This window comes from Rutidosis leptorrhynchoides, chromosome 9, assembly GCF_046630445.1.
Source record: "Rutidosis leptorrhynchoides isolate AG116_Rl617_1_P2 chromosome 9, CSIRO_AGI_Rlap_v1, whole genome shotgun sequence".
Classification (NCBI taxonomy): domain Eukaryota; kingdom Viridiplantae; phylum Streptophyta; class Magnoliopsida; order Asterales; family Asteraceae; genus Rutidosis; species Rutidosis leptorrhynchoides.
In genome coordinates, this window is record NC_092341.1 from 316857848 (window position 1) to 317002026 (window position 144179).

At 33.7% G+C, this 144179-nt stretch overlaps 2 protein-coding genes across 2 annotated transcripts in view; both read right to left on the reverse strand.

Annotated features, from left to right (window-relative positions):
* Window positions 1-6666: 6666 nt before the first annotated feature.
* On the reverse strand, window positions 6667-58528 carry LOC139866522 (thioredoxin F-type, chloroplastic-like). The gene is made up of 3 exons (XM_071854775.1): window positions 58013-58528; window positions 7467-7566; window positions 6667-7068 (listed from the first exon to the last, which is right to left on the reverse strand). The coding sequence occupies exons 1-3, from the start codon at window positions 58498-58500 to the stop codon at window positions 6934-6936; spliced, it is 723 nt and encodes a 240-aa protein (XP_071710876.1). The 5' UTR covers window positions 58501-58528; the 3' UTR covers window positions 6667-6933.
* Window positions 58529-132899: 74371 nt separating this feature from the next.
* LOC139869009 (uncharacterized) overlaps window positions 132900-144179 on the reverse strand; it is a 14000-nt gene continuing 2720 nt past the window's right edge. Inside the window, exons 2-3 of the mRNA XM_071857344.1 lie at window positions 133310-133404; window positions 132900-133208 (exon numbers count right to left, since the gene is read on the reverse strand). Of these exons, the coding sequence (XP_071713445.1) occupies window positions 132900-133208; window positions 133310-133404 (404 nt within the window). The remainder of the gene's footprint in view (window positions 133209-133309; window positions 133405-144179) is intronic.

Below are 144179 nucleotides of genomic sequence, written 5' to 3' on the forward strand. Positions count from 1 at the left end.
TAGTCGTGTGTAAACAGGATATTTTAGATTATCATTATTTGATAATCTACGTAAAGCTTTTTAATCCTTTATTGATGAAATAAAGGTTATGGTTTGTTTTAAAATGAATGCAGTCTTTAGAAAACGTCTCATATAGAGGTCAAAACCTCGAAACGAAATCAATTAATATGGAACGTTTTTAATCAATAAGAACGGGACATTTCAGATTTCATAATATGGCGCATTAATGTCAGGTTGAGTAATTGCGTGACCTTGGCCAGTGCGTTTAGCTCGCATTCGGTCTTCCATACTTAGAGGTTCCAGATTCTCCATAATTGAATTTGTTGAATCTGAATCACTTGAGGATTCTGATTTAATTGTTGGTTCCTCGACAATCTCTGTTTGAATGATTGGTGGTTTCGGAGGAAAGATTAGTGGTTCAGGATCTCTGAATTGTCCCTGAATATTCTCCGAGTTCTCAATTGTGAGGTCGGGTTTAAAAAATGGATTATCGGAAATTTGAATTGGAGTACTTGGTCGACTGGATGACGATTCTAAAGAAAAATCAACGTCGACAATATTTGCTAGATGTCTTGATCTAGTTACAGGTGGTGAACGTACAAAAGGTGGTGAACGTTTTGCTCGGTGCATTCACTGAATATCCTATTAGTTATAAAAATAAGAAAAATTATATAAGTTATCAAATTAATAGACTTTTCTGATTTTGCCCACGTTTCGCATAGCCAAAAGATGCAGCAGAGGGCAGGATTCGTTTGGTCTCAATATAATTGAGTACTGTTTAGCTCCAATAATCCGGTCCACGTACAAATCCAACTATTACTACGAACCAGAAAATGGATGTCTATCAATTTAACCACTTAAAATAATTTTTCGTTTTGAAATTTTAGAGAAGAAATAGAAAAAAAATTCTATGTCCTATAAACTAGAGCGTTGAGAAATAAGAAAGAAAAAGATTGCGGGTCGAAAAATGTCGAAAAATAAAAGGTCGAAACATAAAAATAAGAAAGTAGCGCGTCGAAACTAAAAAAAGAACTAAAAACTAAGAATTAAAAGTTACGTCTAAAAATATTAAAGCTTAGAGAAATACTATATCCCAAATGGCAATAACTTAAAAAGGTACTAAAATATTAAAAACGGTGTCGCAAAATTCTAAAGCATTTAAATCTTAGTCTAAAGAAAAAGCACTTAAGGGATTTTACGGCAAAGCCTAAAAATCTAGAAATAAAAATAACTATGGCAAAAACTATGTCTTAAAACTAAATACGAGCGAAAAATACAAAAATTACGCTAAAACGAATAAAAAGATAAAAATAAACTTAAAGTTGTAAAAAGTACAATTTTTAAAAAAATATTATTTTTTATATTATTTATTTTATAAAACTATTAATTTTATAAATTATTAAAACTAAATAATACAAATTAAATAATAAAACTAAAACTTAAATAATAAATAAATAAAAACCTAATTAGGGTTTTAATTAATTATAATTAATAATAATACTCCGTAATGATTGCTGTTGCAGGTCAACTGTGGCGTGTCAGGTACCCTCATGCGATCGCATGAATTTTTGCCTTCGGGCTCATGAGATCGCATGAGCTAGGGTTTCGGGCCAGGCTTTGGGCTGCTACAGTACCGGGCCGAGTGTTTTTATATTTTTTTTTCTGTTTTATACTTATACAAAATATTTAAATAAAACTTATATTTTTACAAACTAAAATAAAAATAAAGAAACTTTATAATTTTATATATATATATATATATATATATATATATATATATATATATATATATATATATATATATATATAACAAACTATTAAAAATATATAAATATTTTATTTTTCTTTTTATATTTTCGTATATTTAAAACGTATTTTTACAAAAGCGTATTTTTATAAAAGTAAACTAAAAATTAATAAAAGTGTTTTTTTATATAGCATTGCGCTTTCGGCGTTTAAGCAAGAATTTCCCCGGCAGCGTTTAAAAATACTTGATGTGTGCGAGGTGTGCTAGGGAATAGTATTATTTTTACAACGAAATACTATTAAATACGATACAATTTTACACAAGATATTTATTTATTTATAGAATGGATATACCTAAACTTTGCTACAACACTTATAGGCAGTGTACCTAATCGTACAGTAGTGTAGTTTTTAGTAAGTCCGGTTCGTTCCACAGGGATCTTTTAAACAAACTTAACGCTATATTTTTAACTTATAATTGTAAAAATACAAAAATATATATAAGTAGTATTATTATTATAAAAGGGGGTTTTTACCGTTTAATGACCGGTTTGTCGATTTTAAAACTTTAGTCGCATTTAAAACTAATGTAAAATATTAAAAATAAATATAACTTAATTTAAAGCGTAAAGTAAATAACGATAATGAAATTGCGATAAATAAAAGTGCGATAAAATAAAATTGCGATAATTAAAGAGTACGATAATTAAAAATGCAATTAAATAAAATGACAATAAATAAAAGTGCGATAATTAAAAGTGCAATTAAATATGAAATATATAAATTATGCTTATTTAAACTTCCGTAATCATGATGTTTGACGTGTTGATTTTAGTTTTATTACCATGGGTTAATTGTCCTTTGTCCTGGATTATTCGATATGTCCATACGGATGTGTCCATAATAGTCCATCAGTCATAATCATAAAGTGCGAAAGTCTTCGTCAAATTATTCTTATTCCCGAAGTCAAATATTCCAACTAATTGGAGATTCGAATTGTAACAAGGTCTTAATACTTTGTTTAATGAATATACCAGGTTATCGACTGCGTGTAGTCCAAGGTTTTACTACTTTGTTAACAATTACACCAATTACCCTTGAATGTAATCCACCCCTGTTTCAACAAGTCTATTAACTATTAATCCAGTTCCGTGTCCGGTAAAATGAACAATTATTGGTATTTATAGATATCCCCCCCACCGTACCCAGTCAAGCGTATAACCACATATAAATACGTCAAATTATAAGTCTATATATTAAATTAACGAGGTATCATTTAGTTAATATAAAGCCCATATAATAGCCCATAGTCTAATTTCCACAAGTGTCGTTCTTTTGTCCAAACCCCAATTATGGTACAAAGCCCAATTACCCAATTTTAATATTTAGCCCAACATCACGATTACTTCGGAATTAAATAAGCATAATAATAACTTAGCTACGATACATTAAATTAAAAATAACATTAACCATAACTTACAGTGATTAAAAATAGCGTAGCGTTACACGGACAGAATTTCGACTTACACCCTTACAACATTCGCTAACATACCCTTATTATTAGAATTTAAAATTAAAATTAAAATTATAATATATATATATATATATATATATATATATATATATATATATATATATATATATATATATATATATATATATATATACACGAGTGATAGATAGAGAGATGGATGGATATATTGTGTAAAAAATTTGTCCAAAACTCGCGAACTTTATAGGACCTGACCTGATACTGTTAGCCATGTGATCGCATGGAAAATGGTCATGCTGGCCATTCGATCGCATGGCCCTGGATTCCAGCTCACATATCTTTGTTTGCATTCTACCGACTGTTTTTATTATAATATATAATATATAAATAATTAATATAATTATTTAAATATTATATTTTATTCTTGTGCATAGTTGACTTGTAATTTTTAGTCCGTTGCTTCGCACGTTGAGAGTTGACTTTGGTCCCGGTTTCGTATTTTTGAACGTCCTTGCGTACAATTTAATATCTTGTATTTTGCGTTTCGCGTCTTGTACTCTTGTAATTTTGAGACGTTTCTCACCAATAATTTGAAACCACTTTGATTGTACTTTGTACTTTTGAGCTTTTTGGTCGTTTGCGTCTTCAATTCGTTGAATCTGTCTTTTGTCTTCACCTTTTATTATTTAAACGAATATCACTTGTAAATAGAACAGTTGCAACTAAAAGCTTGTCTTTCTTGAGGGATAATGCTATGAAATATATGTTCGTTTTTAGCATTATCACCTGTCTTATCACAACATCTCACAAAAGCTTAGTGGATAATCGGTTAGTACCTAGCAACTAACACGTATACCACCTACATTCACCTTTCCATTTCCCCATTTGTATGTTTGACACAACTCATGGTTTGGGAACATGACACTCGCGTGTACGTGTTGCCAAACCTATGCTCTGATACCAACTTGTAACACCGTATATTTTTTTATATCACAGCGGAAGTATTTAAAGCATATAACATTTACATATTACAAGAACTGGTGTTACTTTTCAAAACAATTATTAGTTATATTAAACATCAGAGTTCTTCGGTGTGTCAAACATAACCCAAGCACGACTATCTTCTCCCGTCCCTTGCATGTAAAACAATATAACATGCAGGGGAGAAAATGTGGGGGATTAGCACAACGCTAAGTGAATGAGATATCTCAACAGATATTACTATCAAGTACCAAGCCTAGCTTTTAGGGATCATGCATCCGGTCATGGTCATGTGGACATAGCTTTACATAGCTATCATATAATATAACAATACACATCTGTAACATACATAGCTAAACAGTAATTCAACTAATAGAGCAGCAATAGCATCAACAAGCTATTCACTAAAGGCATCAAAGGCACTACCCTAACATAGTCTTACATAGCTATACAATAAGGGTATCAATAGCTCTACATAGCTATTCACTAAGTATCAATAGCTCTACACATCTATTCACTCTCATAGCACTAACGGCTATAAATACAAGAGGATCGTTGACCCTGCCAGGTCTACAACTACTAGTTGATCAAGCTAGAGCTGTACCGATAGCCCTTGTTATTGTCACACAGTATACCTCTCCTGACGTTTACATACGTCGATTGCAATATAATGCCATTACAATAACCAATGAGCCCAACCCTTCTATACACGGTTGACCTCTTCTGTCCCTTCTATACACAGACAGTTCTCACATGTGCACATAAACCACCTACAACCTCATGGTAGGTAACATCACTAATAAACACAGGGCACCCTAATCAGGCATGCTATAGATTCAATCTAATCGGGCAACCTGATAATAGAAGTATCACCTACTACTTATAATTACAACGGTAGTCAACATGCATACATAGATTATCATAATCTTTACTAGCATAATAGCGGATAGTAACTACACTTGTTACTAAATACCAATATCCATAAGGATAGTCCCACTCACCGATTACCAGCAAGAACTCAGTGGTCTAATGTTACTGAGTCTTCTCCGTTCCTTTATCAGAATATAATTTACGGAGTTAGTATACTTCTTCAGTCAATGATAATCATCAATTAATACTATAAACCATATCATATAACTCTATATTCATTATTTGACAAGGCTACATAAGTGTCCATGCGAAAACAACCCTTATACGCGTGTAAAACGAAGCATACAAGCTATCTTGTCTTTTTGACCCAAAATAATGTCTGATTTATTATTTTAAAACCTTACCATTGGAAAGTAAACTTCATTACATTTCCAACGATATTTGATTCATCAAAAACGTAGTTACGGTTTGAAAGTTACGGCTAAAACAAGTTTTTCAAAAAGCTGACAGACTGCAACCGCGCGGGAGCACCTGCAACCGCCCGGTTGCACCCAAAATGGCCCGGATACACCCCGTAACCATATGGATGCATCCTACAACCGTACGGAAGCTGTTCATCAGTACCAGGTCGCTGTCTTCGTCATTTTGAGCCCCAAATCTCATTTTTGCACTATTTTGACACTACAAATCACTTAGAGAACATACATAACTCATATACAAACGTTTACTAACATCAATTTTACACAAACAACACTTTTAGATCAAGATTTGATCAAAAACCCATTTGATATAACACTTTGATAAAACCCAAATTAAACACAGATTAAAGCACGAATTTGACATGTAAAATACCTTGTAATGATCACGAAATCACTGATAACAAATACCCCATAGACCATGGATAATGCGCCCGTGCTTCTCACAACCAATTTGACATGGCAAGAGAAACGCCCTCAAAAACACCTGTAATGGGGCGTTTGTGAGAAACGGAGATGGGCGTTTATCAATCACAAAGGCAACATGTAAGGGAGAAAGAAGGTGAGATGACATTGTGTAATTGGTTGGAATTATTTATCTCTCTAACTTTACCTTCGAAATACCAGTCAAATTTTACCACGTCATCCACGAACTTTCTACAACCCTCTCAACAACCTTCCCCATTACAACTCCAGATTCCGGTATCATTGACATATCATAATCATAACCTCAAAAAATATTCTTTATTCACTCCACATCAACGTCACCATTATCCATAGTCTTATGCTTCACGCATGATCAAATGCCAAATATTACTTGCAACATATGCACTCGGACACGTATTACATGTGACATTAGCATAAAGGTAGTAAAACAATAAACCAAAATTGGCCCAACTCATGCTGATAAAGGGATTTTGGTGCATGCTTTTCTGCTTGTTGCTTGAAAACTTACTTTTTACAAGGTTGCCAATGTCTACTGCTATATCATGTGAATAATTCACAACACTTACATCCTCTATATAACAACTCAAATACAAGCAATCGGCTAAAAAAAAGATGCAAACCATCCACATTTAAAGTTGGAATGAAATATTGTCGATATATAAGATTTATGGAACCTCCCTCTATCACCAATTGATTTTAGAGTACTAAGGGACTCATAATCTATCACCAATTGATGTTACTGGGCTAAAACGATTCTCCAAAGCATACAAGGCAGCATTGACGCATGTGTGTAACAAGATCTGCGTATTTTTACTGTTTTTTAAGAGAAAGTTGGGTATATATACCAAGGATGAAATTCGAATAATTACGCATAATTTAAGTTGAAACATATGAATTGTTACATTATAAAGATATAGTTGTTCAACTAGATCTAACTTCCTCCATGGAAGCAACTAAGTTATCAAACTTGGCCCCGGTAACTTCTTTCACAATCTTACTATGTTTAAGTATCTTGAAGGTAGGAACCACCTTTATGCCTAGCTCCTTTGCCAATGGCTGCCAACAAATATTAAGATTACTAACATCAAAGAATAAATCAATTAAATTATATTTAAGAATAGTCATCAAGAAGGGTGAAAATGAGATGTACTCTTCTGATCATATCAGGTTCCTCAATTTAATCCAATTATAACCCAATTATAACTAAATGTCAACGATTTATGTTGGGAATAAAAAAGGATATAACTTGATGTTTTTTCAAAAAAAAAATCATGTTGTTGGGCTAAAGTATCAGTCCTAACACTTATTGTTAAATTATCTAATTTGATAAGAGGTGAAAATAAAATGATGCTTTTAACCTAAGGTAGTGTGTTTCATAAGATGTTTTTTGTGGCTTGTACTGATGACATTGGCTGACAAGCATATACAAAATCAAAAAACAGTTAATTGCGTACCTTATTTTCTTGATTGCAGTCGAGCTTTAAGAAAACCACATCAAGATATTGCTCAGCCAATCCTTCAAACTTTGGAGCCATTATCTTGCAAGGACCGCACCTACACGTTCAGATAATCAGAAACCATAGACAAATAATTGTTGGAACAAATTAGGTATAAGGGAATGTTATAACGATGATTACAATTATAATTATAATTATAATATACTAATATAATACACACCTGCACTTTTCACATATATTCTTACCGAAAATGAAGTTTAAACTAACCAAGTAGGATTCTAACATTAACTCAGGTGAACCATGGTTGACCTTCTCTTAAGAAAATGTGAGCACAGATTCCACGTCAAATGAAATTTTGCGTATTAAGATTTTCCCAATTTGTCAATTTATTATAGAATTTAAATCCAACTCGATAAATACTTGAAAGTCAAAGGTGGAGTCATTCATTTTCTGTAGTGACCCGAACTTTTCCATGTTTACATATATTAAATGAAAACTATATTTACATGATTAAATGTTTTCAACATCTTAAGCAATCAAACTTGTTAAAACTTGATTAATTGAAATAGGTTTCATAAAGACAATTGACCACCCAAGTTGACCGGTGATTCACGAACGTTAAAAACTTGTAAAAACTACATGATGATATATATATGGATATATATATATAGTTAACATGATATTATAATAAGTAAGTATCTCATTAAGTATATTAACAATGAGTTATATACATAAAAATGAGACTATTGACGTAAGAAACTCGAAACGATATATATAACGATTATCGTTATAACAACGTCTTACTAAATACATATGTATCATATTAAGATGTTGATACACTATATTTGACATGATAAAATGATAATTAAATATATCATTAAGTGTGTTAACAATGAACTACATATGTAAAAACAAGATTACTAACTTAAGGATTTCGAAACGAGACATATACGTAACGATTATCATTGTAATGACATTTTAATGTATATATATCATATTAAGATATATTCATACATCATAATATCATGATAATGTAATAATTTAAAATCTCATTTAAGTATAATATCAATGGATTAATTACATTTAACAAGATCGTTAACTTAAAGGTTTCAAAACAACACTTACATGTAACGACTAACGGTGACTTAACGACTCAGTTAAAATGTATATACATGTAGTGTATTAAGATGTATTAATACACTTTTGAAAGACTTCATGACACATATCAAAGTACTTCTACTTAAAAAAATGCTTACAATTACATTCTCGTTCATTTTCATCAACAATTTTACTCGTATGTACCCGTATTCGTACTCGTACAATACACAGCTTCTAGATGTATATACTATTGGTATATTGTCACGACCCTACTTTTTTCGTTATCTTTTACCGTTAATTAATTAACGATCATTAACTGTTATTCGTGCTACATCATTTCTATGACCTATATTATTATTTTAGTAATAATATATTAATTATTATGTGTTATATGAATATTTGTATTCGTATTTTGAGTTATACGTTTCTACGTGTCGCGGATTTCTATCCGGCGAATCTTTTCGGTTTTCAAACCAACGGTCGAGTTTTTGGGATATTTAAATCCTAATTATTTTAAATATGATATTTTAAAGTCATATTATTATATATAGTATTTATATTTATTTTTCGTCGCGTATTTGTTATCTCTCCGAATTTTTAATCGCGTAAGCGTGTTTTCGCGTTTCGGGGTTCGTTCGGGTTTTCGGGCCACAAGTAAATCAATATTTAAGTGAGATGGGCCAAGTGGGACCCACCCCACCCCTAGGATCAGCCGAATGGATGGGAGGGGAGTATACTCCCATTTATTTTAGTTTTGCAACATTATTATGTTTCCATTCCACTTTTATCTAAACCTAAACATATCAAATTGCTCTCTTCTCCCTTTTCTTGCTCCTTGGTCGTCGCCCAACACCACACAAACATCATCATCATCAATCAATTTTAGTGCTTGGATCATCCATTGTTATACACCAACGCGTTCCTCATTCCGTTCTCTACGCGATTATACTTGTTGATTATTGATTAGGGTATAAACCCTAACCCTAGAACTTTTGATTTTTCATTATTTTTCTGTATTTTGATTATATATTAATAGTATGATGATTACTTGTTGTTGTAATGGTGTTTGTATGCATAGAATTACTCAAATACATATATTTTCGGTTTGATATAATTGGAACAGCAGCTAATTCGTGTATTTCTGATATTGTGACTGTTATAAAAGTTAAAATAAAGTATCTAGATGAGTTTCTCTCATCAAGATATTAATTTTAGACTCCGGATTCATGTCGTTTCGATTCCCGGAGCCCTAAATATGATCAAAATGGTATTTTGTTAAAATTGAAATGTGATATTGGTATGAACCAGGTTTGGTCCGACTTTGTGACCATATTTGGTGACTTTAGGGTGTGTTGGTGTGTTAGGATCAATGATGGGACGAACTTTCATGTTCGGGTCATCTAAATCCGAGCCACGAATCACACGTTATGGCTAAAACACGATTTTGATTGAATTAAAGTTCCAAGTGGTGTCATGGCTGATCACCATGACTTGTTGGCTGTTCTTGGTGTGTTCTTGAGTGTACCAAAGTTTCGGGTGGTTTGATTAGGCGGAGATATATGTAAGGCTCGCCGAAAATCGACACCCGGGGCTCAGGATACGACCCGATGAACTTTTGATTTAAAACTTATGACTAATTATTAAACTTATGATATAAATAATGAATTTCATTATCATTTAATTACTTATGATATAAAAAGTAATTATTAAATTTTAAGACTTATGATATATATTTATTATATCATTTAATTATTACTTATGATTTAATTAACATTTTAATTGAGCTTATGATTAATAATACTTTTATTATTAATGGAAAATATTTATGATAAGTATTAAACTTATATTATAAGATTATTATTATAAGACTTATAATAAGTATTGATTAATTATTTAATTATTATAAGGCTTAGTTATTATTTAATTATAATTTAATTATTAAATACTTATGATTTAATAATTATAATTAGAAACTTATGATATGATTAATAATTCATTATTAATTAATAATACTTATGATATGATTTAAAAATTATTATTAATTAATAATACTTATATTATGACTAATATTTAATTAATTAATTAAATACTTATGTTATATTAATTATATCATTTAAACTTATATTAACTTTAATAATTCATTTTAATTTAATTAAACTTATGTTATGACATAATTAGACATATTTAACTTTAATAAATGTTATAACTTACATTATTACTATAACTTACACTTTTAAAATTAACGTTGACTATGTTTGACCAAGGTTGACTTTTGAGTTGACTTTCGGTTGACTTTGACTTTCAGTTGACTTTTGTTGACTTTCTAATTAAGGAAACTTTCCTAACTTATAAACTTTCCTAAAATAGAAACTTTCTAAATTTGGAAACATTCCAAAAATAAAAACTTTCCAAAAATAGAAACTTTCCAAAAATGGAAACCTGCTACAAATAGAAACTTTCTAAAAATAGAAAGTGTGTGTCCGTAAGCAGTTCCGATCAAACCGATGCATGCTGAGTATTGTTCTATGACTACTTGCAACATGTACAATAGCTATCATACTATGACTTGACCTAAGTTAGTTATTTATATCGACCTGCTTTATTTATAGGTCGGTGTTGTGATCATTCCTGATCACTGTACTCATTTTATGTTCGCTTAATTGTGTTGATTACTTCGTTACTATTAAGGTGAGTTATAGTCCCGTTTTTACATACTTTTCAAAGTATACTTTTGGGATGTGATTACATGCATTTTATTTCACGTTTAGACACAAGTGACAATTAAATTTGAATTATTCATTGTAAGTTGGACAAAAATATTCTCTAGTCTGGTAACTGTAATCATTGGTTTCTACATGTGAACACGAATCCTACGGATAGATCTATCGGGTTTGACAACTCCATTTCGAGCTAGTCGCGCTAGCAATTTATAATCAGAATGTTTAGTACTTCGTATTTTGTTGTAGATACACTGTCCAGTGTATATTATTATTGTGTTTGGCAAGGGTAAATAAAGGATTAAGTGGTTACCAGGTGGCTCATTGATAATGGAATAATGTTTAATGTTTTCTAATATTTTTAAATCTTGTGGTCTAAAGTTTATCCAATTATTTAAACCTATAATTCACTCAACCTTTGTGTTGACAGTTTACTCGCATGTTTTCACAGGTACTTGAGTTTATGTGATGCTTCCGCTGTGTTTAGAAGAGTCTGCATGCATTTGGGCAGATGTTAATGAAACAATTTATGAAACATAATCTTGCATTCTGATTTTTGGATAATTTAAATTTGTGGGTTTGTTGACAATGTTTTGTGCCAACTTTGGTTAATTAATATGTTGGGTTACTTTTAAACTACATATTTTGGTATGCTTTACTTTTTGGGAAACTTTTGAAATAAAAGAATGCAATGCCGTTTGTTAAATTCATTTAAGTTCAATCAAGATGTGGGACCAAGTGACGGAGCCATTAAGTGTTTTGACAGGGCCATCACAGTTGGTATCAGAGCTCTGGTTGTAGGGAACTAGGCAGTCTTAATGTGGTCAACCCGTGGTTCTTAGGGTGCATTAGAGTCTAGTCTACAGCCCGACCCTTTTGCTATAGCATTATTATGCATTTCATTTCGTATGAGATATATCATAAGCATTTATTTCTATTTGGTATATGGTTTGTAGTTTTACTGTTTGCAGATGTCGACTTCGAGCAACAACTCCGTTCGTGCTCCTGCTCCTTCGGCTGCTGAAGGACGCCGTGCTGATCAACCTTTGATCGATGATCCCGTTCACTACTACTTTTCCACCCTAACTCACATGAACAGAGCTTACACTGACAAGGCACGTATTAACGCGCTTAGTGATTGTACACGTACCTTGCCACATAACGAGATGATGGGCCAGATTCGAGCTAGTATGGATTCATTTCTTAGCTTCAAGAATAATGTTGGGTTCGAGAATCGTAAGCGTAACCGGGAAGTTGACGCTAGGTTCGAGGCTCTAGAGAGCGCAGTTCGTGGTTTGAAGGTAGAGTTGGAAGAAGTGAAAGGAAAGTTGCGGAAGTATGAGCCTCCTGCCGAGACTCATGCCGGCCCAGCTTATCACACCCGCTCTAAGCAGATGTGATATGATGACTCATGATTGATTACTTATTTCATAAGACTTAATGTCCTTTCATACATACATTTTTGGGTTATGTACGGCGTTTTTCCGAGGATTTTATTAAGGTTTTGTTATGGGATGTTTTTCATTATGTATGGATGGTTATTTTTATGACATCTATTATCATTATCACATTTTATTTCTGATGTTGTGACTCCTGGCATGTTATATTATGCGTAATGTAGATCATGTATGTTAGGTGCTATGTATGTTGTATGATGTTATCATAAAATATGTATGCATGTGGTGGTTATTTCTATAACAATCATAACTGTCATGTTATTACTCATAGTGGTTACTGACTATTATTTTAATGGTTAATCTGTTCGTATTCGATCTATTCCTTTATAACACTGGTATTATTCTTAGTACTAACGGTTGTGTTATTCTGTTTTGAAGATCATGCCTCCTAGAGAGTCCAACGAAGCCCGTATGCAACGTCTTATCACCGAAGGGATAGCTGCTGCTATGGCAGCAAATGCTAATGCTAATGCGAATAATAACAATCAGGTGGGATGCTCCCACAAAACGTTCATGGCAAGTCGCCCACAGGAATTCAGTGGTACTGAAGGACCCATAGGACTTACCCGCTGGTTCGAGAAAATCGAGTCTATTTTCAGGGTTAGCCGAGTCCGAGAGGAGGACAAGGTTAGTTTTGCTAGCTGCACTCTTAAGGATAGTGCATTGACCTGGTGGAACAACTTGGTTAATAGTTTGGGAAATGATGTGGCTTATGGTTTAACTTGGAATAATTTCAAAGAAAGAATGATCACCCGCTATCGTCCCCGGGGTGAGCTTAAGAAGCTAGAGGTTGAACTTAAGAACTTGAAAATGAAGGGCACCGAATTAGATGCCTAAAAGCAAAGATTCTTCGAGTTGACTTTGTTGTGTCCTAATGTTTATGCGAATGAGAATCTTAAGATTGAAGCGTACATCGATGGGTTATCTGAGAAAATCGAGCATGGGGTTGAGTCTAGTGAGCCCCAGACTATTGAGGCCGCGATGTCTATGGCTCATAAGTTGAATGATAAGATCTTGAGAAGAAGCAAGGCTGCTGTAACCGAACCCAGTGAAGAGACTGTTAAGAAAGCTGATAATGGGAAGAGAAAGTGGGATAATAACCGCAATCAAAGCCAAAGTCAGCAGAAAAAGCAGGATACTTCTGGTTCGAATAACCGCAGTCAGCGTGTGTGTCCTCAATGTTACAAAGTTCATGATGGTTACTGTACCGTGACTTGCAAGAGGTGTTCCAAACAGGGACACATTGCTAAGGATTGTACGGTGCTTCTGCCGGGTTCTGCTACTCCTGCTGCAGGTGGTAATAATGGTAATAATGCTGGTAATAGAGGTGGGAATGGTAATGGTAATGGAAGGTCGAATAATGGCGGTAATTAGAGAGTTTGGCACGGTAGAATTTCAAATTGATCTTATTCCCGGTGCTGCTCCTGTAGCACGTGCCCCTTATCGTCTTGCGCCTTCCGAACTTCAAGAATTGTCAAGTCAACTCCGTGAGTTGTTAGACAAGGGTTTTATCCGTCCTAGTTCGTCCCCTTGGGGAGCACCTGTTCTGTTTGTTAAGAAGAAGGATGGTTCTTTCCGTTTGTGCATTGATTATCGTGAGTTGAACAAGCTTACTATTAAAAACCATTACCCCCTTCAGAGAATTGATTATCTGTTCGATCAGCTTTAGGGTTCATCTGTTTATTCAAAAATCGATCTTCGTTCCGGCTATCATCAGTTGCGTGTTAAAGAATCTGATGTTTCGAAAACTGCTTTTCGCACCCGTTACGGTCACTTTGAGTTTCTTGTTATGCCGTTCGGATTGACAAATGCACCTACTGTGTTCATGGACCTCATGAACCGTGTGTGTAGACCCTATCTGTACAAGTTCGTTATTGTGTTCATCGACGACATCCTTATTTATTCAAAGAGTGATGAAGAACACGAAGAACATTTGAAGTTGGTGCTCGATCTGTTAAGAAAATAAGAGTTGTACGCTAAGTTCTCTAAGTGTGCATTCTGGTTACGAGAAGTTCAATTCCTTGGTCATATTGTTAGTAAACAAGGAATACAAGTTGATCCTGCTAAGATTGAGGCGATTGAAAAGTGGGAAACTCCAAAAACTCCTACTCAGATTCGTCAGTTCCTAGGATTAGCAGGTTACTATAGAAGGTTCATTCAAGATTTCTCTCGTATCGCGAAACCTTTGACTGCTTTAACGCATAAGGGGAAGAAGTATGAGTGGAAGGATGAACAAGAGACTGCTTTTCAGATTTTAAAGAAGAAGTTGACTACCGCTCCGATATTGTCACTACCTGAGGGTAATGATAATTTTGTTGTTTATTGTGATGCTTCGCGTCAAGGCTTTGGTTGTGTTTTGATGCAACGAAATAAAGTTATCGCGTATGCGTCACGTCAATTGAAGATTCACGAGCAGAACTATACAACTCATGATTTAGAGTTGGGGGCCGTTGTTTTTGCGCTTAAGATTTGGAGACATTATTTCTATGGGGTCAAGAGTACTGTGTACACAGATCACAAAAGTCTTCAACACATCCTCGATCAGAAACAGTTGAACATGAGACAACGAAGATGGATTGAGACGTTGAATGATTACGATTGTGAACTTTTATATCATCCGGGTAAGGCCAATGTTGTGGCGGATGCATTAAGTCGTAAAGAAAGGGCTGAACCTCGCAGGTTTAGGGCCTTGAATATGACAATTAGAACAAACCTCGCAAGGCAGATTCTTGAGGCACAACAAGAAGCCTTAAAGGAAGAGAATTTTGTGAATGAGAACGTAAGAGGTATGGCTAAGAAGTTTGCGGTATGAGCTGATGGTACTAGATACTTTGCAGGACGTCTCTGGGTTCCGAAGTTTGGCGAACTGCGATAACTTGTTTTAGATGAGGCTCATAAGTCTAGGTACTCTATTCATCCTGGTTCAGGAAAGATGTATCATGATCTTAAGGAGCTGTATTGGTGGCCTAATTTAAAAGGTGATGTGGCTATGTATATGGCTAAGTGTTTGACCTGTGCTAAGGTTAAAGGTGAACATCAAAAACCGTCCGGACTTTTGGAACAGCCTACAAAACTCCAATTGGAACCACACCATTTAAACTCGTTTATGGAAAAGCATGTCATCTTCTAGCAGAAATTGAACACAAAGCATTTTGGGCTTTGAAGACATGTAATCTTGATTTACATGAAGCTGAACGTCTACGGTTAAGTCAATTAAACGAATTAGAAGAATTAAGACAAGAAGCATACAAAAATTCGTTAATCTATAAGGAAAGAACGAAGAAATGGCATGATAAAAGAATCAGAAGTTCAAAAGAATTCAAAGATGGAGACAGAGTTCTTCTTTTCAATTCACGATTCAAGCTATTTCCTGGAAAACAGAAATCAAGATGGTTTGGACCATTCATAGTCAAAAGAGTTTTCCCATACGGAACAGTAGAATTAATAAATTCAAATGGGATTGAATTTAAAGTTAATGGTCACAGAGTTAAACATTACATAGATAATCCGATGGAAGTCGACAACGAAGTTAATCACAATTTCGATACCACAGCTAACTAAGTGTGGGGAGAATCAAGTCTTTAAAGGATAATATGTATTTCTGTTAGAGTTAGATTTTCTGTTTTCGTGTAGTTCTCGAAAATGGAAACCGAATGGTCTTTCCCTAGCAGACCCTAAAGAACTAGTATTCTCTCCCCATTCTGAATTTTTATTTTTTTAGGTTTTTACGAAATGAAGACTTCCTGTGAACTAAACCATGGTCTAATGCTACACGCTTTGATCACTAAACGTAATAATGACACACTTCCAAGTGAACTAGTATCAGTAATCAGAGAAAGATTGGATGGAGTAAGAAAAGAATCCAGATGCAAAGATAATAAGTTACAATTTGGTAAAGGAAAATCAAAATCCGCAGCGAAAAGAAGAGCACGACACCTAGAAAGATGTCACAAATGCGGAAAATGGTCACATGGAGGTAAATGTTCAAATAATCAAACCTATTCAAACACCGAATTTGTTACTTTATGCAGAGACGGACCGTTCATATGTTTAGAAGAAAAAACACTGAATACTCGTGGTTACGCCTATGTAGCTATGGAAAACCAATTAAACCGACTATCTTATGAGTGGGATAGATCGTATCACTAAGAATATTATCTCACAGGTAAGTCTGTACAGTTTTTATTTTTTTATTTTTATTTTTAACCTTTTGATAATAAACGCTAATTTGTTCGCTATAAAGTATTAAATTGATATTCGATGAAATTAGGTTTGGCGACCGAAATTATTGATATCATTCAAAAATTTATTACATCACTGCGAAATTTAACGTTTATTCTTAAGGTATAAATATCTTTAATCAATCAACACAAAATATTTCAAAAATTCGCCATGAGTTAAATTAGGTCATGGAACCGAAATTACTTTACCGAAAAGAGGGGCGTATATTTTTGATAATATTTGATTGATTAAAGTGGGATAAAAGCCAAAAAGATTTTTAATTTTATTTTTACCATGTTTTTACAATTAATATATAATTATTAATTTAATATTATAAACTTATTTAAAATTGTAAATATTTGAAAAATTAATATTTTTAATATAAGTTTGTATGTATAAAAACAAAAATATAATTTAAGTTTGGTGTGATTTTTTTTTTAATTTTAAGCATTTTAAATTTAAGTTTGGTGTGAATTTAAAAACAAAATTTACTTTATTTTGCTAAGTTAAAAATATGATTTTTAAAATTCGTCGTGAGTTGAAGACTAGGTCGTTGAACCGAAATTGCTTTACCTGAGGGAGGGACGAGAACTTTTATTATCATTATTTGTAATCTTATTGAACTAAAGTATGCCAAAAACATTAAAAAAACTAAAAAATCTTTACTTTTAAAACCGCGCTTTGATTTGACAAATTTTAAAATTTTGTCGAATGACAGACTAGGACAACGATCCGAAACGCCCTCGCTCCTAAAGGAAAATAAAATTTTTAGAATTTTATTAATTATATGTTTTATAAAGTATAAGGTTTTACATATAAAAAAAAGCTGAAAGTATTGTAGCCGGCACCCCATGCGATCGCATGGGGTTTGCACTTGGAACCCATGCGATCGCATGGGGACCAAATGCAGGCCAGAAACAAATAGCTCGGAGAGCTGAGTTCTTCACACCACAACACACAAACATACGAAAATACTCCCAAATCACCTCTAAAATTCGCCATTTTTCACCGTAATTCGTCATTTTTCTTGCTCTAATCATGCCTAGATTCTCATTCTTCAGCAAAATGGTAAAAATTACACTCCTAAACTCTATAAATTCCTAGTTTTGTGATAATTACCAATTTTTTACCTAATGCAATTTTGTTAATTTCTAGTGTAATTAGTGTTAAATTGTTAGTATTTTATGCATGTATAACCTAGATTGATGCTATTTAACATGATTTGAAGCCAAAAACTTCAAAAATTTTAGAAATCTAGGGTTTGTGTTCTTGAGCAATTTGGGGCTTTTTGATATAAACAGGTTATGGCCAATTTTTGTCATGAATTATTGCTAAATTGAGTAGTGTAACATGTTTAGGTAGTTAAATGATCAAAACATTGATCCTAAACATGATTTTTAGAGATTAAAGTGGACTTTTTAAATCCAAAATTCATGAACTTGATTAATTTGATGTAATTGCCATTTGAGACTTGTTTAATTATTAGTAATGACTATTTTGACATGTTATTTGAGTTAAATGCTTATGAACTTTGTATACATTTTCATATGTGCTCATTTGAAAAAGTGTAGAATTTTGAAAAATTGTGAAAATGTGTATAAGTTTAATTTTGATTTAACATGTTATAGTGATTGTTTTAAGTTGTTATTTTGCTAACACTAATGCATATTTGGATGCACAAATTTTGTGTTTAATGTGTTTTGCAGAAAGCCGATACGGGAGGTTCAGGAGCATCATCATCTAGACGACCAGCACCAGCACCAGAACTAGAACCAGAAATGCAACACGAACAAGAACCACAACAAGAACCACAACAACAGCCTGATCAGCACATACCTTATTATGATTCGGTACAGTTTGTTGATGAATTCATAGTATTCCCGATGAGACCGCCAGTAGAATTCCCAACAATTCCTGAGCACACTCTACATCCTAATCTGAGATTTGACAGAAGATGGAGAGATTACGAGACATATCAAAGGAACAAATTCAAATTGGTAACAAAAAATGTAGAGGTGCCAAGGGTAATCGATTGGGCCCCTCTGGAAACGGTCCATCTAGCTGACCGTGTTAGACAGCTTTTGGTTCAAAGGTATGGCAGTTCTTCTTTTACAGATTGGGAACGTCTTTTCACTATTCGTAGACCTGTATATAAGGAATGGTGTGTTGAGTTGATGAGTACTGTATCACTTGATACAAATATAGTTAGAATAAATGATAGAAGATTTCTTAGGTTTATCCTTAGCGGTAGGATGTACAGAATGTCCATGCTGGACATGGCCAGGGCTTTACAGATATATACTCCTGGTGAGTTGCTACTACTCGATTGTACAAACTTGATTCATTATGGTGAAAGGGTAGATAGCAACTTTGACGTTGACGCCATTTGGAGGCGTATGTCACATTTTGATGTTTTTACACGAGCAGGAGGACACTCCTATACACATATTGACAGAGCCGAGCTACGTATTATTCATAGATTTTTGGCTAACTCGATTACACAGAGAGGTCACAATAAAGAAAAAATTACCTTACATGATTTATTCTACCTAAAGTGTATTCGGGATCCTAGAAGCTTTGTCAATATCCCTTACTGTGTTGCTTTTTATTTATCTAAAATGATAGAGGGAATGTAGGACGGGAGTATAATAGGAGGAGGTATTTTTGTTACTCTCATTGGAGAGTATTTAGGTGTTGATAGGAACCAAGGGGGTCCATTACAGCTTTGTAGAGAACAGGTTGAGCCCTTAGGATTGAAAGTTTATGTGGGTGCTAAGGTATTGAAAAGTAGACGTAACCAGGCAGTACCCTATGAGGGACCTCATCCACAGGTAGAAAGGGGCTCAGACGAGGAAATGGAGGAAGCGGAAGACATTAGGGATGTCTTTCGAGATGCTATTCTTGACGTCCACGTTCGTATAGATGAGGAAGCAATGACGAGCGCGGCCAGACATAGTATGTACGAGCAGTGGAACTCCGAGCGAGTATACGAGGATTATAGGCGACGCCAACACGATAGCTGGTTAGTTCATCAGCACCAAATCATGAGCCAACTATCATATCAGGTACCAAATAACTATGTACCTACTCGACCTGCTTATTTTCCGCCACACAGCCCCGATATCCGACCACCCTTTAACCGGTATGACTATAACCAAGCCTATCAGAACACCTATAACCAACAATGGAACCCACCTGATGAGATGAACTAGAACCCATATCCAGACTGATTTAGTTCCATTTGGTTATTTTTATGATTTTTATGTTTTTATCTTTTGACTTTTTCATGTTTAAACTTATGTTATTGGATATATTTGTGTAATTTTTATCATTTTTATTATTATTGTATACTAATATTTCACATTTAGGATTTGAAAGTGGGATATTAAGTCTCATTTCAAATTGCCATGCATGTTTATATTTGTATGTATGTATATTGTCGATTGTACAAAACAGGGTAAAACAGCGCATTTTCAAAGACTGGCATTAAGTTCAGCAAAAGCTACTAATTTTGACGACAAGATGGCAAATAAATGTGATGTAACAACAGACGGAATGAACAAATGATATGCACCATTTATCATTCAGCAAACAAACGCCAATATGTTTGGAAACTTTGGTAAAATTTAATCATTTCTACGCTAATCACCCTCAATAATTTAAATTGTTACTGATTTCTTGCAAATGAGGGCATTGCAAGATCTTAAGTGTGGGAAGGGGTTAAATTCTTTCGGATTTCAAAAGAAGTGATTCTAGTATTTCAAGACTATATTGCTTGAGGACAAGCAACGCTCAAGTGTGGGAATATTTGATAATGCTAAAAACGAACATATATTTCATAGCATTATTCCTCAAGAAAGACAAGCTTTTAGTTGCAATTGTCCTATTTACAAGTGATATTCGTTTAAATAATAAAAGGTGAAGACAAAAGACAGATTCGACGAATTGAAGACGCAAACGACCAAAAAGCTCAAAAGTACAAAATACAATCAAAGAGGTTCCAATTATTGATAAGAAACGTCGCGAAATTACAAGAGTACAAGATTCAAAACGCAAAATACAAGATATTAAATTGTACGCAAGGACGTTCGAAAATCCGAAACCGGGACCAGAGTCAACTCTCAACGCTCGACGTAACGGACTAAAAATTACAAGTCAACTATGCACATAAATATAATATAATATTTAAATAATTCTTATAATTATTTATATATTATATTTATTTAATTAAAACGTCGACAAACAAGAAAACAAGAATTTTGAGCTGTCACCTACCACCATGCGATCGCATGGCCTGGAGGCACAAAAGTCATGCGATCGCATGGCCAACTTTTTCAGTTCACATGCCCTATAAAAAGGAGTGTTTGGTGCACCATATATCCATCCATATATCAATCTCTCTATCTATATACGTAATATATATATATATATATATATATATATATATATATATATATATATATATATATATATATATATTATATATATATATATATATATATATATATATTTATATTTATATTTTAATTTTAATTTTAAATCCTAATAATAAGCGTATGTTAGCGAATGTTGTAAGGGTGTAAGTCGAAATTCTGTCCGTGTAACGCTAAGCTATTTTTAATCATTGTAAGTTATGTTTATATTATTTTCATTAATGTCTCGTAGCTAAGCCGTTTTTATGCTTATTTAATCCGAAGTAATCATGATGTTGGGCTAATTATTAAAATTGGGTAATTGGGCTTTGTACCATAATTGGAGTTTGGACAAAAGAACGACACTTGTGGAAATTAGACTATGGGCTATTAATGGGCTTTATATTTGTTTAACTAAATGATAGTTTGTTAATTTTAATATAAAGATTTACAATTGGACGTCCCTATAAATAACCATATACACTCGATCGGACACGATGGGCAGGGTATTTATATGTACGAATAATCGTTCATTTAACCGGACACGGGAATGGATTAATAGTCACTAGAATTATTAAAACAGGGGTGAAATTATGTACAAGGACACTTGGCATAATTGATAACAAAGTATTAAAACCTTGGGTTACACGCAGTCGATAACCTGGTGTAATTATTAAACAAAGTATTAAAATCTTGTTACAGTTTAAGTCCCCAATTAGTTGGAATATTTAACTTCGGGTATAAGGATAATTTGACGAGGATACTCGCACTTTATATTTATGACTGATGGACTGTTATGGACAAAAACCAGACGGACATATTAAATAATCCAGGACAAAGGACAATTAACCCATGAGCATAAAACTAAAATCAACACGTCAAAATCATGATTACAGAAGTTTAAATAAGCATAATTCTTTTATTTCATATTTAATTTCCTTTATTTTATATTTAATTGCACTTCTAATTATCGCGCTTTTATTTATTGTCATTGTATTTAATTGCACTTTTAATTATCGTACTTTTTAATTATCGCAATTTTATTTTATCGCACTTTTATTTATCGCAATTTCATTATCGTTATTTACTTTACGCTTTAAATTAAGTTGTATTTATTTTTAATATTTTACATTAGGTTTTAACTGCGACTAAAGTTTTAAAAATCGACAAACCGGTCATTAAACGGTAAAAACCCCCCTTTATAATAATAATATTACTTATATATATATTTGTATTTTTATAAAATAAAACTAATATAGCGTTAAGCTTTGTTTAAAGATTTTTCCCTGTGGAACGAACCGGACTTACTAAAAACTACACTACTGTACGATTAGGTACACTGCCTATAAGTGTTGTAGCAAGGTTTAAGTATATCCATTCTCTAAATAAATAAATATCTTGTGTAAAATTGTATCGTATTTAAGAGTATTTCCTAGTAAAAATAAAGCTATTTTATATACACCTCGCATAACATCAAGTATTTTTGGCGCCGCTGCCGGGGAATACAAATTTCTGCTTAAACGCTGGAAGCACAACGCTATAATATTAAAAAAAATATTTTTATTTTTAGTTTACTTTTATAAAAAAAATACACTTTTGTAAAAATACGTTTTAAATATTCGAAAATATAAAAAGAAAAACAAAAATATAAATATTTTTAAGAGTTTGTAAGTTATATAAAAAATTTTCTTTATCTTTATTTTATAAAAAAATAAGTTTTATTTAATTTATATAAATATATTACATAATTTTTTATTAAAACAACAAAACAGAAAAAAAAAAAAAAAAAAAAACACTCGAGTCCAAGTACTGTAGCAGCCCAGTGTCTGGCCCGAAACCCTAGCCCATGCGATCGCATGGCCGGGTAACTTAGAACTCATGCGATCGCATGAGCTCTGCAGACACGCCAGAATTGACTGAAATCAGCATTTATTACGAATAATAATTATTATTATTTAACTTAAAACCCTAATTAGGGTTGTATTTTTTTATTATTTAGTTTTAGTTTTTATATTTAATTTGTATTATTTAGTTTAATTAGTTTATAAAATTAATAGTTTTATAAAATAAATAATATAAAAATTGTAATTTTTATAAAAATTGTAATTTTTTTTACAACTTTTAATATATTTTTATATTTTGTATCTTTTTAATTGTTTTAGCGTAATTTTTATATTTTTCGCTCGTATTTAGTTTTAAGATATAATTTTTGCCATAGTTATTTTTATATCTAGAATTTTAGGCTTTGCCGTAAAATCCCTTAAGTGCTTTTTCTTTAGACTAAGATTTAGGTGCTTTAGAATTTTGCGACGCCTTTTTAAGTTTTAGTTTCTTTTTAAGTTATTGCCATTTGAGATATAGTTTTACTTGTAAGCTTTAATATTTTTAGACGCAACTTTTAGTTTTTAGTTTTAAGTTCCTTTTTAAGTTTCAACGCGCTACTTTCTTATTTTTATTTTTCGACGCCTTTTACCTATGTATCAATTATCACTCCAATTAGTAATCTCAATTTGCAATTTTAATTTTAAGTTACTGATAGTAATAAGGTTGGGTTAGTCGAGTGTTTTTAAAATTTTATAAGTCGCTCTTTTTCTTTTTTTTCGACCTTTTTCGACGCGCTCTTTTTCTTTCTTATTTCTCGCTATTCTAGTTTTTAGGACTTAGAATTTTCTCTACTTCTTATCTAAATTTCTTAAAATTACGAAAATTTATTTAAGTGGTTAAATTAATAGACATCAAAATTTTCTGGTTCGTAGTAATGGTTGGATTTGTACGTGGACCGGGTTATTGGAGCCAAACAGTACTCAATTATATTGAGACCAAACGAATTCTGCCCCTCTGCTGCATCTTTTGGCTATTCGAAACGTGGGCAAAATCAGAAAAGTCTATTAATTGGATAACTTATATAATTTTTATTTCCTTTTAAAAACTAATAGGATATTCAGTGAATGCACCGAGCAAGACGTTCACCACCTTTTGTACGTTCACCACCTGTAACCAGATCAAGACATCTAGCAAATATTGTCGCCGTTGATTTTTCTTTAGAATCGTCATCCAGTCAACCAAGTACTCCAATTCAAATTTCCGATAATCCATTTTTTGAACCCGACCTCACAATTGAGAATCCGGAGAATATTCAGGGACGATTCATAGATCCTGAACCATTAATTTTTCCTCCGGAACCACCAATCATTCAAACAGAGATTGTTGAGGAACGAACCATTAAATCAGAATCCTCTAGTGATTCAGATTCAACAAATTCAATTATGAAAAATCTGGAACCTTTAAGCATGGAAGACCGAATGAGAGCTAAACGCACTGGCCAAGGTCACGCAATTACTCATCCTGACATTAATGCGCCAGATTATGAAATCAAAGGACAAATTCTACATATGGTGACTAATCAATGCCAATTTAGTGGTGCGCCGAAAGAAGATCCAAATGAACATCTTCGTACCTTTAATAGGATCTGCACACTATTTAAAATAAGAGAAGTTGAAGATGAACAGATATATCTCATGTTATTTCCCTGGACTTTAAAGGGAAAAGCCAAAGATTGGTTGGAATCGTTACCTGAAGGGGCGATTGATACATGGGACGTTTTAGTTGAAAAATTTCTTAAACAATTCTTTCCGGCATCTAAAGCCGTAAGACTTCAAGGAGAAATTGTTACGTTCACACAGAAACCGAATGAAACTCTATATGAGGAGTGGACAAGATTTGGAAAGTTATTAAGAGGATGTCCGCAACATGGTTTAGACACCTGTCAAATAGTACAAATATTCTACCAAGGATGCGACATCACTACAAGGAAAGACATCGATATAGCAGCTGGTGGTTCTATTATGAAGAAAACCGAAACTGATGCTTACAAAATTATTGATAACACTGCTTCCCACTCACATGAGTGGCACCAAGAAAAAGATATCGTTAGATCATCTAAAGCAGCTAGAGCCGATTCTAGCCATGACTTAGATTCCATTTCAGCAAAGATAGATGTTGTCGAGAGACGAATGGAAAAGATGACTAAAGATATCCACTCAATACGAATTAGTTGTGAGCAGTGTGGAGGACCACATTTGAAAAAAAGATTGTCTTAGTATTGAGCTAATGATGGAACAAAGAGAGAATATTTCATACATAAACCAAAGGCCTGGAATTAATTATCAGAATAATTATCAACCGCCAAGACCGATTTACAATCAAAACCAGAATTATAATCGAAATGTTCCATACAACAACCAACAAGGTCCTAGTAATCAACAAGTATCCAATAATACTTACAAACAGCAAAGACCTAATTTTCAAAACAAACCACCACAAACCGATGATAAAAAGCCGAATTTAGAAGATATGATGACAAAGCTAGTTGAAACTCAAACGCAGTTTTTCACATCTCAGAAACAAACCAATGAACAAAATGCTCAAGCATTTAGAAATCAACAAGCTTCTATTCAAAATTTGAAACAAGAAGTAAGTAACCTAGCAAGGTTAATAGGTGAAAGAAAACCCGGAAGTTTACCTAGTGATACAAATGCAAACCCCCGGAATGAAATAGCTAAAGCCATTACCACAAGAAGTGGTACAACACTTAAACCACCTGAAGTACTTGTAACTTCTGATGAAACTATTCCTACTCCACAAGAACCACAACCTAATCAAGATAAGGAAAAACAACCGATAGTTGAAAAGGTTAATGAAGATAACATAGTTAAGGCTAAACCTTATGTTAAACCATACCAACCACCACTTCCTTACCCGAGTAAAATGAAAAAAGAGAAACTTGAAGCCGAGCAATCCAAATTCTTGGATATGTTTAAACAAATAAATGTCAATCTTCCTTTCATTGACGTGATTTCAGGAATGCCTAGATATGCTAAATTCTTGAAAGATCTGATCACAAATAGAAAGAAAATGGAAGAACTCTCGGCTGTTACTATGAATGCTAATTGTTCAGCAGTGCTGTTGAATAAGATACCAGAAAAACTATCTGATCCAGGAAGTTTCACAATTCCATGTTTTCTGGGTAGTCTTAGTTCAATAGAAGCATTAGCAGACTTAGGTGCTAGTATAAATTTAATGCCGTATTCACTATACACTAAACTAGACCTTGGAGAATTGAAACCAACAAGAATAAGTATACAACTAGCCGATAGATCAATAAAATATCCTAGAGGGATAATGGAGAACATGCTAGTTAAAGTTGGTACTTTAGTATTTCCAGTAGATTTTGTTGTTCTGGACATGGAAGAAGATTCTCAAGTTCCTCTCATATTAGGAAGACCATTCTTAAACAAGGCTAAAGCAATGATAGACGTGTTTGGTAAGAAATTGACTCTAAGTATAGAGGACGAGAGTGTTACCTTTTCAGTTGATAGAGCAATGCAACAACCGCAATCTGCAGATGATACATGTTATTATATTCAAACTATAGATTCACATGCAGAATTGTTAGAAGAATTTCCAGAATTACAAGGAACAGGAGAATGTTCTTTAGGAGAAGGAACTGAACCAATTGATGAACCTGAAATGTTAGCTACACTAATAGCTAATGGATATGAACCAACAATAGAAGAAATTCAAATGCTAAAAGAAGAAGACAGATATCGATATAAATCATCGATAGAAGAACCTCCGACATTAGAGTTAAAGCCACTTCCAAACCATTTGGAATACGCTTATTTACATGGTGAATCTGAATTACCTGTAATAATATCGTCTTCTCTTACTGAAAATGAAAAATCTCAACTCATTTCTGTGTTGAAAGCTCATAAACCAGCCATTGCATGGAAGATTCATGATATCACATAAAATCCTTATGGAAGAAGGTCATAAAACGTATGTGCAACGCCAACGAAGACTAAATCCTAATATGCAAGATGTTGTTAAAAAAGAAATAATTAAACTGCTAGATGCAGGTTTAATTTATCCAATTTCTGATAGTCCATGGGTAAGCCCAGTTCAATGCGTGCCTAAGAAGGGTGGCATGACTGTCATTACAAATGAGAAAAATGAACTTATTCCTACTAGGACTGTAACAGGATGGCGTGTATGTATTGATTATAGAAAATTAAATGACGCCACCGGAAAAGATCACTTTTCCTTACCTTTTATTGATCAAATGTTGGAAAGATTAGCCGAAAATAGTTACTATTGTTTTCTAGATGGTTTTTCCGGATATTTTCAAATTCCAATAGCACCCGAAGACCAAGAAAAAACCACATTCACGTGCCCTTATGATACTTTTGCTTACAAACGCATGCCATTTGGACTTTGCAACGCCCCTGCAACCTTTCAAAGATGCATGATGGCGATTTTTCACGACATGATAGAAGAATGCATGGAAGTTTTCATGGATGACTTTTCAGTCTTCGGTGATACTTTTGAAACATGTCTAGTTAATCTTGAACGAATGCTTATTAGGTGCGAACAATCAAATCTAGTACTTAATTGGGAGAAATGTCATTTCATGGTTAAAGAAGGCATCGTTCTTGGTCATAAAATTTCAAAGGAAGGAATTGAAGTGGATAGAGCTAAAGTAGATGTAATTGCTAAACTTCCACATCCCACCAATGTTAGAGGAGTTAGGAGTTTTCTAGGGCATGCCGGTTTTTACCGACGTTTCATAAAAGATTTTTCTAAAATTTCCACTCCTATGAATAAACTCCTAGAAAAGGATGCTTCATTCATCTTTTCAGAGGAATGTATCAATTCTTTTAATATTCTTAAAGAGAAACTCACTAATGCGCCGATCATGATAACACCAAATTGGAATCTACCGTTTGAACTTATGTGCGATGCAAGTGATTTTGCAATGGGAGCCGTTTTAGGACAAAGGATTGAAAAACGATTTCAACCTATATATTATGCTAGTAAGACGTTACAAGGAGCACAAACGAATTACATAACTACTGAAAAAGAACTCCTTGCTATTGTCTTTACTTTTGACAAATTTCGTTCATATCTCGTTCTAGCTAAAACGGTGGTCTATATCGACCATTCTGCTCTTAGATACCTATTTTCGAAACAAGATGCTAAACCACGATTAATCCGTTGGATCTTACTCTTACAAGAGTTCGATATTGAAATCCGAGATAAAAGAGGAGCAGAAAATCTCGTCGCTGATCATCTTTCTAGTCTTGAAAATCCCTAATTAGAAGTTCTAAATGAATTGGCCATACAAGACAACTTTCCTGATGAATATCTATTGAAGATAGATTATAATGAAATTCCATGGTTTGCAGACTATGCAAACTACTTAGTATGTGGATTTCTTGAAAAAGGATTATCGTACCAAAAACTAAAGAAATTCTTCAGTGATATAAAACACTATTTCTGGGAAGATCCACATCTATTTAAAAGTTGTCCAGATGGAATAATACGCCGATGTGTATTTGGAGATGAAGCTAGTAAAATTTTAAACCATTGTCACACAGGACCAACAGGAGGGCATTATGGGCCTCAACTCACAGCAAGAAAAGTTTATGATGCTGGATTCTATTGGCCTACAATTTACAAAGACGCACACCTTCTTTTCAAATCCTGTGATGCTTGTCAAAGGGCCGGAAAAATAAGTCAACGTGATGAAATGCCACAAAATGTCATTCAAGTATGTGAAGTATTTGACATTTGGGGTATTGACTTTATGGGTCCATTTCCAAAATCTCATAATAATCTCTATATTCTCGTTGCCATTGATTATGTATCTAAATGGGCGAAAGCACAAGCTCTCCCAACTAACGATGCACGAGTTGTAGTCAATTTTTTAAAACGTCTTTTTGCAAGGTTTGGAACACCGAAAGCTTTAATAAGTGATCGGGGTACTCATTTCTGTAATAATCAACTTGAGAAAGTTCTCAAAAGATATAGAGTAACTCATAAAATCTCCACTGCATATCATCCACAAACAAGTGGACAAGTTGAAAATACCAACCGAGCTTTAAAACGTATTTTAGAGAAAACCGTAGGATCAAATCCGAAGGAATGGTCCATTAAATTGGAGGATGCACTCTGGGCTTTTAGAACAGCCTACAAAACTCCAATTGGAACCACACCTTTTAAACTCGTTTACGGAAAAGCATGTCATCTTCCAGTAGAAATTGAACACAAAGCATTTTGGGCTTTGAAGACATGTAATCTTGATTTACATGAAGCTGGACGTCTACGGTTAAGTCAATTAAACGAATTAGAAGAATTAAGACAAGAAGCATACGAAAATTCGTTAATCTATAAGGAAAGAACGAAGAAATGGCATGATAAAAGAATCAGAAGTTCAAAAGAATTCAAAGAAGGAGACAGAGTTCTTCTTTTCAATTCACGATTCAAGCTATTTCCTGGAAAATTGAAATCAAGATGGTCTGGACCATTCATAGTCAAAAGAGTTTTCCCATACGGAACAATAGAATTAATAAATTCAAATGGGATTGAATTCAAAGTTAATGGTCACAGAGTTAAACATTACATAGATAATCCGATGGAAGTCGACAATGAAGTTAATCACAATTTCGATACCACAGCTAACTAAGTGTGGGGAGAATCAAGTCTTTAAAGGATAATATGTATTTCTGTTAGAGTTAGATTTTCTGTTTTCGTGTAGTTCTCGAAAATGGAACCCGAATGGTCTTTCCCTAGTAGACCCTAAAGAACTAGTCTTCTCCCCCCATTCTGAATTTTTTATTTTTTTAGGTTTTTACGAAATGAAGACTTCCTGTGAACTAAACCATGGTCTAATGCTACACGCTTTGATCACTAAACGTAATAATGACACACTTCCAAGTGAACTAGTATCAGTAATCAGAGAAAGATTGGACGGAGTAAGAAAAGAATCCAGATGCAAAGATAATAAGTTACAATTTGGTAAAGGAAAATCAAAATCCGCAGCGAAAAGAAGAGCACGACACCTAGAAAGATGTCACAAATGCGGAAAATGGTCACATGGAGGTAAATGTTCAAATAATCAAACCTATTCAAACACCGAATTTGTTACTTTATGCAGAGACGGACCGTTCATATGTTTAGAAGAAAAAACACTGAATGCTCGAGGTTACGCCTATGTAGCTATGGAAAACCAATTAAACCGACTATCTTATGAGTGGGATAGATCGTATCACTAAGAATACTATCTCACAGGTAAGTCTGTACAGTTTTTATTTTTTTATTTTTATTTTTAACCTTTTGATAATAAACGCTAATTTGTTCGCTATAAAGTATTAAATTGATATTCGATGAAATTAGGTTTGGCGACCGAAACTATTGATATCATTCAAAAATTTATTACATCACTGCGAAATTTAACGCTTATTCTTAAGGTATAAATATCTTTAATCAATCAACACAAAATATTTCAAAAATTCGCCATGAGTTAAATTACGTCATGGAACCGAAATTACTTTACCGAAAAGAGGGGCGTATATTTTTGATAATATTTGATTGATTAAAGTGGGATAAAAGCCAAAAAGATTTTTAATTTTATTTTTACCATGTTTTTACAATTAATATATAATTATTAATTTAATATTGTAAACTTATTTAAAATTGTAAATATTTGAAAAATTAATATTTTTAATATAAGTTTGTATGTATAAAAACAAAAATATAATTTAAGTTTGGTGTGAATTTTTTTTTAATTTTAAGCATTTTAAATTTAAGTTTGGTGTGAATTTAAAAACAAAAATTTACTTTATTTTGCTAAGTTAAAAATATGATTTTTAAAATTCATCGTGAGTTGAAGACTAGGTCGTTGAACCGAAATTGCTTTACCCGAGGGAGGGACGAGAACTTTTATTATCATTATTTTTAATCTTATTGAACTAAAGTATGCCAAAAACATTAAAAACACCCAAAAATCTTTACTTTTAAAACCGCGCTTTGATTTGACAAATTTTAAAATTTTGTCGAAGGACAGACTAGGACAACGATCCGAAACGCCCTCGCTCCTAAAGGAAAATAAAATTTTTAAATTTTATTAATTATATATTTTATAAAGTATAAGGTTTTACATGAAAGTAATGTAGCCGGCACCCCATGCGATCGCATGGGGTTTGCACTTGGAACCCATGCGATCGCATGGGGACCAAATGCAGGCCAGAAACAAATAGCTCAGAGAGCTGAGTTCTTCACACCACAACACACAAACATACGAAAATACTCCCAAATCACCTCTAAAATTCGCCATTTTTCACCGTAATTCGTCATTTTTCTTGCTCTAATCATGCCTAGATTCTCATTCTTCAGCAAAATGGTAAAAATTACACCCCTAAACTTTATAAATTCCTAGTTTTTGTGATAATTACCAATTTTTTACCTAATGCAATTTTGTTACTTTCTAATGTAATTAGTGTTAAATTGTTAGTATTTTATGCATGTATAACCTAGATTGATGCTATTTAACATTATTTGAAGCCAAAAACTTCAAAATTTTTAGAAATCTAGGGTTTGTGTTCTTGAGCAATTTGGGGCTTTTTGATATAAACAGGTTATGGCCAATTTTTGTCATTAATTATTGCTAAATTGAGTAGTGTAACATGTTTAGGTAGTTAAATGATCCAAACATTGATCCTAAACATGATTTTTAGAGATTAAAGTGGACTTTTTAAATCCAAAATTCATGAACTTGATTAATTTGATGTAATTGCCATTTGAGACTTGTTTAATTATTAGTAATGACTATTTTGACATATTATTTAAGTTAAATGCTTATGAACGTTGTATACATTTTCATATGTGCTCATTTGAAAAAGTGTAGAATTGTGAAAAATTGTGAAAATGTGTATAAGTTTAATTTTGATTTAACATGTTATAGTGATTGTTTTAAGTTGTTATTTTTCTAACACTAATGCATATTTGGATGCACAAATTTTGTGTTTAATGTGTTTTGCAGAAAGCCGATACGGGAGGTTCAGGAGCATCATCATCTAGACGACCAGCACCAGCACCAGAACCAGAACCAGAAATGCAACACGAACAAGAACCACAACAAGAACCACAACAACAGCCTGATCAGCACATACCTTATTATGATCCGGTATAGTTTGTTGATGAATTCATAGTATTCCCGATGAGACTGCCAGTAGAATTCCCAACAATTCCTGAGCACACTCTACATCCTAATCTGAGATTTGATAGAAGATGGAGAGATTACGAGACATATCAAAGGAACAAATTCAAATTGGTAACAACAAATGTAGAGGTGCCAAGGGTAATCGATTGGGCCCCTATGGAAACGGTCCATCTAGCTGACCGTGTTAGATAGCTTTTGGTTCAAAGGTATAGCAGTTCTTCTTTTACAGATTGGGAACATCTTTTCACCATTCGTAGACCTGTATATAAGGAATGGTGTGTTGAGTTGATGAATACTGTATCACTTGATACAAATATAGTTAGAATAGATGATAGAAGATTTCTTAGGTTTATCCTTAGCGGTAGGATGTAGAATGTCCATGCTGGACATGGCCAGGGCTTTACAGATATATACTCCTGGTGAGTTGCTACTACCCGATTGTACAAACTTGATTCATTATGGTGAAAGGGTAGATAGCAACTTTGACGCTGACGCCATTTGGAGGCGTATGTCACATTTTGATGTTTTTACACGAGCAGGAGGACACTCCTATACACATATTGACAGAGCAGAGCTTCGTATTATTCATAGATTTTTGGCTAACTCGATTACACAGAGAGGTCACAATAAAGAAAAAATTACCATACATGATTTATTCTACCTAAAGTGTATTCGGGATCCTAGAAGTTTTGTCAATATCCCTTACTGTGTTGCTTTTTATTTATCTAAAATGGTAGAGGGAATGCAGGACGGGAGTATAATAGGAGGAGGTATTTTTGTTACTCTCATTGGAGAATATTTAGGTGTTGATAGGAACCAAGGGGGTCCATTACAGCTTTGTAGAGAACAGGTTGAGCCCTTAGGATTGAAAGTTTATGTGGGTGCTAAGGTATTGAAAAGTAGACGTAACCAGGCAGTACCCTATGAGGGACCTCATCCACAGGTAGAAAGGGGCTCAGACGAGGAAATGGAGGAAGCGGAAGACATTAGGGATGTCTTTCGAGATGCTATTCTTGACGTCCACGTTCGTATAGATGAGGAAGCAATGACGAGCGCGGCCAGACATAGTATGTACGAGCAGTGGAACTCCGAGCAAGTATACAAGGATTATAGGCGACGCCAACACGATAGCTGGTTAGTTCATCAGCACCAAATCATGAGCCAGCTATCATATCAGGTACCAAATAACTATGTACCTACTCGACCTGCTTATTTTCCGCCACACAGCCCCGATATCTGACCACCCTTTAACCGGTATGACTATAACCAAGCCTATCAGAACACCTATAACCAACAATGGAACCCACCTGAAGAGATGAACTGGAACCCATATCCAGACTGATTTAGTTCCATTTGGTTATTTTTATGATTTTTATATTTTTATCTTTTGACTTTTTCATGTTTAAACTTATGTTATTGGATATATTTGTGTAATTTTTATCATTTTTATTATTATTGTGTACTAATATTTCACATTTAGGATTTGAAAGTGGGATATTAAGTCCCATTTCAAATTGCCATGCATGTTTATATTTGTATGTATGTATATTGTCGATTGTACAAAACAGGGTAAAACAGCGCATTTTCAAAGACTGACATTAAGTTCAGCAAAAGCTACTAATTTTGACGACAAGATGACAAATAAATGTGATGTAACAACAGACGGAATGAACAAATGATATGCATCATTTATCATTCAGCAAACAAATGCCAATATGTTTGGAAACTTTGGTAAAATTTAATCATTTTTACGCTAATCACCCTCAATAATTTAAATTGTTACTGATTTCTTGCAAATGAGGGCATTGCAAGATCTTAAGTGTGGGAAGGGGTTAAATTCTTTCGGATTTTAAAATTTTTACTTTATACACTTGGTTATCATTAGAAATACTAGTAAAGTAGTAGTTGTATTAGAATCTAGTGCTCTCTGATAATAAAGAACAGCCCCAGTCTTATATACTGACTACCCAATTCTAGTAAAAATTTTCAAAATTTTCAATTAAATGAATTCAAAATCATGTTTATACATATTTATGAACAATAAAATTAGGTATTAACACCGAAATTATTGTTACCTCGGAAAGGACATAAATTGAGAAACAATCCAAAATGTTAAAATTCATTTAAAATGGAATAGAGGACAATAAAAAGGAAAATAAAAGCCAAGTGTGAGAAAATTTACCAAGTTATTTTAAACATATGTCACATATTTCTGTAACAAATAATTAAAGATACTTTTGCTTTGGACTAAACTAAACAGTTTTACCCGATTTACTGTAAGAAAGATGGATCTACACGATGAATCAATTTCATCATTAAAAGGAAGTAAAGTCTTCCGAAAAAGAAACGCGCTTCTTGATTTAGGTCATGAAGTTGTCGTCCAGACCAGCTGTAGGTTGATGAAAAATCTAGAAAAGTCATCTCTAAAATCAGCAGGAAATCCACGAACCTGAGCATAAAACAGGGTCGCTAAGTGGTCAGATTTATCCTAACCATGAGAAGGATTTATCTCGTACAATGGGGGGGCACCGTGCAAATTAGCTTGATAAGACTAATAAATCAGATCTCCAGAAAGGATAATCTCCTTTAAAGATCAAAAATCAGCTTTTAAGACTGATATTACTCAATCCTAGAGATTGACCTTAAAGATTGAGAATTACAAACTCATGGAATTCAATGATATCTAAACTCGAGCTTGAACGAGAAAATATTTTGATCAAATTATAAACCGATTTGTTTTCTGGAAACCCATTTTCAATGCGTTCATTATCATTGAACGTAAAATCCTAGGAATTCACCTGGAATTCATTAGGTCATCTGAACCAAATCGGGTGTCAACCGTAAGAACGGTAGTTGCATAGCATGGTCAAAGACAGGACCTTGTGCCAGACCGAAAAAATTATAAGGGTGAGCTTTACTATTGCTCCTACAAAGGATAGTAATTGCGTCCGACACGTTATATACCATAATTAAAAGCATGTCAGGGGACATTGCCTTAACAGTTGCTTGTTCAACGCTTTCCTTTACAACCGGAAGGTAGTTTACCGAAAGGTAATATTCGGAACAAGTAAACTGGACGTGTTGCTTTCCCAATACAAGGTTAGCAAGTGGGTGACATAAAACCGCAAGTTTTGAGCTAAAATTTTCAAATCTGAAACCCACCAAAACCACAAAAATATTTTGCAAACACCGGTGAAGGGTTATTCCGGAAAACTTATCTAGGGTAAAAGCTAGATTTAATTTTCAAAAAAATCAAATGTTTTCATAAAGATCCAATTTCCTTAATGGATCTAAATTTTATAGTCATGTGGGACTGTAAACCACATCGTTACTACCATTGTTTATACCGCCGTAAAGAAATCACTGATATACAAAGTGTGAAGAATAAAGAAGTGATTCTAGTATTTCAATACTATATTGCTTGAGGATAAGCAACGTTCAAGTGTGGGTATATTTGATGATGCTAAAAACGAACATATATTTCATAGCATTATTCCTCAAGAAAGACAAGCTTTTAGTTGCAATTGTCCTATTTACAAGTGATATTCGTTTAAATAATAAAAGGTGAAGACAAAAGACAGATTCGACGAATTGAAGACGCAAACGACCAAAAAGCTCAAAAGTACAAAATACAATCAAAGAGGTTCCAATTATTGATAAGAAACGTCTCGAAATTACAAGAGTGCAAGATTCAAAACGCAAAATACAAGATATTAAATTGTACGTAAGGACGTTCGAAAATCCGGAACCGGGACCAGAGTCAACTCTCAACGCTCAACGCTCGACACAACGGACTAAAAATTACAAGTCAACTATGCACATAAATATAATATAATATTTAAATAATTCTTATAATTATTTATATATTATATATATTTAATTAAAACGTCGACAAACAAGAAAACAAGAATTTTGAGCTGTCACCTACCACCATGCGATCGCATGGCCTGGAGGCACAAAAGCCATGCGATCGCATGGCCAACTTTTTCAGTTCACATGCCCTATAAAAACGAGTGTTTGGTGTACCATATATCCATCCATATATCAATCTCTCTATCTATATACGTAATATATATATATATTTTAATTTTAATTTTAATTTTAATTTTAAATCCTAATAATAAGGGTATGTTAGCGAATGTTGTAAGGGTGTAAGTCGAAATTCTGTCCGTGTAACGCTACGCTATTTTTAATCATTGTAAGTTATGTTTATATTATTTTCATTAATGTCTCGTAGCTAAGCCATTTTTATGCTTATTTAATCCGAAGTAATCATGATGTTGGGCTAATTATTAAAATTGGGTAATTGGGCTTTGTACCATAATTGGGGTTTGGACAAAAGAACGACACTTGTGGAAATTAGACTATGGGCTATTAATGGGCTTTATATTTGTTTAACTAAATGATAGTTTGTTAATTTTAATATAAAGATTTACAATTGGACGTCCCTATAAATAACCATATACACTCGATCGGACACGATGGGCGGGGTATTTATATGTACGAATAATCGTTCATTTAACCGGACACGGGAATGGATTAATAGTCACTAGAATTATTAAAACAGGGGTGAAATTATGTACAAGAACACTTTGCATAATTGATAACAATGTATTAAAACCTTGGGTTACACGCAGTCGATAACCTGGTGTAATTATTAAACAAACTATTAAAATCTTGTTACAGTTTAAGTCCCCAATTAGTTGGAATATTTAACTTCGGGTATAAGGATAATTTGACGAGGATACTCGCAATTTATATTTATGACTGATGGACTGTTATGGACAAAAACCAGACGGACATATTAAATAATCCAGGACAAAGGACAATTAACCCATGGGCATAAAACTAAAATCAACACGTCAAACATCATGATTACGGAAGTTTAAATAAGCATAATTCTTTTATTTCATATTTAATTTCCTTTATTTTATATTTAATTGCACTTCTAATTATAGCGCTTTTATTTATTGTCATTGTATTTAATTGCACTTTTAATTATCGTACTTTTTAATTATCGCAATTTTATTTTATCGCACTTTTATTTATCGCAATTTCATTATCGTTATTTACTTTACGCTTTAAATTAAGTTGTATTTATTTTTAATATTTTACATTAGGTTTTAACTGCGACTAAAGTTTTAAAAATCGACAAACCGGTCATTAAACGGTAAAAACTCCCCTTTATAATAATAATATTACTTATATATATATTTGTATTTTTATAAAATAAAACTAATATAGCGTTAAGCTTTGTTTAAAGATTTTTACATGTGGAACGAACCGGACTTACTAAAAACTACACTACTGTACGATTAGGTACACTGCCTATAATTGTTGTAGCAAGGTTTAAGTATATCCATTCTGTAAATAAATAAATATCTTGTGTAAAATTGTATCGTATTTAATAGTATTTCCTAGTAAAAATAAAGCTATTTTATATACACCTCGCATAACATCAGAAGCCTTGGGAACTAGGTTAGATATGAGCACCGCTTATCATCCTCAAACAGATGGTCAGAGTGAAAGGACCATTCAGACGTTAGAAGATATGTTACGAGCGTGTGTTATTGATTTTGGTAATGGGTGGGATAAATATTTGCCGCTAGCTGTGTTTTCTTATAACAACAGTTATCATGCAAGTATTAAAGCCGCACCGTTTGAAGCTCTGTATGGTAGGAAGTGTAGGTCTCCTATATGTTGGAATGAGGTAGGAAGTGTAGGTCTCCTATATGTTGGAATGAGGTTGGGGATGCTCAACTCTAAGGTCCAGAAATTATCCATGAGACTACCGAGAAGATCGTACAAATTAAGGAAAGATTAAGAACCGCTAGAAGTCGGTAAAAGAGTTATGCCGATAGGGGAAGGAAAGACGTGGAATTTCAAGTTGGTGATCGTGTTATGTTAAAGGTTTCACCTTGGAAGGGTGTGATCCGTTTTGGTAAAAGGGGAAAGTTAAGTCCTCGTTTTGTTGGACCGTTTGAGATCATTGAGAGAGTTGGACTGGCGGCTTATCGTTTGAAGTTGCCACAAGAACTCAGTGCTGTTCACGATGTTTTTCATGTATCGAATTTAAAGAAGTGTTTGGCCGAGGCCGACAAAACTATTCCTTTGGAAAAACTTCATGTTGATAAGCAACTTCATTTTATTGAGGAACCTATTGAAATTATGGATCGACAAATTAAGACTCTTAAGCAGAGCCGAATTCCTATTGTCCGGGTTAGATGGAACGCCAGACGCGGTCCTGAGTTCACTTGGGAGTGTGAAGATCAGATGAAGCAGAAGTACCCGCATTTGTTCCCAGATGCCGAGTCAACCCCTGCACCTGCTTAAATTTCGGGACGAAATTTCCGTAACGGGAAGGTACTGTCACGACCCTACTTTTACCGTTATCTTTTACCGTTAATTAATTAACGACCGTTAACTGTTATTCGTGCTACGTCATTTCTATGACCTATATTATTATTTTAGTAATAATATATTAATTATTATGTGTTATATGAATATTTGTATTCGTATTTTGAGTTATACGTTTCAACGTATCGCGGATTTCTATCCGGCGAATCTTTTCGGTTTTCAAACCAACGGTCGAGTTTTTGGGATATTTAAATCCTAATTATTTTAAATATGATATTTTAAAGTCATATTATTATATATAGCATTTATATTTATTTTTCGTCGCGTATTTGTTATCTCTCCGAATTTTTAATCGCGTAAGCGTGTTTTCGCGTTTCGGGGTTCGTTCGGGTTTTCAGGCCACAAGTAAATCAATATTTAAGTGAGACGGGCCAAGTGGGACCCACCCCACCCCTAGGATCAGCTGAATGGATGGGAGGGGAGTATACTCCCATTTATTTTATTTTTGCAACATTATTATTTTTCCATTCCACTTTTATCTAAACCTAAACATATCAAATTTCTCTCTTCTCCCTTTTCTTGCTCCTTGGCCATCACCCAACACCACACAAACATCATCATCATCATCATCAATCAATTTTAGTGCTTGGATCATCCATTGTTATACACCAACGCGTTCCTCATTCCGTTCTCTACGCGATTATACTTGTTGATTATTGATTAGGGTATAAACCCTAACCCTAGAACTTTTGATTTTTCATTATTTTTCTGTATTTTGATTATATATTAATAGTATGATGATTACTTGTTGTTGTAATGGTGTTTGTATGCATAGAATTACTCAAATACATATGTTTTCGGTTTGATATAATTGGGACAGCAGCTAATTCGTGTATTTCTAATATTGTGACTGTTATAAAAGTTAAAATAAAGTATCTATATGAGTTCCTCTCATCAAGACATTAATTTTAGACTCCGGATTCATGTCGTTTCGATTCCCGGAGCCCTAAATATGATCAAAATGGTATTTTGTTAAAATTGAAATGTGATATTGGTATGAACCAGGTTTGGTCCGACTTTGTGACCATATTTGGTGACTTTAGGGTGTGTTGGTGTGTTAGGATCAATGATGGGACGAACTTTCATGTTCGGGTCATCTAAATCCGAGCCACGAATCACCCGTTATGGCTAAAACACGATTTTGATTGAATTAAAGTTCCAAGTGGTGTCATGGCTGATCACCACGACTTGTGGGCTGTTCTTGGTGTGTTCTTGAGTGTACCAAAGTGTCGGGTGGTTTGATTAGTCGGAGATATATGTAAGGCTCGCCGAAAACCGACACCCGGGGCTCAGGATACGACCCGATGAACTTTTGATTTAAAACTTATGACTAATTATTAAACTTATGATATAAATAATGAATTTCATTATCATTTAATTACTTATGATATAAAAAGTAATTATTAAATTTTAAGACTTATGATATATATTTATTATATCATTTAATTATTACTTATGATTTAATAAACATTTTAATTTAATTGAACTTATGATTAATAATACTTTTATTATTAATGGAAAAAATACTTATGATAAGTATTAAAATTATATTATAAGATTATTATTATAAGACTTATAATAAGAATTAATTAATTATTTAATTATTATAAGGCTTAGTTATTATTTAATTATAATTTAATTATTAAATACTTATGATTTAATAATTATAATTAGAAACTTATGATATGATTAATAATTCATTATTAATTAATAATACTTATGATATGATTTAAATTTTATTATTAATTAATAATACTTATATTATGACTAATATTTAATTAATTAATTAAATGCTTATGTTATATTAATTATATCATTTAAACTTATATTAACTTTAATAATTAATTTTAATTTAATTAAACCTGTGTTATGACATAATTAGACATATTTAACTTTAATAAACGTTATAACTTACATTATTATTACAACTTACACTTTTAAAATTAACGTTGACTATGTTTGACTAAGGTTGACTTTTGAGTTGACTTTCGGTTGACTTTGACTTTCAGTTGACTTTTGTTGACTTTCTAATTAAGGAAACTTTCCTAACTTATAAACTTTCTTAAAATAGCAACTTTCTAAATTTGGAAACTTTTCAAAAATAGAAACTTTTCAAAAATAGAAACTTTCCAAAAATAGAAACTTTCCAAAAATGGAAACCTGCTAAAAATAGAAACTTTCTAAAAATAGAAAGTGTGTCCGTAAGCTGTTCCGATCAAACCGATGCATGCTGAGTATTGTTCTATGACTACTTGCAACATGTACAATAGCTATCATACTATGACTTGACCTAAGTTAGTTATTTATATCGACCTGCTTTATTTATAGGTCGGCGTTGTGATCATTCCTGATCACTGTACTCATTTGCTGTTCGCTTAATTGTGTTGATTACTTCGTTACTATTAAGGCGAGTTATAGCGTTTTTACATACTTTTCAAAGTATACTTTTGGGATGTGATTAGATGCATTTTATTTCACGTTTAGACACAAGTGACAATTAAATTTGAATTATTCATTGTGAGTTGGACAAAAATATTCCCTAGTCTGGTAACTGTAATCATTGGTTTCTACTTGTGAACGCGAATCCTACGGATAGATCTATCGGGTTTGACAACCCCATTTCGAGCTAGTCGTGCTAGCAATTTATAATCGGAATGTTTAGTACTTCGTATTTTGTTGTAGATACACTGTCCAGTGTATATTATTATTGTGTTTGGCAAGGGTAAATAAAGAGTTAAGTGGTTACCAGGTGGCTCATTGATAATGGAATAATGTTTAATGTTTTCTAACATTTTTAAATCTTGTGGTCTAAAGTTTATCCAATTATTTAAACCTATAATTCACTCAACCTTTGTGTTGACAGTTTACTCGCATGTTTTCACAGGTACTTGAGTTTATGTGATGCTTCCGCTGTGTTTAGAAGAGTCTGCATGCATTTGGGCAGATGTTAATGAAACAATTTATGAAACATAAGCTTGCATTCTGATTTTTGGATAATTTAAATTTGTGGGTTTGTTGACAATGTTTTGTGTCAACTTTGGTTAATTAATATGTTGGGTTACTTTTAAACTACATATTTTGGTATGCTTTCCTTTTTGAGAAACTTTTGAAATAAAAGAATGCAATGCCGTTTGTTAAATTCATTTAAGTTCGATCAAGCTGTGGGACCAAGTGACGGAGCCGTTAAGTGTTTTGACGGGGCAATCACATATATACACTCAATCATCATCTCCTTAGCAGCCCATGTGAGTCATTAAACATGTGGGAACTATCATTTGGCAACTAGCATGAATGATTACACAAAATTACAAAAATATTATAAATCATTCATGAATTATTTACATGAAAATAAAATTACACATCCTTTATATCTAATTGTAACGACCCTGGAATTTCCAACGTTTATTTATTAATAATTACTATTATTAATACGTGTGATTAAACGAATGTATGTTATTACATTTACATGTTACCATGATTGCCCGTACTTGACTTTAATTGCCCGAAACGTCTTTGTGACACCCGGAACTTCACGAATAATATTTTCAAGTATTATTTACATTCATGATTAATTTTATTAATCATTTTAATTAACTATGGTGACTAGTTAGTTACTTGGGCTTTATTTGGCTTAACTTGTTATAATTGGAACTTGGGCTTGTTTTAAGCTAATGGACTCTTGAACTTGGGCTTATAAGCCCACCCTATATTTATTAATGGACCTTTAGCCCACCCTTGCAACTTGTAATACCATTTAACATGTAACTAGTTAGTTACTTCCTTTAGAATCTTGTTATCATATAATCCCCATGTAAGCACCCTTATTACCCCACTTTTGTAAGACTTTACACACTAGTGACCAACAAACAAAGCCATCCTCCCTCCCCCACCCAAAAACCGTCGGCTAGGAGCCCTCTAAGGGGTGTTTTGACTTCATTTTTTTCTTCATTACTCTCACTTGTATGCTCTCTCAAAAACACACACACTTTACTTGCAAATTCCCTCAAACTTTCTTCTCTTTTTCTCTCATACTTGTAAGTGTTTGAAACAACTTCTTTCTTTCTCTTTTTCTTTCAAAAACCGTGTGCCTTGTGCTCTAAATCATCATCATCATACTTTGTTTCTTTTAATCTTTTGTTACTTGTAGATTGATTACTTGTTATTGTTAGTTTGTTTCATGAAATTGTTAGTTAATCTTACTTAGTTCCAAGAATCTAACTTCCTAGTCTTGATTCTTCATAATATCTTGTATTCATCAAGAACACAAGAACTAAACTTACTAGTTTATGTTCTACATATATTGTTTCAAAAGATATAAGTTCATTGTTGTTGAAATCATACTTGTAAGTCATGGAAGTAAACTTAAAGTTTACTTTACTTAAAGATCAACTTTGGTTGAATCTTTAAAGTATGAGCAACCCTTGAACTAATTACTTGTTTAATTAACTTGTTTCTTTATTTTATACACTTTAATTTCATGTAGTTAGTTTATATGGTCAAGTACTACAAGTTAGTCTTGATCTCATATCTCTTGAACAAATTAAGTTAACTTTGAAAGTTCAAGAACACACAAATAAGTTTTCCTTAAATATAACTTTGGATCTAGACTTTTGAGTCTTGGATCTTCAAGATCAAACTAAGAACTATGTTCTACTACTTATGATCTTGATTAGTTAGTTTACTTTCAAGTTTGTAACTTGTTATTAGCTTTAAAGTCCATGTATGTGTTAGATCTAAGACCTTGATGCAACTTTGGTTCATCAAACTTCATACAACTCTTAAGTGAGTTGTGCTTCATGTCTTAGACTTGCACATGGGTTATGATGGTCAAGACTTGTTTAAGATGATGTAGATACATCAATGAGTTGTACACTTGAAGCTATATGCATCAAGGATGAGAACCATGATGAACATCAAGCACCAAGACCACCGGAACCCTTTTAAACTCACTGCTTCTGTCCAAAACCTACTGAACTGATGCTTCTGGAACAGACCAGTAGACCTGGGCTGTTCTAACCTTGATTTTTAGATAGAACTTTTCGAGTAGATAACTTTTCATATAGGACTCGTCTTAATCCGAGTTACGGTTTAGGATTTATGGCCCTCCGATCGTTACTATGTCCTTTAACGTTGTGCAGAAATTTCTGACCTACTCGCACTTAGACCGTCGCCACGGTCAAACGAAGACGAGTTTGCTACTGTAAATTTTACCACATTTAAGGGACTCATAGACGGAGCCATGGCCACTGGTCTCACCTTAATTCAGTAAGGGTAGAGGCCGTGGTGACTGACTGAAGTCAGACTTTGTTTTAAACTACTTTCATAAACGAAACCTACCTTACGCCTTTTGTTTAATGATGAATGATGATGACCCTTAAGACCTTAATTACATACTTTTAAACCTATTAAGACGATTTACTGACTTAGTACTATTTGACTTAGGTTGAGGACTTCGGACCATTTACTTGCACACCTTTCCCGACTACTACTTTACCGCTACATATCATTGTGAGTTATAGCATTCCCTTTTTACTTTAACTTATTTTGGGAACTGAGAATACATGCGGATTTTATGTTTTACATACTAGGCACGAGTACTTAAACTTATATATGTGTGGGTTATACAACGGCAGAAACATTCCCTTTAGCTCGGTAACGTTTAATCATTGGTTTTTGAACCGTGAACGCGAATCTTAGATATGGATCCATAGGGTTTGACATCCCCACTCGGGCTAGTAGCGCTAGCATTTAACGAGTGTTTAATACTTCGTAAACATACGCACTTGCCAAGTGTACTTTCAGGGGGTATAAACGTTAAGTTAGTTACCAAGTGCCCACGGTTAACATATACTTTATCATACTGTTTTGAAACGCTCTTTGTAGCACTGAAATCTCGTGGCCTACCTTACATACTGTTATACTTAAACTATAGCTCACCAACCGTTGTGTTGACGTTTTTAAGCATGTATTTCTCAGGTGCTTGAGGTTGCTTCCGCAGTGTACTAGTCGTGCTGTAGAACCCGCTGCTTAGAGTTGTTATCGCATGACTACTTATCTTGCATTCAAACTTATTTTCTTTTGAAACTATGTTATGTAACGACCTTTGGGGTCACGTACACTTATTTATTTGCTTCTACTTAGTGAAGCATGCTTTTGAAATGTAAAACATTTGATGTCGGTTATGACATCACCTTTTTATCGTGAATGCAACTTCTTTAATTACAGCATATAGTACTTAACCTTGTAATGATCCTGTTGTTGATGATTCGTACACGATGGATTTGTACGGGGCATCACATTTGGTATCAGAGCATTGTTTGTAGGGAATTAGGTTGCATTAGTGAGTCTAAGACCGACCCGAGTAGGATTCACTAATAGGACTAATCTACAACTTGCTAGTTTACTTGTTTCCGCTGAGCTTACTACATGCTAATGCTTACTTTTTCTGCTATATGCCGTATGCTACTACATGATTTCACTACTGCATGATATTACTTGCTTTCGATTGCATGCTACTTCTGTACGATTCGTTATTATTGCCATGCTACTTATTGTTATACATGATTTAAACTGTTGGCCTATTATTTGCTTGCTTTATGACATACTGACATGGAAAATTTATTTTTCCTTGTTCAGATGTCGGATATTCCACCTGCTGGCATTTCGGGCAGTACAGACTCAGACCCCGTCGCCCTACCTACTGCTACACCTGCTGCTGCTACTGCCGATACACCGGCCCCGACACCCACTAGTGATCCCGGCGCTTCTACTTCCGGAGCTGGTACTAGTGCACCTGCCCCAGTGTCTGCTCCCGGACCCTCGAGGTCACAGCCCCGCATTGGTGGTATTGAGATCCCCGCGGAGTTCGGGGAAGGGCCGTTTCGTAACCACATGCGCACGCCTTGCCGACGCACTCCCGACGGACGTTTAGTCGTGATTCCGCCAGGCAGACACCGACAGATGTTGGCCGCCTTCGGACGCTTTGGATTACCAGCTCAGCCACCAGTGTCACCACCACACGATTCGGATGACTCATCATCCACCGATTCTTCATCATCAGACGACTCCAGCGATGATGAGGATCCTGCTGATAGACCTATTCAGGCACCCTCCACCCCGTCGAAGAAGCGGTACCGTTCCGACGGCACCGTCATTCCAGGGGTGAATGGAGGTCGTGCTTTTACTGACGCTTTTGGCCATCGTCGTAGGGTTACTGCTCGTAAACGAGTTGTGCCATACCCTGCCGACCCACAGATACGTAAGGTTCCCCGTTACGTATTGATTATTCCTGGAACCGTATCACCTAGATTTAGATACGGACCACTTACATCTAGGGACGTACCGTCTACATCCGGAGCCGGACCATCTACATCAGCACCACCGGCACCACCCGCCCCACCTGCACCGCCTGCCCCACCAGCTCCCTCTAACGAGGAACTGATGAGGGAGACTGAGACTCTCCGAGCTCGAGTCACTGAGCTCGAGGAGCAGTTGGCTTGAGGAGCAGTTCACCCGCCTTCACCGTAGGACCTTGTATTTAGATTTCATGATGTAATCTAGATATAGTTTCATGTATTTCATATGTATTGTACGAACTTATTCAGATGTATGAAACTTATTATTATTAATGAATGGAACTTTGCGTTATTTAATTCTTGCACGATGTTCTATTTACATTGTTGTACGATGATTCTGTGGTATTTGTACCTAGATGCATTATTTAATAACATGTGATGTTTTGATTCCATGTTGGTTACTATGTACTATATTACTACATATCGAATGCTAGGTTTTGACTTGGGTCAAAATTTTTGTTTAGAATATCATGGCTAACGGAAGATCCACACCTACCGCTGCCCAGATTGAGGACATGATCAACGAACGGGTCGCTGCAGCCCTAGCAGAAAGAAATCTCGAAGCTCCACCGCCACCACCACCGGTTATTCCACCCGTTCGAAATGGGTGTACATACAAGGAATTCCAGAGCTGCAAACCGCATAACTTCAGCGGCACCGAGGGACCAGTTGGTCTCACCAGATGGTTCGAAAAACTTGAATCAGTATTCCGAGTTAGCAACTGTTCGGAGGACAATAAGACCAAGTTTGCATCTTGCACGCTATCAGACGGCGCGCTAACGTGGTGGAACGCGTTAGCTCAAGCGAAAGGTATCGATGAGGCGTATGCTACGCCATGGGAGGAATTCAAGGCGGCTATGATTGATGAGTATTGTCCGAGAACCGAAATTCAGAAGATGGAAATCGAATTTATGCAGTTAAAGGCCGTAGGGAACGACCTTAATAGTTACAACCGTAGGTTTTTGGAGTTGGCTCTTATGTGTCCGACCATGGTCACCCCCGAATTCAAGCGCATGGAGAAATACTTCTCGGGACTTCCTAAGTCCATCAAAGGAAATGTCACCTCATCCAAACCACCGAATGTTCCCGAAGCAATGCGCATGGCGCATACTCTCATGAATCAGATCCTTATTGATGAGCCGGAGAAGGCTAAGTTTGAAGCTGGTAGTAGCGAAAAGAGGAAATGGGATAACAACCACAACAACCACAACAACAATAACAACAACAGGGGTAGAAACTATGATCAAAACCCGGCGAAGCGACATGAAGGGTTCAGGCAAAACAACAACAACCCCAACCCCAACAACAACAACTCCAACCCGAACTACAAAGGAACCTTACCACAATGCAAGCGGTGCTACAAGCACCACACCGGGTATTGTAATGCTGTTTGTGAGAAGTGCAAGAAGAGCGGGCACATCGGTAAAGACTGCAAGACTACCACGATGACAGGGAGGCCGAACACCAACGGGCCGAAAAAGTGTTACGAATGCGGGCAGACGGGCCATTTCAGAAACGAGTGCCCGAACAAACGAAAGGATGGCGGACCACCCCGAGGTAGAGCCTTCAATGTTAATGCAAGAGATGCACGCGATAACCCCGACTTGGTGACAGGTATATTCAAAATCAACAATCTTTTAGCTTCTGTCTTGTTTGATACTGGTGCGGATAGAAGTTATGTATGTAGACATTTTTGCGATAAGATTAATTGGTCATTAGTCCCGTTAAAAGAAAGTATGCTTGTCGAGGTCGCAAATGGAAAACTTGAAAAAGTTGACCACATTAGTCGAGGAGCTATTATCAACATAGCTGGTGCAGATTTCGAAATTGATTTGATACCCATCAAACTGGAAAGTTTTGACGTGATCGTTGGTATGGATTGGTTGAGCAAGATAAAGGTCGATATTATCTGTGGAGATAAAGCACTTCGCATACCACAAGGAGATGACGAACCACTGGTTATCTATGGAGAGAGATGTACCTCGAAGTTGAACCTCATTAGTTGCGTGAAAGCGCAAAAGATTATGAAGAAGGGACGTTTTGCTGTCCTAGCACATGTGAAAGCGGTAGAAACTGAGGAGAAGAGCGTGAATGACGTTCGAATTGTGAACGAATTCTCTGATGTCTTCCCAGAAGAATTGCCTGGATTGTCGCCGCAGAGAGCCGTAGAGTTTCAGATTGATTTAGTGCCAGTAGCAGCACCTGTAGCTCGCGCACCTTATAGACTCGCACCTTCCGAGATGCAAGAATTACAGAGTCAACTACAAGAGCTGTTAGATCGTGGATTTATTCAACCAAGTTTCTCGCCTTGGGGCGCACCTGTGTTGTTTGTGAAGAAGAAGGATGGATCCTTCCGTATGTGTATCGACTACCGTGAGCTCAACAAATTGACAATCAAGAATCGGTATCCTCTTCCGCGAATTGATGATCTTTTTGATCAACTACAAGGATCGAGCGTTTATTCAAAGATCGATTTGCGATCCGGCTATCACCAGTTGAGGGTGAAGGAAAGTGACGTGATGAAGACTGCATTCAGAACCCATTATGGTCATTATGAGTTCCTCGTGATGCCATTCGGTTTGACAAATGCACCTGTCGTGTTCATGGACCTCATGAATCGGGTCTGCAAGCCTTACTTGGACAAGTTTGTTATCGTCTTCATAGATGATATCCTCATCTACTCTAAGAGCGAAAAAGAACATGAGCAACATCTCCGACTAGTACTTGAACTCTTGAGACAAGAACAACTTTATGCCAAATTCTCCAAGTGTGAATTTTGGTTGAAGGAAGTACAGTTTCTGGGTCATGTTGTGAGCGACCAGGGTATCAAAGTTGACCCCGCCAAGATTGAAGCTATCAGCAAGTGGGAGACCCCCACTACTCCAACGCATATTCGCCAATTCCTAGGTCTCGCCGGTTATTACCGAAGATTCATCGAAGGATTTTCTCTGATTGCGCGTCCTTTGACCGCGCTGACTCACAAGGGCAAGAAGTTCATTTGGGAACCCGCACACGAATCAGCATTCCAAACTTTGAAGAAGAAGTTAACCTCCGCACCTATCCTATCACTTCCTGAAGGCAGTGACGACTTTGTTGTTTATTGTGATGCATCGAAGAGCGGTTTTGGTTGTGTACTGATGCAACGATCAAAGTTTATTGCCTATGCCTCCCGCCAATTGAAGATTCACGAGCGGAACTACACTACACATGATCTTGAACTTGGAGCCGTTGTCTTTGCACTCAAATTGTGGAGACATTATTTGTATGGAACTAAGAGCACTATCTTCACCGACCACAAGAGTCTCCAGCACATCTTTGATCAGAAGCAACTGAATATGAGATAGCGTCGATGGATCGAGACGCTCAACGACTATGATTGTGAACTCCGTTATCACCCTGGCAAGGCCAATGTTGTAGCTGACGCTTTAAGCTGAAAGGAGAGGACGTCACCTCTTCGTGTTAGGGCTCTGAACATCACCATCCATTCGAACCTCAACAGCCAGATCAGAGTAGCCCAAGTTGAGGCTCTCAAGGAGGAGAACATATCTTACGAACATTTGAACATACTTGTCTCTCGATTCGAGGTTAGGGAGTCTGGACTCCGATGTTATGCCGGAAGAATTTGGGTACCTCTTTATGGAGATCTACGGAACCTGATACTTGATGAAGCACACAAGTCGAGATATTCGATTCATCCTGGAGCGGGAAAAATGTACCACGACCTTAAAGAACAGTATTGGTGGCCGAATCTTAAGAAGGACGTTGCGACTTATGTTGGTAAGTGTTTGACTTGCTCGAAGGTTAAAGCCGAGCATCAGAGACCTTCTGGTTTACTTCAGCAGCCGAAAATCCCATAATGGAAGTGGGAAAGGATCACAATGGATTTCATTACTAAGCTACCAAAGACGGTGGGCGGATACGATACTATTTGGGTTATTGTTGACCGCCTTACCAAATCTGCACACTTTCTAGCGATGAAGGAAACTGATACAATGGAAAGACTTGCTCAATTATACATTAAGGAGGTTGTATCTCGTCATGGTGTACCTTTATCGATCATCTCAGATCGCGATTCCCGTTTTGCTTCTAGATTTTGGCGTTCTTTGCAAGAAGCCATGGGAACTCGTCTCGACATGAGCACTGCTTATCATCCCCAGACTGACGGGCAAAGTGAGCGAACGATTCAGACCTTGGAGGACATGCTGCGTGCATGTGTCATTGATTTTGGAAAGGCCTGGGAAAGGCATTTGCCACTCGCCAAATTCTCGTACAACAACAGTTATCACTCTAGCATTAATGTTGCACCTTTTGAAGCATTGTATGGCCGTAAGTTCCGATCTCCTATTTGTTGGGCCGAAGTAGGCGAAAAGCAAATCACCGGACCCGAGGTAGTCCACGAAACGACGGAGAAGATTGCTCAGATTCAAGCTAGACTTAAGACTGCCCGTGACCGCCAAAAGAGTTATGCCGATCTTAAACGTAAGGACTTTGAATTTAATGTTGGTGATCGTGTAATGTTGAAGGTTGCACCTTGGAAAGGTGTGATTCGTTTTGGAAAACGTGGAAAGTTGATCCCACGATACATTGGTCCTTTCGAGATCTTGGAACGTGTTGGACCAGTTGCATACCGTTTGGATCTACCAGCACAATTGAGCTCAGTTCATCCTACCTTCCATGTGTCAAACTTGAAGAAGCGTCTTGCTGCACCTGAACTTATCATACCATTGGAAGAACTTACTATTGACGACAAACTCCACTTTGTGGAAGAACCAGTTGAGATTATGGATCGTGAGATCAAAACTTTGAAATGCAACAAGATTCCGATCGTCCGAGTGCGATGGAATGCCAAACGAGGACCTGAGTTTACTTGGGAACGAGAGGATCAAATGATGCGGAAGTATCCTCACCTTTTCCCGACTCCTCCATCTACCTCAGCTTAAATTTCGGGACGAAATTTTCTTTAACAGGTGGGTAATGTAACGACCCTGGAATTTCCAACGTTTATTTATTAATAATTACTATTATTAATACGTGTGATTAAACGAATGTATGTTATTACATTTACATGTTACCATGATTGCCCGTACTTGACTTTAATTGCCCGAAACGTCTTTGTGACACCCGGAACTTCACGAATAATATTTTCAAGTATTATTTACATTCATGATTAATTTTATTAATCATTTTAATTAACTATGGTGACTAGTTAGTTACTTGGGCTTTATTTGGCTTAACTTGTTATAATTGGAACTTGGGCTTGTTTTAAGCTAATGGACTCTTGAACTTGGGCTTATAAGCCCACCCTACATTTATTAATGGACCTTTAGCCCACCCTTGCAACTTGTAAGTACCATTTAACATGTAACTAGTTAGTTACTTCCTTTAGAATCTTGTTATCATATAATCCCCATGTAAGCACCCTTATTACCCCACTTTTGTAAGACTTTACACACTAGTGACCAACAAACAAAGCCATCCTCCCTCCCCCACCCAAAAACCGTCGGCTAGGAGCCCTCTAAGGGGTGTTTTGACTTCATTTTTTTCTTCATTACTCTCACTTGTATGCTCTCTCAAAAACACACACACTTTACTTGCAAATTCCCTCAAACTTTCTTCTCTTTTTCTCTCATACTTGTAAGTGTTTGAAACAACTTCTTTCTTTCTCTTTTTCTTTCAAAAACCGTGGGCCTTGTGCTCTAAATCATCATCATCATACTTTGTTTCTTTTAATCTTTTGTTACTTGTATATTGATTACTTGTTATTGTTAGTTTGTTTCATGAAATTGTTAGTTAATCTTCCTTAGTTCCAAGAATCTAACTTCCTAGTCTTGATTCTTCATAATATCTTGTATTCATCAAGAACACAAGAACTAAACTTACTAGTTTATGTTCTACATATATTGTTTCAAAAGATATAAGTTCATTGTTGTTGAAATCATACTTGTAAGTCATGGAAGTAAACTTAAAGTTTACTTTACTTAAAGATCAACTTTGGTTGAATCTTTAAAGTATGAGCAACCCTTGAACTAATTACTTGTTTAATTAACTTGTTTCTTTATTTTATACACTTTAATTTCATGTAGTTAGTTTATATGGTCAAGTACTACAAGTTAGTCTTGATCTCATATCTCTTGAACAAATTAAGTTAACTTTGAAAGTTCAAGAACACACAAATAAGTTTTCCTTAAATATAACTTTGGATCTAGACTTTTGAGTCTTGGATCTTCAAGATCAAACTAAGAACTATGTTCTACTACTTATGATCTTGATTAGTTAGTTTACTTTCAAGTTTGTAACTTGTTATTAGCTTTAAAGTCCATGTATGTGTTAGATCTAAGACCTTGATGCAACTTTGGTTCATCAAACTTCATACAACTCTTAAGTGAGTTGTGCTTCATGTCTTAGACTTGCACATGGGTTATGATGGTCAAGACTTGGTTAAGATGATGTAGATACATCAATGAGTTGTACACTTGAAGCTATATGCATCAAGGATGAGAACCATGATGAACATCAAGCACCAAGACCACCGGAACCCTTTTAAACTCACTGCTTCTGTCCAAAACCTACTGACCTGATGCTTCTGGAACAGACCAGTAGACCTGGGCTGTTCTAACCTTGATTTTTAGATAGAACTTTTCGAGTAGATAACTTTTCATATAGGACTCGTCTTAATCCGAGTTACGGTTTAGGATTTATGGCCCTCCGATCGTTACTATGTCCTTTAACGTTGTGCAGAAATTTCTGACCTACTCGCACTTAGACCGTCGCCACGGTCAAACGAAGACGAGTTTGCTTCTGTAAATTTTACCACACTTAAGGGACTCATAGACGGAGCCATGGCCACTGGTCTCACCTTAATTCAGTAAGGGTAGAGGCCGTGGTGACTGACTGAATTCAGACTTTGTTTTAAACTACTTTCATAAACGAAACCTACCTTACGCCTTTTGTTTAATGATGAATGATGATGACCCTTAAGACCTTAATTACATACTTTTAAACCTATTAAGACGATTTACTGACTTAGTACTATTTGACTTAGGTTGAGGACTTCGGACCATTTACTTGCACACCTTTCCCGACTACTACTTTACCGCTACATATCATTGTGAGTTATAGCATTCCCTTTTTACTTTAACTTATTTTGGGAACTGAGAATACATGCGGATTTTATGTTTTACATACTAGGCACGAGTACTTAAACTTATATATGTGTGGGTTATACAACGGCAGAAACATTCCCTTTAGCTCGGTAACGTTTAATCATTGGTTTTTGAACCGTGAACGCGAATCTTAGATATGGATCCATAGGGTTTGACATCCCCACTCGGGCTAGTAGCGCTAGCATTTAACGAGTGTTTAATACTTCGTAAACATACGCACTTGCCAAGTGTACTTTCAGGGGGTATAAACGTTAAGTTAGTTACCAAGTGCCCACGGTTAACATATACTTTATCATACTGTTTTGAAACGCTCTTTGTAGCACTGAAATCTCGTGGCCTACCTTACATACTGTTATACTTAAACTATAGCTCACCAACCGTTGTGTTGACGTTTTTAAGCATGTATTTCTCAGGTGCTTGAGGTTGCTTCCGCAGTGTACTAGTCGTGCTGTAGAACCCGCTGCTTAGAGTTGTTATCGCATGACTACTTATCTTGCATTCAAACTTATTTACTTTTGAAACTATGTTATGTAACGACCTTTGGGGTCACGTACACTTATTTATTTGCTTCTACTTAGTGAAGCATGCTTTTGAAATGTAAAACATTTGATGTCGGTTATGACATCACCTTTTTATCGTGAATGCAACTTCTTTAATTACAACATATAGTACTTAACCTTGTAATGATCCTGTTGTTGATGATTCGTACACGATGGATTTGTACGGGGCATCACACTAATCCATATACCAACGACCAAAAACACCTACAAACACTTTCATTCTTCAATTTTCTTCATCTAATTGATCTCTCTCAAGTTCTATCTTCAAGTTCTAAGTGTTCTTCATAAATTCTACAAGTTCTAGTTTCATAAAATCAAGAATACTTCCAAGTTTACTAGCTTACTTCCAATCTTGTAAAGTGATCATCCAACCTCAAGAAATCCGTGTTGTTTACAGTAAGATATCATTCTAAATCAAGGTAATACTCATATACAAACTTTGATTCAATTTCTATAACTATAACAATCTTATTTCGAGTTATAATCTTACTTGAACTTGTTTTCGTGTCATGATTCTGCTTCGAAAACTTTCAAGCCATCCAAGGATCCTTTGAAGCTAGATCTATTTTTCTCATTTCCAGTAGGTTTATCCACAAAACTTGAGGTAGTAATGATGTTCATAACATCATTCGATTTATACATATAAACCTATCTTATTCGAAGATTTAAACTTGTAATCACTAGAACATAGTTTAGTTAATTCTAAACTTGTTCGCAAACAAAGTTAATCCTTCTAATTTGACTTTTAAAATCAACTAAACACATGTTCTATATCTATATGATATGCTAACTTAATAATTTAAAACCTGGAAACACGAAGAACACCGTAAAACCGGACATACGTCGTTGTAGTAACACCGCGGGCTATTTTGGGTTAGTTAATTAAAAACTATGATAAACTTTGATTTAAAAGTTGTTCTTCTGGAAAAATGATTTTTCTTATGAACATGAAACTATATCCAAAAATCATGGTTAAACTCAAAGTGAAAGTATGTTTTTCAAAATGGTCATCAAGATGTCGTTCTTTCGACGGAAATGACTACCTCTTTAGTAAATGACATGTAACCTGTATTTCCGACTATAAACTTATACTTTTTCTGTTTAGTTTCATAAATTACAGTTCATTATGAAACCATAGCAACTTGAATCACTCAAAACGGATTTAAAACGAAGAAGTTATGGGTAAAACAAGATTGGAAAATTTTACTTGTTGTAGCTACGAAAATTTTATAACAAATCTATATTAATCATATCCTAGCTAACTTATATTGTATTATACATGTATTCTAACATATATTATGTAATCTTGGGATACCATCGACACGTATACAATGTTTTGACATATCATATCGACCCATGTATATATATTATTTGGAACAACCATAGACACTCTATATGCGGTAATGCTCGAGTTAGCTATACAGGATTGAGGTTGATTCCAAAAATATATATACTTTGAGTTGTGATCTAGCCTGAGATGTGTATACACTGGGTCGTGGATTGATTCAAGATAATATGTATTAATTTATTTCTGTACATCTAACTGTGGACAACTAGTTGTAGGTTACTAACGAGGACAACTGACTTAATGAACTTAAATCATTAAAACGTAATAAAAATTGTTGTGAATATATTTCGATCATACTTTGATGTATATGTACATATTGTTATAGGTTCGTGAATCGACCAGTGGCCAAGTCTTATTTTTCGACGAAGGAAAAATCTGTGAAAGTGAGTTATAGTCCCATTTTTAAAAATCTAATATTTTTTGGATGAGAATACATGCAGTTTTATAAATGTTTTACAAAATAGACACAAGTATGCGAAACTACATTCTATGGTTGGATTATTAAACCGAATATCGCCCTTCAAGTCTGGTAACCTAAGAATTAGGGAAATGACCTCTAATTGACGCGAATCCTAAAGATAGATCTATTGGGCTTAACAACCCCCATTCAGGTTATGGATGGTTTAGTACTTCGAGATTATTATACAGACGAGAGGTTCTGTTTTGGGGATATTCTATGCATTAAGTTAACGTCGGTTACCAGGTGTTCAACATATGAATGAATTTTTATCTCTATGCAGTTTGCGAAATGCCTGATATGAGATGTATATTTATGGAAAAATGAAATCTTGTGGTCTATTATTATGATTTGATAATATATAGGTTAAACCTATAACTCACCAACATTTTTGTTGACGTTTTTAGCATGTATATTCTTAGGTGATTATTAAGAGCTTCCGCTGTTGCATACTAAAATAAGGACAAGATTTGGAGTCCATGCTTGTATGATATTGTGTAAAAACTGCATTCAAGAAACTTATTTTGATGTAATATATTTTTATTGTAAACTATTATGTAATGGTCGTGTGTAAACGGTATATTTTAGATTATCATTATTTGATAATCTACGTAATGCTTTTTAAACCTTTATCGATAAAATAAAGGTTATGAATGTTTTAAAAATGAATGCAGTCTTTGAAAAACATCTCATATAGAGGTCAAAACCTCGCGACGAAATCCATTAATATGGAACGTTTATAGTCAATATGAACGGGACATTTCATTTTTCATTTACGGAATACCTTGCAGTGTACATGAATTGCTAGGCACTCGATGTTTCTGCGCAAATCTTGTGATCACAACTCACAAGTTGTCTATAACTCTATATGAAACATGGTTGACCCCAAAATACACCTAAATGATTAAGTATTGATGTTGTTTATTGATTGTTGGATCTTAAAGTATTCCAATCTTGTTTACTACTGTAGTATAGAGCCAGTCAGAACTCGCAGCATCTAGCATGTAAATTTAAGTAATAAAAAACAATAATTCATATAAATTTACAGAAATACCATATGTGAACAATTCTGACTACAACAAACTATAAAGAACAGAGAAAACAAGAGAAGAAATTTAATTATAGTACGCATTATACGACACAATGAGTTCATACAATATACATGTATACACATATACGTGTATATATATATATATATATATATATATATATATATATATATATATATATATATATATATATATATATATATATATATATATATATATATGGGCAGGATCAATGGGGAAGTAACCAATCGGGGGGAAGCAAAATTTTTTTTTTTTCGTTTTATTTGAATTTTTTTTTCCCGGCATCAAGATCACACGAAAATATGAACATTTAGAAGAGACACTTCGTGATGAATGTTATTATTTAGGCGGAAAAACGATCGACAAAAATAACATTCAAGATAATATTGTTCGTGAAGAATATGAACGTTTTTTTTTCCATGTTTTGTGAAGTAAAATTTAGCCCAATTTAGAGTTTAGGGTTTAGGGTTTAGGGTTTAGGGTTTGGTGTTTGGTGTTTTGGGTTTATTCCATAAACTCAAAACACCAAACCCTAAACCCTAAACTCTAAACCGTTCGTGTTAAAAACTCAATCTAAATCCTAAATCTAAACCCTAAATCTAAACCCTAAATTTCTAAACCCTATAAACCCTAATATCTAAACCCCAATAGCTAAAATTTCAAAATACGCTCGAAAAACACGATAATTGTTATATATTACTTCTTATAGCGTTTTTCCGCCAAAATAAAAACATTTATCACAAAGTGTCTCTACTAAATGTTCATATTTTCATCTCATCTATAATGTTCGTGAACAAAGTTTTTAAAAAAACGAAGAAAAAAAAAAGTTTTTGCTTCCCCCCGCTTCCCCCCGAATGGTTACTTCCCTCTTGATCCTACCAATATATATATATATATATATATATATATATATATATATATATATATATATATATATATATATATATATATATATATATATATAATATACAATTAGAAATATAGCATAAGTATATATCCAGAAGTACCTGACCATAAATTTAACAATCTGCAAGTTTGACCTCTAAAGGTTTGACCTAGTCAAACAATCTACAGCTGCACCCTACAGGTTTGACCTAGTCAAATAATTTATACCGGTTTGACCTAGGCAAACTATATCCCTAAACACGTATCAATGATATAAACAGCAGAAAATGCAGAATTATAATCAATTAACCTAAATAAACTTACCATTGAGTATACATATCGAGAACAACAGTCTTATCACCGGCGGCATTAACGATCGGCCAAAACGTATCCTTATCAACTTCCGTAACCACACCGACAACCACAGCCGGACCGGAAGTCTCCAAGCTCGATCTCACCGCCATCGTAGAACTAATTTTTCTACTAGATTTACTACTCGCAAAATTGACTGTCCGGCAACCGTCTCCGGTGACGGTCGTGTGTTTTGCCGGCCATGAAGAGAGTGAACGAAATGAAAACGTCTCCGACGCCGGAGCAATTGGCCGGGAAATGTGATGAAATTGTAACGCCATTGTTAGCGATTGGAAAATAGCAATCGTTGAGTTAATTTGAAATGATGTTCTGAAAATATGTGACGGAGGAAACTCGGTAGTATGATATGTTGTATAAAAGACGATTTTACCCTTGATGGTGATCGATTTGATGCGAATATACGAGGGTTTATCGGGGATAAGATGTTTTGTGGTTACCATGAAGCCTAAGAACACAGTACCAATGATTTCTTTTTTAAATAACCGCAAACTGATATAAAAAATAAAACGTTATAAAACAAACTTCAACTAAAAGATACATACATGCATTTTTGTGGTTAGAGACGTTTTTTTTTTTTTTTTTTTTTTTTTTTTTTTGCAAAGCAAGCAATATATTAACCAACCAAACGATTACCATTATCTCGATTACAGCCCGAAAATTTGCAGCTAAGCAAAAGCAAAGACTATACAAAAAGGGTATTTAAGAGAACATCTATAAGAGTTACAAAGGAGTCATTAGCCTATACCGGTCCTAATGTTTGACGCAGAGACGAAGAAGCCCGGATTTATCAGCCACTGGTGCCATTCCAACGATGATTTCTTTAAGCGTTTGGAAATCCAGCCGAAACTTACCGATTGAATGTTTGTTAAAATCTTTTGAGGCATCCAAATATGATTTTTGAACACCACTTCATTCCTCGCTTTCCATAACATATAACAGGTTACCCACTTTAAACTTTGTCAAATAATCTTTCCGTTCGACGTTGGAGCAGGAATTAAGGAGTCTGCGTCGAAAATTTGGTTGATTGTAAGAGATGGAATGCATGGCAGATTCCACCAGCTTAGCACTTGATTCCAAATTTCCAAGACTTTAGGACATTGCGATAGAATGTGCTATGCAGTCTCCGTTTCGATCAAGCATAAGGGGCACAAAGTTGAGTCTAAATCGATTCCTCTTTTTTCTAATTCAATCCTTACCGGGATCCTTTTTTGCCTTGCCCTCCAAACGAAGATTTCTACTTTTAATGGGATTGCCTTGTTACGTAGAGTTTCACCCGAATTTGAATGAGATGATGATGATCTTTTTATGTCTATCAAATTCGACATCGTTTTTGTTTTGTAGAAACCTTCTGTGTCCAAAGACCATCTCCATTTGTCCTCCTCTTTTGTTTTTAAAGAGACGTTTTCTCTTTAAAAACGTTCGTTTTGTATGAAAACTGTGTAAAGTAAGACTAAATTATACGGAGTAAGTAAAAAGTATGAGGTACAACTATAAAGTAAAAAAAGTATAATATAATGATAAAATTTCTTAAATTATGTATTTTCTATTTGTAGACTATTAATATGAGACGAAGGAAGTACTTGAGACTATAAATAAAAATTTAATTAATTAATACCGAGTAATAGAGTAACTTTTGCATTGTTTTCTTATGTAGGTTTGTTAATGGGTGAGAAAAATTAGCGGGGTATCTATTTTATGACAATAATAATACTCAATTTTATACGTGTAAGATATGTGAGAGGTAAGATGTAGACAGTAGTTTCTCTATCTGAGAAACAGAGGGAAATCATTTTTTCCATCCTAAGTAGAGCACGAGTCTCCATTCACGAGTAAGAAAAAAAATCTTCTTTCATTATACTCGAGAGTAAAGAGACTGCTTCCCAAACGACCTCCGGCTAAAAAAACTAAAAACATAAAGATACTGAGTATACAATAACAACAAAACTCAATCCCACAAAAGTGGGGTATTGAGAAGTTAAAATGTAGACAATCCTTCGATATCCTATAATAAGTCTCTTTAGCCAACCAACTTTAATACAATACGTCACGTCCTCATCTATCCTCATTGATTTGTGTAGTGTCGAGTCTAGGTATCCAAAGGAATTTTGAGGGTGTAAGATCTTGTCCTCAATGGATACATTCACTCCATCAAAGTGGCCATCTCCACTCTTTTGAAAATCACACCTAAGATATTTTGTCTGTCATCTGTAATTCATAGACTATTTTGTTCTAAGGTCTCCCTCCATTGCCCCATCTTTTATTTAGCTCCTCTTTGGATTCAGATACCAGTACAATATCGTCCGCAAAGATTAGCACAATATCACCTATTTTATGATAGGCGAGTAAATTTGTGAAATCTTGTATGTATGGATATAAGTAAAATGTGTATTGGCTAAAATGGTGTACTAGTTGACATGTCCTAGGTGGGTCATATGTATATTTACTACTCCATTATGGGTAAAACTCTAACCGTCAATTCATATGGCCATTTCAACTTACACACAAGTATACGCTTACATTTTATTTATATTCACTATTTACTCACAAGTATAAAGGACTTTATAATACTAATTTGGCGAGCTTTGAGCTTATTTATGTTGTTGAAGTATTAATTCCCTACAAGATAAATGCTGAGTACCCACGATTTTTACCCACAAATACTCACTTGTGGGTATAAAGTCACAGTGCCTACGAATTTAGGACGTTTACGCACGAATTTGATTAGTGGGTAATCGACTGAAATTTTGTAGTGTAATGTCACAACCCATTTATCTTATGGCCCAATCCACTAAGATTGTGGCCCAATATACCCAAATCAAGGAAGGCCCAAGAAACTTATGGAAGCTCTCTAGATCTTTTACATTGCTTCTTCCATTGAATGATATGGAATGTCCATAGAAATATCTAGACACATGTATATACTTGAAACTTCTAGTACTTAGATCATAGCCATTGATTTAGTTTCATCTTAGCCATCCATTTTGATGTAAGAGTAGTATAAATAGGGGTGGCCTCATTTGGCACACCACACCTCAAAACTCAAGTATTCTCTCTTGTAAAGCTTTCATAATCAATATAAGAATTTTCTTTGAGTTCCCACTTGTTCTCTATTTTGTTCTCTTTTAGTCACTTGAATCATTGAAAGGTCCGAGCTAGGCTGACTTAGTAGAGACTAAGTGTCGCACGGTGAGCTTATCAAGATAAGTCCGTGACAGTAAGCTATAATGAAAACGATGATACCATAGATATGTTTATATAGTGAAGTTGTAAAATGAATTTAAAACTGTCAAAAATAATTTTATTAGCTTTATTTATTTATTACGGAGTATTGATTATTTTGATGAGCTACATCAACATGATAAAAATATACACGAGAAGCTTTAATCTCATTGGTCTTTATAGACAAAATTGCATGAAGGGTCCCTGTGGTATGTTCAAAATTATAGCCGAAGTCCAAAAGAATTTTTTTAACTTGAGGAGTCACTGTGGTATGCATTTGTTTCATGGGAAGTCCAATTTACTAACTTCTATCTTACCGTTAAGTCATTGCACATGAATTTCACATGAGGGTACAATGGTCATTTGATCTCTTTCCATTCTCCTTTAATACGTACTTAATTTGTACATCTACCTACCATTTTATTACATCTTCATCTTCAACCTTTTAATTTCACAAATCCTAAAATGTAAAAAATAAATAGAACACACCCACCAACATCCATCTACCATCCATCTTCAATTAATCCTATCTCATTCCCAATTTCATCTTCTTCCCTAATTTTAAAACCTAAATTTTACATACTATTTTATTCATAGATTTGTAAATTTGTTGCACAATTTGTAATGCCAATTTCAGTGGGTAAGCTTGAGAAACTAATAGAAGCAAACCCACTGGTCCTAAACCCATGATTCGTAAAAATCCACAATTTATAAAACTCATTATGTAAAACCAATTTGTAAAACACAATGGCGAGTTCCAGTAATTCCTACGGCGAAATCGAAAGATGAGACGTAAAGTTTTCTTTTGTTACAATTGTTCCGGCAATTTGTTGTAGTTGTTCTGGCGAGCACTTACTGAATTTCATTTCATTGTTACAGTTGTTGCGGTGAATTTTTACAGAATTTCGTTCACTGTTACAGTTATCCCAACGAGTTCCATTAATTCCGACAAGTTCGTTCCAAAGAAATGAAGTATTTAATTTGCTTGAGATCAAGTGGAAATTTTTTAAATACTCAGATCTATAAACAATTCTATAGTGTGTTCCTATTAGGTTTTGAAGTTAAATCCAAGCTTTCATAGATATAAATCTATCGTTGTCATTGTTATGATTATGTTGGAATGTGTTATGTATTTGGTTTTGAATCTGTGACTTTGAATTAATTTGTTGTGTTGAGGAAAAAGATAGAGGGTGAAGCAGGTATGAGTAACATAGAAAGGGAAGGGAAAAGAAAATTTAAAAAGAATTTTAAAAAATAAACTGACCATTTTACCCTCACACGCACTGCACATGATGAGATTTAACTGATAGATCTGACGTCTATTAGTGACTTGGACTCCCGGTGAAACAAATGCATACCATAGTGACCTCCCGTCAAAAAATTTCTTTTGGACTCCAGTTGTAGTTTTGAACATACCACAGGGACCCCCCGTGTAATTTTGTCGTCTTTCTAGCATTTCTAATAGCATGCTTCATTCGAAATCACCATTTTAATAAATTAATTTCTACTACGTATCTTCTTTTTCTCCATTTATTTTTCCTTACTATTCCTTTTACTTCATTTCTCCGTATGTTATTTTCTTTCTCTACCCCTTACTTTTTAAGTGATAACATTAAGTTTAGTGTTCCCTGCTATTCAATTCCCTCTTTCCTCCCAACGTTCACAAGCTACCAAAAAAGTGTCATTATCTTGCCCGTAACAATTCATCAATTCTGGTGATTATAAGTAGTCACCACCACTACCTTTTTACTTGATTTTTCCTACCGATCCGAACGAGACCAGTCCCGCCGGCGTCGGAGATCCCACGCGCCGCCAAGAACAACCGTCAGAGGTGGGTTTTTCCGGTCGATTTTCAAGGTTTTCCGGCATAATCCCGGCGAGTGAGCAATCACAGCTTTCATAACAGGCTCTAGAATGTTTTTCCGCTTAGGAAAGTACCACCCTTTGTGCTTTGCCGCAACACCTCCGCCAACTGCCGTCGCCGCTGCCTGTTATCGGAAATCAACCTTTCCGGCCGGTGATGATTACCTCTCTCTATTTATCTTCTTGTTAGCTGCTAGTTGATCTCCTGCTTGGTTATTTATACTTGTCTATAATATACCCATACATATTATTCATTATTCATATATTTATATACCACTGTCTGTCTAGTTGTAATTGTAATTTATATAGTAATATTATAACATACATTTATATATCCATTTTTAGTTCTAAATATTATAAATTACAATTTACAGTATACGAATTTAACTTATTCATATTTTTAGTTTGTACTAGGTCATCTTTTTAGTGTATAAAGTAATATAGATCCTACGCATACTTATGGTCATTTGAGGTCATGTTCTCCTAATTTAGGGGCGGGTAGGACTAGAGGTGAAGCGACCCGTCCTTATCCATCCGGACGAAGTCCATATCGATTACAAACGATTCACAATAGTTGGTTACATCGCGAGGTATTTGACCTCTATATGATACATTTTACAAACATTGCATTCGTTTTAAAAGACAAACTTTCATTACATCGAAAGTTGACAGGCATGCATACCATTTCATAATATATCCAACTATAATTGACTTAATAATAATCTTGATGAACTTGACGACTCGAATGCAACGTCTTTTGAAATATGCCATGAATGACTCCGAGTAATATCTTTAAAATGAGCAAATGCACAGCGGAAGATTTCTTTCATACCTGAGAATAAACATGCTTTCAAGTGTCAACCAAAAGGTTGGTGAATTCATTAGTTTATCATAACAATCATTTTCATTAATTTAATATACCACAAGATTTTCATTTTTCCATAAACATCATCTCATATCAGGCATTTCGCAAACTGCATAGAGATAAAAATCATTCATATGGTGAATGCTTGATAACCGAACTAACAGGATGCATATATAATATCCCCATCACTCCGGGACTCTCATCGGACATGATAATCGAAGTACTAAAGCATTCGTAACCCGAATGGGACGTGTCAAGGTCCATAGATCTATCTTTAGGATTCGCGTCAATTAGGGGTCATTTTCCTAATTCTTAGGCTACCAAGCTAAAAGGGGCATATTCGATTTCGATAATCCAACCATAGAATGTAGTTTCGATTACTTGTTTCTATTTCGTAAAACATTTATAAAAGCAGCGCATGTATTCTCAGTCCCAAAAATATATACTGCAAAAGCATTTAAAAAGTGAGCAAATGAAACTCACAATACTGTATTTTGTAGTAAAAATACATATGACGTTACTGAACAATGCAGGGTTGGTCTTGGATTCACGAACCTATATCATTTGTATATTTATTAATATACGTAATTGTAGTCGAACAATATATATATAAATTTATTATATCTTTAATTTATATATTACGAATGTTTAATTTGTGTATATATATTCATAATGATTAATACTTATATAGTTATATTAATATATCCATATTTATATATATAATTGTTTAGTGTTATATTAACAATCAATAGTTTGTTATATGTAAGTATTTATATAATTAATATTAATAGGTTTTCTATATGTAGTTATGTAAATATTAATATAATTATAATATATGTAAGAAGTACATTTTATGCATAGAATATTTATTTGTTTAAAAAGAATAGTTTTGATAATAATAATAAAAGTAATGTTAGTAATAATAAAAGTAATGATAATAATGATTTGATGAAAATGTCAGTTTTCATAAAAATAATACTTTTAATAAAATTGGCGATTTATAATAAGGATGATTTTATCAGAAGTTGTAATAGTCATATTAATGATAATACCAATATTAATGTTAAATGATAATTCTAAAATTTTAACAATAATACTTTTAATGATATTGATAAGGATAACAATAATAATAATAACAATATTAATGATAATATATTAATAATAACAATAATCTTAATCATAATAATAATAAAAATAATTATTCTATTAATAGTTATATTATTAATAATAACTAGGATAATAATACTAATTAGAGTAATGATAGTAATAACATTGAATAATAATACTAATAATAATAATAATATCAAGTAATAATAATACCTTAATCAAATTGGGTTTTGGCCCAACAGAAAACGAATTTTCGGCCCAACCTCAAATCCCACCTCTGCAACAATCATAAATGGCCCAAAACAGCAGCCCACAATCATTTAGTTAACTGATCTGTTTAGTAAAAAAAAAAATATATAACGCGATGTTCTTCCCCAAAACTGATAAACGCCAAAACAGATCGAGAAAAGCAGAAGCAAAAACGCAGAATAAATCACAGTTCATGGGACCTTCGGTTCTTCAATTGATCAATCGATTAAGCAACAATCATCGAGGTATAACAGATCAACGATTTATCATTATCATCGTTCGAGCATCAATCAACACAAATAACAGTTCATCAATATTAATCTTCATCATATCAGGATCATCATCTTATCATCCTTCATCGATTGATCAGGTAATCGGTTCATCAATTGATCAAATGAGTTATTGGTTCATTGATATTTTCTTAATTTCTTCATCCATTTATATATATATACTGTATTTTTAATTGGATTGTAAACGAGCTGTAATAAATGGTGTTCTTGAAGGGTTTAGTGATAATCAATTATAGTTAATGAATTGCTGGTGGTTTCAGTTATTAATTGCAGCAATAGCGAATAACATAGAACAAACAATGGCATATGTTCTTTGATTGAATAGAAATTAGGAGGCAGTAATATGTGATAGGCTAAGTGGGTATCGATAGGGGTGTTCAGGGTGATTTAGAAATAGCTATATAATTACAGGAGCTGCAGGTCATATAATTTGGTAATCGAACAAGAACCTGATACAAAATAGTGGCAGCTGCAAGTATATGATGGCTTTAGGTATCGAACGGTAGGAATAGAAGTAGTTGGTTTAGTTCTTGGGTGCTAGTTGAACATAACACAACTGCAGCAGCAGTCTGCAGCAATTTGTTCGTAGCAGAAATAAACAGAAAAAAAAATAGTTACTCACAGTGGGGTTGTGGTGGTTGCCATGTATATTTAAACATGTATCGTATATATAGAGAATAGATGATTGGTTTGTTTGATTCAAAACAACAAGTATAAACTGCAGCAGGAGTTTCATAAGAATGAGTGGTGATTATGTGGTGTGTTGGAGGTGATGGCAGGGGGTTTGGGGTGGTCATGGTTATCGGTCAAGAGTGGGAGATTATGGTATAGAGTTGTGATGGTTGTGAGTTGACCAAGAGAAGAAGAAACAGTAAGCTTCACTGCAGCTTGTAAATGGTGGAGTTGGTGATAATTCGAGCTAGAGCTATGCACCTCTTATGTGCATATATATATAATTTATATTATGATAAAGCAAAACAATAATGCATACTAATGAATACAAATTCAGTTCACTGATTACAATTTGTGTGGTGTAGGCGATTCCAAAAGTGAAAAAGAAGACAAGTTGTGTTTGTTATTTTGTGGCAGTGTGAATCCCACAATTTCTTTGGACAACTAGTAATCCAACAAACAAGAAAAGACAACGGATGTGTTTGCTTTGTTTTCTTTTTTATTTTTTTATTTTATTTTATTTTTATTTTTTTTATATCTACACCCAAAATTTAGAGAAAGTGAAAGGTTCACAAGAATGCGATGTTTATCATGATTGACGTAAATTAGAAAATAAGGGATCCAAGGTTTTGCTTAATACCGAATCACTTTAGTCCATGATAGTACTTGAACTATTTACTTTCATAATTTTGTTGTTAATTATAAATTACATTAACTATCCCTTTTACTAAAACTCAACTAAAGATAGTGAACCTCATTTCATTCACATGTCACGTCTACACAGTCACAAGGATGGCTAAGTGACATTTCTTACAATAGAGAATTCAATCGTTAGTAAATTCTAACAAGAACCGGATACAAGTACTAAATAATAATTTCTATAAAGCTTAACTTAAGATAATCATGGTTTTATACACATTAAATGAAACTAATTTTAATTGTAAAATGCTATATACGTTCGAAGTAAAATATATGTACCCCTTATAATGTATGGAGTAATAAATTTCAAACTAAAAAAAATAAGAATATTTTTAATAAGTCTAAATTTTACATAACTTTATTATGGACTAACGTTAATTTTTATATTTTCTTAAATTCGAATTAACTTATTTAAATAATGGTCGAATGATCAGCGTGTTAATATCATCTAGTAATTAAATTCAAAATACATTATATTTTTATATATATATGTTTTTAATAATAGTTTTAATTATATATAAATTTTAATTTTCATAATAACTAAATCATAGAATTGTTTATTAGTATTCTTTAAATCGATATATATAATTATTTATATATATAATTATTTATATATACATATCTATGTACATAGTTGTTCGCGAATCGTCGAGAATAGTCGAAAATCAATTGAATACATGAAAACAGTTCGAAAATTTTGAGACTCAACATTACAGACTATGCTTATCGTGTCGAGATCATATAAGTTTAAGTTTAAATTTGGTCGGAAATTTTTGGGTCGTCACAGTACCTACCCGTTAAAGAAATTTCGTCCCGAAATTTGAGTGAGGTGGTCATTGCTAACAATAAAAATGTTTTCATGACCAATATGAGTTGATAATTAGAGGTTTATCATCATTGAATAATAATGATAAAATAATTCGATTATTCTAAGGATACGAATGAAGCTATTGCAAAAGAGTGAATTGAAGAAAAATAAGATTTTCCTTAGCTTTTGACGTAAACAGGGTTGAATTTAGAAAATAAGGTGCATCTTAACTTTTGACGTAGTCAGGGTTGAATTCCGGAATTCAAGGGATTTAAAGAAAATCTTCGAAATCTGAGAGATTTGATTCTTCGGCGAGTAAGGAAATTAAGATTTGATCTGCCTCGATTACTCTGTCTGATATTTCCATTATAAATTAAACTCTTCCGTTCTAATATTCCTACCATTCTTATACTTTCCTTCTTAGTTCATACATTCAAAAGATTGTGAAAATTAATCCAGTTCTAATCCTTGATATTTTCCTAGTTATCATTTCTGTCATCCTTCTTTTCAATCTTCCACCAGAAGAATCTATTTACTTCTATTATTACCTTGGGGTGATACTATTTTTAATTCTACCGTGTCTTTTTACTGCTATTCGTATTAATATCCACGGTTTGTAATTTCCGTGTTGTTATTGGGCTTTATATTTTCTCTTATATTTCGATGCCCCTGCTTCTGTCTCCTATAATCATTGCCATCCACAGTTAATGCTCTCTCATATTTGCTGCGATTTATACCCCCATTTACATTTCGTAGTTTTATGCCCTGTTTTCTCTTCTATCCATTAAGTACATCAAGTATTGGTCCAGAATTCGTAGGTATGAAGTTTCGAATGAACATGACTAATATTCAAAGAGAGAGATTGTAATATCACGATCTTGATTGATTAAATTACCCGAATTCAAGAGAAAAGATAGAACTATCAAGAAAATATGTACTTGATATGTTTATAGATTAGATAGAATGTAAGAGTCGTGTAACATGGCACATGATGATGTTAAAATCTGTGAATCATCACGTTCCATTTAGAAACTCAGCATGACTTACTGTAATATAATCACGTTGATCAAGTGTCATTATATTATACTAACTCATGCATCAGTTCCCAACACTACTTCAAAAACATTCACACTTTAAATTCGAATTTTAAAGAAATTTAGAAACTAAAATGGTTTCCTTTATGATGTAATATAGATAGCAGGAAGAGATAAATAATTTCGGACAAGATTATTTATGAAAATATCCTCAGAAATATCGAAGATATTTATGATGATATTTTAGAATTTTTAAGTTCGAAGGTTGATGAAGAAAAATTTTCCGCAAGACTTTAACATGACTTCGGAGCAAGATATTCTCTAAAGATTTCAACGGATCCAGAATTACCTGGATTCTCTGAATATAGGGTATGGTCCTTGTATATGTCCTTGGTCTCCTTCGTGGTTAGCTCAATCTGTTTTCCAGTTCCAACTTTTCTGAGCTTTTCCAACATACTATTCTTTATCATAAATCTTCCGACGATTAAGGTCGTTTACGGTTGTCTACAGTTTTTGCTGCTTCATTCAGCTTTTTCAACATTCAGAGTATTGATTTGTAGACTGAGTGCTTTTCAGAATTTCAGAATGAAAGATCATAATTCTAAGAGATAAATGTTATACATATAACTGTTTATGTAGATTTGCTGTGAGTTTTCAAAGTACTGATTACTGATTTCCGGTAATTGGTATGACAGTTCTCGTTACAAGATGCTGATGAGTATATGATAGGGTTTCAATGAATGTAATGATTTTTCAGAATGACTTAAGCCAATAAGAAATGAAGTTGCTGGTAAGTTTGCTACTAATGTGGTGGGATATAAACGGTTCCCCGATAACGATGACGAAAAGCGAATTTATATATCAAGGTTATAATAAAGCTAATCCGAATGAAAGTCGAAGTTGATTTGCTGGAGCTGTGACAAAATTAACTAATTTAGAAAGGAATTGCCATTGCTATTTTCAGAAATAACAATGCCAAAGGAGCTAGCACATATACATGTTAAATGTTTACTCAAGTTCTGAGAGTTTTTCAGGTGCATAACTATATGCATAAATCTTTTCTTCCGTAGATGAAGTGCGGTTGGTTCATCCTCTCGATTGAGGTGTTTTCAAGAATCATGAAAGGTTTGAACGCAAATTGTAATCGTCAAGATACAAATGAGGTTTAGGATGAAATCAAGTGGCAAACTTGAAGAATTGTTTAGTTTCATATACTATAATCAATATTTTAATTCATTTTAATTGTCCAATGTTGTTAGTCCACAGTCGATAGTCCACAGTTGACAGTCCAATAATTCATATATAGTTTAATATATAATATTCGAATTAATTAATACGTATCGTGACCCGTGTACATGTCTCAGACTCGATCACAACTCAAAGTATATATATTATTATAGAATCAACCTCAACCCTGTATAGAGAACTCGATCATTACTGCATATAGAGTGTCTATGGTTATTCCAAATAATATATATATATGCGTCGATATGATATGTCAAAACCTTGTATACGTGTCCCGATATTCAAAGTGCGTAAAAATAAATAACAGAAATTAAATGACGATAAATAAAATTGCGAGAATATAAATTGCGATAAATAAACTGCGATAAATAAATTGCGATAATAAAATATAATAAGGAATTAACAGTTAGCTAGGATTTTGTTAGCGTGGATTCTTAACAAAATTCTTCATAATTAATTTGTCTGTTTCTAACAAATTTTATTTTATCAATTGTTTTCTTCATTATGCCACTTGTTGGATTCTGATAGGTCAAAATCCGAATGTAAAATTGAATGAAAATGGTTATTCTGCGGTGAACAGATACGTATATCTATGGATGTAAATAGAATAGTAAATGATTGTTGATTCAGATTTGAAGAATGTACAGTGTAACTTGTTAATGTGAAATCTAAATATTTTTCGGGTATTACCTACCCGTTAAAATATTTTCACCATTAACAGTTTGTACGAAAGAATTTTTAATTACAATCTTTATGAAAACATATATACATATATATTTTCTTCAGATGTAATCATGAATTTAATGAGTTAATATGATATTAAACTCATTTGATTTACCGTTAGAATAAGAATATATAATCTCTAAGACATTAGAGATTACATAATTACCATGTCGAACAAAGATAAATGATGTAGAAAATTAATGTAGAACGAAGATAATCGAGGCAGGACATCATGTAGTATGATGATTATGCAAGAGGTACAGACTGTGAATTTAAGGCGTGTAGTGTTGAGGATTGTGCTGCGGATGCTGTTGTTGGTGGTACTGGTGTTGCCGGTGCTGTTGTTGAAGCTGGTAAGTTTTGCACCATATTTTCCAAATTGATTACTCGAGCGTGAAGCTCGTTGACTTCTTTCATTATTCCGGGATGATTGTCGGTTCGGAAGAGCGGATGAATAAGATCTAGAACTGTAGATATTACGTAATCGTTTCGAGCTATTCTGGCGAAAATGGTGTTTTGGATAGCTTCGCCGGTATGTGCTTCAGGTTATTCGCCAAGAGGTGAATTCAGTTGGTGGAAAGGATCACCTTCTTCTCGTCTCCATTGATTAAGTCGACTACGGACTCATCAGATGAATTAGGGATGGATGATTGATTGATTCATTTTGGTGACATTGCTTTCGGAGCTTAGGTGAAACTCCATATCGGAATAGCTGTCGGAATCCGAGGAATTCGAACTGGTTGAGGGATTCATCTCGTACGATCAGATGAAGGATTTTTGATAAGAAATAGATTATAGGATGTGGATTAGTACCCTGCAATACATAATTTACATATGCATATATTATACTAAAATCCCATAAGTTACTGAGGAATCTACGGAAGCTGTCAGGCAAAGTCTACAGTAATAGATACGCTAAGATATGAATTTTTGTCTGTACACTATTCATGCAATCCAGGCAGTAAGATATGTCTAGATTAAGAATGATAAGCAGGTGATTCCCTAATAATGATAAGCAGGTAATTTTCGATATGAAATGATAAGCAAAACTTTTGATATGCAGACACGGTCGAAGTCCAGACTCACTAATGCATCTAAATAACTATCAGTTAGACACACTAATACAAGACTTGGTTCGCTAAGACCACCGCTCTGATACCAACTAAAGCGACCCGTCCTAATTCATCCGGACGAAGTCCATATCGATTACAAACGATTCACAATAGTTGGTTACATCGAGAGGTATTTGACCTCTATATGATACATTTTACAAACATTGCATTCGTTTTAAAAGACAAACTTTCATTACATCGAAAGTTGACAGGCATGCATACCATTTCATAATATATTCAACTATAATTGACTTAATAATAATCTTGATGAACTTGACGACTCGAATGCAACGTCTTTTGAAATATGCCATGAATGACTCCGAGTAATATCTTTAAAATGAGCAAATGCACAGCGGAAGATTTCTTTCATACCTGAGAATAAACATGCTTTCAAGTGTCAACCAAAAGGTTGGTGAGTTCATTAGTTTATCATAACAATCATTTTCATTATTTTAATAGACCACAAGATTTTCATTTTTCCATAAACATCATCTCATATCAGGCATTTCGCAAACTGCATAGAGATAAAAATCATTCATATAGTGAACGCTTGATAACCGAACTAACAGGATGCATATAGAATATCCCCATCACTCCGGGACTCTCATCAGACATGATAATCAACTAAAGCATTCGTAACCCGAATGGGACGTGTCAAGGTCCATAGATCTATCTTTAGGATTCGCGTCAATTAGGGGCCATTTCCCTAATTCTTAGGCTACCAAGCTAAAAGGGGCATATTCGATTTCGATAATCCAACCATAGAATGTAGTTTCGATTACTTGTGTCTATTTTGTAAAACATTTATAAAAGCAGCGCATGTATTCTTAGTCCCAAAAATATATATTGCAAAAGCATTTAAAAAGGGAGCAAATGAAACTCACAATACTGTATTTTGTAGTAAAAATACATATGACGATAATGAACAATGCAGGGTTGGTCTTGGATTCACGAACCTATATCATTTGTATATTTATTAATATACATAATTGTAGTCGAATAATATATATATAAATTTATTATATCTTTAATTTATATATTGCGAATGTTTAATTTGTGTATATATATTCATAATGATTAATACTTATATAGTTATATTAATATATCCATATTTATATATATAATTGTTTAGTGTTATATTAACAATCAATAGTTTGTTATATGTAAGTATTTATATAATTAATATTAATAGGTTTTATATACGTAGTTATGTAAATATTAATATAATTATAATATATGTAAGAAGTACATTTTATGCATAGAATATTTATTTGTTTAAAAAGAATAGTTTTGATAATAATAATAAAAGTAATGTTAGTAATAATAAAAGTAATGATAATAATGATATGATGAAAATGTCAGTTTTCATAAAAATAATACTTTTAATAAAATTGGCGATTTATAATAAGGATGATTTTATCAGAAGTTTTAATAGTCATATTAATGATAATACCAATATTAATGTTAAATGATAATTCTAAAATTTTGACAATAATACTTCTAATGATATTGATAAGGATAACAATAATAATAATAACAATATTAATGATAATATATTAATAATAATAATAATCTTAATCATAATAATAATAAAAATACTTATTCTATTAATAGTTATATTATTAATAATAACTAGGATAATAATACTAATTAGAGTAATGATAGTAATAACAATGAATAATAATACTAATAATAATAATAATATCAAGTAATAATAATACCTTAATCAAATTGGGTTTTGGCCCAACAGAAAACGAATTTTCGGCCCAACCTCAAATCCCACCTCTGCAACAATCATAAATGGCCCAAAACAGCAACCCACAATCATTTAGTTAACTGATCTGTTTAGTAAAAAAAAAATATAACGCGATGTTCTTCCCCAAAACTGATAAACGTCAAAACAGATCGAGAAAAGCAGAAGCAAAAACGCAGAATAAATCACAGTTCATGGGACCTTCGGTTCTTCAATTGATCAATTGATTAAACAACAATCATCGAGGTATAACAGATCAACGATTTATCTTTATCATCGTTCGAGCATCAATCAACACAAATAACAGTTCATCAATATTAATCTTCATCGTATCAGGATCATCATCTTATCATCCTTCATCGATTGATCAGGTAATCGGTTCATCAATTGATCAAATGAGTAATTGGTTCATTGATATTTTCTTAATTTCTTCATCCATTTATATATATACTGTATTTTTAATTGGATTGTAAACGAGCTGTAATAAATGGTGTTCTTGAAGGGTTTAGTGATAATCGATTATAGTTAATGAATTGCTGGTGGTTTCGGTTATTAATTGCAGCAATAGCGAATAACATAGAACAAACAGAGGCATATGTTCTTTGATTGAATAGCAATTAGGAGGCAGTAATATGGGATAGGCTAAGTAGGTATCGATAGGGGTGTTCAGGGTGATTTAGAAATAGCTATATAATTACAGGAGCTGTGTCATACCCCGTCCAAAATCTTCCGAACGAATACAATAACACATGGTACCATCACGGTGAACTGACGTCTAAATGCCATGAACGACTCCATGTAATATGAGCAAATGCACAGCGGAATATTTCTTTCATACATGAGAATAAACATGCTTTAAAGTATCAACCAAAAGGTTGGTGAGTTCATAAGTTTATCATAAAACAGTAAAATTCATCATTTTGATAGACCACAAAATTTAAATGCTGCATGGTACAAATGGGCCCGAATCCTATACCCACCTGTAATGTACATGCTATATCTTTTAAATACAGTACACATTTCTCGTGTACGAAATCTTTTTTCATAAATCATAGTAACCGTACACATATCTTGTGCACAAAAATAACATACACGTAACCTGTGTATAAAATCATTCTCTCGATATATAACATTCACATCAACTGGTGGCAATTATCATGTCCACATAATTCAATGGTGGCAATTATCATGTCCACATAATTCAATGGTGGCAATTATCATGTCCACATAATTCAATGGTGGCAATAATCATGTCCACATAATTCAATAATAATCCGCAGAACTTCTGTCTGCATAATAATTCATTCGAGGAATGTTTTGCTTGTGTCTATCTCGTCAAATATTTATAAAAGCATCTCAGTCCAAAAATATAGATTTCAAAGGCATTTAATAAAGCAGTTGTAAAACAGTTATAAAGCAGCGCATGTATTCTCAGTCCCAAAAATGTAAAGAGTAAAAGGGAATCAAATGAACTCACCTATTGTATTTTGTAGTAAAAATACATATGACGACATTGAACAAAAGTAGGGTTGACCTCGGATTCACGAACCTATATCAATTTTATATTTATTAAAACATAAAATCGTAATCTAGCTAATTTATATTTATTATTAATAATATACTTGTTGTCTTTGTATGTTATTTAGATATAGCTATAAATAATTTAATATACTTAATTCATATAACTTATTTAATATCATTTTATTAATAACAATATTGTGATATGTAGGAAAAAAATATATCTATTTGTAGTAATCCTGAATAAAATAATAATAATAATGATAGTAATAATATTAATTTAAAAATGAAACTTTTTAATATAAATAAAAAGATAAAAATGATAGTTTTAGTAGACATATTACTTTTAATAATATAGTTAATTTTAATCATAATACTAGTTTTAATAGAAATTTCAGTAATCATAAGATAGTACTAATATTAATGTTTGAATGATAATTCTGTTAATGATACTTTGTAATATTAATACTAATTTTAATAAAGATAATAGATTTATAATAATGATACTTTTAATAATAATAATAATAATAATAATAATAATAATAATAATAATAATAATAATAATAATAATAATAATAATAATAATAATAATAATAATAATAATAATAACAATAATAATAATAATAATACTTGATAATCATAACTATGAATATACGATTTTTCTACTAATGATAATAAGTTTAATAATAATAATACTAAATATCATATTAATAATCATTTTGATAATATTAATAATAATAATAATACTTGTTTTATTAATAATAATATTAAGATTAATAATAATGATAATACCTTTTAATTTTATTAAGGATAATCTTAATAATACTTCCACATTTTAAGAGTAATTGTATCTATCATAATAACAATGAATAATAATAATAATAATAATAATAACAACAACAATAATAAAAATAATAATACTTTTTGAAATTAAAAGCTACCTCAAAAAGTGTTCTAAAAGAATCGCCCCAACCAGGTTCGAACCCGCAACCTCTCGCTTAAGACACAAACCCCTTAACCAATGCTCATCCTTCTGCTTTTCTATTTTAATAACCGAAATAAATCTATATATATCGTTTTTCTATTTTCTCTTCTGCATCATCATATATTTACGTTAAAGAAGCCCGACATTAACGGCCCCATTTATTTATGTTCTCTGGCCCACGATCTTAAAACAATTAGAAGCCCACAAGTGTTTACTCGATTATGATCATAACACAGCCCCACGAGTAATCCTGTATTTGTTTAATATGTATATACGCTGTATATTCCATCTATCGATTTGCAAGGTGTTTAAAAATCCTACGTGGCCTTTATATGTTTCTAACTCTCTTTAACCGTCCCAATCTCAATAATTAATAACCAAACTTTGCTGTATTATTTATGAAACCAGCAGGGATCTTCGCCATACATCATCATCTTTTTAAAAGAAAACAAATTTACCCAAATCACCTTTACCCTACATATGTCGGCCACATAAATGTATTTAGCTCCACAAGCATAATTTGTCACTAGGGATTGATTCTACTAGATATTTAATATTCAAAACTTCTAAATAAATAAACCCTCAACTACGAATACATATCGACTCATCATAAATTTTTTTTTTTTGAAAATTAAAGAGAGCGGAAGTAACCTTTCGAACAGAAAAACAGGAGGACCAGAAGTTGGACAGCTGCACTTCTGCAACAGTCAGTTGGAGGAGAAAGAAAAATACGTATATAGTAGGTTGGTGAGCTTTACGATGGCATTGGTTTGAAATGGGTGGCTATTTCAAGGTGGTGATATGGGTGATGGTTGTTCAATCGAAGAGATAGAAGAACGAAATAAGGTATTTAGTAGGTGTTGATGGCTTCGGTGATAGTATGCTCATATGTATATATATTTATATATAAGGAGAAAGTGGCGGGTTATTCATGTTGGTATGTGATCGTGGTTTCGGTGGTGGCGTTAGGAAAGAAAGCAATACGGCAGCAGTAACAATGATCGGGTTGCAAGAGGGAATAATTAAGGTGATTTTTATGGTGGTTTGATTTGGTAACATGAAACAGAAAATAGTGGTAACAACTTCGAGCAAGAGATGTTCGATGATGGTTCAAGCATCAGCAGAAGAACGAATAGTCTCATGTGGTGGTATTTAAGAGGTGGTAGGGTGGCGATTCTAAATGGTGATGATCATGTTCGATTATGATTTTTAAATAACTCTCTGTAACGGTTTGAGTGTAAGTAATATATGTATATATCCTAATATTTTTGTTTTTTTTAATCCTCACCTGTAGTGAGTACTAGCATTGTGTATAGGTAGTAATCATATAATTGAGCTAATAAAGATGATTTGATCCTTTTGTTGGCATTGAGAACTTGGTTCCATCGGGTACAAGTTTTGAAGACAAGAAGGACGTAAAAAAATAAATAAATAAAAGCTAACAACGATTGCTAACAGATTTTGTTGGTTTGCTGTGATCTTATTCGATTTGTAGACAGAAAGCAAAATTTAGTACATCGTGATTGTGACAAAAATACGGATTCCACTCATATAAATCCGATTCTTTTATAATTCATATAATATAACTAATATTGATAAATAATTAAGTATTTTAATAATAATAATTCTAATAATAACAATTTTAAAATAATAATACTAATAGTTATAATAATGTTCTTAATGGTATTGTTAATAATAATATTAATAATGATTTTATTAATATAAATAAAATTATTACTACCGAGTTTGATAACAATTATAATAACATGTATAACAATAATATTGCTAATAACAATAATGCTAATATTAATTAATATTATTAATAATAATATTGATTATAGTAATACTATATCAATATATATATATATATATATATATATATATATATATATATATATATATATATATATATATATATATATATATATATATATATATATATCAAATTCATATCGTTAGATTATATTTTAATAATATTAATAACACTAATACTGATATCATTATTGGAATAAAAATATTTATATAACAACTATATTCATACTTGTATTATATATATGTATCATTTCTTATTTTATATATCATCTTTTGTTGAATATTTATTTCTTATCAATTTTATTTATCTTATCATATATATATATATATATATATATATATATATATATATATATATATATATATATATATATATGTATATATATATATATGTATATATATATATATATGTATATATATATGTACATATATATATACATATACATATATATATATACATATACATATATATATACATATACATATACATATATATATATAGATATAGATATATATATACATATACATATATATATAGATATAGATATATATATATATATATATATATATATATATATATATATATATATATATATATATATATATATATATATAATAGTAATTATCTACAGAATCATATATTTAATATATATTCCTATTAAGTACTGCTTAACGATTTTATGTTTTATTTTACATATTTAGTTTTTAATGCTTAAATTATATTTTAAAATTTAAAGTTATTATGTATATACTTACATTTATATATAATTACATATTTATTTACAATCATTGGTTCGTGAATCATCGGGATTAGCCAAGGTCAACTATATACATGAATATAGTTCAAAGTTTTCGAGACTCAACATTATAGACTTTGTTTATCGTGTCGCAAATATATAAAGATTAAGTTTAAATTTGGTCGAAAATTCCCGGGTCATCAAAGTACCTACCCGTTAAAGAAATTTCGTCCCGAAATTTGAGTGAGGTGGTCTTGGCTAACAATAAAAATGTTTTCATGACGAATATGAGTTGATAAATTGAGTTTTATCGTCATTGAGTAATATGGATAAAAATAATTCGATTATTCGAAGAGTACGAATGAAGCTATCGCCAAAGAGTGAAATAGAAAAGTAAAGATTCATCTTAACTTTTGACAGAGTCAGGGTTGAATTTAAAAAAAATAAGATGCGTCTTATCTTTTGATGTAGTCAGGGTTGAATTCCGGAATTCAAGGGATTTAAAGAAAATCTTCGAAATCTAAAAGATTTGACTCTTCGGTGAGTAAGGAAATTAAGATCTCTATCATTAAATACGGTGATCTGCATCGATTACTCTGTCTGATATTTCCATTATAAATTAATTTTTTTTTTCCGTTTTATTATTTTTTCACTACTCCCATTTTCTATATTTTCATTCTTAATCCTTACTTCTAAAAGATTTTGAAAATGCTTCATCCAGTTCTAATCATTGATATTTTCCTAATTATCCTTTCTGTCATCCTTCTTTTTAATCTTCCACCAGAAGAATCTGTTTACTTCTACTATTACCTTGGGATGTTACTATTCTTAATTCTACCGTGTCTTTATATTGCTATTCGTATTAATATCCACGGTTTGTAATCTCCGTGTTGTTATTGGGCTTTATATTTTCTCTTAAATTTCGGTGCTCCTTGCCTTTTTATTCTCCTCTCGATTGCTTAGTAGAACGAGTAACGATCCAGAATTCATAGGTATAGAGTTTCAAATGAACTTGATGTTCCAAGCAAGAAAGAACGTAATAGCACGATTTGATTTGTCAAATTACCAGAATCACTGAGAATAGAACTATCAAGAATATATTTTCTTGATATGTTCAGAAATTAATTTAAATAAAAGAGTTATGTAACATGGCACGTGATGACGGTATGATCTATGAATCATCACGTTCCATTAGAAACTCAGCATGACTTACTGTAATATAATCACGTTGATCAAGTGTCATTATATTATACTAACCCATGCATCAGTTCCCAACATTACTTCAATAACATTCATATTTTAAGCTCGAAAGTTTACAGAATATAGAAACCAAAAAAGTTCCCTTTTATGAGATAACACAGATAGCGCGGAGGGATATTTAATATCGGACGAGAATATTTATGAAGATATCTTCAGAAATATTGAGGATATTTACAATGAAAGATATGATAATATCTTAGAATTTTAGATTCACGTGTGCTGAAGAAATTCCTTCACAATGATTTAGAACGATTAAGGAGCAAGATATTCGCTAAAGATTTCATCAGAAACAGAATCATCTGGATTCTTTATGAAATGTCCCGTTCTTATTGATTAAAAACGTTCCATATTAATTGATTTCGTTGCGAGGTTTTGACCTCTATATGAGACGTTTTTCAAAGACTGCATTCATTTTTAAAACAAACCATAACCTTTATTTCATAAATAAAGGTTTAAAAAGCTTTACGTAGATTATCAAATAATGATAATCTAAAATATCCTGTTTACACACGACCATTACATAATGGTTTACAATACAAATATGTTACATCGAAATCAGTTTCTTGAATGCAGTTTTTACACAATATCATACAAACATGGACTCCAAATCTTGTCCTTATTTTAGTATGCAACAGCGGAAGCTCTTAGTATTCACCTGAGAATAAACATGCTTTAAACGTCAACAAAAATGTTGGTGAGTTATAGGTTTAACCTATATATATCAAATCATAACAATAGACCACAAGATTTCATATTTCAATACACATCCCATACATAGAGATAAAAATCATTCATATGGTGAACACCTGGTAACCGACATTAACAAGATGCATATATAAGAATATCCCCATCATTCCGGGACACCCTTCGGATATGATATAAATTTCGAAGTACTAAAGCATCCGGTACTTTGGATGGGGTTTGTTAGGCCCAATAGATCTATCTTTAGGATTCGCGTCAATTAGGGTGTCTGTTCCCTAATTCTTAGATTACCAGACTTAATAAAAAGGGGCATATTCGATTCTGATAATTCAAACATAGAATGTAGTTTCACGTACTTGTGTCTATTTTGTAAATCATTTATAAAACCTGCATGTATTCTCATCCCAAAAATATTAGATTTTAAAAGTGGGACTATAACTCACTTTCACAGATTTTTACTTCGTCGGGAAGTAAGACTTGGCCACTGGTTGATTCACGAACCTATAACAATATATACATATATATCAAAGTATGTTCAAAATATATTTACAACACTTTTAATATATTTTGATGTTTTAAGTTTATTAAGTCAGCTGTCCTCGTTAGTAACCTACAACTAGTTGTCCACAATTAGATGTACAGAAATAAATCGATAAATATTATCTTGAATCAATCCACGACCCAGTGTCACCGCGGGCTGTTTTGGGTTAGTTAATTAAAAATATTATCTTGAATCAATCCACGACCCAGTGTCACCGCGGGCTGTTTTGGGTTATGTTTTAAATCGATAAACACGAAAAACACCGTAAAACCGGATTTACGCCGTCGTAGTAACACCGCGGGCTGTTTTGGGTTAGTTAATTAAAAACTATGATAAACTTTGATTTAAAAGTTGTTATTCTGGGAAATTGATTTTTATTATGAACATGAAACTATATCCAAAAATTATGGTTAAACTCAAAGTGGAAGTATGTTTTCTAATATGGTCATCTAGACGTCGTTCTTTCGACTGAAATGACTGCCTTTACAAAAACGACTTGTAACTTATTTTTCCGACTATAAACCTATACTTTTTCTGTTTAGATTCATAAAATAGAGTTCAAGATAATATTTATCGATTTATTTCTGTACATCTAACTGTGGACAACTAGTTGTAGGTTACTAACGAGGACAGCTGACTTAATAAACTTAAAACATCAAAATATATTAAAAGTGTTGTAAATATATTTTGAACATACTTTAATATATATGTATATATTGTTATAGGTTCGTGAATCAACCAGTGGCCAAGTTATACTTCCCGACGAAGTAAAAATCTGTGAAAGTGAGTTATAGTCCCACTTTTAAAATCTAATATTTTTGGGATGAGAATACATGCAGGTTTTATAAATGATTTACAAAATAGACACAAGTACGTGAAACTACATTCTATGGTTGAATTATCGAAATCGAATATGCCCCTTTTTATTAAGTCTGGTAATCTAAGAATTAGGGAACAGACACCCTAATTGACGCGAATCCTAAAGATAGATCTATTGGGCCTAACAAACCCCATCCAAAGTACCGAATGCTTTAGTACTTCGAAATTTATATCATATCCGAAGGGTGTCCCGGAATGATGGGGATATTCTTATATATGCATCTTGTTAATGTCGGTTACCAGGTGTTCACCATATGAATGATTTTTATCTCTATGTATGGGATGTGTATTGAAATATGAAATCTTGTGGTCTATTATTATGATTTGATATATATAGGTTAAACCTATAACTCACCAACATTTTTGTTGACGTTTTAAGCATGTTTATTCTCAGGTGATTATTAAGAGCTTCCGCTGTCGCATACTTAAATAAGGACGAGATTTGGAGTCCATGCTTGTATGATATTGTGTAAAAACTGCATTCAATAAACTTATTTTGTTGTAACATATTTGTATTGTAAACCATTATGTAATGGTCGTGTGTAAACAGGATATTTTAGATTATCATTATTTGATAATCTACATAAAGCTTTTTAAACCTTTATTGATGAAATAAAGGTTATGGTTTGTTTTAAAATGAATGCAGTCTTTGAAAAACGTCTCATATAGAGGTCAAAACCTCGCAACGAAATCAATTAATATGGAACGTTTTTAATCAATAAGAACGGGACATTTCAGTTGGTATCCGAGCGTTGGTCTTAGAGAACCAGAATTTTGCATTAGTGTGTCTTATCGAGTTTGTTAGGATGCATTAGTGAGTCTGGACTTCGACCGTGTTTACTTGAAAAATGATTGCTTAACAAATTTTGTTGGAAACTATATATTTTTAACATGTGAATATTATGTGATATATTAATCTCTTAACGCGTTTGATATTATGTGATAGATGTCTACCTCTAGAACAAGTCCCATTGACTCACCTAATAATAATGAAGAGTCAAATGTAAATTGGAATGATTCGTGGACTGATTCACAAGTTCCCGAAGAGGAATCGGAAGAAGAGTCGGAACCGGAAGAAGAGTCGGAACCGGAAGAAGAATCGGAACCGGAAGAAGAAATAGAACCGGTGGGGGAAATAATAAAACGGTTAAGTAAAAGAAAATCCTCAACCAACCGACCAAGGTTAATTATGGTCAATGGTGTTTCCGCCAAGGAAGCAAAATATTGGGAGGATTACCAATTCTCCGATGAATCGGATTCCGACGAGAATTCCGATGATGTTATAGAAATTACCCCAACTGAATTTAAAAAGGCAAAAGAAAATAATAAGGGAAAGAGCATAAAAATAGAGAAATCTAATTCCCACCCCGATGAACTTTATATGTATCGTCAACCCCCGAAGTCTTTAAGTTGTAACAATGACCCGGGAACCTCTAAACCACCAGGTTTTTCTAAACCAATGTGGACAACGACGGCTCGTATTAGGGGAACATCATATATCCCTAGAAACTTGGCAAAACGATCCAAAACCGAAGAAGAAGAAACAAGCGAGTCAGAATAAGATAGTTGTATTCGTGTGGTGTAATATATGTAATATAGTGTGCTTATGCTTTATGATATATGTAAAAAAATTGCTTGTATTAATAAGTATTTTTTTTTATGAATCTAACTCTTGTCTATTTTACAGTATAAAAACACAAAATGGATAGACAACCCAATATTTTAAGAGACCTACCCGGAGACATGATTGATGAAATCTTGTCTAGAGTCGGTCAGAATTCTTCGGTACAACTATTTAAGGCGAGATCAGTTTGCAAGACATTCGAAGAACGTTCCAAGAATGCCTTGGTTTATAAAAGGCTTTCGTTAGAAAGATGGGGGATATCACATTGGGAAATCCATAAGTTACGATGTGTTTACTTTGACGCATATATTACGGGGAACCCAAATGCTATTTTACGCAACGGGTTAAGAAATTATTTTGACTCAGTGTATCCGAATATAGGACTTCGTGATTTAGAAAAAGCGGCTAACATGCAACATAAAGAAGCATGTTATGCTTACGGATTAGTAATGTTCGCTTCTCACCAAAGTGAGAACAAGAACATCGGGCTACAACTATTAAACAAAACGTTCCCACAAGTGACGGAGTCGGTAATTGGGGTAAGAAATGAGGTTTTTAGATTGTTACGAGACTGTTGGACATTACGTAACCCTCGTCCCTTTGACGACGTTACAACACGCTGTTTTATCAACGGACATAACGGTTATGTTCCACAAGACCAAGGATGGGAAGTAATCCTAGTAAAACCAGAATGCATGACTTGTTTCTGGACGTATGAATTACGTGTCTTTATTGCCTTTGCTGAACGACTTGTGTACTAGCTAGAATTATCTTCACAACCATCTTGTATCAAATTTATTGTGTGCTATATTTCATGCTATATGTAAAATAAGCGGTATTGTAAGTTTGTAAAATATTGTGTAAAAGTTTGAACGCGAAATATTATTATAATCAGTTTTTCATATAGAATTGTAGTAGTTGAATTGTATATTAGCTACTAAGTATGAACTTAACGGGTAGGTACTACCCGAATTTAAACTTATAAAACGCTAATATGAAGAAAAAACTTTTATAAATGAGTTCATATTATGCTACGAAATACTATTAACTACTCTTAATATTCTGTATGATTAACTTGTTCCATTTGACTATTTTGAAGGAAATGGCACCGACTACTCGACACACCGTGAATATGAATGAAGAGGAATTCCGTACTTTTCTAGCTTCAAACATAGCCGCAGTACAGGCTGCGCTACATACCAACAATAACCTTGGATCTGGCAGTACAGGAAATCGTGTAGGATGCACCTACAAAGAATTCACTGCCTGCAAACCTTTGGAATTTGATGGAACCGAAGGACCGATCGGATTGAAACGGTGGACCGAGAAGGTCGAATCGGTGTTTGCCATAAGTAAGTGTACTGAAGAGGACAAAGTGAAGTACGCTACGCATACCTTCACAGGTTCTGCGTTAACATGGTGGAATACCTATCTAGAGCAAGTGGGACAAGATGATGCTTACGCACTACCGTGGTCAGCATTCAAGCACTTGATGAACGAGAAGTACCGTCCCAGAACCGAGGTCAATAAGCTCAAGATAGAACTTATAGGGTTACGAACCCAAGGATTTGATATTACCACGTACGAAAGACGATTCACAGAATTGTGCCTATTGTGTCCGGGAGCATTCGAAGATGAGGAAGAGAAGATTGACGCGTTTGTGAAAGGATTACCGGAAAGAATCCAAGAAGATATAAGTTCACACGAGCCCGCCTCCATACAACAGGCATGTAGAATGGCTCACAAACTAGTGAACCAGATTGAAGAAAGAATTAAAGAACAGACTGCTGAAGAGGCCAATGTGAATCAAGCCAAAAGAAAGTGGGAGGAAAACGGTGATAAGAATCACCAATACAACAACAACAGCAATTACAACAATAATCGCAACAATTATCCCAACAATCGCAACATCAATCGCAACTGCAACAAACGGCCCAACAACAACAACAACAACAACAACAACAACAACAACATCAACTACAACAATCATCCCAACAACAATAATAACCGCAACAACAATAACAATCAGAAGCAGCTATGCCAAAGGTGTGAAAAGTATCACTCGGGGTTCTGCACCAAATTTTGCAACAAGTGTAAAAGAAATGGTCATAGCGCGGCGAAGTGTGAGGTTTACGGACCAGGGGTTAATAGAACGAAAGGAACAAATGGTCTCGGAACGAGTAATGGCGGAGCAAGTAGTGTCGGAGCAAGTTATGCCAATGTAGTTTGTTATAAATGTGGAAAACCGGGCCACATTATTAGAAATTTCCAGAACCAGGAGAACACGAATGGACAAGGCCGCGGAAGAGTTTTCAATATTAATGCGGCAGAGGCACAGGAAGACCCGGAGCTTGTTACGGGTACGTTTCTTATTGACAATAAATCTGCTTACGTTTTATTTGATTCGGGTGCGGATAGAAGCTATATGAGTAGAAATTTTTGTGCTAAATTAAGTTGTCCATTGACGCCTTTGGATAGTAAATTTTTACTCGAATTAGCAAATGGCAAATTAATTTCAGCAGATAATATATGTCGGAATCGAGAAATTAAACTGGTTAGCGAAACATTTAAGATTGATTTGATACCAGTAGAGTTAGGGAGTTTTGATGTGATAATCGGTATGGACTGGTTGAAAGAAGTGAAAGCAGAGATCGTTTGTTACAAAAATGCAATTCGCATTATACGAGAAAAAGGAAAACCCTTAATGGTGTACGGAGAAAAGGGCAACACGAAGCTACATCTTATTAGTAATTTGAAGGCATAAAAACTAATAAGAAAAGGTTGCTATGCTATTCTAGCACACGTCGAGAAAGTACAAACTGAAGAAAAGAGCATCAATGATGTTCCCGTCGCAAAAGAATTTCCCGATGTATTTCCGAAAGAATTACTGGGATTACCCCCACATCGATCTGTTGAATTTCAAATAGATCTTGTACCAGGAGCTGCACCAATAGCTCGTGCTCCTTACAGACTCGCACCCAGCGAGATGAAAGAACTGCAAAGCCAATTACAAGAACTTTTAGAGCGTGGTTTCATTCGACCAAGCACATCACCGTGGGGAGCTCCTGTTTTATTTGTCAAGAAGAAAGATGGTACATTCAGGTTGTGTATCGACTACCGAGAGTTGAACAAACTTACCATCAAGAACCGCTACCCACTACCGAGAATCGACGACTTATTTGATCAACTACAAGGCTCGTCTGTTTATTCAAAGATTGACTTACGTTCCGGGTATCATCAAATGCGGGTGAAAGAAGATGATATTCCAAAGACTGCTTTTAGAACACGTTACGGTCATTACGAGTTTATGGTCATGCCGTTTGGTTTAACTAATGCACCAGCTGTGTTCATGGACCTTATGAACCGAGTGTGTGGACCATACCTTGACAAGTTTGTCATTGTTTTCATTGATGACATACTTATTTACTCAAAGAATGACCAAGAACACGGTGAACATTTGAGAAAGGTGTTAGAAGTATTGAGGAAGGAAGAATTGTACGCTAAGTTTTCAAAGTGTGCATTTTGGTTGGAAGAAGTTCAATTCCTCGGTCACATAGTGAACAAAGAAGGTATTAAGGTGGATCCGGCAAAGATAGAAACTGTTGAAAAGTGGGAAACCCCGAAAACTCCGAAACACATACGCCAGTTTTTAGGACTAGCTGGTTACTACAGAAGGTTCATCCAAGACTTTTCCAGAATAGCAAAACCCTTGACTACATTAACGCATAAAGGGAAGAAATTTGAATGGAATGATGAACAAGAGAAAGCGTTTCAGTTATTGAAGAAAAAGCTAACTACGGCACCTATATTGTCATTACCTGAAGGGAATGATGATTTTGTGATTTATTGTGACGCATCAAAGCAAGGTCTCGGTTGTGTATTAATGCAACGAACGAAGGTGATTGCTTATGCGTCTAGACAATTGAAGATTGACGAACAAAATTATACGACGCATGATTTGGAATTAGGCGCGGTTGTTTTTGCATTAAAGACTTGGAGGCACTACTTATATGGGGTCAAAAGTATTATATATACCGACCACAAAAGTCTTCAACACATATTTAATCAGAAACAACTGAATATGAGGCAGCGTAGGTGGATTGAATTATTGAATGATTACGACTTTGAGATTCGTTACCACCCGGGGAAGGCAAATGTGGTAGCCGATGCCTTGAGCAGGAAGGACAGAGAACCCATTCGAGTAAAATCTATGAATATAATGATTCATAATAACTTTACTACTCAAATAAAGGAGGCGCAACAAGGAGTTTTAAAAGAGGGAAATTTAAAGGATGAAATACCCAAAGGATCGGAGAAGCATCTTAATATTCGGGAAGACGGAACCCGGTATAGGGCTGAAAGGATTTGGGTACCAAAATTTGGAGATATGAGAGAAATGGTACTTAGAGAAGCTCATAAAACTAGATACTCAATACATCCTGGAACGGGGAAGATGTACAAGGATCTCAAGAAACATTTTTGGTGGCCGGGTATGAAAGCCGATGTTGCTAAATACGTAGGAGAATTTTTGACGTGTTCTAAGGTCAAAGCTGAGCATCAGAAACCATCAGGTCTACCTCAACAACCCGAAATCCCGGAATGGAAATGGGAAAACATTACCATGGATTTCATCACTAAATTGCCAAGGACTGCAAGTGGTTTTGATACTATTTGGGTAATTGTTGATCGTCTCACCAAATCAGCACACTTCCTGCCAATAAGAGAAGATGACAAGATGGAGAAGTTAGCACGACTGTATTTGAAGGAAGTCATCTCCAAACATGGAATACCAATCTCTATTATCTCTGATAGGGATGGCAGATTTATTTCAAGATTCTGGCAGACATTACAGCAAGCATTAGGAACTCGTCTAGACATGAGTACTGCCTATCATCCACAAACTGATGGGCAGAGCGAAAGGACGATACAAACGCTTGAAGACATGCTACGAGCATGTGTTATTGATTTCGGAAACAGTTGGGATCGACATCTACCATTAGCAGAATTTTCCTACAACAACAGCTACCATTCAAGCATTGAGATGGCGCCGTTTGAAGCACTTTATGGTAGAAAGTGCAGGTCTCCGATTTGTTGGAGTGAAGTGGGGGATAGACAGATTACGGGTCCGGAGATTATACAAGAAACTACCGAGAAGATCATCCAAATTCAACAACGGTTGAAAACCGCCCAAAGTCGACAAAAGAGCTACGCTGACATTAAAAGAAAAGATATAGAATTTGAAATTGGAGAGATGGTCATGCTTAAAGTTGCACCTTGGAAAGGCGTTGTTCGATTTGGTAAACGAGGGAAATTAAATCCAAGGTATATTGGACCATTCAAGATTATTGATCGTGTCGGACCAGTAGCTTACCGACTAGAGTTACCTCAACAACTCGCGGCTGTACATAACACTTTCCACGTCTCGAATTTAAAGAAATGTTTTGCTAAAGAAGATCTCACTATTCCCTTAGATGAAATCCAAATCAACGAAAAACTTCAATTCATCGAAGAACCCGTCGAAATAATGGATCGTGAGGTTAAAAGACTTAAGCAAAACAAGATACCAATTGTTAAGGTTCGATGGAATGCTCGTAGAGGACCCGAGTTCACCTGGGAGCGTGAAGATCAGATGAAGAAGAAATACCCGCATCTATTTCCAGAAGATTCGTCAACACCTTCAACAGCTTAAAATTTCGGGACGAAATTTATTTAACGAGTAGGTACTGTAGTGACCCGAACTTTTCCATGTTTATATATATTAATTGAGATTGATATTTACATGATTAAATGTTTCCAACATGTTAAGTAATCAAACTTGTTAAGACTTGATTAATTGAAATAGGTTTCATATAGACAATTGACCACCCAAGTTGACCGGTGATTCACGAACGTTAAAACTTGTAAAAACTATATGATGACATATATATGGTTATATATATAGTTAACATGATATTATGATAAGTAAACATATCATTAAGTATATTAACAATGAACTACATATGTAAAAACAAGACTACTAACTTAATGATTTTGAAACGAGACATATATGTAACGATTATCGTTGTAACTACATTTAATGTATATATATCATATTAAGAGATATTCGTACATCATAATATCATGATAATATAATAATTTAAAATCTCTTTTGATATTATAAACATTGGGTTAACAACATTTAACATGATCGTTAACCTAAAGGTTTCAAAACAACATTTACATGTAACGACTAACGATGACTTAACGACTCAGTTAAAATGTATATACATGTAGTTTTTTAATATGTATTCATACACTTTTGAAAGACTTCAAGACACTTATCAAAATACTTCTACTTAACAAAAATGCTTACAATTACATCCTCGTTCAGTTTCATCACCAATTCTACTCATATGCACCCGTATTCGTACTCGTATCATGATAATATAATAATTTAAAATCTCTTTTGATATTATAAACATTGGGTTAACAACATTTAACATGATCGTTAACCTAAAGGTTTCAAAACAACATTTACATGTAACGACTAACGATGACTTAACGACTCAGTTAAAATGTATATACATGTAGTTTTTTAATATGTATTCATACACTTTTGAAAGACTTCAAGACACTTATCAAAATACTTCTACTTAACAAAAATGCTTACAATTACATCCTCGTTCAGTTTCATCAACAATTCTACTCGTATGCACCCGTATTCGTACTCGTACAATACACAGCTTTTATTGAACGAGGATGTAATTGTAAGCATTTTTGTTAAGTAGAAGTATTTTGATAAGTGTCTTGAAGTCTTTCAAAAGTGTATGAATACATATTAAAACACTACATGTATATACATTTTAACTGAGTCGTTAAGTCATCGTTAGTCGTTACATGTAAATGTTGTTTTGAAACCTTTAGGTTAACGATCTTGTTAAATGTTGTTAACCCAATGTTTATAATATCAAAAGAGATTTTAAATTATTATATTATCATGATATTATGATGTACGAATATCTCTTAATATGATATATATACATTAAATGTAGTTACAACGATAATCGTTACATATATGTCTCGTTTCAAAATCATTAAGTTAGTAGTCTTGTTTTTACATATGTAGTTCATTGTTAATATACTTAATGATATGTTTACTTATCATAATATCATGTTAACTATATATATAACCATATATATGTCATCATATAGTTTTTACAAGTTTTAACGTTCGTGAATCACCGGTCAACTTGGGTGGTCAATTGTCTATATGAAACCTATTTCAATTAATCAAGTCTTAACAAGTTTGATTGCTTAACATGTTGGAAACATTTAATCATGTAAATATCAATCTCAATTAATATATATAAACATGGAAAAGTTCGGGTCACTACACCTGGTCCTCATGCGAGTCGCATGGCCAGAAGGCCATTTCCATGCGAGTCGCATGACTCCAGATTTCAGGCCAAGTGCTATAAATTCTCGAGTTTTGGCCAGATAAATCACACACACACATATATTATTTTTACTCCGTATTTATTTATTTTATTATTATTATTATTATTATTATTATTATTATTATTATTATTATTATTATTATTATTATTATTATTATTATTATTATTATTAATAATAAGATTATTATTAATCTTATTATTTTTATTATTAGTGTTATTATTTTTGCGATACAAAAATAATAATGTACATAAAATATTACGACGGAGTGTTGTCCAAGTAATTTTTCAAAACGAGTTTTCGAGAAAGCTAGAGCTAAGGAAAATATGGGTTATTGCCAAGGAGGTTATGGGTAATATTCGGGGGTATTTTTGTGAATCAAACCTCGTGCTTATTATATCCAATGCGTCTACGTGCTTTCCTGCAATATTGTATATCAATATAAAACAGTGAGTTTCATATGATCCCTTTTTCAAATTATATTTTTGGGCTGAGAATACATGCGCAGTTTTATAAACTGTTTTACTAAATGGATACAAATACTAAAACTGATTTTGTGTGAGTTTCATAAGATCCCTTTTACTCTCTACATTTTTGGGCTGAGAATACATGCGACTGTTTATAAATACTGAAAATACTATATTTATATGCGTGAGTTTCATTTGCTCCCTTTTTAATTGCTTTTGCAATCTATATTTTTGGGCTGAGTTTGAACCGAAAATCCCTTAGCTTTGGTAACTAGTAACTGCCAGTTATAAGAACTGGTGGGCGCGAGTAGTAGTATATGGATCCATAGGGCTTGATATCCCCGTCCGAGCTAGAGCACTAGCCTTTTAACGGACGTATGCTATTTGAGAAGCGTACACGTTGGTTTGCGTGTATTATTAAGATGATTATACAAAGGGTACAAATTATATATACGTTAAAGTTTAGTTACCAGGGTGCTCAATTTCGTAGAATATTTTGATAAACGTTTCTGGATGAAACAACTGAAATCTTGTGATCCACTTTTATATAATCTATTGATAAACGTTTCTGGATGAAACAACTGAAATCTTGTGATCCACCTTTATATACAGATTATACGAAACATTAAAACTATGAACTCACCAACCTTTGTGTTGACACTTGTTAGCATGTTTATTCTCAGGTTCCCTAGAAGTCTTCCGATGTTTGCTTACATGATATACAAGCTATGTGCATGGAGTCTTGCATGCTTTATTCAAGAAAACGTTGCATTCACAAAACCATCATCATGTATCTATTTTGACTGCATTGTCAACGGAAGTATTATTATTGTAAACTATTATTTACGGTGATTGTCTATATGTAGAAATCATCAGATGTCGAAAACCTTGGAATTAAATATTCATTTATGGTATGCCTTTTCAAAAGAATGCAATGTTTACAAAACGTATCATATAGAGGTCAAATACCTCGCAATGAAATCAATGAATGACGTGTTCGTCCATATGGATTTGGAGCAATCGTCACAGTTGGTATCAGAGCGTTGGTCCTAGCGAATCAGGTCTTGCATGAATGTGTCTAACTGATAGTTGTTAAGATGCATTAGTAAGTCTGGACTTCGACCGTGTCTGCAAGTTAAAAGTTTTGCTTATCATTTCTTATCGAAAATTACATGCTTATCATTCTTAAGTCTAGACACGTTTTCCTGCATTTATTGCATAAATAGTGTATAGACAAAAATTCATATCTTAGCGTATCTATTACTGTAAACTTTTCCTGATATCTTCCGAAAATTTCTCCGTGATTTATGGAATTTGGTATTATATATACATATGTAAATTATGTATTGAAGAATACCAAACTAAATTCTATAATCTAATTCATATAAAAAAAATCATCTCCCTATTTATACAAGATGGATCCCATATCTAGTTCAAACACTGACAGCTATTCCGATATGGATATTCACCTGAATTCCGAAGACAGTGTAACCGGAATGGATCAACCAATTAGCCATCATCTATTCTGGATGAATTGGGGATGGGTTCGTAGCCTACTTAATTATTGGAGACAAGAAGAAGGCGATCCCTTCCATCCACCACATTGCCCTCTTGGCGAAGAACCTGAAGCACTTACCGGCGAACCTGTTCGTGATACCATTTTCTCTCTCATCTCCAGAATATCTCGTCATGATCATATACTCTCTCAAATTCTGGATCTTATTCATCCGCTCGTCCGAACCGCCAATCATCCTGGTGTAGTAGAAGAAGTCAACGAGCTTCGTGCTCGGGTAGTGGCTTTGGAGAATATGGTGCAAAGGTTACAAACACCAGCAGCATCACCGGCATCAACAGTACCACCGACAACAACACCAACAGTACCATTACCATCACCAACAACATCTTCATCGCAAACCTCAACTTCACAATCTGTCCCACGAGTATCAACCTCATACGCACCGTAGACACCGAAGAATACTAATAACTATAAACGATGAAGTATTAATTCATAACTTCATTGGAGAAATATCCTGCGACGATTATGTAATCTTTAATATAGAAGAGATTATTCGTTTCTAGTTCCAACCGAAAATCAAATGAGTTTAATAACTCATTAAATCTATATTACATCTGAAGGAAATATACATACATATATTTTCATAAAGATTATAATTGAAAATCCTTTTGTACAAACTGTTAATGATGAGAATATTTTAATGGGTAGGTAATACCCTAGAAATATATAAATTCCACATTAATATGTTACACTATACATTCTTCAATTCTGATTCAGCAATCATTAACTATACTGCTCAAACCTATAGATATACGTATCTGTTCATCGCAGAATAACCATTTTCATTCAATTTCATATTCTGATTTCGATAGATCAGAATCCAAGTCAAGATTAAACGAAAAACATCACTCTTAGATTCCTACATCTTTCAAAACCATGCTTCGAAAACCATGCTTTGAATTCAGAACAGTACTAGAACATCATATGATTACATTTTGCGTTCAAACCCATCGAAATTCTTGGAAACACTTCAACTAATGAACAAACGAGAAGACAAACCAACTACACGATATCTACGAGAAGAAAGATTTGTACTTATAATCATACATCTGGAAAGCTCTCGAAACCTAAGTAAAACTTTAACACGTATCTGTGATAAATCCTTTAGCATTGTTTTTACCGAAAATAACCTTGCAATTCCTTTTCAAAGTATCCAGTATTATCAATCGTTCAATCAGTCAACGACGAACTTTCAGACTTGTAACTTTGGCATATACGTTTTTGTTATCAGGGAACCTTTCATGTTTCACCACATTAGCAGTAAATTTACCAACAACTTCATTGATCTTTGACCTTCCGAAAAATCTTTATACTCATTGAAACCGTATCATGTACTCATCCACATCTTGTAACGGCAATTGCCATACCAACTATCGGGAATTAGCAATCAGTATCTTGAAATCTTGTAGCACGTCTACGCCAACAGTTATATGTACATATAACGTCTACCTCCTGGACTTACATACTTCGAATGTGAAGTTTCTGAAAAACACCCCAAACTACGAAACTAGTTCTCCGAATTTTGGAAAAATGTTGATGAAGCAGCAAAAACTGTAAGCGACCTTAACAGTCAAAAGTTTGATGCTAAAGAATAGTATGGTGGTAAAGCAGAGAAAAAGAGAAGGTTTGGAATTGAAAAACGGATTGAGCAGACCATGAAGGAGGCTGTGGACAAATCACAAAGACTAAATCTACCTTCAAAGAATCCAAATGATTCAGAGTCTGCTGAAATCATTAAAGAATACCTTGCTCCTTACACTAAAACCTTTGCGGACAATATTCTTCATCATCATCTTATCTTAAATATTCTAAAGATATCATCGTATCTCCCATTATAAATATCCTCCATATTTCTGAAGATATTTTTTTAAACCATTCTTATCTGAAATCATTACCTCTTCGCGCTATCTGTGTTACATCATAAAAGAAACTATTTTAATTTCTAAAATCTAAAAAAAAAAATTCGAAAAAAATGGATGTTTTGAAGTAATGTTGGGAACTGAAGCATGAGTTAGTATAATGTAATGACACTTGATCAACGTGATTATATTACAGTAAGTCATGTTGAGTTTCTAATGGAACGTGACAAAGGTTCACAGATCACACCCTCATCATAAACCATGTTACATAACTCTTTTATTCTATTTAACCTCTAAACATATCAAGAAAATATTTTCTTGATGATTTGGTCTTTTCCGGATATTCTGGTAATTTGACAAGTCAGATTGTGCCATTACCGTTTCTTTCTTAGAACATTAATTATGTTTATTCTGAAATTCATACCTACGAATTCTGGACCATTATTCGCTTGACTTAAGGCCGGGAAGAGAAAACGAAAGCATGAAGCTCCGAAATATAATGGAGAACATAAAGCCCGATAACAACCCCGAAATTACAAACCGTGTATATCAATGCGTATAGCAATATAAAGACACGGGAGAATGAAAAACACTATAACCCCAAGGTAATAGTAGAAGAAAATAACTTCCTCTGGTGGCAGATGAAAAAGAAGAATGAAGGATACGATAGTCAGGAAAATATCAAGAATCAGAACTGGATTAAGCATTTTCACAATCTATTGGGATGTATGAAATAAGAAAGAAGATTATAGGAGTGTTGAAAATAAATGAAACGAAAGAGGTCAATTTATAGCAAAATATCGGACGCAGCAATAGAGGCAGATTACGCATTTAATCAAAGAAAATCTTAATTTCCGCAAATTCTGAAAAATCAAATCTTATTTAAATTATGAAGATTTTCTATTCCTTAAAATCCGGAAATCAATCGTTACTACATTAAGAGATAAGACGCATCTTTATTCTCCATTTCACTTTATTACGATAACTTCTCTCATACGCTTCGAGTAATTGGATTATTTTATCTATATTATTCAAACATAGATAAAACTCTATTATCAACCCATATTCGTCATTAAAACATTTTTATTGTTAGCCATGACGACCTCACTCAAATTTCGGGACGAAATTTCTTTAACGGGTAGGTACTGTGATGACCCGAAAATTTCGACTAAATTTAAACTTAATCTTTGTATGATTAACATTTCCGACACGATAAGCAAAGTCTGTAAAACTGAATCTCAAAATTTTTGAATTACTTTTATATATTTAAATACCCTTCGGTTGTTTTCGACGATTCGCGAACAATTATATGTAAATAGATACATATATACTATAACATGAAAAGGTAACAATGTATTAATTGTTTGATACCGTACATTAAACTTATTGGTTTAAATATCTATTTGAATGTATATGATAAGTTGAAATATTTATTATTAAAATTTATTTATAAATAACTTCTAATGTGTATTTAAAAACTGATTTATGTATATTAAAAAGATATATACATATATATAATAAACGATAGTAACATTCGTTTATTGATTCAATTGATATTTAGATAAGTTAACTAAAGCGTTTAAGATGAACCAGGTAAACACTAATTTGTTACAGTGTTTTCAAATTGCCACATTACTCAAAATGCAACAGTGTTTTCAAAAATCACTATTTGCTACAGTGAAATTGACTTGCTACAGTGAATTGCTACAGTAAAAATTGACTTTGCTACAGTAACTTTGCTACAGTGGTATATTTTATGGATGATTTAAGACTATATTTTGACAAAGGTACGATTCACGAAACGTAAAGTACAAGTTTTCTCAGCGTACGAAAGGGCGTTCGAAAAACCGGAACCGGGACATAAGTCGAGTGACAACGTACGACTTATCGGAACAAAAATTACAAGTCAACTATGCACGTGAATTTAATATAATATATAATTAATTAATTTAAATTATATATATTATATTTATATTTTATTATGTCGACAAATGTTAGGACAAAAACAATGTGAGCTGTCCCTGGTCCTCATGCGAGTCGCATGGCCAGAAGGCCATTTCCATGCGAGTCGCATGACTCCAGATTTCAGGCCAAGTGCTATAAATTCTCGAGTTTTGGCCAGATAAATCACACACACACATATATTATTTTTACTCCGTATTTATTTATTTTATTATTATTATTATTATTATTATTATTATTATTATTATTATTATTATTATTATTATTATTATTATTATTATTAATAATAATAAGATTATTATTAATCTTATTATTTTTATTATTAGTGTTATTATTTTTGCGATACAAAAATAATAATGTACATAAAATATTACGACGGAGTGCTGTCCAAGTAATTTTTCAAAACGAGTTTCCGAGAAAGCTAGAGCTAAGGAAAATATGGGTTATTGCCAAGGAGGTTATGGGTAATATTCGGGGGTATTTTTGTGAATCAAACCTCGTGCTTATTATATCCAATGCGTCTACGTGCTTTCCTGCAATATTGTATATCAATATAAAACAGTGAGTTTCATATGATCCCTTTTTCAAATTATATTTTTGGGCTGAGAATACATGCGCAGTTTTATAAACTGTTTTACTAAATGGATACAAATACTAAAACTAATTTTGTGTGAGTTTCATAAGATCCCTTTCACTCTCTACATTTTTGGGCTGAGAATACATGCGACTGTTTATAAATACTGAAAATACTATATTTATATGCGTGAGTTTCATTTGCTCCCTTTTTAATTGCTTTTGCAATCTATATTTTTGGGCTGAGAATACATGCACTTTATTTTAAACGCAATGGATACAAGTACATACTAAATTCTACACTGAGTTTGAACCGAAAATCCCTTAGCTTTGGTAACTAGTAACTGCCAGTTATAAGAACTGGTGGGCGCGAGTAGTAGTATATGGATCCATAGGGCTTGATATCCCCGTCCGAGCTAGAGCACTAGCCTTTTAACGGACGTATGCTATTTGAGAAGCGTACACGTTGGTTTGCGTGTATTATTAAGATGATTATACAAAGGGTACAAATTATATATACGTTAAAGTTTAGTTACCAGGGTGCTCAATTTCGTAGAATATTTTGATAAACGTTTCTGGATGAAACAACTGAAATCTTGTGATCCACTTTTATATAATCTATTGATAAACGTTTCTGGATGAAACAACTGAAATCTTGTGATCCACCTTTATATACAGATTATACGAAACATTAAAACTATGAACTCACCAACCTTTGTGTTGACACTTGTTAGCATGTTTATTCTCAGGTTCCCTAGAAGTCTTCCGCTGTTTGCTTACATGATATACAAGCTATGTGCATGGAGCCTTGCATGCTTTATTCAAGAAAACGTTGCATTCACAAAACCATCATCATGTATCTATTTTGACTGCATTGTCAACGGAAGTATTATTATTGTAAACTATTATTTACGGTGATTGTCTATATGTAGAAATCATCAGATGTCAAAAACCTTGGAATTAAATATTCATTTATGGTATGCCTTTTCAAAAGAATGCAATGTTTACAAAACGTATCATATAGAGGTCAAATACCTCGCAATGAAATCAATGAATGACGTGTTCGTCCATATGGATTTGGAGCGATCGTCACATATATACACTCCAATGATCAGCTCTTAGCAGCCCATGTGAGTCACCTAACATATGTGGGAACCATCATTTGGCAACTAGCATGAAATATCTCATAAAATTACAAAAATATGAGTAATCATTCATGACTTATTTACATGAAAACAAAATTACATATCCTTTATATCTAATCCATACACCAACGACCAAAAACACCTACAAACACTTTCATTCTTCAATTTTCTTCATCTAATTGATCTCTCTCAAGTTCTATCTTCAAGTTCTAAGTGTTCTTCATAAATTCCAAAAGTTCTAGTTTCATAAAATCAAGAATACTTTCAAGTTTGCTAGCTCACTTCCAATCTTGTAAGGTGATCATCCAACCTCAAGAAATCTTTGTTTCTTACAGTAGGTTATCATTCTAATACAAGGTAATAATCATATTCAAACTTTGGTTCAATTTCTATAACTATAACAATCTTATTTCAAGTGATGATCTTACTTGAACTTGTTTTCGTGTCATGATTCTGCTTCAAGAACTTCGAGCCATCCAAGGATCCATTGAAGCTAGATCCATTTTTCTCTTTTCCAGTAGGTTTATCCAAGGAACTTAAGGTAGTAATGATGTACATAACATCATTCGATTCATACATATAAAGCTATCTTATTCGAAGGTTTAAACTTGTAATCACTAGAACATAGTTTAGTTAATTCTAAACTTGTTCGCAAACAAAAGTTAATCCTTCTAACTTGACTTTTAAAATCAACTAAACACATGTTCTATATCTGTATGATATGCTAACTTAATGATTTAAAACCTGGAAACACGAAAAACACCGTAAAACCGGATTTACGCCGTCGTAGTAACACCGCGGGCTGTTTTGGGTTAGTTAATTAAAAACTATGATAAACTTTGATTTAAAAGTTGTTATTTTGAGAAAATGATTTTTATTATGAACATGAAACTATATCCAAAAATTATGGTTAAACTCAAAGTGGAAGTATGTTTTCTAAAATGGTCATCTAGACGTCGTTCTTTCGACTGAAATGACTACCTTTACAAAAATGACTTGTAACTTATTTTTCCGACTATAAACCTATACTTTTCTGTTTAGATTCATAAAATAGAGTTCAATATGAAACCATAGCAATTTGATTCACTCAAAACGGATTTAAAATGAAGAAGTTATGGGTAAAACAAGATTGGATAATTTTTCTCATTTTAGCTACGTGAAAATTGGTAACAAATCTATTCCAACCATAACTTAATCAACTTGTATTGTATATTATGTAATCTTGAGATACCATAGACACGTATACAATGTTTCGACCTATCATGTCGACACATCTATATATATTTCGGAACAACCATAGACACTCTATATGTGAATGTTGGAGTTAGCTATACAGGGTTGAGGTTGATTCCAAAATATATATAGTTTGAGTTGTGATCAATACTGAGATACGTATACACTGGGTCGTGGATTGATTCAAGATAATATTTATCGATTTATTTCTGTACATCTAACTGTGGACAACTAGTTGTAGGTTACTAACGAGGACAGCTGACTTAATAAACTTAAAACATCAAAATATATTAAAAGTGTTGTAAATATATTTTGAACATACTTTGATATATATGTATATATTGTTATAGGTTCGTGAATCAACCAGTGGCCAAGTCATACTTCCCGACGAAGTAAAAATCTGTGAAAGTGAGTTATAGTCCCACTTTTAAAATCTAATATTTTTGGGATGAGAATACATGCAGGTTTTATAAATGATTTACAAAATAGACACAAGTACGTGAAACTACATTCTATGGTTGAATTATCGAAATCGAATATGCCCCTTTTTATTAAGTCTGGTAATCTAAGAATTAGGGAACAGACACCCTAATTGACGCGAATCCTAAAGATAGATCTATTGGGCCTAACAAACCCCATCCAAAGTACCGGATGCTTTAGTACTTCGAAATTTATATCATATCCGAAGGGTGTCCCGGAATGATGGGGTTATTCTTATATATGCATCTTGTTAATTTCGGTTACCAGGTGTTCACCATATGAATGATTTTTATCTCTATGTATGGGATGTGTATTGAAATATGAAATCTTGTGGTCTATTATTATGATTTGATATATATAGGTTAAACCTATAACTCACCAACATTTTTGTTGACGTTTTAAGCATGTTTATTCTCAGGTGATTATTAAGAGCTTCCGCTGTCGCATACTTAAATAAGGACGAGATTTGGAGTCCATACTTGTATGATATTGTGTAAAAACTGCATTCAAGAAACTTATTTTGTTGTAACATATTTGTATTGTAAACCATTATGTAATGGTCGTGTGTAAACAGGATATTTTAGATTATCATTATTTGATAATCTACGTAAAGCTTTTTAAACCTTTATTGATGAAATAAAGGTTATGGTTTGTTTTAAAATGAATGCAGTCTTTGAAAAATGTCTCATATAGAGGTCAAAACCTCGCAACGAAATCAATTAATATGGAACGTTTTTAATCAATAAGAACGGGACATTTCACTATGACCATTTCTTTTACACTTGTTGCAAAATTTGGTGCAGAACCCCGAGTGATACTTTTCACACCTTTGGCATAGCTGCTTCTGATTGTTGTTGTTGTTGTTGTTGCGGTTGTTATTGTTGTTGGGATGATTGTTGTAGTTGCTGTTGTTGTTGTTGTTGTTATTGTTGTTGTTGTTGTTGGGCCGTTTGTTGTAGTTGCGATTGATGTTGCGATTGTTGGGATAATTGTTGCGATTATTATTATAATTGTTGTTGTTATTGTATTGGTGATTCTTATCACCGTTTTCCTCCCACTTTCTTTTGACTTGCTTCACATTGGCCTCTTCAGCCGTCTGTTCTTTAATTCTTTCCTCAATCTGGTTCACTAGTTTGTGAGCCATTCTACATGCCTGTTGTATGGAGGTGGGCTCGTGTGAACTTATATCTTCTTGGATTCTTTCCGGTAATCCTTTCACAAACTCGTCGATCTTCTCTTCCTCATCTTCGAACGCTCCCGGACACAATAGGCACAATTCTGTGAATCGTCTTTCGTATGTGGTAATATCAAATCCTTGGGTTCGTAACCCTCTAAGTTCTGTCTTGAGCTTATTGACCTCGGTTCTGGGACGATACTTCTCGTTCATCAAGTGCTTGAATGCTGACCACGGTAGTGCGTACGCATCATCTTGTCCCACTTGCTCTAGATAGGTATTCCACCATGTTAACGCAGAACCTGTGAAGGTATGCGTAGCGTACTTCACTTTGTCCTCTTCAGTACACTTACTTATGGCAAACACCGATTCGACCTTCTCGGTCCACCGTTTCAAACCGATCGGTCCTTCGGTTCCATCAAATTCCAAAGGTTTGCAGGCAGTGAATTCTTTGTAGGTGCATCCTACACGATTTCCTGTACTGCTAGATCCAAGGTTATTGTTGGTATGTAGCGCAGCCTGTACTGCGGCTATGTTTGAAGCTAGAAAAGTACGGAATTCCTCTTCATTCATATTCACGGTGTGTCGAGTAGTCGGTGCCATTTCCTTCAAAATAGTCAAATGGAACAAGTTAATCATACAGAATATTAAGAGTAGTTAATAGTATTTCGTAGCATAATATGAACTCATTTATAAAAGCTTTTTCTTCATATTAGCGTTTTATAAGTTTAAATTCGGGTAGTACCTACTCGTTAAGTTCATACTTAGTAGCTAATATACAATTCAACTACTACAATTCTATATGAAAAACTGATTATAATAATATTTCGCGTTCAAACTTTTATACAATATTTTACCAACTTACAATACCGCTTATTTTACATAAAGCATGAAATATAGCACACAATAACTTTGATACAAGATAGTTGTGAAGATAATTCTAGCTAGTACACAAGTCGTTCAGCAAAGGCAATAAAGACACGTAATTCATACGTCCAGAAACAAGTCATGCATTCTGGTTTTACTAGGACTACTTCCCATCCTTGGTCTTGTGGAACATAACCGTTATGGCCGTTGATAAGACAGCGTGTTGTAACGTCATCAAAGGGACGAGGGTTACGTAATGACCAACAGTCTCGTAATAACCTAAAAACCTCATTTCTTACCCCAATTACCGACTCCGTCACTTGTGGGAACGTTTTGTTTAATAGTTGTAGCCCGATGTTCTTTTTCTCACCTTGGTGAGAAGCGAACATTACTAACCCGTAAGCATAGCATGCTTCTTTATGTTGCATGTTAGCCGCTTTTTCTAAATCATGAAGTCCTATATTCGGATACATTGAGTCAAAATAATTTCTTAACCCATTGCGTAAAATAGCATTTGGGTTCCCCGCAATATATGCGTCAAAGTAAACACATCGTAACTTATGGGTTTCCCAATGTGATATCCCCCATCTTTTAAACGAAAGTCTCTTATAAACCAAGACATTCTTGGAACGTTCTTCGAATGTCTTACAAACTGATTTCGCCTTAAATAGTTGTGCCGAGGAATTCTGACCGACTCTAGACAAGATTTCATCAATCATGTCTCCGGGTAGGTCTCTTAAAATATTGGGTTGTCTATCCATTTTGTGTTTTTAAACTGTAAAATAGACAAGAGTTAGATTCATAAAAAAAAATTACTTATTAATACAAGCAATTTTTACATATATCATAACGCATAAGCACACTATATTACATATATTACACCACACGAATACAACTATCTTATTCCGACTCGCTCGTTTCTTCTTCTTCGGTTTTGGTTCATTTTGCCAAGTTTCTAGGGATATATGATGTTCCCTTAATACGAGCCGTCGTTTTCCACATTATTTTAGAAAAACCTGGTGGTTTAGAGGTTCCCGGGTCATTGTTACAACTTAAGGGCTTCGGGGGTTGACGATACATATAAAGTTCATCGGGGTTGGAATTAGATTTCTCTATTTTTATGCCCTTTCCCTTATTATTTTCTTTTTCCTTTTTAAATTCAGTTGGGGTAATTTCTATAACGTCATCGGAATTCTCGTCGGAATCCGATTCATCGGAGAATTGGTAATCCTCCCAATATTTTGCTTCCTTGGCGGAAACACCATTGACCATAATTAACCTTGGTCGGTTGGTTGAGGATTTTCTTTTACTTAACCGTTTTATTATTTTCCCCACCGGTTCTATTTCCTCCTCCGGTTCCTCCTCTTCCAGTTCTGATTCTTCTTCCGGTTCTGATTCTTCTTCCGGTTCCTCTTCGGGAACTTGTGAATCAGTCCAATATATATTCGACTCTTCGTTATTATTAGGTGAGTCAATGGGATTTGTACTAGAGGTAGACATCTATCACACAATATCAAACATGTTAAGAGATTAATATATCACATAATATATACATGTTAATAATATATAGTTTCCAACAAAAATGTTAAGCAATCATTTTTAAAGAAAACACGGTCGAAGTCCAGACTCACTAATGCATCCTAACAAACTCGATAAGACACACTAATGCAAATTTTCTGATTCTCTAAGACCAACGCTCGGATACCAACTGAAATGTCCCGTTCTTATTGATTAAAAACGTTCCATATTAATTGATTTCGTTGCGAGGTTTTGACCTCTATATGAGACGTTTTTCAAAGACTGCATTCATTTTTAAAACAAACCATAACCTTTATTTCATAAATAAAGGTTTAAAAAGCTTTACGTAGATTATCAAATAATGATAATCTAAAATATCCTTTTTACACACGACCATTACATAATGGTTTACAATACAAATATGTTACATCGAAATCAGTTTCTTGAATGCAGTTTTTACACAATATCATACAAACATGGACTCTAAATCTTGTCCTTATTTTAGTATGCAACAGCGGAAGCTCTTAGTATTCACCTGAGAATAAACATGCTTTAAACGTCAACAAAAATGTTGGTGAGTTATAGGTTTAATCTATATATATCAAATCATAACAATAGACCACAAGATTTCATATTTCAATACACATCCCATACATAGAGATAAAAATCATTCATATGGTGAACACCTGGTAATCGACATTAACAAGATGCATATATAAGAATATCCCCATCATTCCGGGACACCCTTCGGATGTGATATAAATTTTGAAGTACTAAAGCATCCGGTACTTTGGATGGGGTTTGTTAGGCCCAATAGATCTATCTTTAGGATTCGCGTCAATTAGGGTGTCTGTTCCCTAATTCTTAGATTACCAGACTTAATAAAAAGGGGCATATTCGATTCCGATAATTCAACCATAGAATGTAGTTTTACGTACTTGTGTCTATTTTGTAAATCATTTATAAAACCTGCATGTATTCTCATCCCAAAAATATTAGATTTTAAAAGTGGGACTATAACTCACTTTCACAGATTTTTACTTCGTCGGGAAGTAAGACTTGGCCACTGGTTGATTCACGAACCTATAACAATATATACATATATATCAAAGTATGTTCAAAATATATTTACAACACTTTTAATATATTTTGATGTTTTAAGTTTATTAAGTCAGCTGTCCTCGTTAGTAACCTACAACTAGTTGTCCACAGTTAGATGTACAGAAATAAATCGATAAATATTATCTTGAATCAATCCACGACCCAGTGTATACGTATCTCAGTATTGATCACAACTCAAACTATATATATTTTGGAATCAACCTCAACCCTGTATAGCTAACTCCAACATTCACATATAGAGTGTCTATGGTTGTTCCGAAATATATATAGATGTGTCGACATGATAGGTCAAAACATTGTATACGTGTCTATGGTATCTCAAGATTACATAATATACAATACAAGTTGATTAAGTTATGGTTGGAATAGATTTGTTACCAATTTTCACGTAGCTAAAATGAGAAAAATTATCCAATCTTGTTTTACCCATAACTTCTTCATTTTAAATCTGTTTTGAGTGAATCAAATTGCTATGGTTTCATATTGAACTCTATTTTATGAATCTAAACAGAAAAAGTATAGGTTTATAGTCGGAAAAATAAGTTACAAGTCGTTTTTGTAAAGGTAGTCATTTCAGTCGAAAGAACGACGTCTAGATGACCATTTTAGAAAACATACTTCCACTTTGAGTTTAACCATAATTTTTGGATATAGTTTCATGTTCATAATAAAAATCATTTTCCCAGAATAACAACTTTTAAATCAAAGTTTATCATAGTTATTAATTAACTAACCCAAAACAGCCCGCGGTGTTACTACGACGGCGTAAATCCGGTTTTACGGTGCTTTTCGTGTTTCCAGGTTTTAAATCATTAAGTTAGCATATCATATAGATATATAACATGTGTTTAGTTGATTTTAAAAGTCAAGTTAGAAGGATTAACTTTTATTTGCGAACAAGTTTAGAATTAACTAAACTATGTTCTAGTGATTACAAGTTTAAACCTTCGAATAAGATAGCTTTATATGTATGAATCGAATGATGTTATGAACATCATTACTACCTCAAGTTCCTTGGATAAACCTACTTGAAATGAGAAAAATAGATCTAGCTTCAAAGGATCTTTGGATGGCTTGAAAGTTCTTGAAGCAGAATCATGACACGAAAACAATTTCAAGTAAGATCATCACTTGAAATAAGATTGTTATAGTTATAGAAATTGAACCAAAGTTTGAATATGATTATTACCTTGTATTAGAATGATAACCTACTGTAAGAAACAAAGATTTCTTGAGGTTGGATGATCACCTTACAAGATTGGAAGTGAGCTAGCAAACTTAAAAGTATTCTTGATTTTATGTAACTAGAAATTGTAGAATTTATGAAGAACACTTAGAACTTGAAGATAGAACTTGAGAGAGATCAATTAGATGAAGAAAATTGAAGAATGAAAGTGTTTGTAGGTGTTTTTGGTCGTTGGTGTATGGATTAGATATAAAGGATATGTAATTTTGTTTTCATGTAAATAAGTCATGAATGATTACTCATATTTTTGTAATTTTATGAGATATTTCATGCTAGTTGCCAAATGATGGTTCCCACATGTGTTAGGTGACTCATATGGGCTGCTAAGAGCTGATCATTGGAGTGTATATACCAATAGTACATACATCTAAAAGCTGTGTATTGTACGAGTACGAATACGGGTACATACGAGTAGAATTGTTGATGAAACTGAACGAGGATGTAATTGTAAGCATTTTTGTTAAGTAGAAGTATTTTGATAAGTGTATTGAAGTCTTTCAAAAGTGTATAAATACATATTAAAACACTACATGTATATACATTTTAACTGAGTCGTTAAGTCATCGTTAGTCGTTACATGTAAGTGTTGTTTTGAAACCTTTAGGTTAACGATCTTGTTAAATGTTGTTAACCCAATGTTTATAATATCAAATGAGATTTTAAATTATTATATTGTCATGATATTATCATGTATGAATATCTCTTAATATGATATATATATATACATTAAATGTCTTTACAACGATAATCGTTACATATATGTCTCGTTTAAAAATCATTAAGTTAGTAGTCTTCTTTTTACATATGTAGTTCATTGTTAATATACTTAATGATATGTTTACTTATCATAGTATCATGTTAACTATATATATATCCATATATATGTCATCATATAGTTTTACAAGTTTTAACGTTCGTGAATCACCGGTCAACTTGGGTGGTCAATTGTCTATATGAAACATATTTCAATTAATCAAGTCTTAACAAGTTTGATTGCTTAACATGTTGGAAACATTTAATCATGTAAATATCAATCTCAATTAATATATATAAACATGGAAAAGTTCGGGTCACTACACTTTATGTACAAGTTTAGTCCTTGTAATTTGTTCAGAGTCTCCTTCAAGGTTTGCTTAATCCGGTTTCCAGTACCAACTTTTCTGAGCTTTGCCAATATGCTATTCTTTATATTTATATCTTCGACGGTTAAGGTCGTGTACAGTTTTTGCTGCTGTATTCAGCCTTTTCAGAATTTGGAGTATTGATTTGTAGACTGGGTGCTTTTCAGAATTTCAAAGTGGAAGATCTTAATTCTAAGAGCTAAATGTTATACATATAACTGTTGATGCAGATATGCTGTGAGTTTTCAAAGTACTGATTGCTGATTCCCGGTTGTTGATATGGCAATTCTCGTTACAAGGTGTAGATGAGTATATGACTGGATTTCACTGAATATAGTGATTTTTCGGAAAGTCAAAGATCAACGGAGTTGTTGGTAAATTTACTGCTAATGTGGTAAGATATAAACGGTTTCCCGGTATCGATGACGAAAGACAACTTATATATCAAGGTTATAATAGAGCTAATCTGAATGAAATTCGAAGTTGATTTGCTGGAGCTGTGACAAAATTGGCTAATTTGAAAAGGGATTGCAAAGTTATTTTCGGTAATAACAACTTCAAAGGAGCTAGCACAGATACTTGTTAAACGTTTACTCAAGTTTCGAGTGTTTTTCAGGTGCATAACTATATGCGTAAATCTTTTCTTCCGTAGATGAAGTACGGTTGGACCATCTTCTCGATTGAGGTATTTTCAAGAATCATGAAAGGTTTGAACGCAGATTGTAATCTTCAAGATACAAATGAGGTTTAAGATGAAATCAAGTGGCAAACTTGAGGAAATATTTAACAGTAGTAGATGTAATTTATTTACGATCTTTTAAGTCGAAAAGTGTTGTATTTAATATTTTCTACTCTTTTAATACTTTTTAATTGTCCATGATAGTAGTCCAATAGTCCAATAGTTCAATAGTTCCACCAAAACTAGTATATTTTAAGAAAATAGTCATATAGGAGTAGTTAGCTAGAAACAGTTAGCTATGATTTGGGTAATATAGCTTTAAAGTTTTACATAGTTAATTAATTGGTTACTAATCAATTTTATTTTGTTCATTATTTTCTTCATTATGCCACTTGTCAAATCTTGACTTGGATTCTGATCGGTCAAAATCCGAATATGAAATTGAACTTGGATGAAAATAGTAGTTCTTTGGTGGACGGATACGTATATGTGTGAATTGGAGCAGTGTTGTTAATGACTGCTGAATCTGAATTGAAGAATGTACAATGTAATTTATTAATGTGAAATATAAATATTCCTCGGGTATTACCTACCCGTTAAAATATTTTCACCATTAATAGTTTGTATGAAAGAATTTTTAATCACAATCTTTATGAAAATATATATACATATATATTTTCTTCAGATGTAATCATAGATTTAATGAGTCAATATAATATTAAACTCGTTTGATTTTCGGTTTGAGCTAGAATAAGTAATCTATAAAACTATTAGGATCCACATATTCTTCACATAATATTAATGAAGTTATGGTTCAATACTTCATTGTTAATTGCTGTTGGTACTCCTTGGTATCCATGGTACGTATGATGTTGATGTTCGTGGAACAGATTGTGATGTTGAGGTGTGGGATGTTGATGTTGCTGTTGGTGATAGTGGTACTGTTGATGTTGCTGAAGCTGGTACATTTTGCACCATATTTTTTTAATTTTTTTTTTCAAAACCATTTCTCAGGTGCGAAGTTCGTTGACTTCTTCGATTACTCCGGGATGATTGTCTGTCAGAACGAGCGGATGAATAAGGTTTTGAATTTGAGATAGTATATAATCATGGCGATACATTCGGGCAACGAGAGTGAAAATGGTGTTTTGAACAGGTTCGCCGGTAAGTGATTCGGAGTTCTTCGCCAAAAAGTGAATTCGATTGGTGGAAGGGATCACCTTCTTCGCGTCTCCATTGATTAAATCGACTACGAACTCATCAGATGAATTGGAGATGACTGATTGATTGATTCATTCTGGTTATGCTGCCTTCGGAGCTGGAGTGGGACTCTATATCGGAATCCGAGAGACTTGAACTAGTTGTGAGTTCCATTTCGTACGATTGAATGAAGGATTTTTCGATATGAAATGATTTTTTTTTTTGGATATCGGATGATATTCTAATTACATAGAATACCTATACATAGTACAGAAGATCTCATAGATTACAAAGGGAATTAAGGAAACGTGTCAGATAAAGTCTACAGTAACAGATAAGCTAAGATATGAATTAGCAGATTCGCTAAGATATGAATTTTTGTCTATACACTATTCTTGCAATCAATGCAGTAAGATGTGTCTAGACTAAGAATGATAAGCAGGTAATTTTTGACAGAAAATGATAAGCAAAACTTTTGACATGCAGACCAGGTTCAAGTCCAGACTCATTAATGTAACCTAACATCTACTAGGTCGAAGTCCAGACTCACTAATGCATCCTAACAACTACCTGTTAGACACACTAATGCAGACCTGATTCGCTAAGACCACCGCTCTGATACCACATGTCATACCCCGTCCAAAATCTTCTGAACGAATACAATAACACATGGTACCATCACGGTGAACTGACGTCTAAATGCCATGAATGACTCCATGTAATATGAGCAAATGCACAGCAGAAGATTTCTTTCATACCTGAGAATAAACATGCTTTAAAGTATCAACCAAAAGGTTGGTGAGTTCATAAGTTTATCATAAAACAGTAAAATTCATCATTTTGATAGACCACAAAATTTAAATGATGCATGGTACAAATGGGCTCGAATCCTATACCCACATGTAATGTACATGCTATATCTTTTAAATACAGTACACATTTCTCGTGTTCGAAATCCTTTTTCATAAATCATAGTAATCGTACACATATCTTGTGCACAAAAATAACATACACGTAACCTGTGTATAAAATCATTCTCTCGATATATAACATTCACATCAACTGATGGCAATTATCATGTCCACATAATTCAATGGTGGCAATTATCATGTCCACATAATTCAATGGTGGCAATTATCATGTCTACATAATTCAATGGTGGCAATAATCATGTCCACATAATTCAATAATAATCCGCAGAACTTCTGTCTGCATAATAATTCATTCGAGGAATGTTTTGCTTGTGTCTATCTCGTCAAATATTTATAAAAGCATCTCAGTCCAAAAATATAGATTTCAAAGGCATTTAATAAAGCAGTTGTAAAACAGTTATAAAGCAGCGCATGTATTCTCAGTCCCAAAAATGTAAAGAGTAAAAGGGAATCAAATGAACTCACCTATTGTATTTTGTAGTAAAAATACATATGACGACATTGAACAAAAGTAGGGTTGACCTCGGATTCACGAACCTATATCAATTTTATATTTATTAAAACATAAAATCGTAATCTAGCTAATTTATATTTATTATTAATAATATACTTGTTGTCTTTGTATGTTATTTAGATATAGCTATAGATAATTTAATATACTTAATTCATATAACTTATTTAATATCATTTTATTAATAACAATATTGTGATATGTAGAAAAAAAATATATCTATTTGTAGTAATCCTGAATAAAATAATAATAATAATGATAGTAATAATATTAATTTAAAAATGAAACTTTTTAATATTAATAAAAAGATAAAAATGATAGTTTTAGTAGACATATTACTTTTAATAATATAGTTAATTTTAATCATAATACTAGTTTTAATAGAAATTTCAGTAATCATAAGATAGTACTAATATTAATGTTTGAATGATAATTCTGTTAATGATACTTTGTAATATTAATACTAATTTTAATAAAGATAATAGATTTATAATAATGATACTTTTAATAATAATAATAATAATAATAATAATAATAATAATAATAATAATAATAATAATAATAATAATAATAATAATAATAATAATAATAATAATAATAATACTTGATAATCATAACTATGAATATACGATTTTTCTACTAATGATAATAAGTTTAATAATAATAATACTAAATATCTTATTAATAATCATTTTGATAATATTAATAATAATAATAATACTTGTTTTATTAATAATAATATTAAGATTAATAATAATGATAATACCTTTTAATTTTTTTAAGGATAATCTTAATAATACTTCCACATTTTAAGAGTAATTGTAACTATCATAATAACAATGAATAATAATAATAATAATAACAACAACAATAAAAAAAATAATAATACTTTTTGAAATTAAAAGCTACCTCAAAAAGTGTTCTAAAAAGAATCACCCCAAACCAGGCTCGAACCCGCAACCTCTCGCTTAAGACACAAACCCCTTAACCAATGCTCATCCTTCTGCTTTTCTATTTTAATAACCGAAATAAATCTATATATATCGTTTTTCTATTTTCTCTTCTGCATCATCATATATTTACGTTAAAGAAGCCCGACATTAACGGCCCCATTTATTTATGTTCTCTGGCCCACGATCTTAAAATAATTAGAAGCCCACTAGTGTTTACTCGATTATGACCATAACACAGCCCCACGAGTAATCCTGTATTCGTTTAATATGTATATACGCTGTATATTCCATCTATCGATTTACAAGGTGTTTAAAAATCCTACGTGGCCCTTATATGTTTCTAACTCTCTTTAACCGTCCCAATCTCAATAATTAATAACCAAACTTTGCTGTATTATTTATGAAACCAGCAGGGATCTTCGCCATACATCATCATCTTTTTAAAAGAAAACAAATTTACCCAAATCACCTTTACCCTACATATGTCGGCCACATAAATGTATTTAGCTCCACAAGCATAATTTGTCACTAGGGATTGATTCTACTAGATATTAAATATTCAAAACTTCTAAATAAATAAACCCTCAACTACGAATATATATCGACTCATCATAACAATGATCGGGTTGCAAGAGGGAACAATTAAGGTGATGTTTATGGTGGTTTGATTTGGTAACATGAAACAGAAAATAGTGGTAACAACTTCGAGCAAGAGATGTTCGATGATGGTTCAAGCATCAGCAGAAGAACGAATAGTCTCATGTGGTGGTATTTAAGAGGTGGTAGGGTGGCGATTCTAAATGGTGATGATCATGTTCGATTATGATTTTTAAATAACTCTCTGTAACGGTTTGAGTGTAAGTAATATATGTATATATCCTAATATTTCTGTTTTTTTTTAATCCTCACCTGTAGTGAGTACTAGCATTGTGTATAGGTAGTAATCATATAATTGAGCTAATAAAGATGATTTGATCCTTTTGTTGGCATTGAGAACTTGGTTCCATCGGGTACAAGTTTTGAAGACAAGAAGGACGTAAAAAAATAAATAAATAAAAGCTAACAACGATTTCTAACAGATTTTGTTGGTTTGCTGTGATCTTATTCGATTTCTAGACAGAAAGCAAAATTTAGTACATCGTGATTGTGACAAAAATACGGATTCCACTCATATAAATCCGATTCTTTTATAATTCATATGATATAACTAATATTGATAAATAATTAAGTATTTTAATAATAATAATCCTAATAATAACAATTTTAAAATAATAATACTAATAGTTATAATAATGTTCTTAATGGTATTGTTAATAATAATATTAATAATGATTTTATTAATATAAATAAAATTATTACTACTGAGTTTGATAACAATTATAATAACATGTATAACAATAATATTGCTAATAACAGTAATGCTAATATTAATTAATATTATTAATAATAATATTGATTATAGTAATACTATATCAATATATATATATATATATATATATATATATATATATATATATATATATATATATATATATATATATATATATATATATATATATATATATATATATATCAAATTCATATCGTTAGATTATATTTTAATAATATTAATAACACTAATACTGATATCATTATTGGAATAACAATATTTATATAACAACTATATTCATACTTGTATTATATATATATGTATCATTTCTTATTTTATATATCATCTTTTGTTGAATATTTATTTCTTATCAATTTTATTTATCTTATCATATATATATATATATATATATATATATATATATATATATATATATATATATATATATATATATATTATATATATATATATAATAGTAATTATCAACAGAATCATATATTTAATATATATTCCTATTAAGTACTATTTAACGATTTTATGTTTTATTTTACATATTTAGTTTTTAATGCTTAAATTATATTTTAAAATTTAAAGTTATTATGTATATACTTACATTTATATATAATTACATATTTATTTACAATCATTGGTTCGTGAATCATCGGGATTAGTCAAGGTCAACTATATACATGAATATAGTTCAAAGTTTTCGAGACTCAACATTATAAACTTTGTTTATCGTGTCGCAAATATATAAAGATTAAGTTTAAATTTGGTCGGAAATTCCCGGGTCATCACAAGCTGCAGGTCATATAATTTGGTAATCGAACAAGAACTTGATACAAAATAGTGGCAGCTGCAAGTATATGATGGCTTTAGGTATCGAACGGTAGGAATAGAAGTAGTTGGTTTGGCTCTTGGGTGCTAGTTGAACATAACACAACTGCAGCAGCAGTCTGCAGCAATTTGTTCGTAGTAGAAATAAACAGAAAAAAAAATTAGTTACTCACAGTGGGGTTGTGGTGGTTGCCATGTATATTTAAACATGTATCGTATATATAGAGAATAGATGATTGGTTTGTTTGATTCAAAACAACAAGTATAAACTGCAGCAGGAGTTTCATAAGAATGAGTGGTGATTATGTGGTGTGTTGGAGGTGATGGCAGGGGGTTTGGGGTGGTCATGCTTATCGGTCAAGAGTGGGAGATTGTGGTGTAGAGTTGTGATGGTTGTGAGTTGACCAAGAGAAGAAGAAACAGTAAGCTTCACTGCAGCTTGTAAATGGTGGAGTTGGTGATAATTCGAGCTAGAGCTATGCATCTCTTTTGTGCATATATATATAATTTATATTATGATAAAGCAAAACAATAATGCATACTAATCAATACAAATTCAGTTCACTGATTAAAATTTGTGTGGTGTATGCGATTCCAAAAATGAAAAAGAAGACAAGTTGTGTTTGTTATTTTGTGGCAGTGTGAATCCCACAATTTCTTTGGACAACTAGTAATCCAACAAACAAGAAAAGACAACGGATGTGTTTGCTTTGTTTTTTTTTTTTTTTTTATATCTACACCCAAAATTTAGAGAAAGTGAAAGGTTAACAAGAATGCGATGTTTATCATGATTGACGTAAATTAGAAAATAAGGGATCCAAGGTTTTGCTTAATACCGAATCACTTTAGTCCGTGATAGTTTTTGAACTATTTACTTTCATAATTTTGTTGTTAATTATAAATTACATTAACTATCCCTTTTATTAAAACTCAACTAAAGATAGTGAACCTCATTTCATTCACATGTCACCTCTACACAGTCACAAGGATGGCTACGTGACATTTCTTACAATAGAGAATTCAATCGTTAGTAAATTCTAACAAGAACCGGATACAAGTACTAAATAATAATTTCTATAAAGCTTAATTTAAGATAATCATGGTTTTATACACATTAAATGAAACTAATTTTAATTGTAAAATGCTATATACGTTCGAAGTAAAATATATGTACCCCTTATAATGTATGGAGTAATAAATTTCAAACTAAAAAAAAAATAAGAATATTTTTAATAAGTCTAAATTTTACATAACTTTATTATGGACTAACATTAATTTTTATATTTTCTTAAATTCGAATTAACTTATTTAAATAACGGTCGAATGATCAGCGTGTTAATATCATCTAGTAATTAAATTCAAAATACATTATATTTTTATATATATATATGTTTTTAATAATAGTTTTAATCATATATAAATTTTATTTTTCATAATAACTAAATCATAGAATAGTTTATTAGTATTCTTAAAATCGATATATATAATTATTTATATATACATATCTATGTACATAGTTGTTCGCGAATCATCGAGAATAGTCGAAAGTCAATTGAATACATGAAAACAGTTCGAAAATTTTGAGACTCAACATTACAGACTATGCTTATCGTGTCGAGATCATATAAGTTTAAGTTTAAATTTGGTCGAAAATTTCCGGGTCGTCACAAGAGGGGTTAGAGGAGGTTGTAGGGTAGCCACCCTTGGTAGGATTAGAGTGAGTAGTTGGAATATAAGAACCTTGACTGGTAAGAGGATTGAGCTCGTTGATACCTTTCTTAAGAGTAATGTAGACATAGTGTGTGTTCAAGAGACTAGATGGAAGGGTGAAGAGGCGATAGAGATTAAGGACTATAAGTTGTGGTACTCGGGTTCTAGGATAGCACGAAATGGGGTAGGTATCTTTTTATGAAAACTTCATAAAGATAACGTTGTTGACATGGGCAGGTTTAGCGATAGGATTATGTCGGTTAGTTTAATTATTAAGGAAGAGACTTTTGCGGTCTTTAGTGCATACACACCTCATACTGGTTTAAGTGATGTGAAAAAGAAGAGTTTATGGGAATTGTTAGATGAGGTGGTGAGAGGGTGCCCAACTAACCATCGTCTGATTATAGGTGGTGATCTGAATGGACATATAGGAGCGGAGGCAGAAGGTTATGAGGGAGCCCATGGGGGCTTTGGGTTTGGTCCTAGAAATGAAGAGGGGCGCTTAATTCTTGAGTTTGCCATTGCCCACGACTTGCTGCTAGTATTAAACTAATACGGAGTATATTATAATATCATGATGATATTGAAGAAATTTGGTACCAGATAATGAAGACAGAATAGTAAAATTTAAGAACATGAACTTATTGAAAATCCTTCTCCAATTATAGAAAAACTCTTATTACATTCATCCTATTACATCCCTATTTATAGTTGATTAACCTTGTCCATTAAGTTAATCAAGTCTAGTCTAGAATAATCTAGGATAATAAAGTCTAGAATGTATTAGAATAGTCAAGTCTAGAATCTATTAGAATAATCAAGGAAGAAGCAAAATTGAAAACTATGACGGCTAACCCACTTGTTATCCGTTCACACGTTCCACCTCCTCAAATCCATTTGAGATATAATTTCACAAAATAAACCTCTAACTATTACTTTATGTCAAAATTGGTCCAACAATCACCCCCCCAATCTTGACCTTGAGTCATCATTTATTTCTTTAAGTCTTCAATCCTTTGAACCCCAAGAATCTCTCTCATTTCAGCAAACTTTAACTTCGGCAATGCTTTTGTAAGAATTCAGCTTGTTGTTGATCTCCACTGATGTGTTCAACTTTAATCTTCTCATTTTCAACACATTCTCGTATGAAATGATACCGTGTGTCGATATGCTTACTTCTTCCATGAAATACCGGATTTTTTATCAAAGATATTGCTGACTTATTATCAACTTTAATCACAACTTGTTCTTTTTTTCTTCCAGTTATTTTAGCTAAGAGTCCCCTTAACCATATTGTTTGATAAGCTGCTGCAGTAGTAGCCATAAATTCTGCTTCGCAGGACGATAAGGCCACCGTTTGTTGTTTTTGTGAATTCCAAGCAATTGGTCCATCATCAAAGTAGAACACTAATCCAGTAGTACTCTTTCCATCATCTGGGTCCACCGAGAAGCTGTTGTCGCTAAATCCAAGTAGGTTATTGCTACCATTCCTTCGATAGTGAATACCCAGGTCTACTGTACCTTTCAAGTACCTGAGAATTTGCTTAACAGCTTGAAGATGAGTAATTTTAGGAGTTTGCATATACCTACTTGCATATCCCACCGAGTATGCAAGATCCGGCCGTGTATGAGTTAAATACCGAAGGCATCCAATTATTTTTCGGTATTCAGTTGCATCAACACATGTGATGCCATCATCTTTCATCAACTTCAGACCTGGTCCCATTGGATATTTGGTGGAATTGCACTCCCACATTCCTGCTTCCTCTAGGATTCTTTTAGCATATCTTGATTGATGAATTTTTATTCCATCTATGCCTTGTATTACTTCGAGTCCGAGATAATAAGAAAGTAAGCCCAGATCACTCATCTCGAATTTATCTTCCATTTGCCTTTTGAATTGTTTAATTTTCTCTAGATTATTACCTGTTATAATCAAATCATTAACATAAATTCCTACCAAAAGTGATCCTTCTTGTGTTCTTTTTGTGTATACAGCTTGTTCAAGCTTACACCTTTGAAATCCATATTCCTTTAGAACTCCATCTAATTTTGTATTCCATCCAAGCACGTGGGGCTTGCTTCAGGCCATAGAGAGCCTTTGAAAGTCTGTACACCTTTTGTTCCTTCCCCTTTATCACAAAACCTTCCGGTTGAGATACGAAGACTTCTTCCTTGAGGTCACCGTGTAGAAATGCTATTTTAACATCTAGGTGATGAACATCCCACCCTCTTTGGGCTGCCAAAGCTAGAATAAGTCTAACAGTCTCAAATCTAGCTACGGGTGCGAATACCTCATCAAAGTCTACACCATGTGTCTGGATGTAGCCTTTGGCAACTAGCCGTGCTTTATGTCGTGTGACATTTCCTTTTGCATCCCTTTTTTTTGTATACCTATTTTAGTCCAATAGGTCGGTGTCCTTGGGGTAGATCCATTAACTCCCAGGTATTATTCCTTTTAATGGAAGCTATTTCACCTTCCATAGCTTGCTTCCATTCTTTATGTCTTGTAGCTTCCTTGAAATTTGTTGGTTCTCCTTCGGTAAGAAGAAGATCATATATATCACTTTGATTTTTCCAACCTCGAGGTGGTGTATCATCATATGTCTCATCTTCTGCCATAGATGGATCTGACTCATTGACTGTATCTGTCGAGAGATGAGACATCATAGGTCCTCGCTGTTTTACTGTTGTTTCAGGACTGCTAACATAAGAATGAGTTATGCTTTCCTCTTTGGTCGATCTTCCTTGACTTGAGGAGTTGCTGCTTTGTGGGCTATATGAGCTACTTGGGCTGCCTGGTTCAGTAGGCCCATTTTCGGAATTTTGATCAGCTGAGATAACTTCACCGGGGTTTATATGTATCACGAATTCTCCTTTGTAATTAGGTTCTTGATTGTATTCTACTCCGGAATGCCAATCCCATTTGCGTCCTTCATCAAATTCCACATCTCGACTGATTACTATTTTCATCTTCTCGAGATCATACATACGATGTGCCTTAGTTCCTGATTCAGTTCCTAAATAAACCATAGGAATACTTCTGTCATCAAGTTTTTTTAATTGATCTGAAGGTACTTTCACATATCTAACACATCCAAACACCCGTAAATGATCAAGATTTGGTCTTCTTCCTTTTAAAGCCTCACATGGTGTTTGATTTTTCAGAATCTTTGTGGGCAACCTGTTGAGAACATAAACCGAGTGACGTACTGCTTCAGCCCAGAAACTTTGTGGCATATCCATTGCTTTAAGAATACTTCTTGTTGTGCTCATCACTGTTCGATTTCGCCTTTCAACGATACCATTCTGCTGTGGCGTGTAAGGTGCAGTAAACTGTCTTGTGATTCTAGCATAATCACAGTACTGATTGAACTCGTTGGATGTAAATTCTCCTCCCCGATCAGTTCTAAGGACCTTTATTTTCCTTCCATATTGATTTTCAGCAATCGCCTTGAATTTCTTGAATTACTCAAACGCCTCTCCTTTGGTTTTTAACATGAAAGACCACATAAACCTGCCGTGATCATCAACAATCAGCAGAACGTACCTGTTTCCAGCTTGGGTGGTAGGGGAAATAGGTCCACACAGATCTGCATAAACCTGTTCCAGTGGATTTTGGGCTCTAAAAGTCGTCTGGATAGGAAAACTTTGTCGTGAATGTTTCCCTGCTAAACATGCTTCACACATCTGTCTAGGGTGGTCAATAACTGGCACTCCATCTACTAGATTGTTGGTCCCTAGTCGCTTTATTGTATCAAAATTCACATGACCGAAACGGGCATGCCACAACCATGCTGGATCATCAATCTTGGCATGTAAACAAATTGGTGTCCCAACCTCGAGATTAATTTTATACAGCCAATTAGGAGACCTTTGAACCTTCATTATGAAATGTCCCGTTCTTATTGATTAAAAACGTTCCATAATAATTGATTTCGTTGCGAGGTTTTGACCTCTATATGAGACGTTTTTCAAAGACTGCATTCATTTTAAAACAAACCATAACCTTTATTTCATCAATAAAGGTTTAAAAAGCTTTACGTAGATTATCAAATAATGATAATCTAAAATATCCTGTTTACACACGACCATTACATAATGGTTTACAATACAAATATGTTACAACAAAATAAGTTTCTTGAATGCAGTTTTTACACAATATCATACAAGCATGGACTCCAAATCTCGTCCTTATTTAAGTATGCGACAGCGGAAGCTCTTAATAATCACCTGAGAATAAACATGCTTAAAACGTCAACAAAAATGTTGGTGAGTTATAGGTTTAACCTATATATATCAAATCGTAACAATAGACCACAAGATTTCATATTTCAATACACATCCCAAACATAGAGATAAAAATCATTCATATGGTGAACACCTGGTAACCGACATTAACAAGATGCATATATATAAGAATATCCCCATCATTCCGGGACACCCTTCGGATATGATATAAATTTCGAAGTACTAAAGCATCCGGTACTTTGGATGGGGGTTTGTTAGGCCCAATAGATCTATCTTTAGGATTCGCGTCAATTAGGGTGTCTGTTCCCTAATTCTTAGATTACCAGACTTAATAAAAAGGGGCATATTCGATTTCGATAATTCAACCATAGAATGTAGTTTCACGTACTTGTGTCTATTTTGTAAATCATTTATAAAACCTGCATGTATTCTCATCCCAAAAATATTAGATTTTAAAAGTGGGACTATAACTCACTTTCACAGATTTTTACTTCGTCGGGAAGTAAGACTTGGCCACTGGTTGATTCACGAACCTATAACAATATATACATATATATCAAAGTATGTTCAAAATATATTTACAACACTTTTAATATATTTTGATGTTTTAAGTTTATTAAGTCAGCTGTCCTCGTTAGTAACCTACAACTAGTTGTCCACAGTTAGATGTACAGAAATAAATCGATAAATATTATCTTGAATCAATCCACGACCCAGTGTATACGTATCTCAGTATTGATCACAACTCAAACTATATATATTTTGGAATCAACCTCAACCCTGTATAGCTAACTCCAACATTCACATATAGAGTGTCTATGGTTGTTCCGAAATATATATAGATGTGTCGACATGATAGGTCGAAACATTGTATACGTGTCTATGGTATCTCAAGATTACATAATATACAATACAAGTTGATTAAGTTATGGTTGGAATAGATTTGTTACCAATTTTCACGTAGCTAAAATGAGAAAAATTATCCAATCTTGTTTTACCCATAACTTCTTCATTTTAAATCCGTTTTGAGTGAATCAAATTGCTATGGTTTCATATTGAACTCTATTTTATGAATCTAAACAGAAAAAGTATAGGTTTATAGGCGGAAAAATAAGTTACAAGTCATTTTTGTAAAGGTAGTCATTTCAGTCGAAAGAACGACGTCTAGATGACCATTTTAGAAAACATACTTCCACTTTGAGTTTAACCATAATTTTTGGATATAGTTTCATGTTGATAATAAAAATCATTTTCTCAGAATAACAACTTTTAAATCAAAGTTTATCATAGTTTTTAATTAACTAACCCAAAACAGCCCGCGGTGTTACTACGACGGCGTAAATCCGGTTTTACGGTGTTTTTCGTGTTTCCAGGTTTTAAATCATTAAGTTAGCATATCATATAGATATAGAACATGTGTTTAGTTGATTTTAAAAGTCAAGTTAGAAGGATTAACTTTTGTTTGCGAACAAGTTTAGAATTAACTAAACTATGTTCTAGTGATTACAAGTTTAAACCTTCGAATAAGATAGCTTTATATGTATGAATCGAATGATGTTATGAACATAATTACTACCTTAAGTTCCTTGGATAAACCTACTGGAAAAGAGAAAAATGGATCTAGCTTCAACGGATCCTTGGATGGCTCGAAGTTCTTGAAGCAGAATCATGACACGAAAACAAGTTCAAGTAAGATCATCACTTGAAATAAGATTGTTATAGTTATAGAAATTGAACCAAAGTTTGAATATGATTATTACCTTGTATTAGAATGATAACCTACTGTAAGAAACAAAGATTTCTTGAGGTTGGATGATCACCTTACAAGATTGGAAGTGAGCTAGCAAACTTGAAAGTATTCTTGATTTTATGTAACTAGAACTTGTAGAATATATGAAGAACACTTAGAACTTGAAGATAGAACTTGAGAGAGATCAATTAGATGAAGAAAATTGAAGAATGAAAGTGTTTGTAGGTGTTTTTGGTCGTTGGTGTATGGATTAGATATAAAGGATATGTAATTTTGTTTTCATGTAAATAAGTCATGAATGATTACTCATATTTTTGTAATTTTATGAGATATTTCATGCTAGTTGCCAAATGATGGTTCCCACATGTATTAGGTGACTCACATGGGCTGCTAAGAGCTGATCATTGGAGTGTATATACCAATAGTACATACATCTAAAAGCTGTGTATTGTACGAGTACGAATACGGGTGCATACGAGTAGAATTGTTGATGAAACTGAACGAGGATATAATTGTAAGCATTTTTGTTAAGTAGAAGTATTTTGATAAGTGTCTTGAAGTCTTTCAAAAGTGTATAAATACATATTAAAATACTACATGTATATACATTTTAACTGAGTCGTTAAGTCATCGTTAGTCGTTACATGTAAGTGTTGTTTTGAAACCTTTAGGTTAACGATCTTGTTAAATGTTGTTAACCCAATGTTTATAATATCAAATGAGATTTTAAATTATTATATTATCATGATATTATCATGTATGAATATCTCTTAATATGATATATATACATTAAATGTCTTTACAACGATAATCGTTACATATATGTCTCGTTTAAAAATCATTAAGTTAGTAGTCTTGTTTTTACATATGTAGTTCATTGTTAATATACTTAATGATATGTTTACTTATCATAGTATCATGTTAACCATATATATATCCATATATATGTCATCATATAGTTTTTACAAGTTTTAACGTTCGTGAATCACCGGTCAACTTGGGTGGTCAATTGTCTATATGAAACATATTTCAATTAATCAAGTCTTAACAAGTTTGATTGCTTAACATGTTGGAAACATTTAATCATGTAAATATCAATCTCAATTAATATATATAAACATGGAAAAGTTCGGGTCACTACAGTACCTACCCGTTAAATAAATTTCGTCCCGAAATTTTAAGCTGTTGAAGGTGTTGACGAATCTTCTGGAAATAGATGCGGGTATTTCTTCTTCATCTAATCTTCACACTCCCAGGTGAACTCGGGTCCTCTACGAGCATTCCATCGAACCTTAACAATTGGTATCTTGTTTTGCTTAAGTCTTTTAACCTCACGATCCATTATTTCTACGGGTTCTTCGATGAATTGGAGTTTTTCGTTGATTTGGATTTCAGCTAACGGAGTAGTGAGATCTTCTTTAGCAAAACATTTCTTCAAATTCGAGACGTGGAAAGTGTTATGTACAGCCGCGAGTTGTTGAGGTAACTCAAGTCGGTAAGCTACTGGTCCGACACGATCAATAATCATGAATGGTCCAATATACCTTGGATTTAATTTCCCTCGTTTACCAAATCGAACAACGCATTTCCAAGGTGCAACTTTAAGCATGACCATCTCTCCAATTTCAAATTCTATATCTTTTCTTTTAATGTCAGCGTAGCTCTTTTGTCGACTTTGGGCGGTTTTCAACCGTTGTTGAATTTGGATGATCTTCTCGGTAGTTTCTTGTATAATCTCCGGACCCGTAATCTGTCTATCCCCCACTTCACTCCAACAAATCGGAGACCTGCACTTTCTACCATAAAGTGCTTCAAACGGCGCCATCTCAATGCTTGAATGGTAGCTGTTGTTGTAGGAAAATTCTGCTAATGGTAGATGTCGATCCCAACTGTTTCCGAAATCAATAACACATGCTCGTAGCATGTCTTCAAGCGTTTGTATCGTCCTTTCGCTCTGCCCATCAGTTTGTGGATGATAGGCAGTACTCATGTCTAGACGAGTTCCTAATGCTTGCTGCAATGTCTGCCAGAATCTTGAAATAAATCTGCCATCCCTATCAGAGATAATAGAGATTGGTATTCCATGTCTGGAGACGACTTCCTTCAAATACAGTCATGCTAACTTCTCCATCTTGTCATCTTCTCTTATTGGCAGGAAATGTGCTGATTTGGTGAGACGATCAACTATTACCCAAATAGTATCAAAACTACTTGCAGTCCTTGGCAATTTAGTGATGAAATCCATGGTAATGTTTTCCCATTTCCATTCCAGGATTTCGGGTTGTTGAAGTAGACCTGATGGTTTTTGATGCTCAGCTTTGACCTTAGAACACGTCAAACATTCTCCTATGTATTTAGCAACATCGGCTTTCATACCCGGCCACCAAAAATATTTCCTGAGATCCTTGTACATCTTCCCCGTTCCAGGATGTATTGAGTATCTGGTTTTATGAGCTTCTCTAAGTACCATTTCTCTCATATCTACAAATTTTGGTACCCAAATCCTTTCAGACCTATACCGGGTTCCGTCTTCCCGAATATTAAGATGTTTCTCCGATCCTTTGGGTATTTCATCCTTTAAATTTCCCTCTTTTAAAACTCCTTGTTGCGCCTCCTTTATTTGAGTAGTAAGGTTATTATGAATCATTATATTCATAGATTTTACTCGAATGGGTTCTCTGTCCTTCCTACTCAAGGCAACGGCTACCACATTTGCCTTCCCCGGGTGGTAACGAATCTCAAAGTCGTAATCATTCAATAATTCAATCCACCTACGCTGCCTCATATTCATTTGTTTCTGATTAAATATGTGTTGAAGACTTTTGTGGTCGGTATATATAATACTTTTGACCCCATATAAGTAGTGCCTCCAAGTCTTTAATGCAAAAACAACCGCGCCTAATTCCAAATCATGTGTCGTATAATTTTGTTCGTGAATCTTCAATTGTCTAGACGCATACGCAATCACCTTCGTTCGTTGCATTAATACACAACCGAGACCTTGCTTTGATGCGTCACAATAAATCACAAAATCATCATTCCCTTCAGGCAATGACAATATAGGTGCCGTAGTTAGCTTTTTCTTCAATAACTGAAACGCTTTCTCTTGTTCATCATTCCATTCAAATTTCTTCCCTTTATGCGTTAATGCAGTCAAGGGTTTTGCTATTCTGGAAAAGTCTTGGATGAACCTTCTGTAGTAACCAGCTAGTCCTAAAAACTGGCGTATGTGTTTCAGAGTTTTCGGGGTTTCCCACTTTTCAACAGTTTCTATCTTTGCCGGATCCACCTTAATACCTTCTTTGTTCACTATGTGACCGAGGAATTGAACTTCTTCGAACCAAAATGCACACTTTGAAAACTTAGCGTACAATTCTTCCTTCCTCAATACTTCTACCACCTTTCTCAAATGTTCACCGTGTTCTTGGTCATTCTTTGAGTAAATAAGTATGTCATCAATGAAAACAATGACAAACTTGTCAAGGTATGGTCCACACACTCGGTTCATAAGGTCCATGAACACAGCTGGTGCATTAGTTAAACCAAACGGCATGACCATAAACTCGTAATGACCGTAACGTGTTCTGAAAGCAGTCTTTGGAATATCATCTTCTTTCACCCGCATTTGATGATACCCGGAACGTAAGTCAATCTTTGAATAAACAGACGAGCCTTGTAGTTGATCAAATAAGTCATCGATTCTCGGTAGTGGGTAGCGGTTCTTGATGGTAAGTTTGTTCAACTCTCGGTAGTCGATACACAACCTGAATGTACCATCTTTCTTCTTGACAAACAAAACAGGAGCTCCCCACGGTGATGTGCTTGGTCGAATGAAACCACGCTCTAAAAGTTCTTGTAATTGGCTTTGCAGTTCTTTCATCTCACTGGGTGCGAGTCTGTAAGGAGCACGAGCTATTGGTGCAGCTCCTGATACAAGATCTATTTGAAATTCAACGGATCGATGTGGGGGTAATCTCGGTAATTCTTTCGGAAATACATCGGGAAATTCTTTTGCAATGGGAACATCATTGATGCTCTTTTCTTCAGTTTGTACTTTCTCGACGTGTGCTAGAACAGCATAGCAACCTTTTCTTATTAGTTTTTGTGCCTTCAAATTACTAATAAGATGTAGCTTCGTGTTGCCCTTTTCTCCGTACACCATTAAGGGTTTTCCTTTTTCTCGTATAATGCAAATTGCATTTTTGTAACAAACGATCTCTGCTTTCACTTCTTTCAACCAGTCCATACCGATTATCACATCAAAACTCCCTAACTCTACTGGTATCAAATCAATCTTAAATGTTTCGCTAACCAGTTTAATTTCTCGATTCCGACATATATTATCTGCTGAAATTAATTTACCATTTGCTAATTCGAGTAAAAATTTACTATCCAAAGGAGTCAATGGGCAACTTAATTTAGCACAAAAATCTCTACTCATATAGCTTCTATCCGCACCCGAATCAAATAAAACGTAAGCAGATTTATTGTCAATAAGAAACGTACCCGTAACAAGCTCCGGGTCTTCCTGTGCCTCTGCCGCATTAATATTGAAAACTCTTCCGCGGCCTTGTCCATTCGTGTTCTCCTGGTTCGGGCAATTTCTAATAATGTGGCCCGGTTTTAAACATTTATAACAAACTACATTGGCATAGCTTGCTCCGACACTACTTGCTCCGCCATTACTCGTTCCGACACCATTTGTTCCTTTCGTTCTATTAACCCCTGGTCCGTAGACCTCACACTTCGCCGCGCTATGACCATTTCTTTTACACTAGTTGCAAAATTTGGTGCAGAACCCCGAGTGATACTTTTCACACCTTTGGCATAGCTGCTTCTGATTGTTGTTGTTGTTGCGGTTATTATTATTGTTGGGATGATTGTTGTAGTTGCTGTTGTTGTTGTTGTTGTTGTTGTTGTTGTTGTTGGGCCGTTTGTTGTAGTTGCAATTGATGTTGCGATTGTTGGGATAATTGTTGCGATTATTGTTGTAATTGCTGTTGTTGTATTGGTGATTCTTATCACCGTTTTCCTCCCACTTTCTTTTGACTTGCTTCACATTGGCCTCTTCAGTAGTCTGTTCTTTAATTCTTTCTTCAATCTGGTTCACCAGTTTGTGAGCCATTCTACATGCCTGTTGTATGGAGGCGGGCTCGTGTGAACTTATATCTTCTTGGATTCTTTCCGGTAATCCTTTCACAAACGCGTCGATCTTCTCTTCCTCATCTTCGAACGCTCCCGGACACAATAGGCACAATTCTGTGAATCGTCTTTCGTACGTGGTAATATCAAATCCTTGGGTTCGTAACCCTCTAAGTTCTGTCTTGAGCTTATTGACCTCGGTTCTGGGACGGTACTTCTCGTTCATCAAGTGCTTGAATGCTGACCACGGTAGTGCGTACGCATCGTCTTGTCCCACTTGCTCTAGATAGGTATTCCACCATGTTAATGCAGAACCTGTGAAGGTATGCGTAGCGTACTTCACTTTGTCCTCTTCAGTACACTTACTTATGGCAAACACCGATTCAACCTTCTCGGTCCACCGTTTCAATCCGATCGGTCCTTCGGTTCCATCAAATTCCAAAGGTTTGCAGGCAGTGAATTCTTTGTAGGTGCATCCTACACGATTTCCTGTACTGCTAGATCCAAGGTTATTGTTGGTATGTAGCGCAGCCTGTACTGCGGCTATGTTTGAAGCTAGAAAAGTACGTAATTCCTCTTCATTCATATTCACGGTGTGTCGAGTAGTCGGTGCCATTTCCTTCAAAATAGTCAAATGGAACAAGTTAATCATACAGAATATTAAGAGTAGTTAATAGTATTTCGTAGCATAATATGAACTCATTTATAAAAGCTTTTTCTTCATATTAGCGTTTTATAAGTTTAAATTCGGGTAGTACCTACCCGTTAAGTTCATACTTAGTAGCTAATATACAATTCAACTACTACAATTCTATATAAAAAACTGATTATAATAATATTTCGCGTTCAAACTTTTTCACAATATTTTACAACTTACAATACCACTTATTTTACATATAGCATGAAATATAGCACACAATAAATTTGATACAAGATGGTTGTGAAGATAATTCTAGCAAGTACACAAGTGTTCAGCAAAGGCAATAAAGACACGTAATTCATACGTCCAGAAACAAGTCATGCATTCTGGTTTTACTAGGACTACTTCCCATCCTTGGTCTTGTGGAACATAACCGTTATGGCCGTTGATAAGACAGCGTGTTGTAACGTCGTCAAAGGGATGAGGGTTACGTAATGTCCAACAGTCCCGTAACAATCTAAAAACCTCATTTCTTACCCCAATTACCGACTCCGTCACTTGTGGAAACGTTTTGTTTAATAGTTGTAGCCCGATGTTCTTGTTCTCACTTTGGTGAGAAGCGAACATTACTAATCCGTAAGCATAACATGCTTCTTTATGTTGCATGTTAGCCGCTTTTTCTAAATCACGAAGTCCAATATTCGGATATATTGAGTCAAAATAATTTCTTAACCCGTTGCGTAAAATAGCATTTGGGTTCCCCGCAATATATGCGTCAAAGTAAACACATCGTAACTTATGGGTTTCCCAATGTGATATCCCCCATCTTTCAAACGAAAGTCTGTTATAAACCAAGACATTCTTGGAACGTTCTTCGAATGTCTTACAAACTGATCTCGCCTTAAATAGTTGTGCCGAGGAATTCTGGCCGACTCTAGACAAGATTTCATCAATCATGTCTCCGGGTAGGTCTCTTAAAATATTGGGTTGTCTATCCATTTTGTGTTTTTAAACTGTAAAATAGACAAGAGTTAGATTCATAAAAAAAATACTTATTAATACAAGCAATTTTTACTTATATCATAAAGCATAAGCACACTATATTACATATATTACACCACACAAATACAACTATCTTATTCCGACTCGCTCGTTTCTTCTTCTTCTTCGGTTTTGGTTCGTTTTGCCAAGTTTCTAGGGATATATGATGTTCCCCTAATACGAGCCGTCGTTATCCACATTGGTTTAGAAAAACCTGGTGGTTTAGAGGTTCCCGGGTCATTGTTACAACTTAAGGACTTCGGGGGTTGACGATACATATAAAGTTCATCGGGGTTGGAATTAGATTTCTCTATTTTTATGCCCTTTCCCTTATTATTTTCTTTTGCCTTTTTAAATTCAGTTGAGGTAATTTCTATAACATCATCGGAATTCTCGTCGGAATCCGATTCATCGGAGAATTGGTAATCCTCCCAATATTTTGCTTCCTTGGCGGAAACACCATTGACCATAATTAACCTTGGTCGGTTGGTTGAGGATTTTCTTTTACTTAACCGTTTTATTATTTCCCCCACCGGTTCTATTTCTTCATCCGGTTCCGATTCTTCCTCCGGTTCCGATTCTTCTTCCGGTTCCGACTCTTCTTCCGGTTCCTCTTCGGGAACTTGTGAATCAGTCCACGAATCATTCCAATTTACATTTGACTCTTCATTATTATTAGGTGAGTCAATGGGACTTGTTCTAGAGGTAGACATCTATCACATAATATCAAATGCATTAAGAGATTAATATATCACATAATATTCACATGTTAAAAATATATAGTTTCCAACAAAATTTGTTAAGCAATCATTTTTCAAGTAAACACGGTCGAAGTCCAGACTCACTAATGCATCCTAACAAACTCGATAAGACACACTAATGCAAAATTCTGGTTCTCTAAGACCAACGCTCGGATACCAACTGAAATGTCCCGTTCTTATTGATTAAAAACATTCCATATTAATTGATTTCGTTGCGAGGTTTTGACCTCTATATGAGACGTTTTTCAAAGACTGCATTCATTTTAAAACAAACCATAACCTTTATTTCATCAATAAAGGTTTAAAAAGCTTTACGTAGATTATCAAATAATGATAATCTAAAATATCCTGTTTACACACGACCATTACATAATGGTTTACAATACAAATATGTTACAACAAAATAAGTTTCTTGAATGCAGTTTTTACACAATATCATACAAGCATGGACTCCAAATCTCGTCCTTATTTAAGTATGCAACAGCGGAAGCTCTTAATAATCACCTGAGAATAAACATGCTTAAAACGTAAACAAAAATGTTGGTGAGTTATAGGTTTAACCTATATATATCAAATCGTAACAATAGACCACAAGATTTCATATTTCAATACACATCCCATACATAGAGATAAAAATCATTCATATGGTGAACACCTGGTAACCGACATTAACAAGATGCATATATATAAGAATATCCCCATCATTCCGGGACACCCTTCGGATATGATATAAATTTCGAAGTACTAAAGCATCCGGTACTTTGGATGGGGGGTTTGTTAGGCCCAATAGATCTATCTTTAGGATTCGCGTCAATTAGGGTGTCTGTTCCCTAATTCTTAGATTACCAGACTTAATAAAAAGGGGCATATTCGATTTCGATAATTCAACCATAGAATGTAGTTTCACGTACTTGTGTCTATTTTGTAAATCATTTATAAAACCTGCATGTATTCTCATCCCAAAAATATTAGATTTTAAAAGTGGGACTATAACTCACTTTCACAGATTTTTACTTCGTCGGGAAGTAAGACTTGGCCACTGGTTGATTCACGAACCTATAACAATATATACATATATATCAAAGTATGTTCAAAATATATTTACAACACTTTTAATATATTTTGATGTTTTAAGTTTATTAAGTCAGCTGTCCTCGTTAGTAACCTACAACTAGTTGTCCACAGTTAGATGTACAGAAATAAATCGATAAATATTATCTTGAATCAATCCACGACCCAGTGTATACGTATCTCAGTATTGATCACAACTCAAACTATATATATTTTGGAATCAACCTCAACCCTGTATAGCTAACTCCAACATTCACATATAGAGTGTCTATGGTTGTTCCGAAATATATATAGATGTGTCGACATGATAGGTCGGAACATTGTATACGTGTCTATGGTATCTCAAGATTACATAATATACAATACAAGTTGATTAAGTTATGGTTGGAATAGATTTGTTACCAATTTTCACGTAGCTAAAATGAGAAAAATTATCCAATCTTGTTTTACCCATAACTTCTTCATTTTAAATCCGTTTTGAGTGAATCAAATTGCTATGGTTTCATATTGAACTCTATTTTATGAATCTAAACAGAAAAAGTATAGGTTTATAGTCGGAAAAATAAGTTACAAGTCATTTTTGTAAAGGTAGTCATTTCAGTCGAAAGAACGACGTCTAGATGACCATTTTAGAAAACATACTTCCACTTTGAGTTTAACCATAATTTTTGGATATAGTTTCATGTTCATAATAAAAATCATTTTCTCAGAATAACAACTTTTAAATCAAAGTTTATCATAGTTTTTAATTAACTAACCCAAAACAGCCCGCGGTGTTACTACGACGGCGTAAATCCGGTTTTACGGTGTTTTTCGTGTTTCCAGGTTTTAAATCATTAAGTTAGCATATCATATAGATATAGAACATATGTTTAGTTTATTTTAAAAGTCAAGTTAGAAGGATTAACTTTTGTTTGCGAACAAGTTTAGAATTAACTAAACTATGTTCTAGTGATTACAAGTTTAAATCTTCGAATAAGATAGCTTTATATGTATGAATCGAATGATGTTATGAACATCATTACTACCTTAAGTTCCTTGGATAAACCTACTGGAAAAGAGAAAAATGGATCTAGCTTCAACGGATCCTTGGATGGCTCGAAGTTCTTGAAGCAGAATCATGACACGAAAACAAGTTCAAGTAAGATCATCACTTGAAATAAGATTGTTATAGTTATAGAAATTGAACCAAAGTTTGAATATGATTATTACCTTGTATTAGAATGATAACCTACTGTAAGAAACAAAGATTTCTTGAGGTTGGATGATCACCTTACAAGATTGGAAGTGAGCTAGCAAACTTGAAAGTATTCTTGATTTTATGTAACTAGAACTTGTAGAATATATGAAGAACACTTAGAACTTGAAGATAGAACTTGAGAGAGATCAATTAGATGAAGAAAATTGAAGAATGAAAGTGTTTGTAGGTGTTTTTGGTCGTTGGTGTATGGATTAGATATAAAGGATATGTAATTTTTTTTTCATGTAAATAAGTCATGAATGATTACTCATATTTTTGTAATTTTATGAGATATTTCATGCTAGTTGCCAAATGATGGTTCCCACATGTATTAGGTGACTCACATGGGCTGCTAAGAGCTGATCATTGGAGTGTATATACCAATAGTACATACATCTAAAAGCTGTGTATTGTACGAGTACGAATACGGGTGCATACGAGTAGAATTGTTGATGAAACTGAACGAGGATATAATTGTAAGCATTTTTGTTAAGTAGAAGTATTTTGATAAGTGTCTTGAAGTCTTTCAAAAGTGTATAAATACATATTAAAATACTACATGTATATACATTTTAACTGAGTCGTTAAATCATCGTTAGTCGTTACATGTAAGTGTTGTTTTGAAACCTTTAGGTTAACGATCTTGTTAAATGTTGTTAACCCAATGTTTATAATATCAAATGAGATTTTAAATTATTATATTATCATGATATTATCATGTATGAATATCTCTTAATATGATATATATACATTAAATGTCTTTACAACGATAATCGTTACATATATGTCTCGTTTAAAAATCATTAAGTTAGTAGTCTTGTTTTTACATATGTAGTTCATTGTTAATATACTTAATGATATGTTTACTTATCATAGTATCATGTTAACTATATATATATCCATATATATGTCATCATATAGTTTTTACAAGTTTTAACGTTCGTGAATCACCGGTCAACTTGGGTGGTCAATTGTCTATATGAAACATATTTCAATTAATCAAGTCTTAACAAGTTTGATTGCTTAACATGTTGGAAACATTTAATCATGTAAATATCAATCTCAATTAATATATATAAACATGGAAAAGTTCGGGTCACTACACATTAGCAGCGATCCATCTACCTCAAACATATATAAGAGACCATGTTTGATCAAGATTACACAACCCCCTTCTTCAGCTTGCCCAAGATTAAATATGTTAGTCTTTAAGTATGGGATATAAAGTATGTCGGTCAACAAACGTTGTTCACCATTCTTACATGTTAAAAGAATAGATCATCTTCCTTCTATATCTACATACGAGTTGTCCCCAAACCTCACTGTACCACCAATATCCGTATCAAGTTTTGAAAACAGTCCTTTGTTTCCTGTCATGTGGTTTGTTGCTCCAGTATCTAAGTACCACATGTTTTCTCTACCATCATGTGACTCATACTTTGCTGGAAAAACCTTCTTTTCACTTAGATGAATTACTTCCTTCTCGCTTCTTTGATTGGCTACGGACATCAATAGTGCAGGTCTGTCATCATTAGCCACTGGTAGTTCGGTTGATCTAGCTTGAGTCAAATTTGCTTGTTCTCTTTTCTTTTGTGTTGGACAATCCGATGAGAAGTGTCCAAATGCATCAGATCAAAAACACTGCAGCTTGGATCGATCTTTAGTTAAGTTTTCAGTTGTTTGTCTACCAGTAAAAAAGTTTTGTTCTCGGCCTGAACCCCTTCCTCGACCACCAAACTGTCCATGACCTCGGCCCCTACCCCGGGTGTCTTGGCCATTCCTTCTGAAATGTCCCGTTCTTATTGATTAAAAACGTTCCATATTAATTGATTTCGTTGCGAGGTTTTGACCTCTATATGATACATTTTTCAAAGACTGCATTCATTTTAAAACAAACCATAACCTTTATTTCATAGATAAAGGTTTTAAAAAAACTTTACGTAGATTATCAAATAATGATAATCTAAAATATCCTGTTTACACACGACCATTACATAATGGTTTACAATACAAATATGTTACAACAAAATAAGTTTCTTGAATGCAGTTTTTACACAATATCATACAAGCATGGACTCCAAATCTCGTCCTTATTTAAGTATGCGACAGCGGAAGCTCTTAATAATCACCTGAGAATAAACATGCTTAAAACGTCAACAAAAATGTTGGTGAGTTATAGGTTTAACCTATATATATCAAATCGTAACAATAGACCACAAGATTTCATATTTCAATACACATCCCATACATATAGATAAAAATCATTCATATGGTGAACACCTGGTAACCGACATTAACAAGATGCATATATATAAGAATATCCCCATCATTCCGGGACACCCTTCGGATATGATATAAATTTCGAAGTACTAAAGCATCCGGTACTTTGTATGGGGTTTGTTAGGCCCAATAGATCTATCTTTAGGATTCGCGTCAATTAGGGTGTCTGTTCCCTAATTCTTAGATTACCAGACTTAATAAAAAGGGGCATATTCGATTTCGATAATTCAACCATAGAATGTAGTTTCACGTACTTGTGTCTATTTTGTAAATCATGTATAAAACCTGCATGTATTCTCATCCCAAAAATATTAGATTTTAAAAGTGGGACTATAACTCACTTTCACAGATTTTTACTTCGTCTGGAAGTAAGACTTGGCCACTGGTTGATTCACGAACCTATAACAATATATACATATATATCAAAGTATGTTCAAAATATATTTACAACACTTTTAATACATTTTGATGTTTTAAGTTTATTAAGTCAGCTGTCCTTGTTAGTAACCTACAACTAGTTGTCCACAGTTAGATGTACAGAAATAAATCGATAAATATTATCTTGAATCAATCCACGACCCAGTGTATACGTATCTCAGTATTGATCACAACTCAAACTATATATATTTTGGAATCAACCTCAACCCTGTATAGCTAACTCCAATATTCACATATAGAGTGTCTATGGTTGTTCCGAAATATATATAGATGTGTCGATATGATAGGTCGAAACATTGTATACGTGTCTATGGTATCTCAAGATTACATAATATACAATACAAGTTGATTAAGTTATGGTTGGAATAGATTTGTTACCAATTTTCACGTAGCTAAAATGAGAAAAATTATCCAATCTTGTTTTACCCATAACTTCTTCATTTTAAATCCGTTTTGAGTGAATCAAATTTCTATGGTTTCATATTGAATTCTATTTTATGAATCTAAACAGAAAATGTATAGGTTTATAGTCGGAAAAATAAGTTACAAGTCATTTTTGTAAAGGTAGTCATTTCAATCGAAAGAACGACGTCTAGATGACCATTTTAGAAAACATACTTCCACTTTGAGTTTAACCATAATTTTTGGATATAGTTTCATGTTCATAATAAAAATTATTTTCTCAGAATAACAACTTTTAAATCAAAGTTTATCATAGTTTTTAATTAACTAACCCAAAACAGCCCGCGGTGTTACTACGACGGCGTAAATCCGGTTTTACGGTGTTTTTCGTGTTTCCAGGTTTTAAATCATTAAGTTAGCATATCATATAGATATAGAACATGTGTTTAGTTGATTTTAAAAGTCAAGTTAGAAGGATTAACTTTTGTTTGCGAACAAGTTTAGAATTAACTAAACTATGTTCTAGTGATTACAAGTTTAAACCTTCGAATAAGATAGCTTTATATGTATGAATCGAATGATGTTATGAACATCATTACTACCTTAAGTTCCTTGGATAAACCTACTGGAAAAGAGAAAAATGGATTTAGCTTCAACGGATCCTTGGATGGCTCGAAGTTCCTGAAGCAGAATCATGACACGAAAACAAGTTCAAGTAAGATCATCACTTGAAATAAGATTGTTATAGTTATAGAAATTGAACCAAAGTTTGAATATGATTATTACCTTGTATTAGAATGATAACCTACTGTAAGAAACAAAGATTTCTTGAGGTTGAATGATCACCTTACAAGATTGGAAGTGAGCTAGCAAACTTGAAAGTATTCTTGATTTTATGAAACTAGAACTTTTGGAATTTATGAAGAACACTTAGAACTTGAAGATAGAACTTGAGAGAGATCAATTAGATGAAGAAAATTGAAGAATGAAAGTGTTTGTAGGTGTTTTTGGTCGTTGGTGTATGGATTAGATATAAAGGATATGTAATTTTGTTTTCATGTAAATAAGTCATGAATGATTACTCATATTTTTGTAATTTTATGAGATATTTCATGCTAGTTGCCAAATGATGGTTCCCACATGTGTTAGGTGACTCACATGGGCTGCTAAGAGCTGATCATTGGAGTGTATATACCAATAGTACATACATCTAAAAGCTGTGTATTGTACGAGTACGAATACGGGTGCATACGAGTAGAATTGTTGATGAAACTGAACGAGGATGTAATTGTAAGAATTTTTGTTAAGTAGAAGTATTTTGATAAGTGTATTGAAGTCTTTCAAAAGTGTATAAATACATATTAAAACACTACATGTATATACATTTTAACTGAGTCGTTAAGTCATCGTTAGTCGTTACATGTAAGTGTTGTTTTAAAACCTTTAAGTTAACGATCTCAATTAATGTTGTTAACCCATTGTTTATTATATCTAATGAGATGTTAAATTATTATATTATCATGATATTATGATATATTAATATATCTTAATATGATATATATACATTTAAATGTCGTTACAACGATAATCGTTACATATATGTCTCGTTTCGAAATCCTTAAGTTAGTAGTCTTGTTTATATGTATATAAGTCATTGTTAATATACTTATGGAGATACTTACTTATCATAATCTCCTGTTAACCATATGTATATCCATATATATATATCGTCATGTCGTTTTTACAAGTTTTAACGTTCGTGAATCGCCAGTCAACTTGGGTGGTCAATTGTCTATATGAAACATATTTCAATTAATCAAGTCTTAACAAGTTTGATTGCTTAACATGTTGGAAACATTTAATCATGTAAATATCAATCTCAATTAATATATATAAACATGGAAAATTTCGGGTCACTACAGTACCTACCCGTTAAATAAATTTCGTCCCGAAATTTTAAGCTGTTGAAGGTGTTGACGAATCTTCTGGAAATAGATGCGGGTATTTCTTCTTCATCCGATCTTCACGCTCCCAGGTGAACTCGGGTCCTCTACGAGCATTCCATCGAACCTTAACAATTGGTATCTTGTTTTGCTTAAGTCTTTTAATCTCACGATCCATTATTTCAACGGGTTCTTCGATGAATTGAAGTTTTTCATTGATTTGGATTTCATCTAACGGAATAGTGAGATCTTCTTTAGCAAAACATTTCTTCAAATTCGAGACGTGGAAAGTGTTATGTACAGCCGCGAGTTGTTGAGGTAACTCAAGTCGGTATGCTACTGGTCCGACACGATCAATAATCTTGAATGGTCCAATATACCTTGGATTTAATTTCCCTCGTTTACCAAATCGAACAACGCCTTTCCAAGGTGCAACTTTAAGCATGACCATCTCTCCAATTTCAAATTCTATATCTTTTCTTTTAATGTCAGCGTAGCTCTTTTGTCGACTTTGGGCGGTTTTCAACCGTTGTTGAATTTGGATGATCTTCTCGGTAGTTTCTTGTATAATCTCCGGACCCGTAATCTGTCTATCCCCCACTTCACTCCAACAAATCGGAGACCTGCACTTTCTACCATAAAGTGCTTCAAAAGGCGCCATCTCAATGCTTGAATGGTAGCTGTTGTTGTAGGAAAATTCTGCTAACGGTAGATGTCGATCCCAACTGTTTCCGAAATCAATAACACATGCTCGTATCATGTCTTCAAGCGTTTGTATCGTCCTTTTGCTCTGCCCATCAGTTTGTGGATGATAGGCAGTACTCATGTCTAGACGAGTTCCTAATGCTTGCTGTAATGTCTGCCAGAATCTTGAAATAAATCTGTCATCCCTATCAGAGATAATAGAGATTGGTATTCCATGTCTGGAGATGACTTCCTTCAAATACAGTCGTGCTAACTTCTCCATCTTGTCATCTTCTCTTATTGGCCGGAAGTGTGCTGATTTGGTGAGACGATCAACTATTACCCAAATAGTGTCAAAACCACTTGCAGTCCTTGGCAATTTAGTGATGAAATCCATGGTAATGTTTTCCCATTTCCATTCCGGGATTTCAGGTTGTTGTAGTAGACCTGATGGTTTCTGATGTTCAGCTTTGACCTTAGAACACGTCAAACATTCTCCTACATATTTAGCAATATCGGCTTTCATACCTGGCCACCAAAAATGTTTCTTAAGATCCTTGTACATCTTCCCCGTTCCAGGATGTATTGAGTATCTAGTTTTATGAGCTTCTCTAAGTACCATTTCTCTCATATCTCCAAATTTTGGTACCCAAATTCTTTCAGCCCTATACCGGGTTCCGTCTTCTCGAATATTAAGATGCTTCTCCGATCCTTTGGGTATTTCATCCTTTAAATTTCCCTCTTTTAAAACTCCTTGTTGCGCCTCCTTTATTTGAGTAGTAAGATTAGTGTGAATCATTATATTCATAGATTTTACTCGAATGGGTTCTCTGTCCTTTCTGCTCAAGGCGTCGGCTACCACATTTGCCTTTCCCGGGTGGTAACGAATCTCAAAGTCGTAATCATTCAACAATTCAATCCACCTACGCTGCCTCATAATCAGTTGTTTCTGATTAAATATGTGTTGAAGACTTTTGTGGTCGGTATATATAATACTTTTGACCCCATATAAGTAGTGCCTCCAAGTCTTTAATGCAAAAACAACCGCGACTAATTCCAAATCATGCGTCGTATAATTTTGTTCGTGAATCTTCAATTGTCTAGACGCATAAGCAATCACCTTCGTTCGTTGCATTAATACACAACCGAGACCTTGCTTTGATGCGTCACAATAAATCACAAAATCATCATTCCCTTCAGGTAATGACAATATAGGTACCGTAGTTAGCTTTTTCTTCAATAATTGAAACGCCTTCTCTTGTTCATCCTTCCATTCAAATTTCTTCCCTTTATGCGTTAATGCAGTCAAGGGTTTTGCTATTTTGGAGAAATCTTGGATGAATCTTCTGTAGTAACCAGCCAATCCTAAAAATTGACGTATATGCTTCGGAGTTTTTGGGGTTTCCCACTTTTCAACGGTTTCTATCTTTGCCGGATCCACCTTAATACCTTCTTTGTTCACTATGTGACCGAGGAATTGAACTTCTTCCAACCAAAATGCACACTTTGAAAACTTAGCGTACAATTCTTCCTTCCTCAATACTTCTAACACCTTTCTCAAATGTTCACCGTGTTCTTGGTCATTCTTTGAGTAAATAAGTATGTCATCAATGAAAACAATGACAAACTTGTCAAGGTATGGTCCACACACTCGGTTCATAAGGTCCATGAACACAGCTGGTGCGTTAGTTAAACCAAACGGCATGACCATAAACTCGTAATGACCGTAACGTGTTCTGAAAGCAGTCTTTGGAATATCATTTTCTTTCACCCGCATTTGATGATACCCGGAATGTAAGTCAATCTTTGAATAAACAGACGAGCCTTGTAGTTGATCAAATAAGTCGTCGATTCTCGGTAGTGGGTAGCGGTTCTTGATGGTAAGTTTGTTCAACTCTCGGTAGTCGATACACAACCTGAATGTACCATCTTTCTTCTTGACAAACAAAACAGGAGCTCCCCACGGTGATGTGCTTGGTCGAATGAAACCATGCTCTAAAAGTTCTTGTAATTGGCCTTGAAGTTCTTTCATCTCGCTGGGTGCGAGTCTGTAAGGAGCACGAGCTATTGGTGCAGCTACTGGTACAAGATCTATTTGAAATTCAACAGATCGATGTGGAGGTAGTCCCGGTAATTCTTTCGGAAATACATCGGGAAATTCTTTTGCGACGGGAACATCGTTGATGCTCTTTTCTTCAGTTTGTACTTTCTCGACGTGTGCTAGAACAGCATAGCAACCTTTTCTTATTAGTTTTTGTGCCTTCAAATTACTAATAAGATGTAGCTTCGTGTTGCCCTTTTCTCCGTACACCATTAAGGGTTTTCCTTTTTCTCGTATAATGCGAATTGTATTTTTGTAACAAACGATCTCTGCTTTCACTTCTTTCAACCAGTCCATACCGATTATCACATCAAAACTCCCTAACTCTACTGGTATCAAGTCAATCTTAAATGTTTCGCTAACCAGTTTAATTTCTCGATTCCGACATATATTATCTGCTGAAATTAATTTACCATTTGCTAATTCGAGTAAAAATTTACTATCCAAAGGCGTCAATGGACAACTTAATTTAGCAAAAAAATCTCTACTCATATAGCTTCTATCCGCACCCGAATCAAATAAAACGTAAGCAGATTTATTGTCAATAAGAAACGTACCCGTAACAAGCTCCGGGTCTTCCTGTGCCTCTGCCGCATTAATATTGAAAACTCTTCAACGGCCTTGTCCATTCGTGTTCTCCTGGTTCGGGCAATTTCTAATAATGTGGCCCGGTTTTCCACATTTATAACAAACTACATTGGCATAACTTGCTCCGACACTACTTGCTCCGCCATTACTCGTTCCGACACCATTTGTTCCTTTCGTTCTATTAACCCCTGGTCCGTAGACCTCACACTTCGCCGCGCTATGACCATTTCTTTTACACTTGTTGCAAAATTTGGTGCAGAACCCCGAGTGATACTTTTCACACCTTTGGCATAGCTGCTTCTGATTGTTGTTGTTTTTGCGGTTGTTATTGTTGTTGGGATGATTGTTGTAGTTGCTGTTGTTGTTGTTGTTGTTGTTGGGCCGTTTGTTGTAGTTGCGATTGATGTTGCGATTGTTGGGATAATTGTTGCGATTATTGTTGTAATTGCTGTTGTTGTTGTATTGGTGATTCTTATCACCGTTTTCCTCCCACTTTCTTTTGACTTGCTTCACATTGGCCTCTTCAGCAGTCTGTTCTTTAATTCTTTCTTCAATCTGGTTCACTAGTTTGTGAGCCATTCTACATGCCTGTTGTATAGAGGCGGGCTCGTGTGAACTTATATCTTCTTGGATTCTTTCCGGTAATCCTTTCACAAACGCGTCGATCTTCTCTTCCTCATCTTCGAATGCTCCCGGACACAATAGGCACAATTCTGTGAATCGTCTTTCGTACGTGGTAATATCAAATCCTTGGGTTAGTAATCCTCTAAGTTCTGTCTTGAGCTTATTGACCTCGGTTCTGGGACGGTACTTCTCGTTCATCAAGTGCTTGAATGCTGACCACGGTAGTACGTACGCATCATCTTGTCCCACTTGCTCTAGATAGGTATTCCACCATGTTAACGCAGAACCTGTGAAGGTATGCGTAGCGTACTTCACTTTGTCCTCTTCAGTACACTTACTTATGGCAAACACCGATTCGACCTTCTCGGTCCACCGTTTCAATCCGATCGGTCCTTCGGTTCCATCAAATTCCAAAGGTTTGCAGGCAGTGAATTCTTTGTAGGTGCATCCTACACGATTTCCTGTACTGCTAGATCCAAGGTTATTGTTGGTATGTAGCGTAGCCTGTACTGCGGCTATGTTTGAAGCTAGAAAAGTACGGAATTCCTCTTCATTCATATTCACGGTGTGTCGAGTAGTCGGTGCCATTTCCTTCAAAATAGTCAAATGGAACAAGTTAATCATACAGAATATTAAGAGTAGTTAATAGTATTTCGTAGCATAATATGAACTCATTTATAAAAGCTTTTTCTTCATATTAGCGTTTTATAAGTTTAAATTCGGGTAGTACCTACCCGTTAAGTTCATACTTAGTAGCTAATATACAATTCAACTACTACAATTCTATATGAAAAACTGATTATAATAATATTTCGCGTTCAAACTTTTACACAATATTTTACAAACTTACAATACCGCTTATTTTACATATAGCATGAAATATAGCACACAATAAATTTGATACAAGATGGTTGTGAAGATAATTCTAGCTAGTACACAAGTCGTTCAGCAAAGGCAATAAAGACACGTAATTCATACGTCCAGAAACAAGTCATGCATTCTGGTTTTACTAGGATTACTTCCCATCCTTGGTCTTGTGGAACATAACCGTTATGGCCGTTAATAAGACAGCGTGTTGTAACGTTGTCAAAGGGACGAGGGTTACGTAATGTCCAACAGTCCCGTAACAATCTAAAAACCTCATTTCTTACCCCAATTACCGACTCCGTCACTTGTGGGAACGTTTTGTTTAATAGTTGTAGCCCGATGTTCTTGTTCTCACTTTAGTGAGAAGCGAACATTACTAATCCATAAGCATAACATGCTTCTTTATGTTGCATGTTAGCCGCTTTTTCTAAATCACGAAGTCCAATATTCGGATATATTGAGTCAAAATAATTTCTTAACCCATTGCGTAAAATAGCATTTGGGTTCCCCGCAATATATGCGTCAAAGTAAACACATCGTAACTTATGGTTTTCCCAATGTGATATCCCCCATCTTTCGAACGAAAGCCTTTTATAAACCAAGGCATTCTTGGAACGTTCTTCGAATGTCTTACAAACTGATCTCGCCTTAAATAGTTGTGCCGAAGAATTCTGACCGACTCTAGACAAGATTTCATCAATCATGTCTCCGGGTAGGTCTCTTAAAATATTGGGTTGTCTATCCATTTTGTGTTTTTATACTGTAAAATAGACAAGAGTTAGATTCATAATAAAAAAAAAAATACTTATTAATACAAGCAATTTTTACATATATCATAAAGCATAAGCACACTATATTACTTATATTACACCACACGAATACAACTATCTTATTCCGACTTGCTTGTTTCTTCTTCTTCGGTTTTGGTTCGTTTTGCCAAGTTTCTAGGAATATATGATGTTCTCCTAATACGAGCCGTCGTTATCCACATTGGTTTAGAAAAACCTGGTGGTTTAGAGGTTCCCGGGTCATTGTTACAACTTAAGGACTTCGGGGGTTGACGATACATATAAAGTTCATCGGGGTTGGAATTAGATTTCTCTATTTTTATGCCCTTTCCCTTATTATTTTCTTTTGCCTTTTTAAATTCAGTTGGGGTAATTTCTATAACATCATCGGAATTCTCGTCGGAATCCGATTCATCGGAGAATTGGTAATCCTCCCAATATTTTGCTTCCTTGGCGGAAACACCATTGACCATAATTAACCTTGGTCGGTTGGTAGAGGATTTTCTTTTACTTAACCGTTTTATTATTTCCCCCACCGGTTCTATTTCTTCATCCGGTTCCGATTCTTCTTCCGGTTCCGATTCTTCTTCCGGTTCCGACTCTTCTTCCGGTTCCTCTTCGGGAACTTGTGAATCAGTCCACGAATCATTCCAATTTACATTTGACTCTTCATTATTATTAGGTGAGTCAATGGGACTTGTTCTAGAGGTAGACATCTATCACATAATATCAAACGCGTTAAGAGATTAATATATCACATAATATTCACATGTTAAAAATATATAGTTTCCAACAAAATTTGTTAAGCAATCATTTTTCAAGTAAACACGATCGAAGTCCAGACTCACTAATGCATCCTAACAAACTAGATAAGACACACTAATGCAAAATTCTGGTTCTCTAAGACCAACGCTCGGATACCAACTGAAATGTCCCGTTCTTATTGATTAAAAACGTTCCATATTAATTGATTTCGTTGCGAGGTTTTGACCTCTATATGATACGTTTTTCAAAGACTGCATTCATTTTAAAACAAACCATAACCTTTATTTCATAGATAAAGGTTTTAAAAAAACTTTACGTAGATTATCAAAAAATGATAATCTAAAATATCCTGTTTACACACGACCATTACATAATGGTTTACAATACAAATATGTTACAACAAAATAAGTTTCTTGAATGCAGTTTTTACACAATATCATACAAGCATGGACTCCAAATCTCGTCCTTATTTAAGTATGCGACAGTGGAAGCTCTTAATAATCACCTGAGAATAAACATGCTTAAAACGTCAACAAAAATGTTGGTGAGTTATAGGTTTAACCTATATATATCAAATCATAATAATTGACCACAAGATTTCATATTTCAATACACATCCCATACATAGAGATAAAAATCATTCATATGGTGAACACCTGGTAACCGACATTAACAGGATGCATATATATAAGAATATCCCCATCATTCCGGGACACCCTTCGGATATGATATAAATTTCGAAGTACTAAAGCATCCGGTACTTTGGATGGGGTTTGTTAGGCCCAATAGATCTATCTTTAGGATTCGCGTCAATTAGGGTGTCTGTTCCCTAATTCTTAGATTACCAGACTTAATAAAAAGGGGCATATTCGATTTCGATAATTCAACCATAGAATGTAGTTTCACGTACTTGTGTCTATTTTGTAAATAATTTATAAAACCTGCATGTATTCTCATCCCAAAAATATTAGATTTTAAAAGTGGGACTATAACTCACTTTCACAGATTTTTACTTCGTATGGAAGTAAGACTTGGCCACTGGTTGATTCACGAACCTATAACAATATATACATATATA

Excerpts from the sequence above, each read along its gene's own strand:
- LOC139866522 (XM_071854775.1), bottom strand. The coding sequence starts at position 58,500 with ATGGTAACCACAAAACATCTTATCCCCGATAAACCCTCGTATATTCGC. Across the intron at positions 7,567-58,012 it reads CTCGATATGTATACTCAATG|GTGCGGTCCTTGCAAGATAA; the intron begins GTAAGTTTATTT and ends CTGAACGTGTAG. Across the intron at positions 7,069-7,466 it reads ACTGCAATCAAGAAAATAAG|CCATTGGCAAAGGAGCTAGG; the intron begins GTACGCAATTAA and ends ATTTGTTGGCAG.